The sequence below is a fragment of the Lolium perenne genome, chromosome 4 (assembly GCF_019359855.2).
Source record: "Lolium perenne isolate Kyuss_39 chromosome 4, Kyuss_2.0, whole genome shotgun sequence".
NCBI classification, from domain to species: domain Eukaryota; kingdom Viridiplantae; phylum Streptophyta; class Magnoliopsida; order Poales; family Poaceae; genus Lolium; species Lolium perenne.
In genome coordinates, this window is record NC_067247.2 from 192,321,951 (window position 1) to 192,466,129 (window position 144,179).

Here is a 144,179-nt window from a genome sequence, read left to right on the forward strand (position 1 = left end):
GTGTGGGTCTCTTAGGCTATATTTCACAGAATACTTATTCACTGTTATGAATGGCATAGCGAAGTGCTTATTTATATCTCTTTATGATTGCAATGTGTTTTGTATCACAATTTATCTGTGTGCTACTCTAGTGATGTTATTAAAGTAGTTTATTCCTCCTGCACGGTGTAATGGTGACAGTGTGTACCGTGTAGTACTTGGTGTAGGCTATGATCGTGATCTCTTGTAGATTATGAAGTTAACTATTGCTATGATAGTATTGATGTGATCTATGCCTCCTTTCGTAGCGTGAAGGTGACAGTGTGCATGCTATGTTAGTACTTGGTTTGGTTATGTTGATCTGTCATGCACTCTAAGGTTATTTAAATATGAACATCGAATATTGTGGAGCTTGTTAACTCCGGCATTGAGGGTTCGTATAATCCTACACAGTTAGTGGTGTTCATCATCCAACAAGAGGGTGTAGAGTCTAGCATCTATTTATTTATTCTGTTATGTGATCAAAGTTGAGAGTATCCACTAGTGAAAGTATGATCCCTAGGCCTTGTTCCTAAATACTGCTATCGCTGCTTGTTTACTGTTTTACTGCATCTCTACTGCCCGCAATATTACCACCATCAACCACACGCCAGCAAGCACTTTTCTGGCGCCGTTACTACTGCTCATATATATTCATACCACCTGTATTTCACTATCTCTTCGCCGAACTAGTGCACCTATTAGGTGTGTTGGGGACACAAGAGACTTCTTGCTTTGTGGTTGCAGGGTTGCATGAGAGGGATATCTTTGACCTCTTCCTCCCTGAGATCGATAAACCTTGGGTTATCCACTTAAGGGAAACTTGCTGCTGTTCTACAAACCTCTGCTCTTGGAGGCCCAACACTGTCTACAAGAATAGAAGCTCCCGTAGACATCAAGCACTTTTCTGGCGCCGTTGCCGGGGAGGAAAGGTAAAAGGCACTCATACTCCGGTTCAGTGTAACAAGATTTTTCTGGCGCCATTGTGTGTGTGCTCGAAGCTATTTCCTTTAGATCCTGCAATTGTATCTTTTTGTTTCTTGTTTACACTAGTAAGGCATAATGGACAACAATGAGCTTCTTATTCTATTTCCTGATTTAAGACATGGATGGTTTGATCCGAAAATTAAAAAAACCCATGGAACATATTAGTATGAACACTTTGAACACTATTGTTGCTAATGCTATGGAAAATTCTAAGCTTGGGGAAGCTGGCTTTGATGAGCATGATCTTTTTAGTCCCCCGGGAATGGAGGAGAAAATTTACTTTGATGATACTTTGCCTCCTGTTTATGATGATTATAATGATAGTAGTCTTTTGGTTCCGCCTGTTATGGAGAATAAATTTGATTATGATTACAATATGCCTCCTATATTTGATGATGAGAATAATAATGATAGCTACTTTGTTGAATTTGCTCCCACTATTACTAAAAAAATTGATTATGCTTATGTTGGGAGTAGTAATAATTTTATGCATGAGACTCATGATAAGAATGCTTTATGTGATAGTTATATTGTTGAGTTTGCTCATGTTGCTACTGAAAGTTATTATGAGAGAGGAAAATATGGTTGTAGAAATTTTCATGTTACTAAAATGCCTCTCTATGTGCTGAAATTTTTGAAGCTACACTTGTTCTATCTTCCTATGCTTGTTACTTTGCTCTTCATGAACTTGTTTATTTACAAGATTCCTATGCATAGGAAGCATGTTAGACTTAAGTGTGTTTTGAATTTACCTCTTGATGCTCTCTTTTGCTTCAACTACTATTTCTTGTGAGTGCATCATTAAAACTGCTGAGCCCATCTTAATGGCTATAAAGAAAGAACTTCTTGGGAGATAACCCATGTGTTTATTTTGCTACAGTACCTTTATTTTATATTTAAGTCTTGGAAGTTGTTACTACTGTAGCAACCTCTCCTTATCTTAGTTTTGTTGCATTGTTGTGCCAAGTAAAGTCTTTGATAGTAAGGTTCATACTAGATTTGGATTACTGCGCAGAAACAGATTTCTTGCTGTCACGAATCTGGGCAAAATTCTCTGTAGGTAACTCAGAAAATTATGCCAATTTACGTGAGTGATCCTCAGATATGTACGCAACTTTCATTAAATTTGAGCATTTTCATTTGAGCAAGTCTGGTGCCTCAATAAAATTCATCTTTACGGACTGTTCTGTTTTGACAGATTCTGCCTTTTATTTCGCATTGCCTCATTTGCTATGTGGGATGGATTTCTTTGTTCCATTGACTTCCAGTAGCTTTGGGCAATGTCCAGAAGTGTTAAGAATGAATGTGTCACCTCTGAACATGTGAATTTTTGATTATGCACTAACACTCTAATGAGTTTGTTTCGAGTTTGGTGTGGAGGAAGTTTTCAAGGGTCAATAGAGGAGGATGATACAATATGATTAAGGAGAGTGAAAGCTCTAAGCTTGGGGATGCCCCGGTGGTTCACCCCTGCATATATCAAGAAGACTCAAGCGTCGAAGCTTGGGGATGCCCAAGGCATCCCCTTCTTCATCGACAACATTATCAGGTTCCTCTAGTGAAACTATATTTTTATTCCATCACATCTTATGTACTTTACTTGGAGCGTCTGTTTGTTTTTGTTTTTGTTTTTGTTTGAATAAATGCTTGTGTGGGAGAGAGACACGCTCTGCTGGTTCATATGAACACATGTGTTCTTAGCTTTTAATTTTCATGGCGAAGGTTGAAACTGCTTCGTTAATTGTTATATGGTTGGAAACTGGAAATGCTACATGTAGTAATTGGTAAAATGTCATGGATAATGTGATACTTGGCAATTGTTATGCTCATGTTTAAGCTCTTGCATCATATACTTTGCACCTATTAATGAAGAAGTACATAGATCTTGCTAAAATTTGGTTTGCATAATTGGTCGCTCTAAGGTCTAGATAATTTCTAGTAAAGAGTTTGAACAACAAGGAAGACGGTGTAGAGTCTTATAATGTTTACAATATGTCTTTTATGTGAGTTTTTGCTGCACCGGTTCATCCTTGTGTTTGTTTCAAATAGCCTTGCTAGCCTAAGCCTTGTATCGAGAGGGAATACTTCTCATGCATCCAAAATCCTTGAGCCAACCACTATGCCATTTGTGTCCACCATACCTACCTACTACATGGTATTTCTCCGCCATTCCAAAGTAAATTGCTTGAGTGCTACCTTTAAACAATTCAAAATTTATTACCTCTGATTTGTGTCAATGTTTTATAGCTCATGAGGAAGTATGTGGTGTTTATCTTTCAATCTTGTTGGGCAACTTTCACCAATGGACTAGTGGCTTCATCCGCTTATCCAATAATTTTGCAAAAAGAGCTGGCAATGGGATTCCAAGTCCCAAATTAATTAACAAAAATAGACACTCCTCCATGGTATGTGATTGTTGGACGGCACCCGAAGGATTCGGTTAGCTATGGCTTGAGAAAGCAAAGGTGGGGAGGAGTGTCATCATAATAAAACTAAAATAAAAAGGCACTCCTTCATGGTATGAGATTGTTGGCAGGCACCCGAGGATTCGGTTAGCCATGGTTTGTGAAAGAAAGGTTGGAAGGAGTGCCACACAAAAATAAAATAAAATGGGAGCCGCTCTTTGAAGGTTTGTCTGGCAAGGGGGTTAGAGTGCCCACTACCATTCGTTGACAACAACAAACACCTCTCAAAACTTTACTTTTATGCTCTCTTTATGTTTTCAAAATAAAAGCTCTAGCACAAATATAGCAATCAATGCTTCCCTCTTTGAAGGGCCTTTCTTCTACTTTTATGTTGAGTCAGTTTACCTATTTCTCTCCATCTCAAGAAGCAAACACTTGTGTGAACTGTGCATTGATTCCTACATACTTGCATATTGCACTTGTTATATTACTTTACATTGACAACTATCCATGAGATATACATGTTATAAGTTGAAAGCAACCGCTGAAACTTAATCTTTCTTTGTGTTGCTTCAATACCTTTACTTTGAATTATTGCTTTATGAGTTAACTCTTATGCAAGACTTATTGATGCTTGTCTTGAAAGTACTATTCATGAAAAGTCTTTGCTATATGATTCATTTGTTCACTCATGTCATTTACATTGTTTGGATCGCTGCATTCATTACATATGCTTACAATAGTATGATCAAGGTTATGATGGCATGTCACTCCAGAAATTATCTTTGTTATCGTTTTCCTGCTCGGGACGAGCAGAAACTAAGCTTGGGGATGCTGATACGTCTCCGACGTATCGATAATTTCTTATGTTCCATGCCACATTATTGATGATATCTACATGTTTTATGCATACTTTATGTCATATTTATGCATTTTCCGGCACTAACCTATTAACGAGATGCCGAAGAGCCAGTTGTTGTTTTCTGCTGTTTTTGGTTTCAGAAATCCTAATAAGGAAATATTCTCGGAATCGGACAAAATCAACGCCCAGCATCTTAGAATCACGCGAAGCTTCCAGAACACCCGAGAGAGGCCAGAGGGGGGGGGGGGCACTGGGCCACCAGACGCCAGGGTGGCGCGGCCCAGGCCTTGGCCGCGCCCCCCTAGTGTGTGCACCGTGTGGGTCTCTTAGGCTATATTTCACAGAATACTTATTCACTGTTATGAATGACATAGTGAAGTGCTTATTTATATCTCTTTATGATTGCAATGTGTTTTGTATCACAATTTATCTGTGTGCTACTCTAGTGATGTTATTAAAGTAGTTTATTCCTACTGCACGGTGTAATGGTGACAGTGTGTGCATCGTGTAGTACTTGGTGTAGGCTATGATCGTGATCTCTTGTAGATTATGAAGTTAACTATTGCTATGATAGTATTGATGTGATCTATGCCTCCTTTCGTAGCGTGAAGGTGACAGTGTGCATGCTATGTTAGTACTTGGTTTGGTTATGTTGATCTGTCATGCACTCTAAGGTTATTTAAATATGAACATCGAATATTGTGGAGCTTGTTAACTCCGGCATTGAGGGTTCGTGTAATCCTACACAGTTAGTGGTGTTCATCATCCAACAAGAGGGTGTAGAGTCTAGCATCTATTTATTTATTCTGTTATGTGATCAAAGTTGAGAGTGTCCACTAGTGAAAGTATGATCCCTAGGTCTTGTTCCTAAATACTGCTATCGCTGCTTGTTTACTGTTTTACTGCATCTCTACTGCCCGCAATATTACCACCATCAACCACACGCCAGCAAGCACTTTTCTGGCGCCGTTACTACTGCTCATATATATTCATACCACCTGTATTTCACTATCTCTTCGCCAAACTAGTGCACCTATTAGGTGTGTTGGGGACACAAGAGACTTCTTGCTTTGTGGTTGCAGGGTTGCATGAGAGGGATATCTTTGACCTCTTCCTCCCTGAGATCGATAAACCTTGGGTGATCCACTTAAGGGAAACTTGCTGCTGTTCTACAAACCTCTGCTCTTGGAGGCCCAACACTGTCTACAAGAATAGAAGCTCCCGTAGACATCAGTGACGTTGACATACTGCCGCCTACTACTAGGGAGAAAAAAATTCGTAAGAAGAAATCGTATGATAAGATAAATGTTAGGAGAAGCAACCGTATTAGAATCAAACCATCCAAACTACAATGACGAATCTTAAAGGAATGACTTGGAATAGTGAGGGGTTTAGTGATCCAGGGAAACATTTATTTGTGAAAGAATCGATTAGGGAGTATGACCTCAATTTTATTGCTTTATTGGAGATAGGGCGGTCTAATTTTGCGGTTCATTTCTTAAGAGATTTAGCAGCGGGTAAGGAGTTTGCATGGTTTTGCTTACCACCTCATGGTAGGTCGGGAGGAATTCTAGTAGGAATTAATATGACCACTTTGGTGGTTAATAGGGTTGACAGTGGAGATTACTGTGTGAAGTTGTCTATTACTTCTAAAATTGATGGTTTTCAGTGGCTGCTTGTGCCGGTATATGGAGCGGCACAAGATAAGAATAAATATGAATTCCTTGCAGAATTAGTGAGGACTTGTGAATCTGAGACTATTCCTTTGTTATTAGCCGGGGATTTTAACATTCTGAGAAAACCAGAGGAAAAAAGTAATGATAATTTTAATCATCGCTGGCCTTTTATTTTTAATGCGATCATTGAGAATCTTAATCTACGAGAAATTGCTCTGTCTGGGCGGCAATATACCTGGGCAAGTAGAAGAGAAACTCCCACATATGAAAAATTGGATAGTGTACTTGCGAGTGTAGAGTGGGAACAAAAGTTCCCTTTGGTCACTGTTCGGGCTTTGACTCGCTCTGGATCGGACCATACGCCGCTTTTGATTGATGCGGGGATCCAGTCACATGTAGGTAATAAACCTCGGTTCGCGTTTGAGTTGGCTTGGTTAGAACACGATGGCTTTTATGAGCTCATTGCGACTGAATGGGCAGTCGGACCCACTGGAAAAACACCAATTCAAACTTGGCAAAATAAAATTAGGCATTTGCGCCGCTTTTTACGTGGTTGGGCAAAAAATTTAAGCGGAAAATACAAGAAGGAGAAGCAAAGATTGTTGAATATTATTGATATGTTGGACATTAAGGGGGAAACTATGCCGTTATCACTAGTGGAGCGTAATGAATTAAAACAAGCCAATGAAAAGTTGAATAAACTTCGTCGTGATGAATAAATTAAGTGGGCACAAAGGGCTAAAGTAAAGTATATTCAGGAAGGGGGAGAAAATACCAAATATTTTCATCTTATAGCTAATGGTAAACATAGAAAAAAGAAAATCTATCAACTGGAACAAGATGAGGGTACCATTGTGGGAGATGATAATCTGAGGGTCTACATTTCGGAATATTATAAAAAGTTGTTTGGGGATCCAGAGCCTAGTTCAGTGTCGTTAGACGAAGATAGAAAGATATTCCGCAACTGTCAGCGGAGGAGAATGGAGTGTTATATGCGAACTTCTCGATGGAGGAGGTTCATGACGCTATTTTCCAGATGGAACGTAATAAATCACCTGGGCCGGATGGATTTCCTGCGGAGTTCTATCAACACTTTTGGGGGGTTATCAAAAATGATCTGATGGCTTTATTTTTGAGCTTTCAGAGAGGGGAGTTGCCTTTGTATAAGCTGAATTTTGGGGTGATTACTTTACTACCTAAGAAAGAGAATGCAACTCAGATCCAACAATATAGGCCGATTTGCTTACTTAACGTGAGTTTCAAAAATTTTACTAAAGTGGCCACAACTTGTACCGCTGAGGTTGCTAAAAAGATAATTAGGCCTACACAGACGGCTTTTATTCCTGGAAGACACATTTTAGAGGGAGTGGTCGTACTTCATGAGACGATACATGAAATGCATAGACGAAAGCTTGATGGTGTGATTCTTAAAATTAATTTCGAAAAGGTGTATGATAAAGTTAAATGGACCTTTTTGCAACAGGTTCTTCGTATGAAGGGTTTTGATCCCGTTTGGTGTGATAGAATAAAACAATATGTGCAAGGTGGGAGTGTTGGTATAAGGGTTAATGATGTTATCGGTCATAATTTTCAAACCCGGAAGGGATTACGCCAGGGTGACCCTTTATCCCCAATTCTCTTCAATATTTTCGCTGATATGTTAGCGATTCTTATTGCTAGGGCTAAGGATGAAGGTAAAGTAGGGAGTTTGCTGCCTCATCTCATTGATGGTGGAATTTCTATTTTACAATATGCGGATGATACAATCTTATTTCTGGAACATGACATTGCTAAGGCCGTCAATATGAAATTAGTCCTATGCATTTTTGAACAATTATCGGGCTTAAAAATAAACTTTCATAAGAGTGAAATATTTGCTTTTGGCAAGGCAAAGGATTTAGAGGACCAATACTGACACATTTTTGGGTGTGAGTCTGGAACTTTACCTTTAAAATACTTAGGGATTCCAGTACATTATAGGTCTTTGAGGAATGCAGAGTGGAGTCCTATTGAAACTAGGTTTGCGTCCAAATTAGGGTGTTGGCGTAGTAAATTGCTGTCTTATGGTGACAGGTTGGTTCTGATTAATTCAGTTCTTACAAGTCTTCCAATGTTTATGCTTTCCTTCTTGGAAATCCCAATTGGGGTGAGGAAGAGGTTAGATTATTATAGATCCAATTTTTTCTGGCAATCTGATGAACAAAAGAAAAAATATAGATTATCTAAATGGAATATTTTGTGTAGACCGAAGGATCAAGGTGGGTTGGGAATTGAAGTACTGGAATTAAAAAAACAAATGTTTACTAAGCAAATGGCTGTTTAAACTTCTTTCAGAGGAGGGTATGTGGCAGCAGCTTTTATGTAACAAATATCTTAGAAACAAAACTCTTGCACAAGTGGAGGTCAAACCGACAGATTCTCCTTTTTGGAAGGGTCTCATGCATGTTAAAGATGATTTCTTCCAGAGAGGCTTTTTCAGAATAGGAAACGGAACATCTGTCAGGCTCTGGGCGGATGTGTGGTTGGGAGATACGCCACTATCCCATCAATATCCGGCACTTTATAATATTGTTCAACATAAAAATGTGCTAGTATCGACTGTGCTTGCTACTAATCCTATTAATATTTCTTTCAGAAGAGGTTTGAATGACAATAAGTGGGTACAATGGTTACATCTATGCCAACGATTAATTACAATTGATTTAACAACTGAACCTGATAAGTTTATTTGGAAGCTTACGGATTCGGGCATCTTTTCGGTCAAGTCTATGTACCTTGATTGGATGAATGGCCATACTATTTATCTTCACAAGTACCTATGGAAGTTAAAGATTCCTTTGAAAATTAAAATTTTTATGTGGTTCCTTAGTAATAAAGTGCTATTAACTAAGGATAATTTAGCGAAACGGAAGTGGAAAGGATGCCAAAAATGTTGTTTCTGTGATTCCATGGAAAATGTTAATCATTTGTTTCTCGATTGCCCTTTTGCGAAGATAATATGGCGTATGATGTACCTTACTTATAATATTCCCCCACCAGCTAATACTACTAATATGTTCGGTAGATGGCTGAGTGGGGTGAGGAAAGAGGATAAACAAAAAATTAGAATGGGTATCTCAGCTCTTTGTTGGGCTATTTGGAAAACTAGAAATGATATTATCTTTAACAAACAAAATGGAACTAATTTTTTGCAGGTTATCCGGCGAGCTGCCCATTCAATTCAACAATGGGTTGTACTCCTCCCAGTGGAGCAGCGGGAGGATATGGTTATTGGATGCAACCGGATGCTAGTGGTTGCTCAGGACTTCTTTTTCCAGGCTACTGGGTGGCGGCATCTTAATAGAATAGCAAATGCATAGCTTTTCTGTTTGCCATATTTTCAGTTGGTTGATTCTTGTATCGACCTTAGCTATTCCGTGGTTGTAATAAGTGATGATGAATTGGTTGTGACTTGAGATATTTTCTTTAATAAAGCAAGCCGTGTGCATCTATTGATGCAGAGGCTGGGACTATGCTCCTTATTCGAAAAAAAAAACGATTACTAGTTAGTGTGAGGCGCATGGTACCAGAGGAGAGTGCTCGTAGCCCTGAGCCTCGTCTCCAGTAGCTTTTTCGTCCAGAAGTAAGCAAATGTACCGACATGATTTACATGTGTGTGCAAAATGAGAATGAGACCACTTATATTAAAATGGTAACCCCTTCTTTCTTAGAGATCAATCCTACCCACTCTTGATAGGCTAACTGTAGTTGCACTATGCTGATATCAAATCCACGTTACTGTGGTCCGTTGTCATCTTGATACATTGGCTAAGTTGTATATCACAGTATGTAACGACAATGGGGAATATTGGTGTTGAGATATGTATCTAATATGTGTATGAATATCACTATAATTGGACTTATAGTTAGTGGTAGGTTACATGTTGAAGTCAAACTTTGTAACCTGGCAGAATATTTTTTTTTTCGATAAAGGATGCTTTATTACTTCAAGAAGCAATTACATTCAGCCTCTGCATAACCAGGATGCACACAGCCGTTTGTTGTCTCAAGAGTCCAGAGTTACAAAAATAAAAAGGCAAAATACATATCGGAGCGATGAATCATATGACGCCTAAGATGTGGGAGGAGCTACTATCCGTAGACTATGCTGCCACCCATGTAGGGAAAAAGTATCCCTCGCTGTATCCTCCAACCGTGTACAGACCTCCGTAAATAGGTCTCGGTTCTCCACACGCTGAAGAGGTAACCACGAACGGAGAATACCTGTGCATCTGTAGATGACTTGCAACAAAGAGCAATTTTTGTCATTAAAGATCTTGTCATTTCTACATAGCTAGAGCGCCCAGATAACTGCTAGCGCCCCCATCCTAAGAAGCATTTTAAACCTTGAGTTAATACCATGAAGCCAATTGCCAAAGACATTAGCGACACTAGTCGGCGGATACAAGGTAGACGCACTAGTAGGAAAAGCCTCATCAGTGGCGCACCAAAAACACATTCTGTGGCGCATGGGTGGTGCGCCACAGAATTCTCGCCACAAAAATAAGGATTCTGTGGCGCACCAGCCAATGCGCCACGTAGCTTATTTACGTGGCGCACCGGCGATGGTGCGCCACGTAAACAGGAAGTCTTATTTCTGTGGCGCACCAGCCAATGCGCCACAGAATTTTTTTTAAAATTTCAAAAAAAGTGGCGGCCAGATCTAGATCTGGGGCCGCCGAATTTTTTTTTAAAATTTTTCTGGAAGGTCGCCGGAGGTGGGTGATTGGTTGCGTGGGTGGGGTGGGTGGGTGGAGGATGAGGCCGGCCGGAGGAGGTGGTGGTGGTGGAATAGGAGGAGGTGGTGGTGGTGGTGGTGGTGGTGGTAGAGGAGGAGGTGGTGGTGGTGGTGGTGGTGGTGGTAGAGGAGGTGGTGGTGGTGGTTGTTGTTGTTGTCGCCGGAGGAGGAGGAGAAGGTGGTTGTTGTGGAGGAGGTGGTCGCCGGAGGAGGTGTTGGTCGTGGTCGCCGTAGTAGGTCGCCGGAGTAGGTCGTCGGCGTTGTTGGTCGCCGGAGTAGGTCGCCGGAGTTGGTCGCCGGTGTAGGAGAGGAGAGAGGAGAAGTGGAGAAGTGGAGGAGAGGAAGAGAAGAGGAGAGGAGGAGAAGGGGAGAAGTGGAGGAGAGGAAGAGAAGAGGGGAGGAGAAGGGGAGAAGTGGAGAATGGGAGAAGGGGAGAAGTGGAGAAATGGAGGAGAGAAGGAGAAGTGGGCGCCAAAAATTTCAAATTTCGAACGTTATTTCTGTGGCGCATGGGCACTTGGTGCGCCACAGAATTTTTTTTTCTTTTTTTTGTATTTTGCAGCAAAAAATCTTTAACTGCCCGTAACTTTTTACTCTTTTCGAATTTGTAGATTCTAAAAATTGTCCAACCGAGCAAGCCCAGGTGAATTCGAATGTAGATTTTTCGTGGGAACATTTTGATATATTATGCGTTTTTTTTCGAGTTCGTATGCAACCAGAAATTATTGTTTGTTAATTCTCAGTGGTAAAAGATGACATAATACATAGGCATCTTGAAGGGATTTATTTTTTGAAAATTTTATCTATTTTTTTTATTTTTTACAAAGGTTAAAAAGGCGATCCACGGGGGGGGGGGGGGGGGGTGGAGTTGCATGGAAAACATGTGCGCCACAGAAATAAGGCTTTCTGTGGCGCACCATCCCACGTGCGCCACAGAAAGTCTTAATTCAGTGGCGCACCAGGACCAGTGCGCCTCAGAAAGTCTTAATTCAGTGGCGCACCAGGCCAGCGCGCCACAGAATGTCTTATTTCTGTGGCGCACGTGATCATGTGCGCCACAGAAATAGTGAAACCAATGATTGGGGCTGACCCCACCAAATTTCTGTGGCGCATGGATCCCTAGTGCGCCACAAAATTAAGCTATTTCTGTGGCGCACCGTGTCTGGTGCGCCACAAAATAACTTTCTGTGGCGCATTTTTGGTGGTGCGCCACAGAAATAAGCTCCGCCTATAAGGGTTTTCCTACTAGTGACGCTACTTGGATGACTGACCATATAGATCTCGCAAACTGGCACTGGAAGAATAAATGTTTGATGGTTTCATCATGATGACAAAAGACACATCGTGTACTTTCGTGCCAATTCCGCTTAACAAGATTGTCTTTGGTGAGGATAACCCCGCGACGAAGATACCATCCAAAAAATTTAATTTTTAATGGTATCTTCATCTTCCAATTTTTTTTATTATTATCAACTGGTAAATCAGAAAGCAGGATTGCATTGTATAAAGATTTTACAGAAAAAGTACCATCTACATGGAGGTTCCATCGAAATTCATCTGGCTCTGGCGATAACTGAATATCTCCAAGCCGCTGAATTAGATTGTTCCATGCCACAAGCCTTTGTCCTAGTAAAACCCGTCTGAACGTCACATTCGGGGGTGAAGTAGCCATTACAGTTGCAATGGTATCACCTTGGCGACGCGCAATTCTATACAAAGCGGGATACTGTTCACTTAGGGGAGCATTGTCGAGCCAAACATCTTCCCAGAACCGTATCTGTGCTCCATTCTTAATGGAGAAAGTCCCATGTCGAAAAAAGACATTTTTTGTCGCCATAAGACCAGCCCAGAAGTGTGAATCCCCAGGTTTCCAAACCACCTGAGATAATGTCTTCGAGCCGATGTACTTTCTCCGAAGTATAGTTTGCCAAATCCCATCCTCCGTAAGTAGCTTAAAAAGCCATTTACCCAGAAGAGCTGAATTCTTGACCTCCAGGTCATGAACTCCAAGCCCTCCTTGATCTTTGGGACTTCAAACTATACTCCATTTAACCAGTCGATATTTCTTTTTCTCGTTGTCCCCTTGCCAAAAGAATCTGGATCGATAATAATCGAGTTTATGCAGAATTCCTTTTGGTAGGATGAAGAATGATAGCATATACAGTACCATATTAGTTAGTACTGAATTAATGAGTACCAATCTTCCACCCAGGGACAACAATTTACCTTTCCAACTACTGAGGCGTTTTTGTAATCTTTCTTCCACTAATTTCCATTCCGCAATTGTCAGTCTCCGATAGTGAATCGGAATACCCAAATAGCGAATCGGAAATTGGCCTTGCCCACAACCAAATAACTCTGTATACAGAGCTACATCGTCTTGGGCATCACCGAAGCAGAACAATTCACTTTTATGGAAGTTAATTTTCAATCCTGATAATTGCTCAAAAGCTGCTAAAATTAATTTCAGATTTCGAGCTTTTTCAAGATCATGATCCATAAAAAGAATTGTGTCATCAGCGTATTGAAGGATAGATAAGCCACCATCAACCAGATGTGGAATCACACCTTCAATTTGACCATCAGACTTGGCTCTCTCTATGAGTACCGCCAACATATCCGCTACGATGTTAAATAACATCGGAGATAGTGGATCTCCTTGGCGTAACCCTTTTCGTGTTTGGAAGTAGTGTCCGGTGTCATCATTAACCCGGATTGCAACACTACCTCCATACACGAAATCATGAATTAGAGCTCGCCACTCAGGCGAAAAGCCTTTCATCCTGAGTGTCTGTTGAAGGAAAGACCATTTAACTTTATCATACGCCTTCTCAAAATCAAGCTTTAAAATAACCCCATTTAATTTCTTAGAATGCATCTCATGTACCGTCTCATGCAAAACCGCTACTCCATCAAGGATATTCTGTCCTTGCATAAAGGCTGTCTGCGATGGTAAAACAACATGATCCGCAACCGTATTAAGTCTAATGGTGGCCACTTTCGTGAAAATCTTGAAACTTACATTTAATAGGCAAATGGGTCTATATTGTTGGATCCTTTCTGCCTCATTAATTTTCGGTAACAAGATAATTTCACCAAAATTTAGACGAAATAATTCTAGTTGTCCAATATGTAAATCACTGAACAAATCTAGAAGGTCCGATTTAATAGTATCCCAGAAGATTTGATAAAACTCTGCTGGAAACCCATCTGGACCCGGCGCTTTGTTGCATTCCATTTGAAAAACTGCCTTCTTAACCTCTTCCCCAGTATAAGGTGCGGTTAGCAAGCCGTTTTCTTCCAAAGAAACTTGGGGTATATCATCCGTTAAGTCCTCGTTAAGAGAGAAAGTACTTTCCTCCGGAGGACCAAACAGACCCTTATAATAATTAGTAATGTAAGACTATATAAAGGCACCGTGGGCAGCTAAAATAGACTAGACGCTAGTTGTAGGCTAGACATGTGTCAGAGACATTGGACCAGTGTGATGTTTGTAGATCTGATGTGTATGTACACCTCGACAAGCTTATCATCAACGATACCATGATAAGTACCTGGGGATGTAGGCGTTGATCATTGAATTGCGTTAACAAATCTCGGATTTCTTGTTCTTGTATGATCCATTTGGCACATCCGACGATAACACTTGGTCTTTACTAATTTAAAGTCTGGCATAATAACATCTTTTATATAAAGAAAATAGTTTTTTGGTCAGTGCATAGAACAATAAAAATAACGTGATTAACCAAGCATTTCCTGTTTTGTAATTAGTTATTATACTCCTTCCGTTTAAAAATAGTTTTCTCATTTTTATCTAGATACGGATGTATGAGACACCTATTTTTAAACGAAGGGAATACTATTATTAATGGATTTTCTATGTCCTCAGTCTCCCAGTCATCCACAAAAAAATATTTCTGTTGCACTTTTCTGCGCAAAAAGTGCAATTGTATTTTTCTGCTGCAAAAGCGTTACTAGATCGAGTTGTATTATTTTTGAACTTTGAACAGCTGCATTTTTCTAAGATAGAAAATCTCAGTTAACTAAGATATAGACAAACCATATTCTTAATTAGGTTCACCATAATGTCTTGCATATACTATGAATATATGGGCGTAACGTTTCAGACAATTATGAAAAAAAACATTTGATATATTTCACCTCTTATTTCGTACATGGACTAAATATATTACCATCCTGAGTCAATCACGTGTTGCTCCCAAACCCTTCTCTCACAGTCTCACGTCTCACCAATCAGATCAGCATGTTGCTCCCAGTCGCCTCCTCCGTTGCTCTATAGGTCGTCGTCGCCAATCCAGAACGGTAGCATGGTAATTATATGCCTCCATAATTTGGAATACCTGGAATCTAAAATTATTTCTGAAAACTAAACAATAATATCCAAATTCTGTTGCAGTGAAGTGAAGGTGAAGAAGTCATCCATGAAGATTGTCAACCAGCTGGTCTAGGATGTCGGGGCAGACGCTCTTGAGATGCTTGAATTCATCTGTCACCACGGTTGCTTGTAAATTGGCCACAGATTCGAGAAACTTGAAGCATGCCTTTCTAAGCCCATAACAAGCATGCTGCTCACATAGTGTCAACATAGAGGCCGCCGTCTTGGTATTGATATAGTTGCACAAGTTGTTCTCACAAATCAACTTTAACCTCTCGAGATCATACCTGTCCGCAGCTACAAGCAAATGTTGAGTCATTTCCATGGCTTCCCCGTCGTCTATCTCAGGCAGTTCGTCGGTGTAGATGAAGTCCAGCATAGCTCTAAAAACCCTGGGCATCCATGTCGTCAATACGCACACGTGCTGCGGTGTGCTCTTTCATGGGACCAAAGAGCTCCGCCATGAACACGGACGACCGGGCACCGAGGACGCATTTGTGTGCGGAGAAGGTCTCACCGCCGACCTCAAACATTACATCCGCACCCTTGCCTGATGATAGGAGTTCGCCATACTGGTGACGCATGTCAGAAGGTGGCACCGCAACAAACTTGCTGAGGGCGATATCGCACATGACCTTGAAGCTGTCATCTTTCAGATAGCCGGACTTGACCAGTTCCGTTTCTGTCGTGAAATTCGTCGCCCACAAGGAACAGTTCTTCGTCAAGGTCGTGTATATTATATCACGGTCAGAGCCAGAGCCAGACGGCTTGGAGTCGTCGTGGAGCAACCTGAACGTGGCCCTCACCTCGACCTTGGCAGCATAGGTGTCGACAAGCAGCAGAGCCATGGATATCCATCCATTGGCCCCCGAGACCGAGCCGTCTGGGTAGTACTTGACTTGCCAGCGGTGGCCTCCGACGACGAACACGTCGGACGTGATGCTGTTGCCCACGCCGATCCGCGCCCTGGTTTTGGAGTAGCCCTCGATCTTGAACGCGCACGAACCCGACGCCGATGGCTTGGAGATGATTGACAACGTCGTATGCTGCGCCGGCGCGTCGCGGCTGCCGCCGCCGCCATGGACAGATCTAGAAGAGCTGGACATAGATCCAAAACTGTGTGGCCTTGAGAGCAAGGAAAGAATTCTGTTCCTTACGCAAACAAACGCGTCCGTGTTTTCTGCTTCAATCAATCGGAGTACTCCGTATATAAAGTGCGTGGCATGTAAGCAGCTAGAAATTAATACGAGTATGGTATAGGTGTTACCGTATTGAAAGCAGAATCGCAGATGCCTCCCGTCCAAGTGCGTTGTGCCCGGGATCGATCGTGACCCGTTGTGATAGTTCAGAGATACGTACATATACCATGTTGGTGTCCCAAAACCCCATAGTTGTTTATGAGCTGGTAAGTAGTCGTATAGCTCCGGCCCTCCGGAAAAGAGTCCTACCCGTGCACCGTGCACGTAGACATAACATCCCGCTACGTCGAGGTATCTATCGACCAGCTCGATCGCACAATCTTCGCCGGCGAGTAGTGAATCGATTTCCCGAGTTTCCGATCGGCGATCGAGATGAAGCTCGTGGCGGCGTACCTGCTGGCCTGCCTGGCTGGGAACCCGAGCCCGAACAAGGACGACGTCCGCAAGATCCTCGACTCGGTGGGCACCGAGGTGGAGGAAGACAAGATGGAGATGCTCTTCAAGGAGGTCGAGGGCAAGGACGTGCTCGAGCTCCTCGCAGCCGGCAGGGAGAAGTTCGCCTACGCGCCCACTGGCGGCAGTGCTGGTATGGACTCGGCTCCCGCCGCCTCCTCCGGGGGCGCCACTGCTGCCGAGAATAAGAAGGAAGAGAAGGCGGAGGAGAAGATGGAGGAAGAGGAGGACGACAACATGTTAAGCCTCTTCGACGACTAAGCAATTAGGATAGACGCATATACTCTATTAAGGCGTCCGGACTCATTATAAATCGGCAACAATAGTACTAGTATACTGATTTAGGTGTCATTATATATGATCATCTCTTTTGGTAATCATCTTATTAATTGTTACACGTTGTATCTCGTTAATCTTTTAATTATTTCCTCTTTTTTGTGCATGTTCTATATGATCTCCTCAATGCTTCTATTATACTCCCTCCGGTCCTAAATATAAGCCGTATAATTTTTGGCACGGAAATTAAGGATCACATATTTAGAAAAAATTACATCATGTTTGGCTAGGATTAACTCTAAGTGATTGCCGTGAGCTAATAGAGGACTTTGCATAAGATAAGTAAACCTAATCAAATCTCTAAAAATATTGCCATACAAGTAGAGCAACGCAATAAACCTTATATTCTAGGTTTTTTTCTCAAAAACCTATATGTCTTATATATAGGAACGGAGAGAGTATTATGTATCAATGCCTCTATCTCCACAAAACATCAATACAATACAACACAACACCATGATGGCACGAGTTGCGGCGCTTGCCCGTTGGAAGATTTGTGAAAAATATGTCGATCCATAAAAGGTGGAAGCTTTTTATTTTGAGATATGAAACATGGAAGTTGAATTTATATAAACTTGCCATGTCTATTGATCAGAAGGATTGTTTCAATTGATGATACGTTAAAATTTTCTTGGAATAATTAACTGAAATATTCCAGATGCAAAAAGCAATAGAAGAGCTAGATCGTGTTCATCTTTGAAGTTGTTGGAAGACACAACTTATGATATTATGCAATATAATTTACATAGCTTGTACAATCCAAAAGAATAGACCAAGGAATAATACTACTACTTCTTTTGATCAGTACTATATACTCCCTCCGTTCCTAAGTACTCCCTCCATTCTGATTTAGTCTACATTCTAGAAAAATTGTGACAAACTAGTATTGCATTTATTAGTATCTATAATATCTATGAAGTTCATCCCCACTAAAATGCATTTAATGTTTACAAGCTAAAATTTGGTGCAGCCACGTCACCCCAATTAGTCATGTCTGTCGGATTTCAAATCTACGGCCACCAGTTGTTGATCAGATCGTGGTGTTTTTCTTTCCAAGCTTGACCTGCTTGGCTTATTTTTCTCAGCACACTTTTTTCTCTTTGTCTCCTGGACTCCCGCACTAGAAACGGAGCAACGTGAGCCTCAAAGGTGAGCGGACAGCGCCTCTTTATTCTCCTTTCCTTTCAGTATAAATTCGATCGCTTCCCCGCCCAGCCAGTTATCTTTAAGTTACAGCTCCAAGCTCAAAACGGGGGAATGCTGCCATCCACGAAATACTACCAATTCGTATTCGTCTCTTCTTCTCGACGCGCCGCCCTCATGCGCGCCTCCAAGATTGACGTTTGTCCGATTCAGTCCCATCTTCAACTCTACTGAACCAGCCGAGGAAGAAGGAAGCACATGCATGTGCAAGTCCGTAAAACAGAGACGGCGATTTCACGTTAATCTTCTAGCGCAGGGTGTTCGGTTGGGGAGGCCAAGCCCACGCACGACAACAACTTTCTACTTTGAGTTTTCTATATACTGGGCCGACTAATTCGCCACCAATGGTTAACATCAGCCTCCCTAATGCTCTTAATTATGTTAGCTAGCTGCAATCAGAGACCCTGGAGGCCTGGGCGAAGCCTAGAGGTGGTGATCAGGTGATGGCCTTGAGTATGCTCTGCCTACTCTTCACTGTAATGTCTGCATGCGCTTCTGTTTTGTCGATAATGTTTGATGATTCATTTAATATTTATATGGACCTTATGGTCCTGTTGAGTCTTGACTTTCATTGCAGGAAGATCTCTTCTTTAATCTTCCAGGACGGCGTTGTGTGCGGCAGTTGGTCTTCGAATTGCCTCCTAACTGTTAGCGTATCTCAGAACCCTTATTTGCAATGCGGAGATAGGTAAGCATATCTCAGTTTTTTGACCCATGGTATTGCCGGAAACACTTCTTTATCTCTATCTGGAAGGTACGGAAAAAAAAGATATCAGCAGGATTTAGACATTTACAGTCCAGCACCGATGGATTATTACTGAATTTTAATTGCTTACACAGATTGCTTAGGTTTGAAGGGCAAGCGATGGGTGGATACATCTTACACAACAAAAATCACACAATAGTTATGATAAACAATTAGAGGGCACAACGATTTAGGTAATTCATTATATGGTTGATCCTCACATTCACTGTTGGGCATGTAGGAATATGATTATGCAAATGAGCATTTTCACATAATCTCTTCATGCTTTTGCAAACATATAAAAATAGTCTATACTGTCCGCGGCAACGCGCGGGGTATCCACTAGTTACTTCAATACGTGAACAACCAATCCAAGCTACATTAAAAATAGCAACAACCAATAAAGAGAGTAAAACCACTTCATTTTCAGTGTTGTTGTTGAGTAAAAGCTAGAATATAGAGTATTTCAGAACAAATTTTGGAGCTAGAATGTAGACTATTTCAGAACGGAGGGAGTATACGTCATAATATAGTTTTTGGTACGGAAATTAAAGAATGTAAATTTCGGAAAAATTACACAATGTTTAAAGGGGATTAACCCTAGGCAATGAACATGAGGTAATAAAAAAATTCTCCATAAGATAAGAAAACGTAATCAAATTTCTAAAAATATTGTACATATAATTGACGCAATGCAATACACCTTATATTCTAGACTTTTTCTCAAAAAACTATACTCCCTTCGTTCTCTTTTAGTCTACACTAGTTAAATGCCCGTGCGTTGCACGGTGGCTCGCATTTTTTTTGCGGCATATGTAAATTAATTCATGTGAAAATTCAGATATTTAGAACATATATCTACACAACATTGTAAGATAGCTATGGACCACAACAGTGGTATGTACACAAACATTGTGTCCAATTCACAAACAAGATTGTCAACCGCGGACAATGTCACCTTCCTCTGGCTCCATTTTATGACGAGTTCTATTCCAAATGCACTTTCGAACGTGGGAGCATATGCTCTTGCTATCCACAAAACATTTTAATATATTTAAAAATATGAACAAAATTTTGGTGCATATACATCGACATTATAAGTGCACACGCTAAGTTTCACGGAAAATTGACATTTTTTGTGCGTTGTGTAAAAAAAAGATAAAGAAATGTATCTTGAAAAGCTCTTTTTAAGCATCATTTTTTTTTCTTTTTTGCACACGACACAAAAATTGTCGATTTTAGGCTAAACAACTTCATGAGCACAAAGGATGTCGACATGTATGTACAATTTTTTGTTCGATTTTTTTTTTTTACATTTCAAACTGCGTTTAGAGGTCATTTCAAAAACCAGGAGCATATGCAAAAACACCTTGTCCGAGTTCTATCTCCCACAAAAGACTCAATTCATCATGCTTGTACTTAAATTTCATTACTCCACCCTAACCCCAATTGTCTTCCACCTTTCACTCTGCCTTAACTTCTATTTGAATTTCCATGAGTTGGTATAGACTATGAGATAAGAAAAAATATACATGTAGCTAAATAAATGCATATGATTTAGATGAAACATTGGACGATACATTGCAACACTTCCCCAATCTTGCACTACAATCTTCTCAAATCATAGTGAATCTCCACAGCCTTCGACTTAGCCTTTGAATTTACCTTCTCTCTTTTGGTATTATTGTATCTCTTTGAGTATTGGTTCGACCTTCCCGCTGACTTTGCCCCAATCTGATCAAATGGGTTCATCCAACATTAACTCATTGTTAGAGTCACTGTAAGACCTGGTTGTTGAAAAACACAATAGGGAAGATTATAGTGGTTGAGCAACTCAATACTTGTTCAATTAACAACCAACTAATAATGCGAGATCACGTTCTTGCTTCTTTGAAAAAAATAAACAAGCGAACTTACATGAGCTTATTTGCTTACATATCCAAAAATTCACTCATGAATTGTCCTATATTACCCTATAGTAATTACTATCTACAACCAATTCAAGAACCCACTCATGAAGATGCCACAAATTTTATCAACCGAACAAACCGTGGATTAAGTCTTAAGTTTTCACAACACCAAAAATTCCATATTTCGTAGTTTGTCAGCAAACACTTCCAAGTGAAATGGAGCAAGGAAAAAAATTAAGGGTTGGGACATACTGCTGTGATAATTGGAAATACTCAAGTTGTAGAGTACTTCAGGTTGGCTTCTTTAGCAAAACGTATAGGTTATATGGGTACTCTCTGAGCACATGCAAGAATAAGAACCTGACATGAGGAGATCAAAGAAAAGACAATTATAATTAATTCTATTGACAACTTACAGAAGAACACGTATACAATATAACCAGGAAAGTAGCATATGTATGTGAGCACGACATATCTTGTTCCTGCATTTTACACAATTAATCCTGACAATATTAGACGGATTATATAGCTTATTCCTTCTGTAATTTGCACTACTACGACATTAGTTTTCTAAACACATGGCAAGGATTTAAATGGGTATTTGATGTCTTATCAGTAGAGATGCAAATTCTATTTGGCGGAAGACAAGCAACATACGAATTAGGACTAAAAATAAAGAGGTACATAAACTTGACTTGCCTGCAAGACTGCAAAATAACACGATAACTCATATCTTTTTCAGGATTGAGGGTAAATATATAACCAATGGTTCCATAAGATTATTTGACAACTAATGTGTTCTCTTGCACCCGGGGAGCCAAACATGTTTCATGTCTGATGGGACTCAATAGCCAAGAAAAATTGTTAACACATATACATTATTCATGGAGGACAAAGTACAATTTTCAATAAATATGGTGGCCTTGTTTATCGAGTTAGCACCTGAAACTACTCTGAAACTTATGTGTGAGCACACTACTCTACACTGTGTATGCACCCAACGGAACGCAACAAGGCATCAATAGTGGTTACAGTATTAAAAAAAAGAACTAACCTTGGGTACTTAAGAAATCATACACTAACTCAGATTTCAGCTGGAAAAAGAAAAGTAGCATACCATCATAAATATATTCCAGAGCACGAAGCATCTGGTAGAGAAAGAATTGATGGTCCTCTTTGGTAATGTCGCATAGGCCGTGACTTGGTGGGGTCTGTATCCATCGGCTGAAAGAAAACACAAATATCCTTGAAGTAACTCCTTTATGGAGGTAACATTATATATAGATGATCTCAATTATATCAGGATGTCTAAATAGCCGTAGTAATATAATCTCACAGAGAATCCGGGCAGCATCAAACAAGTGTCACAGATATTGTGTATTTTCTTGATTGCAACATTGTCGCTAGTATATTGGTCAATGTCTGAACAAACGACACTGTAACTTCCCTTTGTTGATGACTTCCTGAATATTGTATCTGTTAGCATCCTGAAGAAGTCCATCTCCGATGAACCCTGAGAAAAGTACAAGAAAAGGCTTATGTAATTTAAGGCTTCCAAAAGGTAAACAATTTCAGAAGTAACACTGGAATTGCAAAATATTTTTAGAATTTTCAGTACAGCAATAGCTCGCAGCACAAAATTTGTTTTGGAGAGATTAATTTAGTTGTAAGAACAATCACAGGATCTTGTCAGGTGTGTGGCGAGGAGAGCAGTAACTTCAATAACTTTGGGTGCACAAGATATCCGCTACAAAGAAACATATATGTTTTGAGCATGGATTCTGCTAATGTTAATTTTAAATTGCAGGAATTGCAGAAACGAACAAGAAGACTAAGAAGTCAGCAAATATCCAATACCTCACCAAATTAAACCATGATTACCAGAGATACAGCATGCACCAATATTATCATTACACCTCGACGATTAGCAGATGAATGATCATGCAGCAATTGATGCTACTACAAGCTATATGCATCAACAAATTTATATACTTACTGAGATAATAAGATACACTGTCTATAAAAATTTTGTTCACCATAAATATTCATTGTCAGCCCACAAACATCATAGTGGTACGTAGATAAACTAACATTTATCGTAGTGGCATATAAAGGGAAACATATAAAATGACTAATCAGTAAAACATATAGGTACTTTTCTTGAAATGCACGAACTGCACATCACGCCTTGTCGTGATGTCAGCTGTTGTCTCGAGGTTAGCTGGTTTGACAACATGGCTACTTTACAAATCAGCCTGCAGGTGAGTAGATGCAATCCAAATTTAAGTGTTCTCACATGCAGGAAAATATGAACACCAGCCTCAGCAACGAATCAGGTTCAGTGCAACAGTATTACTACAAAATTAAGTAAAACCATTTAGGAGGTAATTAAGCTTGGGTTTTCTGCATTTCAGATTTAATTGTGAACATCCTTCAGAAAGTTTAGTCTACTGTAGTGTAATCTATTTTTTCTAGAATTCTAGAATACAAAGCTATTTGTTTAATTATACAGATTGATGAACCACAGACATATACATTACACTACAGTATTTCTTTCGAATAAAGGAACTGCTGAAGGAGAGCCCTAACGGCGGTGTACCACCACCACATCCCTCCTTCCAACTTCCCCTAAAAATCCGGGGATCTCAAGAACGCCACTCCCGCTACTGTCGCCATGCACTGCAGAGCTCGAACCCCGCCGTCGCCGCTGTTCTGTATCCCCGCGATTTCGAGCAGGAGAAGCAACCCACAGACATATACATTACACTACAGTATTTCTTTCGAATAAAGGAACTGCTGAAGGGGACAAGACATAATTGCTTTACCTGAATCTGCATGAGAAGGTCGTTAACATTAGCACCAGCAGCAACACGCAATAAGAACTTTCCTTCTGCACTCGTGACTTTCCTTCCTCCCGAACATACTCATGCATGGATCTGAGAACATCATTCACCTAAAAGCACAAGCACATACTCTTGAGCACCTCTCGAGCAATGTGAACCATGGTTACACAATCCAGAATGTGGGACAAAGTATATCCCACCTGAATCCTGCACACTTCCAGCCAAAATTTCAATTTCTACGGCTGAGCTAATGATTTCAAGGCTGTCTCTCAACCACTTAACTACTGGACCAGCAATTGCAATTAAGCTTTCGAGAGCATAATTGGTGGTTACATATGGGAAGGCTGTGTAACCTCTTCCCATGTGTTGAGAAGGATGAAGCCACCAGTTCCGTATGTACTTTTTTTTGCTTCACCAGCAGCCCAAGAGGAGGAGGCCGAACCTGGAACCATGCAGCAGCGGCAACAACCCCAGTGGTGGGCGGCTTGATCTTGATCCTCCTCATCAGCCCCTGACTCTAAATCTGTTGCCCCAGAGTGCGCCTCCAGATCCTCAAACTCCCGGTCCACCGTGAGCCTGTGGTTTGCTTCTCCTGCTCGAAATCGCGGGGATACAGAACAGCGGCGACGGCGGGGTTCGAGCTCTGCAGTGCATGGCGACAGTAGCGGGAGTGGCGTTCTTGAGATCCCCGGATTTTTAGGGGAAGTTGGAACGAGGGATGTGGTGGTGGTACACCGCCGTTAGGGCTCTCCGTCGAGCTCGGGATGATGGGGGCTATGGCGAGGTGCGGCGGGCATGATGGGGTGCCCTCGTCCTCGTCCAAGTGGGGCTGATTTGAGGGGAGTTGGCGGCTGCATGGATCGATCGGGCGGAGGGCGAGGTGCGGTGGGTACGAAGGGGCCGGTGTCCTCGTCATTGAAGTTCGGCATCCGGGATTCCGGGTGGCCCAGTCCATGGCGTGATCTGCGGGCGGGGACGCCAGGGAGTGCGTTTGCGAACGAAGAGACGGGGCTGGACGAAAGAGGACGGACCATGTATGGGTTGACGACGGAACACCAATATTCTTTGGACACGTCTAGGGAGCGGCTGCATGCCCGTTAGTCATTCTGAGCGGTAATACCAAAATGGAAAGTGCTCACACAAAAGGAAAGATGTGTCCAGCTGTCAAAGAAATGGTAGGCTAGCTCATATCACTTTGTCGTTTAAAAAAAACTGTAACTTTTAAACCGTGCGGCGAAATTACAATCCGTTTTCACTTTTAGAATCCGAACGACGAGAGCTTCGAAACTAGACCACATTTTCATATGTTTCGACGTAATATTTTAACAAGCAACTTTGATACGCGACAAAGCAACTTTATTTTGCAGGAAAACAATTTTGGTATGCGGCAAATCAACTTTGGTGTGCAACGAAAACACTTGATTCACAACGATGGTAGCCTTGACAACAGCTGCAGCAACAACTCATAATGTTACTCTGCAGGACACTAAAATTGCTCGGCCGAGTACCAAAGTTGCTTGCAGGACACTAAAAATTGCTCGGTCGGGCGCCAAAGTTGCTCTGCAGGGTTCAAAAACTCCGTCGCCGGGCACCAAAGTTGCTCTGCAGGGCACTTAAGTTGCTTCGTCACACATTGAAATTGCTCCCATGGACACCAAAATTGTTGTCCGACACCAAAGTTGTGCCTTCGTGTACCAAAAAGTGTACATGTTCGTTGCACACCAGAGTTGCTTTATCGCACACCAAAGTTGTTTTGCTGCATAATAAAGTTGCTCTGTCGCGCATCAAAGTTACTTGTTAAAAAAAATCGTCGAAACATATGAAAATGTGGTCTAGTTTCGAAGCTCTCGGCATGGGGATTTTAGTAGTGAAAACAAATTGTAATTTTGCCACACAGTTTAAAAGTTACAGTTTTTAAAAAATAACCATTTTATTGACAGCTAGACGTAAATAGCTGCCCCCCTAGTGCGTATGCCAGGGACATCCATCCAGCATGCGCCCGCTGGTAAGATTTCAGGATATTATTTTTAGGTAGTAGAGATTTTAGGAAAAATCAGATAAATTAGTAGTGCATTTATTAGTACTACTAGTTAAATTGGTAAACAATCAATTCAAGCTACACTGAAAATAATGACATCCAATGGGTAAAGGAGGACCACGTCGTTTTCTGTATTTTTGTTGACTAAAAGCTAGAATGTAGAGTATTTCAGAAGAGTATTTCAGAACGGAGGGAGTATAGCTTATATCTAAGAACGAAGGGAGTATAATTTACACGTAGTATCTTGTTAATCGTTAATTTATTCCCCCCTTTTGTGCATTTTCTATATGATCTCCTCAATGCTTCTATTATATGTATCAATGCATCTATTAACACAAAATATTTCGTGTGTCGGCGGTAATATATCACCGACTTATCTCTTTCTTGGCGCGTCGGTGGTAACTCAAAGCATATGAGCATTTTCCTGGCAGTGGAGGATAAACCGCCGCCGGAGGATTTTGCCGCTCCGCACACGCCCCTCGTGGCACCGGCATGCGGCGTGAATTCAGCAGCCAACCTGCAAACAAATGGATGTATGGCCACGACACGGGGCTCTCCATCTTGTAGAGATGGCAAGCATGGTCGATGGGGACGTACATCATGTCCCTCCGCCGGCCGCCTTCGAGCGAGACCCTCTCTCATGTTCGTTTTGTCTTCCTGAACGGCCAAGATTTGCCCATCGCGCTTCATTTTGCGGGTGTGGGGGAGAAGGGGTGGCATCTGACAATGGTGTGGGCCGCATGGCTTTAAAAAGTGTGGGTGCACGCCTCACCATCAATTCTTGGCGCGGAAGCTCAGTGCCACTCAAGCCAACGCTGTCGCGCATAAGGTGAAGCGAAGCCACCAATCGGGATGAAGATGGCCACAGCGATGCCGCCCCGCCAGCAGGGCTTTAAAAAGTGTGGGTGCGCGCCTCACAATCAATTCTTGCCGCGGAAGCTCAGTGGCACTCAAGTCAACGCTGGCGCGCAGAAGGTGAAGCGAAGCCACCAATCGGGATGAAGATGGCCACAGCGATGTCGCCCCGCCAGCAGGGCTTTAAAACGTGTGGGTGCGTGCCTCACCATCAATTCTTGGCGTGGAAGCTCAGTGCCACTCAAGCCAATGCCGGCGCGCAAAAGGTGAAGCGAAGCCACCAATCGGGATGAAGATGGCCACAGCGATGCCGCCCCGTGTGGGTGCGCGCCTCACCATCAATTCTTGGCGCGGAAGCTCAGTGCCACTCAAGCCAACGCTGGCGCGCAGAAGGTGAAGTGAAGCCACCAATCGGGATGAAGATGGCCACAGCGATGCCGCCCCGCCAGTAGGGCTTTAAAAAGTGTGGGTGCGCGCCTCACCATCAATTCTTGGCACGGAAGCTCAATGGCACTCAAGCCAACGCTGGCGCGCAGAAGGTGAAGCGAAGCCACCAATCGGGATGAAGATGGCCACAGCGATGTCGCCCCGCCAGCAGGGCTTTAAAAAGTGTGGGTGCGTGCTGGCGCGCAGAAGGTGAAGCGAAGCCACCAATCGGGATGAAGATGGCCACAGCGATGCCGCCCCGCCAGCAGGGCTTTAAAAAGTGTGGGTGCGCGCCTCACCATCAATTCTTGGCGCGGAAGCTCAGTGCCACTCAAGCCAACGCTGGCGCGCAGAAGGTGAAGTGAAGCCACCAATCGGGATGAAGATGGCCACAGCGATGCCGCCCCGCCAGCAGGGCTTTAAAAAGTGTGGATGCGCGCCTTACCATCAATTCTTGGCGCGGAAGCTCAGTAGCACTCAAGCCAACGCTGGCGCGCAGAAGGTGAAGCGAAGCCACCAATCGGGATGAAGATGGTCACAGCGATGCCGCCCCGCCAGCATTGACGCGCATAAGGTGAAGTTGGCGCAAACGTTGCCATGCGAGCCTGAACCAGCAGAGGGGGGACACGTCCGCGGTGACGCATTTGTTGTCTAAACTTAGGGTGCAAATAGATCGCTACGAATACATGAGTCCGTTTGCATCTCGCTGCTAAATTTTAGCCTAGGGAGAAGGTGTTGGGGCGAGTGGAGTGGAGATACTCTAAGTTGGATTTTTTCGTATCTGCGTGGATCAATATGGGTGCTGCGCACAGAGTTAACTTTTCCTTTCGTAAACTTCTCTGTAGAGTAACCACCTCGACCAGGTAGGCACCTCATGCACCAAACACGGATGCTTCGTCCGCATGGGAGCCAACGACGCCGGACTACAGCAAGGTTGGCGACGGCGCCGTCCCTCCGCATGGGAACTGCCTGCGCGCTGCAGGTCGGGTTGAGTTGCAGTTCCGTCCTCAACAAAAACCTGAGCCAGACTACAGCTCCTTGCAGACCATGGAGATGAGGAGATGGAGCCAGAGCTGTGGTGGTCATGAAACGTAGCCGGCCCTATATAAGTATATATATATATCCTTCATTCCTTCGGCCGTGCTCTCCTTAGAGCATCTCCACTCGTCTCCCCGACGAGGCCCCCGAGCGACGTTTTTCCCATCCGGACGGCGAAATTCGGCCCAGTCGCACCCCGGTTCCTCGTTTTCGTCCGGATTTGGCCCTTCATCCATCCGGCGAGCCCACGCTATCCCCGGCCCCCCGGGGACCTATCGGGGACTCCGGACGAGTGAAAAGCGGGGAAGGGCCCGATCTGTCGGTGACTCGACACACGAACCCCACCGCCACCTCGCTCAAAATCTCCCCCACCCCTCGTATCTCTCTCGCCGCCGGCACCACCCCGCCGGCTTGTTGCCCAGATTCCGCCGTCCCTCCTTCCCCACCTGCCTATATTCCGCCGTCTTTCGACGACGGCCTATCTGGCTGCTCCTCCGCCGGCCTGTTTTCCGACTTTGGCCTACTCCTCGTCGCTCGCGGCTCGGGTTGCCTCGACCACGCCCGTCAGGTGTTCGTCCATTTGCCTCGCCGGCCATGGACTCGGACGAAGAGGAGGAGCAGATGTTCGTCGAGCTTATGCAAGAAGAGATGGCAGCAGCCGCCCAAGACGAGGAGCACATGATGATCCTCGGTTGCTTGTCAAGCATGTACGCCGGACTGGCAACTAGTCGACGTGGTGGGTCGGCACCAGGTCGCCGGAAGTGCAAGCCGAAACAGCGAATGGAGGGCTACTGCATGTTGTACGCCGACTACTTCGCCGACAATCCATTGCACGGTGAGAGTGTTTTCCGGCGTCGTTTCAGGATGAGCAGAAAGCTATTTCTGCAAATTGTGTATGCCATCCGAGACTTTAACCCCTACTTCAGATGCAAAGCGGATTGCACTGGTTCGGTTGGATTTTCGTCACTGCAGAAGTGCACAGTGGCTATGAGGATGCTGGCGTATGGAGCTCCCGGTGATAGTGCAGATGACTATCTTCGGATGGCGGAGTCCACCGCCCTTGATTGTTTCTACCGGTTCTGCAGGGCCGTCATAGCAGTGTTCGGGGACTATTACTTGAGATCACCCACTGCCGAAGACACTCAGAGGATCCTTGCAACAAATGAAGCTAGGGGTTTTCCAGGGATGCTTGGAAGCATTGACTGCATGCATTGGCAATGGAAGAACTGTCCGTTTGCGTGGCAGGGAATGTACAAGGGTCACAAAAAAAGGCTGCACTGTGATACTTGAAGCAGTGGCTACCCATGATCTCTGGATTTGGCACTCTTTCTTTGGTATGCCTGGATCCAACAATGACATCAACATCCTAAACTGCTCCCCGGTCTTTTCCAAGCTTGTTGAGGGTCATGCTCCCCCGGTGGACTATGTGATCAATGGTCGGCACTACAACAAAGGATACTACCTTGCAGACGGTATCTATCCAAAGTGGGCAACATTTATGAAGACTACCTCGAACCCTAGCACCCCCAAACTTTGCGAGTTTGTCAAGAAACAAGAAGCTTGCCGAAAAGACGTCGAGCGTGCATTTGGTGTCCTCCAGCAGAGATTTGTTGTCGTCCGGTTCCCCGCTATAACTTGGTCCAAAGATCAGATGAGGGAAGTGATGAACTGCTGTATGTGCCTACACAATATGATTATTGAAAATGAGCGAAAGCATCCGGTTCCTCTGGCTGAGCAAGAAGCACCATATGAGAGAGAGGGTCCTCTTGCACAGCCTAATCACCAAGTGCCTCCATCACATACGAGAAACTAGATCGCGTGTTGATGGATACCGAATGGGAAAGTAAATACCCTATGGTCTCAGTCCGTGCACTAGAACGTATTGAAAAACTGTCTGACCACGCTCCCATCCTTCTAACCACTGGAAATCCTAGACCCGTTTGTAAACGGCCGTTCAAGTTTGAACTTGGCTGGATACATCGAGAGGGATTTCATGATATGGTTAAAAGGGTTTGGGAAAGACCGGTCGGTGGAAGCACACCTATCTTGAGATGGAATAATAAAATGCGGTCTATGCGCAAACATATCTCTGGTTGGGCTGCCCATACGGCTGGTATTCTTAAAAAAGAAAAGACTCGCTTATCAAATGTGATTGATGAGCTTGAGGCTGTTGCGGAGATTAGACCACTGTCTACACATGAGATTGAACTTAAAAATCAATCCAATGAACAGATGGCCGGTCTTCTCCGCGAAGAGGAACTCAAATGGTATCAACGATCCAAGGCTCAATTCATCTTGGAAGGAGACTCAAATACGAGGTATTTCCATGGCTTAGCCAATGGAAGACACCGGAAAAAACGTATTCACTCTCTTATTCAAGATGAAGGGTTGATTGAAGGCCATGAGCAACTCAAGTCTTACATTACTAACTATTATAAGGGTCTGTTTGGTCCTCCAGAGGAAAGTAATTTTACTCTTAACGAGGACCTAATGGATGATATACCCCAAGTTTCGTTGGAAGAAAACGGCTTGCTAACCGCACCTTATACTGAGGAAGAGGTTAAGAAGGCTGTTTTCCAAATGGAATGCAACAAAGCACCGGGTCCAGATGGTTTTCCAGCAGAGTTTTATCAAACCTTCTGGTATACTATTAAATCGGACCTTCTAGATTTGTTCAGTGATTTACACATTGGACAACTAGAATTATTTCGTCTAAATTTTGGCGAAGTCATCTTGTTACCGAAAATTAATGAGGCAGAAAGGATCCAACAATATAGACCCATTTGCCTATTAAATGTAAGTTTCAAGATTTTCACTAAAGTGGCCACCATTAGACTTAATACGGTTGCGGATCATGTGGTTTTACCATCGCAAACAGCCTTTATGCAAGGACGGAATATCCTTGATGGAGTGGCGGTTTTGCATGAGACGGTACATGAGATGCATTCTAAGAAATTAAATGGGGTTATTTTAAAGCTTGATTTTGAGAAGGCGTATGATAAAGTTAAATGGTCTTTCCTTCAACAGACACTCAGGATGAAAGAGTTTTCACCTGAGTGGCGAGCTCTAATTAATGATTTTGTGTATGGTGGTAGTGTGGCTATACGGGTCAATGATGACACCGGACACTACTTCCAAACGCGAAAAGGGTTACTGACATAGGCATCCCAAATGGGCCTGCCGAAGATGGTACCCGGGGTTTACTGGAGGCCCAATACCCGAAGAATAAGAAGATTCGGGAGCCCAAGATCTATTAAGGAAAGATAAGAGTTGTAATAAGAGGTGTTATTTGTAATCTGGCGGGATGAGTTAGAAACCGTCCCGAACTCTGTAAACTTGTATAGCACGAATCCCTCGGCTCCACCTCCTATATAAAGGGGGAGTCGAGGGATGAAGAATCAATCGAATCATTGTCTGCAAACCCTAGTTTTCATAATCGTCGAGTACTTTTCAGCTGAAACCTTCGAGATCTACTTACCCTCTACTTCCAACTAAACCCTAGCCTACAATCCATAGGCATTGACAAGTCGATACTTTGTCAATTGGCGCCGTCTGTGGGAACTAGAGGCGTAAGGATCTGATCTCGATGGCACGTTCAAGATCTTCGACATCGTCAACCGCAAGCAACACAATGGATCGAGGTAAACAGATCGCTGCTGGTCCTGTCGATTTTGTTCCTCACCCACCCTCCCGTTTGGATGCATATGCGTATCTGGCGGAGCCCATGGAGATGACGTTCGGAAGATTTCACTTTCGCGTCGAGAAGGAAGGATCGTATCGTGTCGAGATTCCGATTTCGTCGGGATCGTCGGTGGTCGATTCCGATTTTTCAAGCTATGCATCGTCAACCGAGTCAGGAGAAGAAGAAACCTCGGTGACACGCTACGTCAGCACCAGAACAAGAGAGAAACTCGCCAAGATCTTCAACGACATGTCGTTTGAGTCATCTGCGGACTCATATATAAGCGATGGCTCAAGCGATGTCGACAGTTACGACTTCATCGACAAATCTATCACAGTGGGCAAGGTCTTCATCAATCTCAACGATGATGTCACCAAACCCAACGTAGATCTGAGTACAAAGTATCATCAGATTTACGCCATTGAAGATCAAGAGGAGACATCTGAGGCTTTCGACAGTCTGGGAAATCCATACGTCGATCCCTCCAATCTGCGCCAAGGCCTGGGCAACAAATACATCGGGCCAGAGCCGCGAGATAGGGTTCAACTTTCACAAGCAGCGTGGGACAGAGCCGCGAGAGCTATGAACGGCACAGAACCAATGGCTACCACGGCCACACCAGAGGAGTTGCAAGCATACCAATATAGGCTCGCACGAGCCGCCAGGGAATTGGAAAAACAGACAGCTGAGTTGAACAGGAGAAAGGAGGCAGCTTCTGCATCCAGCAGGAGAAGGGCAGATCTAAGTCGACAATCTAGAACTACGGGTGATAGCCACAGGGAGGCGCGGAACAGAGCAAGATCAAGGCTGCAACATATACCCGAAGCAGAAAGAGAGCACTTGGTCCAAAACCTCGACATGTCCTTTATGTCGATAGATACAAGAGGAAACATCATCCCTAAGACACCAGAGGCTGGGTATATGGCGACACATGCTTTTATCCTTGCATCTAAACCACCTCCAGGTGATCCAAGGGAAACACTGTACAATATGGCGGTAGCAGGAGTTGGAGCTATGGGGACAGCGTTTGTATCAACGCCTCCCGAAGGAGCGGCAAGGCAAAATAGTCCACGACCCGCAGCAGCAATAGCGGCAGCACCTGAAGGGCCAAGTGGAGCAAGAGACACAGCAGCACAAGCAAGAGTCGACAGAGCGCGGCAGAGCAGAAGGGATCATCGGCAATCTCCGGAGCTGACCGACGAAGATATGTGTGGCTTGCCATGCTTTACGAGGAGAGTCCGGAAAACTCGAGTCCCCTCAGGATTCAAGTTACCCGATAATTTCAAGAAGTTCGACGGCCTTCAAGATCCAGAGGATTGGCTAGTCGACTATCTGGAGACGGTGAAGCTCACAGGAGGAACCAGGGCAACAGCCATGCAAAGCATCCAGGTGCATTTGAGTGGAGCCGCACGATCGTGGATAAAGAAACTCGCTCCAGGATCCATCGACAGCTGGGAAAGTTTCGAGGACGTGTTCGTCAAGAACTTCAGATCCACGTGCAAAAAACCCGCGTCGTTAGAGGAGTTGAGAGCGTGTCGACAAAAGCCAGATGAGCCAATGAAAAAGTACATCCAGAGGTGGAATATCATCAAAAACTCGGCAGAAAATATATCTGACGAGAGAGCAATAGATGTGTTTGTCGCAGGAGTCAGGCGTGGAGATTTTGTCGAGGACTTGGGAAGGACCAATCCAAAGACAGTATCCGCGTTAATGGAGATAGCAAATAAATGGGCAGATGGAGAAGACGCTGTCCACAACAAACGACACAGGTCGCCAGAGGAGGACCGCGGTCGAAACTATCAACCGAGGCGAAGATTTCCTCGGCAGTACCAGAACTACGACGCTCCAGGACAAATTTCGGCTGGTTTTCGGACAAACACAGGAGGAAGCAACAGAGATGATTACCAGAGAAGCAGTGAACAGCGAGGTGATAACAGGGATGATTCACGCAACAGGCAAAGTAGCGGGCCTAGATTCCCAAGACCTTTCGTGTCCCCTGAAGAGATGATGAATGGACCGTGCCAGTTGCATTTTTTCCTCGACAGCAACGGTAAAAGACAGTCAGGGCACTTGCAGAAAGACTGTCGAAATTTTCAAGCAATGTTGCGGTATGCAGAGAACGCTAATGCGCGGGCAGCACAGAGAAATCCTCGAGAACCCAGAAGCGAGATTCACTTGCCGCCTCCTCCAGCGATTACAGACGACAATCGGCATCAGCTCAGAATAGCGGCGGCACCTGCACCACCACCTTATGTTGATCCTAACTCCAATGGAGCAGTGTCGATGATTCAGAAGGGAAGGCCGTCCAATAGAGCTCAGAAAGTAATCTCACGACAGGTGTTTATGGCAGAGAAAATGCCTCCACCAACAGTTGAGTACCTTAATTGGTCAGGACAAGATATCGGCTTCACAATAGCAGATCATCCGCAGCAAGTTCCTCGACCAGGGCAGTCAGCACTTATTTTGCCAGCAGTTATCGCGGGATTTGATGTCTCTCGAGTGTTCATAGACGGCGGCAGCAGCTTAAACCTTATGTATGCAGATACATTGAGGAAGATGAACATATCCTTAGCAAACTTGAAACCAACAGACACAAGGTTCCACGGCATCACAAAGGAGAAACCAAGTTATCCATTGGGAAAGATCAATCTCGACGTTCAGTTTGGGACCCGAGAAAATTATAGAATCGAGAGGCTCGAGTTTGAAGTCGTGGATTTTCCGTCGCAATACCACGCTCTGTTGGGACGACCAGCATATGCTAGATTTATGGCGGTACCACACTATACATACCTGTTGTGGAGGATGCCTGGACCAAAGGGACCAATCACAGTCAAAGGAAGCTTTGCCTTAGCCGATAAGTGCGACAAGGATTTCCACCGGTTGTCAGAAACTTTCGGGATGCAAGCTGAGTACTTGGCGTCAAAAAGCATGACTGATTACGACGTGCGCGTACGTTGGAAGGCCAAACAAAGAATCAACTTTCAGTACCGAGAAAAATTCAAAAGAGGTGCAGATTCACCCGACAGACCCGAAAAAGACGACATCTATCGCAAACGACATGGATATCGCATAGGAAAGCGCGCTCGTCGAGTTCCTCCGTGAGCACTGGAAAATCTTCGCATGGTGTCCAGCTGACATGCCAGGAGTACCCAGGGAACTTGCCGAGCACCACCTAAACTTGGATCCACTAGCGAGACCAATCAAACAACCTTTGCGGCGTTTTTCGGAACCAAACCGCAAAGCCATGCTGTCAGAAATCAATCGACTACAAGAAGCTGGATTTATCAAAGAGATATTCACAGAAGCCACATGGGTAGCAAATCCTGTGCTGGTGCCGAAGAAAAACACTAAGGTCCTTCGCATGTGCGTCGACTTTACGTGTCTCAATAAACATTGTCCAAAGGATCACTTTCCCCTCCCGAGGATCGATCAAATTATCGACTCCACGGCTGGATGTGAACGTCTTTCCTTCCTGGATGCATACTCTGGTTATAACCAGATCAGATTGAAAGAAGAAGATGAAGTAAAGACTGCGTTTATTACACCTTACGGCGTGTTTTGCTACAGAACAATGCCCTTTGGTCTAAAAAATGCGGGAGCAACATATCAGAGGATGATGCAGAAGTGTTTGGCGACACAGATTGGGAAGAACGTGCAAGTATACATTGATGATGTCGTCATAACATCAAAAAAGGGGGCAACGCTGATCGAGCATCTCAAGGAAACCTTCGACAACCTCGATAAGTTCTGCCTCAAACTGAACCCGACGAAGTGTTCTTTCGGCGTCCCAGCAGGAGAACTTCTGGGGTTCCTAGTCTCAGCAAGAGGGATTGAAGCAAATCCCGATAAAATACAAGCTATCGTAACAATGAGGAAGCCAACAAAGTTGAAAGAAATACAACAGCTAACTGGGCGAGTCGCAGCTTTGAGCAGATTCGTCGCGAGGTTGGGAGAAAAAGCGCTGCCGTTCTACGCTTTGATAAAACAAGGAGATAAATTCCAGTGGAACGAAGAAGCCGACAGAGCTTTCGAGGATTTGAAGCGCACAATTTCGACACCACCAATTTTGGTGGCGCCAAAAGAAAGGGAACCTCTCCTACTGTATATCGCAGCCACGCCCCAAGTGGTGAGCACGGTGCTAGTTGTCGAAAGGGAAGAAGAAGGGAAACTCCACGGCGTGCAGAGACCAGTATACTTCGTTAGCGAAGTTTTATCGCCCTCAAAACAAAGGTATCCTCAGTACCAAAAGATAGCATATGGAGTGTTCACGACAGCACGAAAATTGCGCCACTATTTTTCGGCACACCCGATCATAGTGGTCAATGAAGCTCCTTTGTCAAATATACTGAACAACCCAGAAGCTACGGGTCGTGTCTCCCTTTGGGGAATAGAACTTTCCCCTCGGGACATCACGTATGAAAAAAGAAAAGCAATCAAGTCGCAAGTTCTGCCGGACTTCATCGCAGAGTGGATGGAGTTGCAAAACACAGGACCCCCAGACTTATCGAGAACCTGGACCATGAACTTTGATGGGTCCAAGAGACTAGAAGGGGCTGGCGCAGGAGTAGTACTCATATCACCTGAAGGCGACAAGTTGAAGTACATCCTTCGGATGACGTTCCCTAACGCATCTAACAATGAAGCAGAATATGAGGCTCTCATACACGGGATGAAGATGGCGAAAGCCTGCGGTGCAACTCGACTAAAAATCTTTGGCGACTCACAGTTGGTGGCACAGCAAGTTATGAACCAGTGTGACGCAGTCAATGATAGCATGATGGCATACAAGGAGGTGTACAACGAGCTCGAGAAGTTGTTCGATGGATGCGAAGTAAATCATATTAGTAGATTGAGCAACGACGAAGCCGACGTTCTTGCAAACATTGGGTCGCAATGCCTTGCAGTCCCGCCAGGTGTATTCTGGGAAGAGATAACAGAGAGATCCACTAAGTCGACAAAATCAAAAAAGAAGGAGAAGAAACCCTCGGGGGCTACCAAGGAAAAGCAAGAAGACGAAGAAGAAGATCAGGACCTGGTCATGGTGATACAGATACCATGGATGCAGCCGTACATATCATACATCCTCAGGAAAGAAATACCCGACGATCCAGTTGAGGCAAGACGAGTAATTCGACGCTCCAAAGCTTTCACGGTGGTCAAGGGAGAATTGTATAAGCGAAGTATTTCAGGCGTCTTGCAAAGGTGCGTCACACCTGAAGAAGGAAGAATAATTCTGAAGGATGTACACGAAGGAATATGTGGCCACCACGCAAGTAGTCGAGCTATCGCAGCCAAGGTTTTTCGGGCAGGATTCTACTGGTTGACAGCAATCGAGGACGCCAAGGACATAGTAAGAACTTACGATGCGTGTCAAAGGTTTGCCGCAAAACCTCACTCTCCAGCAGCAGAGCTAGCACCAATACCATTGTTATGGCCCTTTGCTCAATGGGGACTTGATATGGTGGGCAAGTTACACAAATCCTGGCCAGGAGGAAAGGAGTACATGCTAGTAGCTGTCGATAAGTTTACAAAGTGGATAGAAGCGAAGCCGATAAATTCACCAGACGGAGCATCCGCAGTAAAATTCGTAAAAGGCCTCGTCTTCAGATTTGGAGTGCCCCACAGCATCGTCACAGACAACGGCAGTAACTTCACATCCCATGAATTCAAAGATTATTGCGAAGAGGTGGGTATCAAGCTGAACTTTGCGTCAGTTGCACATCCTCAAACCAATGGGCAAGTCGAGAAAGCCAATGGCATCATTTGCAATGGCATCAAGAAGCGCTTGTTAGGACCACTGGAAAAAGCTCGACATACCTGGCCAGAAGAACTACCAAGCGTGTTGTGGAGCATCCGAACAACACCAAACACAGCAACGCAGGAAACTCCGTTTTTCCTGGTTCATGGAGCAGAGGCAGTACTACCAATCGAGATAGAGCACAACTCTCCACGTGTCGCCGAATATGATGAAGAAACGTCGAGAAGAGCGCTGACGTCGACGCACTTGATGAGGCTCGAGATGAAGTATTATCTCGGGTAACCAAATATCAACAGGACTTGAAGAATTACCACAGTCGACGTTTGCGGCCAAGATCTTTTCAGGTGGGAGACCTAGTTCTTCGGCTCACACAAAAAAGTCATGAAAAACTCGAGTCACCATGGCTTGGCCCTTACATTGTCACGGAAGTAATCGGAGGAGGAGCATACAGGATAAAGGACAAGAAGACAGGGGTGGAGGAGCCAAACCCCTGGAACGTGGCGCAACTTAGGCGGTTCTACGCCTAGAGTCGAAATATAGTCCTTGTAAAACTTCAATGTACTGAAACGCCCGCGAGTTTTCAGACGCACTCTTTTCCTTTTTCGGGGCACCGAGTGGGGCCGGAGAAGGTTTTTAATGAGGCGGGCTTGCGGTGCTGCAATATAATAAAGATAGTGTCAATATAACTTTTCTTCTTTATCGACATGATCAAAGTCTTTGCTCTGACGAATTTCAATATAGTTCATCGACAAAAGAAAAGCCTTGCCTTGGTATTCAAATACCTCGTGAGTCAATAAAAATACAAAATAGTACTCAATAAAAAGCTCGGGGGCTCATATTCGCCATAAATATATAAATGCCTTGGTTCAAAACCTCGCAAATATATAAATACAGTAAAGAGTCACCGAGACACTCGGGGGCTAGACAAACATAGAAATATAATGGTTGCTTCACAACATAATCATAGTCGTGGGTTACAAAGGAGAAATATCTACAAGAGGAAAATAACTAGTCTTGATTCAATATGTCATCAAGAGTAACTCTGTTTTCTTCATGAGCAGCACCAAGAAAATCGGCATAATGGCCATCAGCAAAAAAGTCGGCGTCCATCCGAAGAAGGTCCTCAATCATTTCTTCGGCTATAGGCGTAACCTTCGTGTTAATCCTGTCAACACCAACTCTTCGACGTTTTACCTTTTGATGAACTTTCGCGACAACTTGGGTAAGGTCAAGATTTGAGTGGCAGATCTGGAGCATGATAAGAGCAAATCTGGCGCCAGCTACCAGTTGAGCTTTGACAAAATCATGGATACTGCGAGCATCCTTGAACCTTTCCATCAATTCGAGAAGAGTTTTTGGTTGGACATTCCGAGGAAACATGGAGTTGTAAACCATGGACAAGGTCTTGGTACAGAAGTCAAGGAAGTCGCGAGTTTGAGAGGTGCGATCTTGAAATCTGACAATTTGGCGGGTCCTCTCTGGGGTAGCCCAAAACAAAGAACCATGGTCCAAGGAAAGGTTAACAAGGAGGTTCGTCCTAGCATTTACCCTCTCTTCCTCGGCAGCAGCATCAGTAAAGGCACCTATCAAAACAACGAAGTGGAAACCTTTAAGAGACAATAGCATGAAGATGAAAGATATTGGAGGATGAAACAAGCATACCCAACATATCTGCACTGGCTTCATTCATTAATTCGAGCATGAAATTTTCTCGAGTAGTCGCCTTTTCAGCCTTGGAAGCAGCAATTTCCTTCGCAGCCACGGCCTCGCGAGCTTGCTGGAGAGCAACTTTTTCGGCTTCAGATGACTTACGAGATTGCTCCATCATCACAAGTGTTTGCTTCTTCGCATACTGAAGTTGTTGTCGAAGTTTATCCAGTTCTTGCGACAAGGTATCGTCGACAGGTGCAGTATCAGCAAAACTTCTCCTCGCGCGAGAAGAAGAAGGCGAAACATTGGAAGGAGTGGAAGATGGAGTATAGTTATCAAATATCAACTGAAATTTAAACAAGACAACATCAAACAACAAGCAAAGATAGAGTTTTTCATTAATCTCTTGGAATAATTACAAGGGCATTACAGTGGAGCTAAGGAAATACGTGTCGCCAAATGACTACTTTGGCGACAAGAGCAAAAGAAACAGAAAGAAAAACAGAGGCATGCAACTAGACCTCCGGCCTTGACGAGCTAGGAGTCGACGTTGGCTTAATCCCGAGATAGGCCAAGATCTTCTTCGTGTTGGGCTTGGCCGCCTTAATCAGCGACTTCCACCTTGATTGCTCTATCTGCTCGGTGTCGCCAACTTTCATCCAGTCAATAGTCTGTCGACTGTCAGCAACCAACGTGACAGTGTTCTCAACGGCAACCTTCATATTTTCTTGGCGCATCTTCAGTCCAAGGTCTTCCGGTGTATTGAACATCTTGGCAAGGTTGAGGAAAGTCGCAGGCTCCTCTTTCTTCGGGAAGAAGTAAGGGAACAGTGCCGACAATACTGCGTTAGCATTCGACACACCTTCACGAATCTCGGACCCATGAAGCTCCAGATAGGAAAGTGCGTCAAGGAGCGGGTCATCGACAGGATTCGTCAGATCAAACTCCTGGTTTGTTTGGGCTGTCAAGGAAACAAAGCATTAGTGAAAAGACAAGAAACAACGATTCTCATAAAAATAGAAGGGATCAGCAAAATTACTGAAAGTGCGGCGACTTTGAGTTTTCAGGCGCTTGAGGATTCCTTCTTCACGAGAAGCTTGCGCAGTTTTGTGCTCGTCTAAGGCAGATGTAGCATCTTCAAGCTTTTTCTGCAGTTCCTCGACGCCAGCAGCTTTCGCCTTGGCTTCGTCAGCTTCGGCCTTGGCTTTGCTAGCAGCGAGTTCGGCTTTCTTGCGAGCCGCCTCACTTTGCTCAAGTTTTCGAGCAAGTGCGTCGGCGCGTTCGTTGGCCTCTGCAAGTTTCTCTGTCGAGATATGGAAAAGAGAGAGAAGAAAGATCAAAAATCGCGACAAGCAACAGGAGTCAAAAGTCAAGGAAAAACAGCAAGTATAAAAGTCGTTACCTTCGGCTCTATTAGCATATTCACGGTACACAATAAATTGGGAACCGATGCGGAGAAGATCTTTGATCATAGGCTGTAACACAGCAAGAGAAACATCGGCATGAAAAAGAGAAAAGGCGTAACAAAAAACAGAATAAGGAAAATATAGATGTCGACAAGCTTACATCATCTAAGAGCAGAGTCGACGAACTGCCCAACTGAGGGGCAGGTTCAACAATCTTTTCAACCCTTGTCCTTTTTGGTGAAGGAGCAAGGGGGCTTGATGGTGGAGTAGTGGTGACGACGTTTTGTTGAGGAGGCGAGGTTTCTTCCCCTTCAACTAGCGTGTCTGAGGCAAGTACAGTACGTGACGTGCTTGTCCGAGGAGCCACGTCAGTAATTGGTACTTCTTCCTCGTCATCACTGTTGATCAAAAAATCGGCAGCATAAAAAGCAAGACAAGATAAATATTTCGAGTACAAAAATAGGGAGAAATAAAAACGACTTACGAGCTGACGAGGGATTCAACATAAGGATCATAAGCTGCCTTCGGATGAGAAGGAACAACTTCTTCAGCCTTAGAGGTGCCAGAATCTTCGGCATCGTTCCTTTTCCTTTTGTTCCTTGGAGAAACAGCAGGAGGAAGGGATTGCGTCGACTCACTGGCTTCAGACTCGATTTCTTTTTCACGAGAAGCCGCAGATTTGTGAGAACCCGCGACTTCACTTTCAGGAATAGAAGAACCTTGAGTATCTTCGGCAACGATGGCTTGTTCTTCGACTTCTCCACCCTCAGGAAGAGGAGGAAGGGAAGTCATAGTAGGATGGTTCTGTAAAAAATAGTGACCAAAGGAAAATTAAAGAGATGACAATGCAATGAGATGCAGAGAAAGTGCGGAACAAAATAAAAATTCAGGAAGACAAAATACCTCGGGGAGTGGATTGGCGGAGCTGTATGGTTCCACGCGACAAGAGGAAGGAATTGGGTCCTTGCCCAGGCGAGAAAGTCTTCGAACCAACTTCTCCAAGTCCTTGGTGGAAAGATCATTGGAGATTCTGTTGGCGTCGTTTTTACCAGAATACGTCCAAAGGGGATTTTTGCGAGCCTGAAGAGGCTGCACTCTAATCCTAAGGAAGTAGGCAGTGATTTGAACACCAGACAGCTCTTTGCCTCGAGTGTTTTGAAGCTGACGAATACGAGACATGAGTGCCTCTGTCTCCTTTTTCTCTTCCTCGGAAGCTTCGGCATCCCAGGAGCGGCGGCGCTGAATTCTGGCACTTCCGTCGAAAGGAATTATGTTGTGCTCAACGGAGTTGGCGCTTTCTTCGTGAATGTAGAGCCACTTTTTGCGCCATCCTTGGACAGAATCAGGAAATTTGACGTCGAAATAATCGACATCAGTACGAACACAGATAACAACGCCACCTATGTTATAAGTGACGTTGTGGGAGCCATTGCGGCGGAGGCAGAAAATGCGTTTCCACAGAGCCCAATTGGGAGGGATTCCGAGGAAGCATTCGCAAAGTGTGATGAAAATAGAAATGTGAAGGATGGAATTGGGGGTCAACTGGTGCAGTTGAATCCCATAAACGAAAAGAAGGCCGCGGAGGAAATCATGAATTGGGGTCGAAAGGCCGCGGATTAGGTGATCAACAAAACTAACCCGGTACTCCATTGGAGGCTTGGGGTAGCTTTCTTCGCTGGGAAAGCGGATGGCGTCCTCCTTCTTCATGAGGCCAAGCCTCTTCAGCATGTTGGTGTCTTGGTTGGAGATTTTGGATCTCTCCCACTCAAGATCCTCGGCGGCCATCTTGGATTCCGGAGTGCTGTGGCGAGTCAGACGCGCGCGCGGTGGCATCAACGGCAATGGCAGAGCAATGTATGTGAGTGCGGAAGATCAGAGAGAGATGGGCGCAGGGGAAGTTTTGCGAAGAGGAACAGGTGAGCGGCGCAAGCGAGGGGATGAACGGAGGTTGAAGAAAGGTTTATATAAGAATCGGGTGAAGCAGTGTGCCGTTGGATGAAGAAATCGTGTGGTGAGAATAGATCTTCTAGATACAAGGGCAAAAAGGTATTTTTACTGAGATAGGCGTTACCGTACGTGCGCCAGAAAAAGCGGAGGACGTGTGTCCCCCACTTGCACGACGTGTCAACGTGGTGGAAGCAATGGACCCACAGGGCAGTAAAATTACGACTATTCAACAGGGATGAAGTAAGTTTGATTAAGGGAAGCATGTCGACAAGAAAAATAAAAGAAGATTGGCGACAGAAAGAATTATTCAATACTTCGGGAGCCTTTGATCAAATACAAGTTTTTGCCCAAATGCTCGGGGGCTACTTCGACAAAAAGTAAAATTTCGAGTATGGCAATATAGAAATTGCGGGAGCCTACAACCAAGCACAAGTCCTTGGCTGTAGCCTCGGGGGCTACTCCCATCGGGAGCGCTGTTCGCGCACCCGAGAGATAAAAAAAAAAGAAAGAAAGAGATCATATTGGGAAGTAATGGCAATATAGCGACAAGGTGGACTAAATTGTTGAGCCTACAACCAAGCACAAGTTCTTGGTTGTAGCCTCGGGGGCTACTCCCATCGGGAACGCTGTTCGCGTGCCCGATGAAATTAACAAAGGAAAAATAGAAAAGCAAGAGAGTATATTTCGAGTTATAATTAACTCTACATATACTCCCATCGGGAGAGCAATATAAGTCATATTTGACTCGATAAAATGTGCCATTCCAACAGCCGGAAAAGCACTCGACAATATATTCTCAGAACGCCGAAGTTGCGATCAATTTCTGAATGCCGCAAATTTGCGAAGGTAAGACCCCAGATCCGTTCTGCTGGGCGTGGCATCGCCAAAGACTGCGCTCTGCTACTTTTATCCGTATCAACAGATACGAAGAAAAATCCTAACGGACGCGTTAGGTACCCGATAAATTTGACTGGGACTCGACAGAATGGTAAGACCTTAAGCGGCACCTGTCGAAGTTTACACCAGTATCCCGAGATCATGTCCAGGGACGTGATTTTGAAGTAGGTTTTTGCGGATTGCCACTAGAGCAGTTAACTAGTACCTGATCCGTCAGATGAACTAGCCCCACTACCATTATCCCTGTACAATATAGAATTTTATGTGAGGAAATATAAAAAAGTTAAAGCTTTCGAATAAAAATAAACAGTGGAGATTTTCCCTGATTCTACGATTCAAGCAAAATCTCGGGGGCTACTGACATAGGCATCCCAAATGGGCCTGCCGAAGATGGTACCCGGGGTTTACTGGAGGCCCAATACCCGAAGAATAAGAAGATTCGGGAGCCCAAGATCTATTAAGGAAAGATAAGAGTTGTAATAAGAGGTGTTATTTGTAATCTGGCGGGATGAGTTAGAAACCGTCCCGAACTCTGTAAACTTGTATAGCACGAATCCCTCGGCTCCACCTCCTATATAAAGGGGGAGTCGAGGGACGAAGAATCAATCGAATCATTGTCTGCAAACCCTAGTTTTCATAATCGTCGAGTACTTTTCGGCTGAAACCTTCGAGATCTACTTACCCTCTACTTCCAACTAAACCCTAGCCTACAATCCATAGGCATTGACAAGTCGATACCTTGTCAGTTACGCCAAGGGGATCCGTTATCTCCGATGTTGTTTAACATTGTAGCGGATATGTTGGCGATACTCATAGAGCGGGCCAAGTCTGATGGTCAAATTGAAGGGGTGATTCCACATCTAGTTGATGGTGGCTTATCTATCCTTCAATACGCTGATGACACAATTCTTTTTATGGATCATGATCTTGAAAAAGCTCGAAATCTGAAATTAATTTTAGCAGCTTTTGACCAATTATCGGGATTGAAAATTAACTTCCATAAAAGTGAATTGTTCTGCTTCGGTGATGCCCAAGACGATGTAGCTCTGTATTCAGAGTTATTTGGTTGCGGGCAAGGCCAATTTCCGATTCGCTATTTGGGTATTCCGATTCATTATCGGAGACTTACAATTGCGGAATGGAAATTAGTGGAAGAAAGATTACAAAAATGCCTCAGTAGTTGGAAAGGTAAACTGTTGTCCCTGGGTGGAAGACTGGTACTCATTAATTCAGTACTAACTAATATGGTACTGTATATGTTATCATTCTTCATCTTACCCAAAGGAATTCTGCACAAACTCGATTATTATCGATCCAGATTCTTTTGGCAAGGGGACAACGAGAAAAAAGAAATATCGACTGGTTAAATGGAGTATAGTTTGTAGTCCCAAAGATCAAGGAGGGCTTGGAGTTCATGACCTGGAGGTCAAGAACTCAGCGCTAATGGGTAAATGGCTATTTAAGCTACTTACTGAGGATGAGATTTGGCAAACTATACTTCGGAGAAAGTACATAGGCTCGAAGACATTATCTCAAATGGTTTGGAAACCTGGGGATTCACACTTCTGGGCCGGTCTTATGGCGACAAAAAATGTCTTTTTTCGACATGGGCACAGATACGGTTCTGGGAAGATGCTTGGCTCGACAATGCACCCCTATGTGAACAGTATCCCGCTTTGTATAGAATTGCGCGTCGCCAAGGTGATACCATTGCAACTGTAATGGCTACCTCACCCCCGAATGTGACGTTCAGACGGGTTTTACTAGGACAAATGCTCGTGGCATGGAACAACCTAATTCTGCGGCTTGGAGATATTCAATTATCGCCAGAGCCTGATGAATTTCGATGGAACCTCCACGTAGATGGTTCCTTTTCTGTAAAATCTTTCTACAATGCGATGCTGCTCTCTGATTTACCAGTTGATAATAATAAGAAAATTTGGAAGATGAAGATACCATTAAAAATTAAAAATTTTGGATGGTATCTTCGTCGTGGGGTTATTCTCACCAAAGATAATCTTGTTAAGCAGAATTGGCACGGAAGTACACGATGTGTCTTTTGTCATCATGACGAAACCATCAATCATTTATTCTTCCGGTGCCAGTTTGCGAGATCTATATGGTCAGTCATCCAAGTAGCGTCTACCTTGTATCCCCCGACTAGTGTCGCTAATGTCTTTGGCAATTGGCTGCATGGTATCAATTCAAGGTTTAAAATGCTTCTTAGGATGGGGGCGCTAGCAGTTATCTGGGTGCTCTGGCTATGTAGAAATGACAAGATTTTTAATGACAAAAATTGTTCTTTGTTGCAGGTTATCTACAGATGCACAGGTATTCTCTGTTCGTGGTTACCTCTTCAGCGGGAGGAGAACCGAGACCTGTTTACGGAGGTCTGTACACGGTTGGAGGATACGGCGAGGGATACTTTTTCCCTACATGGGTGGCAGCATAGTCTACGGATAGAAGCTCCACCTAGCTCTTAGGCGTTATATAATTCATCGTTCCGATATGTATTTCGCCTCTTTTTGTTTTATGTTACTTTGGTGACTTGAGACAAACAAACGGCTATGTGCATCCTGGTTATGCCGAGGCTGGATGTAATTGCTTCTTGAAGTAATAAAGCATCCTTTATCGAAAAAATGGGCCGCCTTCATTGCTATGCGCCAGGAGATTCGAGACTCTACAATGCATCAGCTGCTGCAAGATGATCTGGTGGAGCACATATGGACGCTCCGAGGCAACGCTAACGCCGATGCCAACTAGTCTGTCATAATTTATTTGAAAAATTGTGAAATTGTGTGCTTCATTTGTTTCAGCACTTGTTAAACATTGTACTGATTATCGCCGAATTTGTTTCAGCAATTTTCGTACTCTAGGTCGCCGAACTTGTTAAATTTTATGTTAAATTTGTTTGAAATATGTCAAATGGTCGAGGTTGGGGGTTTCCTGCCGGGGGGACGGCCGGAACTTCGGCGCTCCCCAGGTCAAATCTTCCTCCAATCCGGACGAAAATTTCGCCGGATTTGGGCGTGAGGAGCGCCAACGAGTGGGGATGCTCTTACCTCCTGACGCCGCCGTCTCCTTTTTCTCCTCGCTGGAGGAGCTCGTGTCCCTGTGCCCGCGGCGACGGTAAGCTGGACGCACTGTGTTGAGCTGGAGACGGAATTTGTTTTTTTTTTTCCGGCAGTGTAGCTAACACACGATCGGGAAAATATAAAAGAGGCGCGACATGCGCGAAGGAACAAGGCTTGCCTACAACAATGAAAGCCTACCTCATGTCTCCATACAATGAAGGAAAAAAATGCAAAAAAATGGGGCATTCCGAGAATTGAACTCGGGACCTCTCGCACCCTAAGCGAGAATCATACCACTAGACCAAATGCCCTCTGTTGAAATAATACTTTTCAAGTCATATATCTCCTATAGGTGTACCAGGTTTTAGACAATCACACAGACTCTGAACCTCATCAAAACTGTGGTCCAAAACCTTATCCTCAGACCATCCAAAGCTCAATAAAGCATTGCCATGCATGGCAAAACGATTTTCAACATGGGGATTCCGAGAATTGAACTCGGGACCTTTCGCTCCCTAAGCGAATATCTTACCACTAGACTAAATCCCCAACTCTGCTAGGTCAATGCACTTACACTTGCAGGGTTTCAGACAAGAGCACACAACGTGCCAAATTTACTTTGATATCTGTCTTCAGGATGAAATAACTGCACTTCAGATTACTTACTTCATGGTGCCAATGTATGAGAAAAAACTGCCGACATCTCAGTACATGTAGTCAGAACTACAAGACTTCTTGTTTAGTAATATTGTTTTCTGTCCAATTCACTGGACAACATGAAGGTGTAGTGTTTTTTTGTATGAGCATGTGCAAGGTACCATTTTACAAGTTGGAACATTATACAGAGCAAGTAGGAAGACTGCTGAGTAGTCAAAATAACAAATATATGCTAGACCATATAGCATTACTTGGGTATTAATTGGTATCTTCGATATTAATATATGCTCTTTGTCGAAAAAAATTACTTGGGTATTATGGTTTTGCATCATTTTCATATGATGTGCCAATTGCGATGAAACAAAATCAAAGTGCAATTAGCGAGAAATGTTATCCTGTTTGAGTAGTGTTATATGCCTTCACGGTGTTGGGTGCCTGCAAATATTCCATAGATGTATAGTTAATATGTATGCTACTTCTGATACTCTAGTCAGTTGCTATAAGAGGATATCTGCAAAATATAGTTGGAACCTTGTGTTAAAAAAATGGAATACTTATTGCTGTGATAGTGTGATGTTCCACCTTAGATTATATTATCTTAAATGGTCATATGATAGAACCGGAGGGGCTCGATGACGCCGGAGGGGCCCTGCTACGAGACTACACCGCCGGCATCTCCTACAGCTCAGCACCCGGCTTCGCTCACGCCCCAGGCAAAGCTCTTCCGTGATGGACAAGGCCATCTGGTCTGGCGTCGTGTTGACGGACAGCCAGACCACTTGGTCACCTCACCGCCGCTGCCTCCTACACCTACGGGCTCCGCCTCGCCTGCTGCCAAGACCCCAGCAAGCCCGTCATGCCCTGCTACTCCACCTCCTGGTGCCAGCCTCTTTGGGGACGAGCTGGAGTGTCTACCCACGCCCCTGTTCCAGCAGCTACCCTCTCCGCTGCTTCAGGCGCCTACGTCGACCCCTCCAAGGCCTCCAACCACTAGGAGGAAGACGCTGGCCGGGGCCATGGCTTTCCCTTCCATTCGCAGCAGCCCCAGGCTACATGCCAAGGGAAGGGTGGCTCCGGTGGCCCAGATGGCGGAAGCACTTCTCTGCAGGCGCCTGGGGATTGTGGGCGAGGACGAAGCTGCCACACAAGATGCCATCGATAGATACGTCAAGCTGTACAACGGGCGTCTGCCTCAGATCGCGGTGGCGGCGCTGCGTGTGCTCTTCCACCTCGACTGCGACCTCGCCACAGCGGTGGAAGATGCACTCCTGGAGCATGGTGGCGAAGGTGCGATGAGCCTCAACGCTGATGAAGCTGCTGCGGCTGATGAACTGATTGCCTGATGCGATCATCTGCTCAAAGTTATCTAAAGAGCTTACTATTCCCTATGTTAGAACCTTCTGTTGCTACTAGTCCTGTGGGCTGCATGATGATCATGACCTTGCAACCCTGTTATGCTCGCTGCTACTGCTTCTACCTGTTTAATTCGAACCGTTTGCTTCTATCCCTAGCTGGAACTGTGTCCATGCTGCATGAGAGCTTCCCAGTTCATAATGATTGACCCAGATATGTTGTTCAGTATTATTACTTGGAACACTCGCGGTCTCAATGATCCAGATCGCCGTGACACGATCAATGAGATTATTTCGGCCTCTACATGTAACATTCTTTGCATCCAAGAGTCTAAGCTGGAGAACATCGATGATGCCACCGCGGCTTACCTCGGTGGAAATCGTCTAAAAGGCTATGCCCAACGGCCTGCTGATGGCACTAGAGGTGGTATCCTCCTTTTGTGGAATACTAATGTTGTCAATATCACAAATATCACAACGGGACAATTCTTCATCTCCGGCTTGGTTACTTTTGTGCATTCTTGCACCTCCTTCAAGATAACCAATGTCTATGGGCCAACGAGATATAATTTGAAAGCCGCCTTCTACCAAGAGCTCCTTGAGGAAAAGCCGATCGCGGGCGTAAAGTGGATCGTTACAGGCGACTTCAATCAAATTTATCGGGCACGTGATAAGAATAGAACAAATACGAACCGCACTAGGATGACCCAATTCTGTGACGCCCTCAACTTATGTGAGCTCAAGGAGATTCATCTCCAAAATAGAAAGTTCACTTGGAGCAACGAGCAAAGAGATCCTACCATGAGCAAGCTCGACACCTTCTTTTGCAATGAGGATTGGGACATCCACTTCCCATCCCACATCCTTCATGCGCTCTCCTCGTCGCTATCCGACCATTGCCCTCTACTCCTTGCAAGTGAAGCCGGTCCAAAGCGCCCCAAAACCTTCCGGTTCGAAAACTTTTGGATTAAAATGCCCGGATTCATGGATGTGGTGCTTGGGGCTTGGAATGAGAACTTCCCCCATTTTGAGCCTTGTCAACTTCTCTACCATAAGCTCAAGCGTGTCTCTCAAAGACTTCGACAATGGAGCAAAAGGCTCTTTCCGGCGTCCAAAGTCCAACTCCACATGGCGCTAAATGTTATCTTAAGACTTGATATTGCTCAAGAATCACGAGTGCTCCACCCCGAGGAGCTTGACCTTAGAAGAAGATTGAAACGGAAGGTAATTAGTATGGCCGTGGCCGTGAGAGCAAGGAAGAGACAGGCCTCTAGAATCTCTAATCTTAAAGAGGGAGATGCCAACACAAGATACTTCCACATACGGGTTAACTCCCGGCGTCGAAAAAATTATCCATAGACTCAAGCATAACAATGGTTGGATTGTCAATCATCACCACAAGAAAGCAATAATCCAAAACCACTTCGCCTCCATCATGGGAAGAGGAGCTCGCCACAATAGTAACATAAATTGGAGCAACATACCGGTGCCGGATTGCGATCTTGACGATATCGCCGGTGACTTCACGGATGAGGAGGTTAAAGGTGTTATTTTTGGTTCCGCTAGTGACAAAGCACCGGGGCCCGATGGCTTCACCGGTGCTTTCTACAAGGCTTGTTGGGGCATTGTCAAGCCGGAGATCATGCATGTCTTGCATAGCTTCCACACCCTTCGGGCCGCGCATCTCCATTGGATCAACTCCGCGAATATTGCTCTAATCCCAAAGAAAGATGGTTCCGAAGACATATCGGACTATCGACCTATAAGCCTTATCCATGCCATTGCCAAGTATATTGCAAAGATGATGGCCGCTAGGCTTGCGCCTCATATGGAGTCGCTTGTGTCCAATGCCCAAAGCGCATTCATAAAAAAACGGAGCATCCACGATAACTACATGTATGTGAGGAACCTTGCTCGCAAATTTCATCGCTCCAAAACACCTTGCCTCCTCTTCAAGCTTGACATCAAAAAGGCTTTCGACTCGGTGAGATGGGACTACCTCATGGATCTTCTCCAACATTGTGGCTTCCCGAGAAAATTCCGGGATTGGATTTGGGCACTCCTCTCCACCTCTAATTCGAGAATCCTCCTCAATGGCGTGCCTTGTGACCCCATTAAGCACGGCCGCGGCCTTCGGCAAGGCGATCCATTGTCCCCTCTCCTCTTTGTGTTGGCAATTGATCCGATCAACCATATCCTTGCAAAAGCTACCAACCAAGGAAGGTTGCACCCCCTTCTTGGAAGAGCTACGGTTGCGCGCACCTCCTTGTATGCCGACGATGTGGCGATTTTTGTGGCCCCGATAAAAGAGGATATCGCTTGCCTCGCTTCAATTCTTGCTACCTTTGGTGAAGTGACCGGTTTAGAGGCCAACCCCCAAAAAAGCCTCGTAGCCCCGATCCAATGCGACGGTCTCGACCTTGAGGACATCCTTCAACCTTTCCCGGCTATGAGAACGTCCTTCCCTATGAGATACTTGGGCTTACCTTTGTCGGTTTATAGGCTCAAACGTGGAGACCTTCAATACTTACAAGATAAAATCGCCGGAAAGTTTGCCGCCGGAAATTGGAAGAATGTGAACATGGCCGGTAGAAGAGTGTTGGTACGATCCGTCCTTACTTCCCAAATAATCCATCACATCACCTCCATCGACCTTCCAAAGGGGGTCACTAATAGCATCATGGCTCTTCTCCGGGCTTTTCTTTGGGCGAGCAAAGACAAAGTGACGGGGGGCAAGTGCAAAGTTAATTGGGACAAAGTTTGTCGTCCTACCAAGCTTGGTGGCCTTGGTATCTTGCACCTTGAGAAGTTTGCCGCCGCTCTAAGGCTAAGATGGTTATGGCTTGAGTGGACCGATGATTCGAAATCTTGGATCGGTCTTGGTAATCCATGCAATAAGGAGGACCGGACACTTTTTGCGGCCGCCACTTTTGTCAATATAGGAAACGGTGAAAAAGCGAAGTTTTGGACCTCTCCTTGGCTTGGAGGACTTTGCCCATGTGATTTGGCGCCCTTGATCTTTACAATGTCCAAGAAGAAGAATTGCAATGTCCGGAAGGCTCTCCATAACAACTTTTGGGTCAATCAAATCAAGATCTCTCACGAGTTTGGGGTGCCTCACATTGAGGAATTTGTCAACCTTTGGGGTCTCCTTCAGGATGTGCACCTACATCATGATGTTCCGGACACCATTACTGGAAGTTCACTAATGATGGGAAATATTCCGCCTCCTCGGCCTATAAGATGCAATTCGAAGTTCTTGTCTCAACCTCCCTAAATTCTACGGTTTGGAAAGTTTGGGCGCCTCCAAAGTGCAAGTTCTTCGCTTGGTTGGTCATGCAAAATAGAGTTTGGACGGCGGATAGGCTTCAACGTAGAGGGTGGGAAAATTGTGGAAATTGTCCTCTATGCAACCAAGTCCAAGAGACGGCGGACCACCTCATGTATAAATGTCGCTTCACCTTGCGAGTGTGGAAGGAGACTCTAGCTTGGTGCGGTATTCATGATAGATCCCCTGAGTCTTGGATCAATGAGCCAAATGTCGATGCGTGGTGGACAAATATTGCCTTAGGAAGAGGTCAACATAGGAAAGCCTTAGCATCCTTGCTCATGCTAATCTCTTGGGAAGTTTGGAAGGAACGCAACGCTAGAGTCTTCCGACACCACTTTTCCGCCACAAATGTCATCATTGCCAAGATCAAAGATGAGGCTCGGGCTTGGTGCTTGGCCGGCGCTAAGGATTTGTGCAATATAATACCGGGAGAGTAGGCTTTTGTTAAAGTCCTAGGGCTTGTCCTAGGCATTTTTTATGGAACTCTAAACTTCTTCTATACTCTACTACTTATAAAGGCACGGAGTGCCGTAGGAAAATTAAATCTGAACCGTAGGTAGGCTTTCATCTAACGACCGGAAATCATTTAGTCTCCCCCTCCCCTACCTCCCCAAATCACGCTGATGTGCCTCCCAAGCTCTGGATCCCCACCCGCATGGCCTGATTTCGCGGATCAAATCCCACTGAATCATTAAAGTGATGGTTAATCTCTACTATTTATAAAGGCACGAAGTGCCGTAGGAAAATTAAATCTGAACCGTAGGTAGGCTTTCATCTAACGACCAGAAATCATTTAGTCTCCCCCTCCCCTACCTCCCCAAATCACGCTGATGTGCCTCCCAAGCTCTGGATCCCCACCCGCATGGCCTGATTTCGCGGATCAAATCCCACTGAATCATTAAAGTGATGGTTAACGCCGATAAATCCGGATCAAATCCTCTCTCTTTCCAGATTTGTCTTCCTCACACCTTTGTGTGCGCTCGTTTTCCGATCCTCCCATAAGACGATGGATCCCCCACGTCGGCGGAGAGAGCATACGGCGGCGGGAGAGGCGGCATCGGTGCTGTAGAAGGAGGGGCGTCAGCTGCAGCTGCCAGCGCGTGCCCCGACGAGGTTGCCGCCGTGGGGAGCCATTCTTTCTCACGCCAGTCTCGAGCTGGTCGCGTTCTATGACCTGTAGCGCGCTCGCGCATGACTCCTACGCCGCTTCCCGACCTGTACCGCCGCCTTGCTATTGCAGACCACATTGGCTGCAGCGCTGCCACGCTAAATGTTGTTGCCTTTGTCGTCCGGCACTCCATCTACAAGGTGAAGCCCTGCTCCAATACCTGTGCTACGGCACTGGATTTCTGTACCCCTTTTGTTTTCAAAAAAAAAATTTGTAGGCTCACAAGGAGAAATCGTTGGATTCCTGTAGATGGCGTCCTGCTCACTTTGGTAGCACACTTAGGATGTGTTTGGTTGGGGGAGCTGGGTCGACTCGCGTCGGGTCGCATCAGTTCGCCCGTTGTTTGGTTCGCGAGCGGTAGGGGGCGGAGCGGCCAGGGAGGGAATATACCCAAAATATGTTGTATGGGGCGAAGCGGCAAAATCGGTGGAATCACGCGGCCCGCGAGTGGACTCGCTCAATCGCCCCCTTCGCTCACCCCTCGAGTCCTCGACCTCTCCTGGCTCCCTCCACGATCCGCACGGGAGGTGGCGGCTGGTGAGGCCGTAGGCACGGGAAGGAGCGGCGGCGGCGGCGGCTTGGGAAGGAACGGCGCGGCGGCGGCGCGAGAAGGAACGGCGCGGCGGCGGCTTGGGAAGGAGCGGCCCGGGAAGGAACGGCGCGGGAAGGAACGGCGCGGCGGCGGCTTGGGAAGGCGCGGCGCGGCGGTGGCTTGGGAAGGAGCGGCGCGGCAGCAGCTTGGGAAGGAGCGGCGCGGCGGCGGCGCGGGAAGGAACGGCGCGGCAAGGAGCGGCACAGCGGCGCGGGAAGGAACGGCGCAGCAAGGAGCGGCACGGCAGCGCAGGAAGGAGCGGCGACGGCGACCTGTGAAGCAGTAGCAGCGGCAAGGGACACCGGCAGCCTCCATTCACCACTCAGACTCAAACAACCAAACACGAGAGTGGTTTGTTCCATTCACTCCCACTTAGGAAACCAATCACGAAACTCGTTTCGCTCCACTCAGACAACCAAACACTCAGACGAATGGGGTGGCCCGACAAAATATGGTTGGCCATAACCCATGCAATCTGAATCCCCAACCAAACACATCCTTAATGGCGATGAAGCATTTGGTACTGATATAGGTGGGCAGATTATCAAGAGGGATCCATGAGCGAACACCATGGTGAAGGATTTCCTGTCCATGCCATCCCGATGAGTACATTCTAGGCACCTTAGTTAATGCAAGGAAATAATTTGAGGACCAAGAATGGCGGGCATTTGACAAACATATGTTCCTTTCTGATATCTTCCTAAATACTTATGTGTGCCGTACCAATAGCACAAATATGTCTGCAAACTAGGTTCAGAAAATTATGTCAGTGCAATTGATCTGTAAAAATACTTGTTGTTGTTGTGCATTTTACTGTCCATGGAAATACCAAAGTTTACGCTATGATTACAATTGTAACCTGAGTAATAATGATATATACTTCTTTCGTAATATGCCCACACTTAGGCATCTCGAACTCTGTTGTATCTAGAATTCTTTTGCTACTAGCTATGTCTTCTCTGTTTTCATATTTGTGGTAATGTAGATTGCTTTTGAAAGATATCACTTCCAGGTTCTCTAATAAGAAGATGATATTGTTACCTTTTTTCTGAATATTCGAAGCATAGCTTATGTTTTACACGAGGTGCTGCCGAAACTTCACAACCGTACATATGTGTTAGATAGATATAGCATGCCTCACTGTTATACTGCTCACTGCTCCAGAAGAGTTAATATACACTTTTGGGCGATGGCTCAAACGCTTCTTCTGCAATTCTGCAGATTATGGAAAGGTGCTTGTCTTTAAGTACATGTAGCAACTATCAAAAAAAAGAAGCTTTCAGTGTCATCGGCTTGATTTTTCTTAAATTATATTATGAATTTGATTTACTTTGATAGTTTGCAGGAGAATTTTAGTTGAAACCCTCCTGGATCCACCCTTGCTCCAGGGGAGCTGTCTCAGACTCTCAGTTAAGATGAAAGTGCACATTTTTTTCTCCATCTTAGTTTCTGCTAATGCTAAAGGTATAGTATTGCCTCAATATAATTTTTCCTTACATCTTCTTATTATGCTACAAACTGTTCACTTATTAAGTTCTATATACAGACATGATTATCAAACGAGTCTTTTTTTCCTTATTAGGAGATGCATGAGTGGATGTGTGTTGCGCTGTACTTAATTCAAATCATTTTAATTTCAGTGGTACAAGTTGCCAAATGCTTTTCTTAGCACCACTTATTAACCACATTTTGGGAGCATTATGCGTCATAGTTCCTTCTAGCATCCCAACAAGAGTTATTCATATTTGACAAAAGATATATATAAGCATAAGAAGAATGTTGCTATGCTAGGTCTTGCAGTTTTCCCTTCAAATTACAGTCACACCCTCCATCATAAGGGATTAAATTCTCAATCCTTTGTACAGCTTGAGCATTATAATTTTCTGCTCAATACAAACTGCTTATGCAGTAGTTAATTTTATATATTAAGATATTGCTATTTTACATGAAAATTATTCGTATAAATTTTTGGCTTTAGTAATACTTTAACTTGTTTGCCCTGCATTATGGTTCTAACAGTGTGGTTAGCTGGTCAGATGGATATGAAATATCTCCTATTGTCTTTAATGTTTTGCATTTCCCTTCTCTGGGGGAGTCAAGGTTCCAAAAAATTGTTGAGTGTCCCATTCTTGTTGTCATCCTCCTGGATACATATCAAGAGACAAGAGCCACACTTGCCACGAGCAAGTTTTAGCATGGCTATATTTTGTGAAATTACCATATATTGTTTAACATTCTTAGAATGGTTTTTCAGTTAAATTGAGTGAGCTGATAATGACATGTACTGCTTGGAAGTAAAATATTTGTAATATTCTGAATTTTAATTGTATATATCTTGTGGATGGCATTTCCTAGATATGCATGAGCCCTGCTCATGAATCAAGCCTCGCAACCATGCGTTAGTTGCATCATTTCCTCAAGCAAGATTTCATCATTGGAATACAGGATTGCATCTTTGAAACATGTACAAACTAATATACTTCCTCTGATTCATATTAATTTACTCCAATATGGATGTATCTAGAACTAAAATGTGTCTAGATACATCCATATTAGAGTCAATTAATATGAACCGGAGGGAGTATATCTTATGGAGTTTTTCATTTTTAAGTTTTTTTTTTATGATTCTAATTTATATTAGTTGACGTGCGCTGCACGTGCAAACTTACTAGTTAATGAAAATGGCAAATCTTTTGCCTCGTTTCAAAAAAAAAAAATATGATAGAACCATAACCGTGATACATTAATAAAATATAGTTGGTGCTCCTGCATTTTTTAAGTGAGTCTGATTTCGAACTTGAATCTGTTTGTTGTTTCGTTTGATCTCTTGAATAGCCATCATCTCTCCACAGGGGACCATTTAATCAACAAGATTTTACCAAGTTCTTTAAGGTTCAACTCAATTTTGTTCCAGAAATTGTTTTGCGCATATTACGCATATGGTTGGCCATATTTGAAGTAGATTAGCAACTATTGTCCTTCTAGGCTTGTGTACTTCCTTTGTTTTTCTTACTTGTACACTTATATTACCAATAGACCAACTAGATATGAATGAATGAAGCACCAGCATTATCCTTTTTTTCTTGCAATTTTCTTTATGCCCAGTGTACTTCCATCGGCTAGCTTTTGCTATTGGCATTTAGGGGTTATAGAAGCCATACGGTAATGTGAATATTTGTTGTACTCCCTCTGATCCATATTAATTGTCGCTAATATGGATGTGTCTAGATACATTTTGGTACTAGATACATACATATTACTGACACATTTTAGTTCTGGATGCATACACATTACTGACAATTAATATGAATCGGAGGGAATATCATATTTTCATGAGAATTCTTACTGTTTTCCTTTGAGTGCATCGATGTGTTACCACAACCACGTTATGCTGATGAAGTTATATCGTTTCTTACTTTCGCTACGGAAAGTTGCTTCACTTATTCATTTGTATGCATATTATTGATGTAAGTTGTTGTCTGGCATTTCTCATTTCACGAATAGTCCAATTGTATAATAACTTTAGTCCTTTCCAAACCAAAACAAAAAATCATCATGTCGTGTTAAGCATTGATAGAATTGTATAATAGTCTTGTTTTCTTCCATCGGCCCCTCACATGTTTTTTGTACCTCCGTCTCTGTGTGGCAGAGTGGTAGGGAGGCAGACATGTGTAACCAGAAGAAGGATTTGAGGACTCACCCGAACTTAATGACAAATACAGGGTAGCATCTCCCACTCTCTGCTCTTCTTGTTGTTTTTATAGTTTTGAAGAGTAAAGAGCATTTTTTAAACATGGGTACTCCTGAATTCGATTGAACTTACTCCGAGTATTAAGTTACATAGTTATCCAACCACCAAGTTACAGAAAATTCGGAAGGAGGGAGTTTTGTTTGGCTGTTCATTTGAAACTTGTGATTGTTTTCCTAAGCTACATAATTTTCAATTTTGATATGAAAATTGGCACACAGATGCCGAAATTTTGACATAAAGTACCACCTGCCCCAACGAATTGTCAAAAAGGACCACCTGTGAATAAAATTGCCAAAAAAGACCACCTCACAGTGACGGCACGGCCTGCCAGGCGACACGTGGCACGTGCCGCCGGTGCCCATGGCGGCAGGCCTTGCCGCCGTTACCTGTGGCGGCACGTTAGGCTGGCCGTGGTTGCCGTCATCCACCATCAGATGAAGTGAGTCCTGCCGTCACAGCCCTCGGCGGCACCACTCCCTGCACATGCTGCTCCTGGCCGAATCGGCTTTAGCTACTACTTCTTTTTAATACGTTTGCCGGTACTACTACTTCATCTCTCTTCCTGTGTATATGTAATGGGTGTTTGGCAGCGTGAGCAGTGAGCAGAAGAGATCGTTGGAGATTGATAGACATAGCCGCGAGGAAGAACATTGATTGACATTGTGCTTCTAGTTTGAGCACAGTATTAAGGGCATTTCGGCGCTGAGGGCATCTCCAGCGGCGCGACGCAAATGGACACGCTGAGCGACCGTTTTCGTCCGCCATGATCGGAAATACGTCTGGAACCTGTTCCAACGGGCGACGCAAAGTGACCGGGTCGTCCGCGGAGACGCAAACCTGGCCCAAATATGCGCCAGGTTTGCGTCTCCAAGGACGCTCGGCGGTCGCGGAAAATGTCCGCGTTGGGTACATTAGGGCCCGGTCGGCAGTGACTAGGTAAGCAAAAGATTTTTTCATTACTATTGATTGGCCAAAAGGACCATCTTTACAGAGATGGTTAGTCGAGTTAACCTAAAACTACAACAGCCGTACCTACTCGCCGTCGCGCGGCCTACACCGGCCTCGGTTACTCGCAGTCGCGCGCCCTACTACTGGCTGCCGGATGGGCCGGCGCCGTCGTCGAAGCGGGAGCGCTTCTTGCACTCCGCGCGCCACGCACGCCGGCGAACGGACATCTCGCCCTGCCGCCTGCGGCGTTCGAGGGCCTCGGCCAGGGAGCTGTCCCACAGGGCTGCGGCTGTGGAGGAGGAGCTGAGCCGCCAGCCGCCAGGCAGTTGCACGCCGGACCAGGCATCGTCGCACGGCAACCATTTGCCGTGCATGAGCCTCCCCACCGCGACGGGGAGCGGCACTCTCTTGCTGCCGCTGCCGGACGCCTCGAAGTCGTTCTTCTTCTTCCCCATGGTGTTGCGGCGGTGGTGGTGCGAGTGGAGGTGTGGCGCATATTTGGGCTAGGTTTGCGTCTCCGCCGACGGCCCGGTCACTTTGTATCGCCCCACTGGAGGTGGTGCGAGACGCATTTTCGGTCAAGGCGGACGCAAACGGTCGCTCAGCGTTCGTTTGCGTCGCGCCGCTGGAGATGCCCGGAGGGGACTGTCCCTGTCGAGGACACTTCCCCACTAGCAGTCCAACTCCCCACTAGCCCTACTCCGCCGCCATGGCCCCGAAGAGAGCTTTCGCTCCCAGCGCCAACGACGACGAGGCCAGCGGCAGCCGGCGGATTGCGCCGGCGCTGAGGGCTGCCCGCCACCGCATCGGGCTCTACATCGAGGATGCGGGCCGCGTCGGCGCGTCATTGGCGCAACCCGTCCATCGCGGAGGAGGAGGCCAAGTGGCTGCATCTCGCGGTGGTGATCCGCACCTCCGCGATGGAGGAGAGGCTAGGCAGGCGGTCGAGGACGTCGTGGCCTGGGCGTAGCAGGAGCGTGACCTCCGCCTTAGGGAAGAGGCGAAGCTGCGGGCGGCCAGACCTCCGGACCCCCACACAGCCTGGGAAGAGGCCCAGTGGTCGCTGTGGCCGGAGTCCCCGACGCGCTCGAGCCACAATAGCACGTCGCTGCCCGGGGACGTCATCGACGGCCACGGCGACAAGGTCCACCGGGACTAAGCGGCGCGTCGGCGGCCACCTCGTCCACCTCCGGTACCGACCACGGCCAGTTGGCAAGTGGCGGAGGTTGAGCAGCCCACACCGATGGTGGAGGTGGAGGGCCCCATGGGTTGTATGGTGGAGGTGGAGGCAGCAGTTGCACCGGTTGCGCGGCCGAGCCCTCGAGCGCCCATCGTAGGGCCTCTTCCTCCGTGAGGCCCGGCAGCATGATGCCGGTGGCGTACCGGGGAAGCTGCGGCTGCCGTGTTCGACGACAAGGCGGCGGTGGATGGTCAAACGGGAAATCCCTATCGCCGAGGAAGCCTGCCCTCCTCCTCAGATCCTTCTCGATCGCCGAGGAAGGCTGCAACACAGACGCGGAGGCGATGCCCTCGATATAGCCCTATTGTTCGCTGCCAGGAGGGCCCGGTGAAAAATCGAGCTGTCACTTCGGGCGTCCTCGCAGCGTCCGCTGCTACGCATCCCAGACGCAAATATGCGCCACTTTTGCGTCGCTGCGGACGACCCGATCACTATGCTTCGCCCCCTGAACATGGTTCCTGACGCATTTTCGTCCCGCGACGCAAACAGTTCGCTCACCATTTGCGTCGCCCTTAATACTGTGCTGAAACTAGTAGCACACTGTCAATCAATGTTCTTCCTCGCTAGCTATGCGGCTATGTATATCGATCCCCAACGATCTCTTCTCCTCACTGCTCACGCTGCCAAACACCCATTGCATATACACAGGAAGAGAGATGAAGTAGTAGCTTCCGGCAAACGTATTAAAAAGAAAGTAGTAGCTAGAGCCGATTCGGCCAGGAGCAGCATGTGCAGCAGTGGTTCAGCGGTGCTGCCGAGGGCTGTGGCGTGATGGTGGCTAACGGCAACACCGGCCGGCCTAACGTGCCGCCACAGGTAACGGCAGCAAGGCCTGCCGCCACGGGCACCGGCGGCACATGCCATGTGTCGCCTGGCAGGCCGTGCCGCCACTGTGAGGTGGTTTTTTTGACAATTTTATTCACAGGTGGTCCTTTTTGACAATTTGTTGGGGCAGGTGGTCCTTTATGTCAAAATTTCCATAGATGCCTCCTCTACCCGTAAAAAAAGAGAGAATTTTTAGAGGGATGGAAATACGAATTTTATGGCCAGCAAGTTATACAGTTCATGAGTATCCATGTCCCACTACATATTTTCGTTGAGAAGAGCCAAGATAGTACTATGGAGAAAGTTCAAATATTTTTCCCTCTGGATAATCTCAGTCACTCCTACATTCAACTGTTGAATGATTTGCTTATACTGCTGGCCATAGGCCTGAGTTGCGGACGACTGATAGACAATGCGCTCGGATCCTACTTCAAAGTTGTTGAGCATTTGGCTGAGCCTGACCAACGTTGAATTGTCGAACCGTATCCTCCTTATTATAAAGTCAGCATATTTTTAACTCACCTGCTGTCACGTATCCTTCGGTGGGTGTATCTCTTTAGTTTTTGGAGTACATGCTGGTCAGTTAATGTGAAGGTTTAGGTGGCTAAACATGTCCTTTTCCATTTCAGTGTACCTCCTTTATTATAATGAAAGCAAAGTGGAAACGAAACCCTAGCCTCCAGGTCGCTCTCGGGCGACTCCGGGGCGACCCCCGCACCGCCGCCCACCAACCCCTCCCCCACCTCGCCAACAGCTCCCGCCGCCGCCGGAGGAGGCCGTCCCGCGGCGGACGGAGGCGGCGGGGAGCACCCCCGGCTCGTCCTCCCCTAAAATCCAAATCCCCCGAGCTCCCCCCACCCCCCTCCTCTTCATCTGCCCCTGTGGGGCGCCGGCCCTGCCGTGCTCGTCCTCGGCGCTGCTCCTCCGCGGCGCGGCGTGCTGCCCTGCTCCGCCGCGCGGGCTTGCTGCCCGTCCCGCCGCGCGCGGCCCCGTCGCGGCGGCGGCGCGGCCTCGTCCTGCGCGTCGCCCTGGAGGGAGCCCTCCGTCCCCGTCCGTTCTGGCCGTGGCGACCACGGGGCTGGGCCTGCCGGCTGCCCTCCGATGTGGTGCGGCCCTCCGGCGTCTGTTGTGCGCCGTCCCCTGGCGCCGTGCGGGCTTGCTGGGTCGCTGTGGTGCTTCTTCTTTCCCGCTGGTTCTTCCATGGTGGCTCGGGTCTCCTCGCGTGAGGCTCGCCCCCGGATCCTGCGTTCTCCGGCTACCTCCCAGTTCTCGCCCCGGGGTGTCCGGCCGTTGATCCCGGCCCCTGGCGCGCGGCTCGGCCTGGTCGGCCGGCGATGTGGGCCCCCCTGCAGCTTGACCGCTCCCCCTCCTCTGGTGGCCCGTGTCCACCCCTCGCCGCGGTCTCCTGTAGGGTGGGGGAGGTTGGCCTGCCCCGATGTTTTGGTGTAGCTGCACATCCGGGAAGAAGCCTTTGGACGACGACGCCTGCGGGCGCCGTGCTCCTCCATGGAGGTGTCCTCTTGGCTCTGTGCACCTCCCGACACGCTTGGGGCAGCGCTCGCCTCTTGTCGCCCTGCTGACCGTCCGCTCGTATACCTGCGGGACGAGGTTGTTGTCATGGTGGCCCGACAGAGTTGTCTGGACGTCCTGGGGTTGCCTCAGCTTGCGCCACCCTTCGACCACGGGGTCGGCACACCGGTGTCGTCGCCCCAGTCTCGGTTATCCGACGCCCTTCGACTGTGTTTGGTCTCGGTGGCACATCGCCTTTGGCAATGCCAGCGGCACACCGGTGTCGCCGCACGGACTCGGCTATCCGACGCCGTTCGACCGTGTCGGGATGCTTCTTCGCGTGCTTCTGTTGGTGTCCTCGTATTCCACCACTCTGCCTGCCTGCGGTGTGTATTCCACCGGAGATACCCGTTTAGCGGTCGGCTTGAGGTCCTCAAGGTGACGTCTGGTTGTGGCCTTGTCTGGTTCGTGCTTGGGGCGTGACTCTCCTCTGCATCGCCCTTCGACCACGGGGTCGGCACACCGGTGTCGTCGCCCCAGTCTCGGCTATCCGACGCCCTTCGACTGTGCTTGGTCTTGGTTCTGTAGGTCTTCGTCGCCGCCCCTCGCTCGCATGCCAAGTCATAGTGACTATCCTTTGAGGCGTTGGCCTCCTGAGGGGGTTCGGTTGGCTTCGGTTGCTAACCTTCCCCTTCCCTTGTGTTCTCTTGTTTCTTTTTTTCGTTTTTTTAGGTGTCTTCTTCTCCCCTGTACCCCTGTATCTCCTTCTATCTGTTTGTAAGAACATGGGCCTGCCAGGCTACTTTCGTGGAATATAACAAGCGGTGGGGTTTTTTCCCCGTCAACCTCGAAAAAAAAATAATGAAAGCAAAGTTTGGTATCTGATACTGGACTGCCTGACACGTTTTTTTTTAGGGAAAGCCATCGAGCCAATTTATTGATTGATAAGGTAGCTTACATCATCTGCTAACACAAGCGATGAAGTCATGTCGATCCTCGAGCCAGACAATCGAGTGAGGTCTATCCTTACTAGCTAAACTATGCGCTACAATATTACTCTCCCTCGGGCTATGACTAAATTCAGCATGAGAAGAACCTCTAGCTAACAAAGAACATTCCTCAGGATTGCTGCATCTGAGAACATTCTTCGTAGATTGCTTCAGCTGGTCCTACAGAGTTGCCCTCGCCGAGCATAAGGTTGATGACTTCCTCACAATCACTGCTAAGTTCCAACTTGGTACACCGAATGTTAACGGCAAAGATAAAACGGTTAGGTAGTGCTCTAGCTTCAGCTGACGCAGCGTCTCCAATGTTTGGTATCCGGCAACAACTGGCCGCTGGAAATACACCCTGATTCCCTGATTACAGTACACCCCCAAAGCCCCCGAGGTCTGGAAATACACCCTGATTACAGCACACTCAAAGCACCCGAGGAGAATGCACCATCGACATTCAGCTTGTTATACCCTTCCATTGGCTTCTACAATCCATGCCAACATATTCCTGTGTTCTTCAGCGCTCTGAAATAGCTTGTTATACCCTTACATTGGTTTCTACAATCCATGCCAACATATTCCTGTGTTCTTCAGCGCTCTGAAATAGTTCAAGACCAATGATCAAGGATGAAATTGACTGAAGTACTCGCCATTTTTTGAACTTCTCTTCTCGGTCGATCTGCCTCCTCTCCCAACAGCAGGCCATTGCAAAAAGGTCTAGAAGACGAAGATCGCATAATTTTTTTTTTAAAAAAAACACACTACAAACGCAGACGTTGACATACACACGCATACATTCAACTCTATGAACGCGCACACACACACACCCTAGTGACCCTACCCCTATAAGCACCTACGAAAGATTGAACCGGCGGATCGGATCTTAAAATTGACGAAGTACCACAGGCGCATCGCTATAGACGGAAACATCGCCTCCCACTGAATAAATAAATATTCCGTCTTTATGAGACACATAGATATCAAACCTAAGATTTGAACTCTGGTGGTTTGAAGGTACAACCACCCTCCTAACCACCCAACCTCAGGTTGGTTCTCAACCCAGGTTGCCCCTTGTTGTTCTTGCCTCAATAAGTTTTCCAAGACAGCCAACCTGGCCATATCTTGAGAACCTGCCTCTGAATTAGACCTGCAACATTTAGATTCTCCAAATTTCAGATATCCTAGAGCACTCAAGAACACGCTTCATCAAGGTGGCACTTTGCCTACATTTCACTGTCAAAGGGCATGGTACATACAAAACCTCACAAGCTTACTAGGTCACGTTAGATTGAAAACCACATGTTAGATTGAAAACCGCTACATCAAAGATGTGTGACACGCATCCAGCACAGAAAACAGATGAGGATAACACTGAATATTGTCAGATATCTTAGGTGACATAAACAGATAAGATGCAGCCAGGCAATAGAATATATTTTGAGTCAAAATGAACCCGACGTGTAAGAAAGGTTGAGAATCACAACTTAGTCGAGACTAGCATCCGGAAGAACAGGGCACAAGGAAATAACAGTCTAATCAAAGCAAGATTACCAAGACTCATAGGTAAGGCTGAAACAACAAACTCAGGGGCGATCAAAATAAGATAATCTATTAACTCCAGCATGATCCTCAAAACTGAAAGAAACAGGTTCATTTTTAGGAGTGACCAACTTTGACAAGGGGTGAATGACACAGAGCAAGTTCAGCTCAATCATAAAGATAGCACTACTACAGAGACTACACTCTTCACTCGTCATCCTCATCATCATCAACATCGGCGGCAGCAGAGGAATTGAGAGCGTTCAGCCTTTGTACAAGACTGGCCTTCCTCTCGTCATAGGTCAGCTTCTTGAGGTTGTACCTGGAACAAAGGAGTCCAATTAAAATGCAATCACATTAGGGCACTGAAATCAGTCAAGAACATAATAAACATCTATGAAATACTCGTACACATACCTCTTGTGAGTCTTGGGTTGTTCCTTAGATGATTTGGCCATGGAAGGATCAGCGCGAATGGCAGCATGAACCTTCTTGTAAATTGCTTCCATTTCATCAGCCAAAATACCCTTCTTGATGTACTCACTGAAGTGGCTCTGGAACTTCTCAGGTTCCTCCTCGGCAAGTGACTGAAATATGTGTTACCAAAATTCAAAAAAGAAACTGGTATTCAAAAATCTGAAGGAGTATATTGCTCAATCAAATATTACATGAACTCAGCATGTGCAGCATGCGACAAATAAATGACATAATAGTCTCATCAGCAAGGTTTCACTCACCCTCATGTAGTCTGCAACATGGCCTCCATAGATGTACTTGCGGTGAACCTCAGCATCAAGCTGCTTCTCGTCCTTCTTGAAACCAGCAAACCTCTTGTCACTGTGAGGAATATCCAGGCCACCATCCAAAGCTCCCTGCAAAAGCAAACCATGTGAAATGCTCTGCAGGGATAAGAGTGAACTTCAAAACACAGAACAAGAGATATGGTTTCATGCAAACCGTAGATGAGCACAAGTAAAAAGAGGTTTTCCAATAGCACATGGGTGCTTCTCTACAAGGATAAGCAGTTGCTTTAACAAAATGCAACAGCAAACCTTCAATATGCAAATAGCTCAAACTATTAGGACTACATAAGCTTCCATTTTTTAAAAATGTGAGCATCCAATTACAAATGTGACTAGGAACTATCATAATTGTGTATGCCTGATTACAAACAGCCATTCAAAACTACCTTACAAGTGTGCACTCATCATACAACAATTTGATTAGGTACCTTTAGAGCACCAAAGACACGGTTTCCAGTAGTGGTCCTGAGAAGGCCAACATCCAATAGAGCACGGAAAGGCCGCCTCTCACCAGCTGGCTCAACAGAGAAGTCCTCACCAGTGGCCTGAGCAAAGAAAGAGCAACCGTTAGATGTGTTCAACAAAAGCAGCATCAAATAATGGCAGGCTAAAATAAATAATTATATGATTGTGCAAACCTCAACATTGCCCTCGTATTCTGCATCCAAATCACGGTACTTGAGTATACGACGAGCCAAAAGAAGCCCAGTGCAGTATGCTACAGGATGAATTTAAACAGTTAATTAAATACAACAGGTATCAAGCCAAGAAGAGGCATATTAGGCGCTCTGCTTCAGTTGACATGTTCTACCTGCAGCATAGTTGGTGAGACCAACTGTCAGGCCATATCGGGGCAGCTCATGGGAATAGGCAGCAGCCATCACAATATCACCAGCGATGGTAGCGTACACGATTTGGGCAGTGACATCCTTGTTGGTCTGGATTAGTATTGTTAAGAGATACAATGTGGTTCACTGTTTTTACTAACCAATGTATTTGTTAGAGTAATAATAAGCATACAATGAGCGAATGTCTCTACTGATCCAATTACAGTAATAATAAACATAACAAAGCTAATTAAACAGTGCCACACAAGACATCGAAAGACTGAAGGATACAAATCGCACAACAAAGCGGTACTTGGGTGTGTTGTACTTGTTCTTGTCCTGGTTGGTAAGTCTCAGCCTGGCCCTGTAGTCGGTCTTACCCTCTGCAAACAAATGTACAAAAGAAAACAGTCCATCAAAAACAATGTCATATTATGATGACTATAGTACCAAATTCACCATGTCAAAGGATTGATCAAACTTACGTCGCCTTCTTTTGAACTTGACTTGGAAACGCTTGGAGTACGCCCTTGTCTTCTGGTTCTTGACGAACACCTGAAAAAATAAGATAAAACAAATGATCTATGAATGGGTTTGAAGTCTCAAACAGCAAACTAAAAGCAGGCACGTTCACAAGTAGTCAGACATTCTACAGTTCAGCATAAACGTGATTGGTTAAAACTCGATGTCAGAAAATAGCTAGTGTATTATTGTCACTGGGCGCAACTGAACTTGTTATCTCCAAAGAGAGAGGTGCAACAAAAACTGAAGCATGACAGATTTCCTCATCCAACTAGACCAACTCCAGCCGTCCAGTGTGATAGAACTTACCATGACAGGTTCGACTATTTGGCAATCAATGAACAAAACCACACGCTACTCTTACCACGTATAGCTAACAAGATCAAGAACTCCCAGGATTTGCAAATCATAAGACAAAACATCGAACCAAACGAATCTAGAGGAACGAAATAACGAATGGGTGAATCAATGGGAGAGGCAGAGAGGATCATACCATTCTCGCTCGCTGCTGCGGCTGCGGCTGCGGCTGCGGCGGGGTGGTAGCAGCGGCGGCGGCTGCTCTTGGCGTGCGAGAGGGAGGGGACGCTAGGGAAAGGATGGGACTTTATTCGGATGGCAGAAACCCTAGAGGGGTTCAGGTGGACGGATAGAATGGAGAGTCGGGCGTGGACGGTTCAGATTGCTGCAGGGTTTTTCTTAATGCCCAGAACAGGCCTGGGCTAGGAAATGCGAACGTGGGCTTCTATTATGTCATTCCGAACAAATAACGGTTTCAGCCCAGTTGTTACACTTACTCTAACATCTGGGGGGGAAACTGCTCGGTAGCGCGCGCGCTGCCGAGCACCGTATCGCAGAAGGACGCGCGATTCTGGGCCGGCCCATCAGTAAAGCGTTCGCGAGGTAAAAATCAAAAAAAACGCGTCGGACCTGGCGTTCGATCCGGGCACCTGGCGTTAGATTCAGAGAGTCACTGCCAATGTGGTACTGAAGTACTTTTGGATAATTGGTTTGCACCGGCGTTCTTTATCTATAGCCAAGCGCGAGTTTTTTTTTGGTTTAGCTTTTTTTGGTGACCAGAGCGTCCTAGACAGGGATTTTTTTTCCCTTTCTTTTTTCTTTCATGCATGCTTTTTCACGTATTTTTTTTATTTTTTTCCTTGTTTCTTACATTCTTTTTCTACACTATAGTTTTTTCTTTGATTTCTTCTTTCTTACATTCTTTAATTTTCTTTTTCATGTTTTCAATTTTTATTTAAGTTGTTGTTCCCCGCCGTCTATGCCGTTGTTCCCATCTGTGTAGGTCATTGTTCCCCGCTGTCTAGACTGTTGTTCCCCCTCCGTGTAGGTCGTTGTTTCTCTCGATCTATGTCGTAGTTCCCCTTCGTGTAAGGCGTTGTTCCCCACCATTCTAGGCCGTTGTTCCCCTACCATCTTCGTCGTTGTTCCCCGTCGTCTAGAATGTTGTTCCGCACCGTCTAAACTATTTGTTCCCTACCGTTTAGGTTGTTGTTCCCCGCCGTCTATGCCGTTGTTCCCCTCCGTGTAGGTCGTCGTTCCCCGCTGTCTAGGCTGTTGTTCCCCCTCCGTGTAGGTCGTTGTTCCTCTCGATCTATGTCATTGTTCCCTGCCATTCTAGGCCGTTGTTCCCCTCCATCCAGATTGTTGTTCCCCTACCATCTTGGCCGTTGTTCCCTGTCATCTAGGATGTTGTTCCCCACCGTCTAAACTGTTTGTTCCCTACCGTCTAGGTTGTTGTTCCTCGTCGTCTAGGCCTGAAAGTATAGAGATGGTAAACCTAGAGGGGGGGTGAATAGGTTTCTACAAATTTTAATTCTTTCTTTGCAATATTAGGCTTTGCGGAATATAAAGATGAGCCTAATGCAAACTAGGTGAAGCAACCTATATGAGGATACAACTAACTCGAGCACGAAGGCTCTCACAGGCAGTTAAATCACAAGTAAGGAGTTCGGTTAGAGATAACCGATAGCACGCGGAGACGAGGATGTATTCCCGTGTTCACTTGCTTTGCAACAAGGTACGTCACGTTTGGAGGAGTGGAGGTCCCACGAAGGATTCCCCGCGCCACGAAGGCTCACCCTATTCTCCGGAGCCTATCCCACGAAGGAATAGCTCACTCACTTGTGGTAGACTTTGAGGTAGCCTCCAAACCTTCACAATCTTGCCCGGAGCAAATCCACAGCCCGGATGCTTCCGGACTCCTCTTGCCTACCTAGGGTTTCCTAGGAACCCTAGGAAGCAAGCTTCTCAATGAATACAAGGGGGAATGAGATTTGGCTTGGTAGAACGGTAGATCGGGTCCTCCTCTAATGATTCCCCGGAGGGATTTGAGTTTGGGTGGAGGAGGAGGGAGATCTGAGGCTTTTGGTGTTTCTAGCAATGGAGTATGAGAGAGAGAGCTCAAGAACAGCTTGTAGTGTAGTGCCTAACTGTTCAGAGGTAGGAGAAGACCTATTTATAGTGTTCTTCTAAATACGGCCGTTGGTCACTTGCCACATCAGCAGATTCTTCGAGAAACCCGGTCAACCGGATTTTGCGCCGGACAAAGGTCCACGGCCGGTCGGCCACAGCATCGGGCCGGCCGGTTTCCAACCGGAGCTGGGACCGGGACTTGACCGGGCAGGCTTCGGGCTTACTGGATGTGGCCCGGATGTCCTGACAGAACCTTGGCTTCTTCGGCCGACCGGCCGCTCGGTCAGCGCCCGGTCGATCGGGCCGTGGACCGGGAGCACGGCCCGAAACCGGGCTGGTGACCGGACGCGCGCCGGATGGCTTCGTTTCTTTCTTGGATGTCGCCGGATGGCACCGGTCCAGGGTCCGGTTGGCGACAGGCTGCCGGTGCCGGGGGCCGGTCCGACCGGATCTGTGACCGGCCTGGCTCGAAAAACTAGCCGATTTTTCGTCGAATTGGGGGGTCTCCCGTTGCCTTTTGTTCCATTGCTACACCATCATACCTCTTTGGCTAATACCTGAAAGTCATCTTGTAGGCATGTATTAGTCCAAATACTCTAGCACGGTGTCATAGATACCAAAATAATGGATAAGGGTGAAATACCCTTACAATCTCCCCCTTTTTGGTATACGATGACAAACCGAGCTAGAGTAACACATAGATATTATGATAAGCTCTAAACCTTGATTCCATAGAAGATATTACGACAGCTCCCCCATAATGTGTGCACTTGGAGAGTTTGCGTTTGAATGCAAAGTGCATCATTTGTGGAATATGAGAAGCTCCCCCAATATCTTTAGGAAACAAGCATGGTATGGACAAGTATATCAACATATATAAGCATAAAGCATGATTATCCTAACATAGAGTAGCACACATAATAGTCGTCCATACATATTACATGAATCATTCAAAGTAGCAAATGGTTCTTGAGAAATCAAAGCAAATATGCACAAGCCATATAAAATCCAAATAAAGCAACTCCCATGGCTTGTGACAACGAAAGAACCCCGTAATTCTAGACTCTACTCTCTTCTCCCCCTTTGGCATCGGAACACCAAAAAGGCGAAGAAAAGAGGAGAGATGCTAGCGTCCCATCAATAGAAGTGGGGCACCGCGGATGGAGAGTTGCCATCACCATCCCCATCGTCATCCTCGTCATCATCATCCTCATCATCATCCTCTTCATCATCATCCTCATTACCGTCATCATCCTCTTCATCATCATCATCAGCAGGAGGTGCATGAGCAAATCTACCACCAAAGTACAGAGAAGGATCAAAGTTCTGGAACATCTCATCAGTGAGAGGAGGCATCTCCCAGTCTTGTGCATGGACAGGCTCCAACTCAGGGCCAGGAGGAGGGATAGGCACATTCCTAGCAGCCATGAACTCATTTTGGCGCCTCCTTGTCTCTTGGTTCAAAGCGAGACTTTGATGTGCAACATCATGTGTAGTTTTGCACATCTGCCATAAGCGAGAGAAGAACCGTGCGACACCACGCTGTGGGCGACGAGAGGAGCTGGAGCTAGCATGGTCATGGCGTGCCTTGGACCGGCGCTCAGAAGGCATCATTTCCGGAACATCCGGGTTATCACCTTGGGCAGGGATTTTGAAGGCTTCCATCCTGACCCGCTCACCTAAAACATTGAGAGGTGCGGGCACAACCTTGTTGATGAGCACTGAACGTCTTTGGGCAAGGTTAGGAGTCAACCTCTCGCGAACACAGCGCAGTAACTCGCATGAGATGAGATCACAGCCATCAATAGGTTGCCGGTGCTCGGGGAGACGATAGTACATCAAGTTCGAGATGGTATGCACGGCATTCACTTGTATCGCCGGACTTGCCGATGAGAGTCTCACGGAAGAGCTTGGCAAGCAAGAGGTAGGAGTAGTACATCCCGGATATGGTGGGAGGTCCAGTGTGGGCTCCGGCGGATAGCAACCAGCAATGTCCCCACGGTTGAACTTCTGAGAATATATCTTGAAGCCGATACGCCCTCCACCAAACCCCAAGGCTTCACAAATCAAGATAGTTGCAAGTGTATTGCTGTTTGCCCGTCATCCAAGTCATAGTCCGAGCTGCATCATCATGGAAAAAGACTGTGCGGTGGGAACCTGTCTCACCAAGGTTTTACAATAGCACCCATCAGTAGGTGTCAAGCACATAAGATCATACAACCCCATCCGCCTCAAGGTCGCAACCACAAAGCGGAACTTGGTGGCTTCATACATTCCAATGACATCCTTGATGGCCTTGGGCATAACAATGGTGCCTTTCTTCATGTACTCGCGGGAGTCATAGAATTCTTCCCACATGACTTGCTGTGTGTTGGTCCAGAAGAATTGATCTCCACCTGTAAGTGGGTTCCGCAAAGCGATAGGGGTTGGACTCTCGAGTCTTCTCCATGCCCCAATATGCACACTGCCAACATGGAAATCGCGTGCAAGACCTCATCACCATCCTGTCGCCTCTTTATCTTTCCTCTTATTGGCGATTTCTTGATTCGGCCTCCGGTTGAGCTGCCACCCCTAGTCGGAGGAGCACGACTAGTAGAGCGCCGGGGTGGAACCCCGGAGCTCCTCCCTCTCTTGGCAACATGGCCGGGGTTCGCTTCATCCATTCATCACCTGTGAATCAGCATAATAGGGAGAGGATAGCAAAGAGGTAAGTGTACATGTCATCGGCATATGTGAGGAAGCCAAAAGCATAGCCTAGGTTCAAGTGTCTCGACGAGATCATGCGAAAAGCTGAGCGAGCCGGCGCGAGAGCCGGTCCGACGGACGACAGACCGGACGAGCCGGTTGGCCATCCGGTTTGACCGGGCTATGCGCCGGACCAGCCGGTCGAGAGGCCGGCCGACCGGCTGTGGACCGGGTCATGCTGAGTTGTAACGTTTGCCCAGAAATTCGACATAAAATCATGCAAAAACTCACAAACTTGAACATAGATTATACCAGGAGAGTGAACAATGTGCATAGGAGGGGTGTGACACTCTAGGTGGCATGAGGACTTACTAACCCTAACCCTAACCCTAATTTCTCAACTTTCCTCAAAAATGAGCAATGTGGGAGGGGAAGCAAGAGGGAGAGGGATAGGGAGAAAGATTTACCCGAAGACATTGTCCTCTTGGCCCAAGTGAGCAAGAGGAACTCGTGAAGAAGGCTTGAGGACCAAATCCTCACGATCTCCCAAACTAGCTTGAGAGGGACCAAATGCTTTGGTGAAGATGCTTGCGAGATCCCGATCTATGTTTGTGTGAAGTTTGGGGAGAATCTAGTGGTGGGAAGTGCCTAGGATGTGGTGGAGATGGTGGAGGCGGCGGCCATGGAGGTTGGAGAGGTGGGGGATAATGAGGAAGAAGATCCCCAAGGGGTATCCTCTTCAAAACATAACAGCCCGCACGGCCGGTCGGGCACCCGGTCAACCGGGCCGATGTGGACGACCAGCGCACAAAGCCGGTCCGACCGGGCCGATGACCGGCCGAGAGACAATTTTCCCAAAAATGTGTCATTTTGCCTCGTTTTGCCCCTATTCTTTGTGTAAATGTGTGTGAGTGCTCATATGATGACATGTACATATAGATAGATAGATAATGATGAGATGAGCATAGACATGGGATTGGAAAACACAAAGTTCTCTAGGCATACCCATTGGAGTGAAAATGCAAACAAGATACAAATAGCTACAATGGGCATGATTCGAAGTATATCAAGAATCATAAGAGCATTTTGAAATAGTTTTTGCAATAAGATCATTTGGCCTTATATAGTCAAATCAAGTTGTAATGAAGGCTCAATGAGGGGCGGGGGATTACTCCCCCTATGTGAAAAGCGCAAATGTCATGAGACCTCGAAGAGACATGCTTGGGTCCATATAATGACATTGGGTCTATTTATGTTGCACACATAGGTATGCATCATACCAAGACATGGTAAGATGACTATCCCCATATGTGCTATGCCTCTAAGCTAGATAGCAAGATAAATGCAAGAATATAGTGCAAGAAGTTAATCAATCCAAGTTTTTAGGATCAAGAATACCAAGTTCTCCTCTCAAGTTAACAAAGCGGGCTTCATCCAAAGGCTTAGTGAAAATATCCGCCAATTGGTAGGTTGTTCCCACATGAGTGAGATCAATATCCTTATTGGCAACATGATCACGTAGGAAGTGATGGCGAATGTCAATATGTTTGGTGCGACAATGTTGAACCGGGTTGTTGGCGATCTTTATTGCACTTTCATTGTCACAAAGAAGAGGCACCGTACCAAGAGACACACCATAGTCTTTCAAGGTTTGCTTCATCCATAACAATTGAGTGCAACAAGATGCCGCGGATATGTATTCGGCTTCGGCGGTGGATAGGGCGGTGGAGTTTTGTTTCTTGGATGACCAACTCACCAATGACCGGCCAATAAATTGGCAAGCCCCGGAGGTAGACTTCCGATCAACCTTATCACCGGCCCAATCGGAATCCGAATAGCCAATGAGTTCAAAGGTTGACCCCTTTGGATACCATAGCCCGAGAGTAGGAGTGAGAACAAGGTATCTTAGTATCCGTTTGACCGCCACTAAATGGCTCTCCTTGGGAGCGGATTGAAAACGAGCACACATCCCTACACTTAGCATGATATCCGGCCTAGAGGCACAAAGGTAGAGCAAGGATCCTATCATGGAGCGGTATACATTTATGTCCACATCCTTCTCACCGTCACATGAACCAAGTTGCCCCTTTACGGGCATGGGTGTCTTCATTGGACTTGCATTGGTCATGTTGAATTTCTTGAGCATGTCCTTCACATACTTTTCTTGAGAGATGAAGGTGCCTTTTGCAAGTTGCCTCACTTGGAAGCCTAGAAAGAACTTCAACTCTCCCATCATGGACATCTCAAATTTCCTAGTCATCAATAGCTCAAAAGCTTTGTTATGATTGGGGTTAGTTCCACCAAAAATAATATCATCAACATATATTTGACATATAAAGAGGCCACCCCCTTTAACCCGCTTGGTGAAAAGGGTGGAATCGACCGTACCCATGCAAAACCCATCATGTAGTAAGAAATCCCTAAGGAACTCATACCAAGCACGTGGAGCTTGCTTGAGACCGTAGAGTGCCTTATGGAGTAAATACACGTGGTTGGGTCGGCATGGGTCTTCGAAACCCTGGGTTGAGCCACATATGCGGTTTCTTTTAGGGGACCATTCAAAAATGCACTTTTCACATCCATTTGATATAATTTGAAATTGTGGAAAGATGCAAATGCAAGCAAAAGACGAATAGCTTCAAGGCAGACTGCGGCGCAAAGGTATCCTCAAAATCCATACCTTCTATTTGGGCAAACCCTTGCGCCACTAACCTTGCTTTGTTTCGTATAACAATGCCATTCTCATCTTGCTTGTTCTTGAATACCCATTTGGTCCCAATGACATTGATGCGATGATCCTTGGGTCTCTCAACTAGAGACCATACTTCATTACGAGTGAAACACTCCAATTCTTCTTGCATGGCAATTACCCAATCCGGATCAACCAAGGCTTCATGTACCTTAAGTGGTTCAAAACTAGACACAAAAGCATGATGTTGACAATAAGTGATAAGTAATGCATGGTGTCTACGAGTTACCACTCCTCTTGAGATGCTACCAAGGACTTGATCCACTTTCATGTCACTTGCCCTTGTAGCGGCCTTGATCTTCCGAATGGTTCCTTCATGATCAATGAATTCATCTCTTGCAAGTATTTGATCATGAGGGACCACTTGAGCTTGATCATGAGTAGAGGATGTTTCTTGATTGTCATCATGATCTTGCTCCATGGAATGAGGATCTTCTTCTTGTTCTTCGGATTGAGACTCATCTTGAGTGGAGGATGGTTCTTGAGTTGCACTTGATGGTTCGGCTTGAGTTGAGCTAGGCTCTACTTGTGGCGTGCTTGAGACATCTACTCCATCATCTTGATCATCGTTATGAACCTCCATGGGCCGGATGTGTCCAATGCCCATATGCTTGATGGCACTAGATGGATCAACATCATTACCTGCAACACATGGAACAACTTGCTCCACTTGGGAGCCATTATCCTCCAAGAACACCACGTCACAAGATACTTCAATAGTCCCGGAGGACCGGTTGTAGTATCTATAGGCGTGAGAGTTCTCCGCATATCCAACAAATATACCCTCTATGGTTCTAGTTTCAAATTTACCGAGCTTTCCTTTGTTGTTCTTAACAAGGCATTTGCATCCAAAGACACGAATATACATGACATTAGGCTTGTTACCGGTAAGGAGCTCGTATGGGGTTTTGTTGTGGAGGGGACGGAGGAAGAGCCGGTTGGAGTAGTGGACGGCCGTAGAGATGGCTTCTCCCCAAAAGTTGTGGGGTGAGTTGAATTCACTCAACATGGTTCTTGCCATCTCAATGATAGTCCGGTTCTTCCTTTCAACAACACCATTTTGTTGAGGGGTGTATGGCGCCGAAAACTCATGCTTGATGCCCTCATCATCCACAAACTCTTGCATAGTGTAGTTCTTGAACTCGGTGCCATTGTCGGTCCTAATTGCCTTGATCTCGGATTCATACATACGTTGAGCTTTCTTGGCGAAGGTGATGAACTCTCTATGGGTCTCGTCCTTAGACTTAAGGAGAAAGACCCAAGAGTATCTTGAGTAATCATCAACAATGACAAGTCCATACTTGCTTCCACCAAGAGTATCATAGTGTGATGGCCCAAAGAGGTCCAAATGAAGGAGCTCCAAAGGCCTAGATGTGGTAACAATACTCTTGATGGGATGCTTCTTCTTGAGTTGCTTTCCGGCTACACATGCACTACAAACACGATCTTTCTCAAAAGAAACACCGGTTAGTCCCACAATATGTTCACCCTTTAGGAGTTGTTTAAGATTCCTCATGTTAACATGACCAAGGCGGCGATGCCACAACCATCCTTCGTCATGCTTGGCCGCCATTAGACATGTGGAGAAGGAGGGGCTCTCTTTCGAGAGGTCAACCACATAAAGGTTGTTCTCCACAAATCCAACAAGGACCAATTTGAGATTGTCACTCCTAAAGACTTGCACATAATATTTAGTGAAATATGAATTGTAACCGGCATCGGCAAGATGATATATAGAAAGTAAGTTATAGCCAAGGTGTTCAACAAGCATAACCGTCTCAAGGCACAAGTCCTTAGAGATTGCTACCTTGCCATACCCAAGTACCTTTCCCTTTGAGTTGTCACCAAAGGTAATGCTTGACTTCTTGTGGATATCTTCAATGAATTGATCAAGCACACCTTTTCCTCCGGTCATATGATTGGTGCATCCACTATCAAACACCCATTTTGGACCACCGGAGGAATACCCCTACAAGATCAAGTAGAGGATTTAGGAACCCATCGATTAATGGGTTCCTTTGCAATGGCAACAATATCTTTTGGTACCCAAATTGAGTACTCTCTATAAGCATAGCCATTGGGGGGGCCAACATAGTTAGCATAGACATCACCATAATAATCAACAAATAATGCATAGTGATCGTTTGGCCCCGTGTAGGCACCACTAGTGGCTTTGCCCTTTGAGGCTTTGCCATTGTTAGTGACCTTCTTGTTCTTATCTTGAGCGGGTTTCTCCTTCTTGTAGTTGTTCTTCTTGTGAGACTTGGGAGTATATCCAAGTCCATACTTTTGATTGTTTGACCTTTGCTTACTCAAGAGGTCATCCAATCCCATCTTGTTCTTGGCGGTGGTGAACTTTGCAAGTTCCTTTGTTAGCCTAACATTTTCCTCAAGAATAGATGCTTGCTCACAAGAAGATTCATTAGGATGATAGTCAAGACCATATTTGGTCACCAAGGACTCAAGATATGCATTGGTCTCAACATGCAAAGAAAGTTCCTCTTGTAAACGAACATGTTCCTCAACAAGTTTAGCATGCTCACTAGTAAAGGAAATGGAGGAACAAGCAAGCTTTTCAACATCAATGGGATCCTTCATTGATCCAAGAGCCTTTTTGTAGGATTCTTGAAGTAGGTCATGATTCTCTCCAAGTTTCTTGAGCTCATCCTTGACAAGCTTGTTAGCTCTTTCAAGGTGGTCAAGATCCCTAGTGAGAGAAGCATGAGCAACCTCAAGTTCCTCCTTTGAAGCATTGAGCTCTTGGGTCAATAATTGAGCCCTATCAATAGTTTCTAGGTCCTTAACTTTATCAAGTTCATAAGTTTCAATTTGTTGCTTAAGGCCTTGAGATATGCACCTTTCGGTTTTTAGCTCTTGTCTTAGGAGATTGAATCTCCGTTCCTTCTCATTCAATTGATATTCTAATTCCTCAATGGACTCATCCTTTTCTTTGAGTGAGTCCATCAAGAAATCAAACTTGACAAGAGCTTCACCACGAAGGGTGCATCTAACATCATAGAGTTCCTTAAGCATAGTTAATTCTTCTTGATCTTCGTTTTCATCATCAAGAACACTAGATAGGGAAGGTGGAGGTTCCATTACCTTGGTTTCCCTTGCCATAAGACAAGAGCCAATGATTGGAGAGGAGGGAGAGTCATCGGAGTCATCATCTTGAGTTGTTCTTGCCATGAAGGAAGAGCCAACATCATTCTCCGTGGAGTAATCTTTGGAGTAGTCATATGTGAAGAGTGACCCGGGCTTAGAGTATGCTAAACCGCCACTCCGGCCTCCTTCTCCTCATCTTCCTCTTCTTCATCGGACAAGTACTCGGCCCCAACAAAAGCTCTTCCCTTGTTCTTCTTGTACCGATCGTTGATTGGGTTCGGCTTCAATCTTGGTTTGACCCCTTTGATGAACTTTGGCTTGTCTACCCTTTTCTCATAAGGGCACTCATTTGCAAAGTGGTTATCTTCATCACAATTGTAGCAAGTTCTCTTCTTCTTCTTGTCATTGAGGAGCATTGGGAACTTTGCCTTGTACTTCTTGGCAAAGAAAGCAAAGTCGGTAGCAATGTCACTAGTTGAAGTCATCTCTTCATCTTCTTCAATCTCATAGTCTTCTTTGCTTTCATGGTCGGCTCTAGCTTTGAGAGCAAGGTTGTGTGACGCTTCATGGTTGTGTGAGGCTTCATCAACACGGTTCATTGCCTTGAGCCTCTTCCCGGCTTTGGCCATGCTTTCATTGGCGGCCACATAGGAGACTAGATCATCGGAGTTGAGATCGGCACTCTTGGTCATGATTTGCAAGTTGAGTCCAAGGTTGGTGTCTTCTTGTTTGACGGCAATCATAGCAATGACCTTGGATTTTATGAAGGCTTCGTTCATCTCAAATCCGTCATTGTACTTCTCAACACCAAGTCCCTTGACCCTTACTTTCAGAGCACCAAGCCTAGCATAGGCATCAAATATGGATTCTCCATCCCGAATCATGAATTGGTAGGCCTCTTGCTTTGCGGTCTCATAGAGAGCTGATTGGATCAAATCGGTTCCCTCTTGTAGTACTACGATCCGATCCCACAACTCTTTAGCGGAGACAATGTCATCGACTTGATCAAGAAGCTTGCGGTTGATGCCACTTCTAATCTTGTCACGTGCGGATGCATTGAGTTGACGGTTGTAGAACTCGGTGGATGTCAACCGAGTGGGATCTTGTGGCTCCTGATATCCATGAACAATGAGCTCCCATAGCTCCACACTGCAGCTGCGAATATGAGATTCCATAGCAGATTTCCAATGTGGAAAGTGAGTTCCATCGTAATGGGGAACGGTCCCACTATGGTTTATATGAGGCATGGGTGAAGTGTTTCTAGGATAGTTATAGTTAACATCATGATACGACTCCTTAGAGACCGAAGCCCCACTAGAAGTTCCACCCGCAGTTAGGTTCTTAAGCATGGCAGTCATTTCTGCCATTTGGTTTTGTAGCTCATCCTCCTTTTTCTTCTTCTCGGCCTCATATGCCAAGAATCTAGATTTCATCTCTTTAACCGAAAGGTTAGAGTCTTCATCTAGACCCTCGAAGAGTTTATCCATCTCACTCTTAAGGCGGTGAAGCCCTTAATAAGAGTCCAGGCTCTGATACCAATTGAAAGTATAGAGATGGTAAACCTAGAGGGGGGGGTGAATAGGTTTCTACAAATTTTAATTCTTTCTTTGCAATATTAGGCTTTGCGGAATATAAAGATGAGCCTAATGCAAACTAGGTGAAGCAACCTATATGAGGATACAACTAACTCGAGCACGAAGGCTCTCACAGCGATTAAATCACAAGTAAGGAGTTCGGTTAGAGATAACCGATAGCACGCGGAGACGAGGATGTATTCCCGTGTTCCCTTGCTTTGCAACAAGGTACGTCACGTTTGGAGGAGTGGAGGTCCCACGAAGGATTCCCCGCGCCACGAAGGCTCACCCTATTCTCCGGAGCCTATCCCACGAAGGAATAGCTCACTCACTTGTGGTAGACTTTGAGGTAGCCTCCAAACCTTCACAATCTTGCCGGAGCAAATCCACAGCCCTGATGCTTCCGGACTCCTCTTGCCTACCTAGGGTTTCCTAGGAACCCTAGGAAGCAAGCTTCTCAATGAATACAAGGGGGAATGAGATTTGGCTTGGTAGAACGGTAGATCGGGTCCTCCTCTAATGATTCCTGAGGGATTTGAGTTTGGGTGGAGGAGGAGGGAGATCTGAGGCTTTTGGTGTTTCTAGCAATGGAGTATGAGAGAGAGAGAGCTCAAGAACAGCTTGTAGTGTAGTGCCTAACTGTTCAGAGGTAGGAGAAGACCTATTTATAGTGTTCTTCTAAATACGGCCGTTGGTCACTTGCCACATCAGCAGATTCTTCGAGAAACCCGGTCAACCGGATTTTGCGCCGGACAGGCCGGTCCACGGCCGGTCGATCGGGCCTGACGTATCGGGCCGGCCGGTTTCCAACCGAGCTGGGACCGGGACTTGACCGGGCGGGCTTGGGCTTCTTGGATGTGGCCCGGATGTCACAGCGCAGAAACCGTTGCCGACCGGGCCGCTGGTCGAGCGCCCGGTGACGGGCCGTGGGACCGAGCACGGTCCGAAACCGGGCTGGTGACCGGACGCGCGCCGGATGGCTTCGTTTCTTTACTGGATGTCGCCCGGATGGCACCGGTCCAGGGTCCGGTTGGCGACCGGGCTGCCCGGTGCCAGGGCCGGTCCGACCGGATCTGTGACCGGCCTGGCTCAGAAAAACTAGCTGATTTTTCGTCGAATTGGGGGGGTCTCCCGTTGCCTTTTGTTCCATTGCTACACCATCATACCTCTTTGGCTAATACCTGAAAGTCATCTTGTAGGCATGTATTAGTCCAAATACTCTAGCACGGTGTCATAGATACCAAAATAATGGATAAGGGTGAAATACCCTTACAAGGCCGTTGTTCCCCTCCATCCAGATTGTTGTTCCCCTACCATCTTGGCCGTTGTTTCCCGTTGTCTAGGATGTTATTCCCCTCCATTCAGATCGTTGTTCCCCGCTGTCTAGGTTGTTGTTCCCCCTCCGTGTTAGTTTTTGTTCCTCTCGATCTATGCCATTGTTCCCCTTCGTGTAAGTCGTTGTTCCCCGTTATTCTAGGCCGTTGTTCATCTACCATCTTCGTCGTTGTTCCCCGTCGTCTAGGATGTTGTTCTGCACCATCTAAACCGTCTGTTCCCTACCGTCTAGGTTGTTGTTCCCCGCCATCTATGCCGTTGTTCCCCTCCATGTAGGTCATCGTTCCCCGTTGTCTAGGCTATTGTTCCCCCTTTGTGTAGGTCGGTGTTCCTCTCGGTCTATGTCATTGTTCCCCGCTATTCTAGGTCGTTGTTCCCCTCCATCCAGATTGTTGTTCCCCTACCATCTTGGTCGTTTGTTCCCCGCCGTCTAGATGTTGTTCCCCACCGTCTAAACTGTTTGTTCCCTACTGTCTAGGTTGTTGTTCCTCGTCGTCTAGACCGTTGTTCCCCTCCAACTAGATTGTTGTTCCCCTACCATCTTGGCCGTTGTTCCCCGTCGTCTAGGATGTTGTTCCCCTTCATTCAGGTTGTTGTTCCCCTCTGTTCAAGCTGTTGTTCCCCGCCGTCTAAGCTGTTATTCCCAACCATCTAGGTTGTTGTTCCTCTCTATCATGTTGTTCCCCTTCGTGTAGGTTGTTGTTCCCCTCCGTTTAGGTTCTTGTTCCGCAAAGTTTACGCTATTGTTCCCCTACGTTTTCATCTAGGTACATGTCAAGTCACGATAGAAATCAGCTAACTTCATCTGTTTTTTATTTGTTAATAAATATAGTGACCCAAAGCTAGCCACGTGAATGAAAGGAAAAAAAAAAAGCAAAGCAACCTAACTAGCTAGCTACGTGAGGCAAGGCTACTGTGAGTTGTACGTATACATGCAGCAGACAGCTAGCCACCTACGGTATGTCGGTATACACGCAGCGGACAGCTCGCTACGTACGTACGGTATACACGCAGGCACGCAACGGATAGCTAGCTTAATTCGCATAGGTTTAATTTCCGGCTCACGTCGCAGACTCACAATGGACAGCTAGCGAGTCAGGTGACAGCGGCCAACGCGTGAAATATTGCATGCATGCAGCACCCAGTGAATGCTAACTTAATTTTAGTCCCACCTCGATTTTTTAGGGAAACTGATACCAGCTTAATAGCCGCGATCCAAGCCGAATCGATCGTGGAAGCTGCGCGCTACGTGCGGCCCATTCAGAAAACGAACGAAAACAACTTAAATCTTTAAATGGGCTAGCACAAAGCGCGGCCCATTGAGAAAATCCTTCAGCGAACGTTTTTTCGTTCGGCCTCCCGGAAGAATAGTACCACATCGGAAGTTGGCAGAAAAATACACCGATTTATAATCCCACCAGCCAACAATGGTAGCACCAGCAGTCCGAACGAGCTGAAAACGGCCCGCTAAGGACAACTCACGCGAGCGGGGGAACGACGCGGGATCAGAACAGTCGAAGTTGGGCCGGCCCATTTAAGAAATAACCTAAGAAGGACGGAGCTAACTCCTCTTCACTAGAATCGGCGGAGTCCCTTGAGGGCTATGTCCGGTCGCAATGAGGATATTAGGCCTGAACTGCCAGAATATTAGGCAGTTCGTGAGCTTTCGGATCTCCGAAGGCGTATTGACTCCGATGTGCTTTTCTTATCGGAGATTTCCAGGCTGAATGTCTGAGAAGGAGGCTCAAGATGGATTCGAAGATTGTGAACCCCAGTGAAGGTAGAAGTGGAGGGGTCCTGATGCTATGGAAAAAAGAAATCAAGATCCAACAAAAAATTTCAGCACCAAAATATATTGATGTCCAGATTACTGAAACCCCTGATAAAATTTGGAGATTGACTGGTCTATATGGTGAGCCCCGGTGCGAGGATAAATACAAAACCTGGGATAAAATCAGAGAATTGAAAAACAATTCTAATCTACCGTGGCTAATTCTTGGTGACTTCAATGAGATCCTATTCTCCCACGAAAAGGAAGGAGGCAACCCACGTCCGTTGAGGTGCATGCAAGCGTTCCAGGCTGCTCTAACGGATTGTGAGCTTGAAGACTTGGGTTTTTTGGGTGAGAATTTTACGTGGAAGCGTGGTAGAATTCGAGAAAGACTAGATCGGGCAGTGTCTACTGGTACGTGGGCGATGATGCATCCAGGGGCTGTTGTTCAACACTTGGGCTATATTCGGTCCGATCACAGACCCATCCTCCTGGATACAGATTACCATGATCTACAGCCTCAACCACAGCGAGGACCTCGCAGATTCAAAACAAAATGGCTTCGTGAAAAAGGATTCCGCGAGGTAGTTCTGAAGGCTTGGGAGGAAGCTGCGGTTGTATCCGGTGGCGTGCTTAAAAGCTCCCAAGAAAAGATTGAGAAAAGCCCAACGTGACTTGCAAGATGCGATGAATGGGGACTTGTCTGATGAGAATGATGCAAAAGCAAAAGAAATGGCAAATCTGATTGAAATATTAATGGAACATGAGGAAATCTATTGGGCCCAGCGGTCTATGGCTAATTGGATTCAGCACGGTGACAGAAACACTTCTTTTTTTCATAATTTTGCTTCTGCTCGTCGAAAGAAGAATCTCATTAAGAAGCTCAAGGATGATAATAATAATTGGGTGGAAGGTACAAATGCTCTGAAGCCTCTAATTCTTCATTACTTTGCTAACCTTTTTACCTCTGAAGTTCAGGAAACAAATCCGGCCTTATTGGAGAAAGTAATTCCTCGTGTTGATCATGCCATGAATGAAAAACTGCTCGCCCCTTTCACCATAGATGATGTCAAGAAGGCGTGTTCAGTATTGGTGATTTCAAAGCTCCAGGGCCTGATGGAATCCATGCAATCTTTTATAAAAAGTTCTGGGATATTTGTGGACATGAAATTTCTCAGGAAGTCCTACAGGCCTTGAGTACAAGGGTAATCCCGGAAGGCTGGAATGACACAATTGGTGTGCTTATCCCAAAGATTGATGATCCAGAGTTGGTTACTCAGTTTAGACCAATAAGTTTATGCAATGTGATATACAAAATAATATCGAAGATGCTTGCACTTTGTCTGAAAGGAATCTTACCTGAGGTTATATCACCTATGCAGAGTGCCTTTGTCCCTGGGCGCCTTATTACTGATAATGTCCTGGTGGCCTATGAGAGTATCCACTCTATAAAAAATAAAAGAGCGGGAAACAATGGAACTTGTGTTGTCAAGTTGGACATGCATAGGGCTTATGACCGTGTGGAATGGATTTTTTTGGAGAATATGATGAGGAAGTTAGGGTTTGATGAAAGATGGATCTCCCTGATGATGGCATGTGTTAAGTCAGTAAGATATCAAGTTAGATTCAACTCTGAAGAAACTGACAGTTTTATTCCTACTAGGGGGCTCCGGCAGGGGGACCCTATATATCCCTATTTGTTTCTGTTATGTGCAAAGGGTTTATCCAGTCTCTTGTTGCATGAAGAAGAAGTTGGTGGTATCGATGGGATAAGGGTGTGCAGAAATGCACCATCAGTCTCACATCTCCTTTTTGCTGATGATTCCCTAATTCTCATGAAAGCTGATATGAATAATGAAACTTCCATACAACGAGTGTTGGATGAGTACTGCGCTAACTCAGGACAGATGGTGAGTCTTGCAAAGTCAAGTATATTTTTTCCCCAATACAAATGTGTTGGTGAGAGCAGAGATGTGTGAGATGCTGCATATTGATACTGGGGCCTTATCAGATAAGTACCTAGGCCTTCCTGCTATTGTAGGGGCTGATCGAAGTGATAATTTTGTCCACTTTGTTGAAAGAATTATTCAGAGGATTAATGGTTGGAAGGAGAAACTGTTATCTATGGGGGATAAAGAGATTCTATTAAAAGCGGTCGCCCAAGCCATCTCTGTTTATGCAATGTCTGTTTTCTTGATCCCAAAGAGTGTATGTAAGAGTATGATGGATGCTATCTCAAAATTTTTGTGGGGTGACTATGAGAATAGTAATAAGATGCATTGGTATGCTTGGTGGAAACTATGTTATCCCAAAAATGAAGGAGGCATGGGATTAGGGACTTCCACTCTTTTAACTTGGCTATGCTTGCTACACAAGTCTGGAGATTATTGAAAGACCCTGAATCCTTATGTGCACGCATTCCGAGGGCCAAATATTATCCTAATGGTGATATCCTTAAGGCTGGTCTGAAGGGAGGTTCCTCATTCACTTGGCAAAGCATAGTGGCCGGTATAGCCACTTTTAAGAGGGGCTACATCTGGCGTGTTGGTAATGGGGAGAAGATTAATATTTGGAGTGATCCCTGGATTCCAAATAGTCCCTCCAAGAAAATCCTCATAGCTCGAGGAGGATCGGTCTATACAAGAGTGAATGAACTTATATGTCCGATTACTGGTAGGTGGGGTGAGAGGCTACTTGATGATTTATTTCAACCTGTTGATAAGCAGTGTATTATGCAAATTCCACTCAATAACCAGGGCTTTGAAGACTTCATTGCATGGGGACATACAAAGCATGGTATATATAATGTTCGGTCTGGAAATTATCTTCAATGGAAACATCAATTTGGTCCATCAGCTGCTCTACTTGCTCTTCCTGGTGGGTCGGCAAGGAATCCAGTCTGGAAGACGCTCTTGAAGATGAAAATCCCAAGCAAATCAAAAATCTTTCTTTGGCGCGCCCTTCATGGAATTCTTCCTCTCAAATACATCTTGGCGAATCGCCACGTGGGCAGAGGGGGCTGCCCGATTTGCAACTCTGGGCCGGAGGATGTTCTCCACCTCTTGTTCAAATGCCCGGTTGCAATGGAGCTTTGGACAGTGCTAGGACTATTGGAGGTAATTCAAGAAGGTATTCAAACTGATTTGTCTGGTTCTGCAGTTCTTGAATTTCTCCTCACTAGCCAAGAGACCCCCTATCATAATTTTGATGTTGGCCTAAAGGAGGTAATCGGTATTTCATGTTGGTATCTGTGGTGGATGAGGAGGAGACGAACTCATGGTGAAGTTGTCCCCTTGGTTAATAATTGCAAACTGTCTATTCTCTCTATGGCGGCAAATTTTGAGAAGGTCTCGAAACCACAAAGCGGGGACCAAGGAAAATGGCTACCACCTGAGCCTCGCTTCATAAAACTGAATGTTGATGCTACGTTCTTTGCTGACAATTGTACTAGCGCTACTGGTGCGATCCTTCGTGATTATAAGGGCAGGTTTATTGCTGCGGCCACTACTTTCATTTCACATGTGATGACTTCATCTATGGCTGAGGCAGTAGCAAGGAAAGAGGGTCTTGCACTTGCGGATAGACTTGGTTTTCACCACATTCGAGTGGAATCTGATTCTACTGAGACAGTTGATGCATGCAATAACAGTGATAGATGGTGGAGTGAAGAAACAACTATCTTTGCTGACTGTATCGACTTGGCGGTGTCAATTGGAGATGTCTCTTTTAAACACTGCCCGAGGAATACAAATGTGTTAGCTCATGAGATTGCTAGGTTTGGGTTTGATAGCAAAATTTCATGCATCTGGGACAATGAGCCCCCTAGCTTTCTTCTGAGTAGTATTATAAACGATGTAACTGTGTAAATCTGGATCAGCAAGTTTCTTACGCATTTTTTTCCTTACCAGGGTACCTAAGGGGATTGGAAGGTTTTTAATGAGCCGGCTTGCTGGAGGTTTATATATATAATTATTGTTTCAAAAAAAAGTTATAAACAAGTAACTTGTGACTCGATTCGACTCAAACTCGACATATAATAAATTGAGCCAAATTTTAACTTTTGTCATTAAATGAGTTCAAGTTAAACGAGCCGAATTCACCTACTCGTGAGTAGCTCGTACCTCGGTAAAAATCAACATTAGTCCGTGCAATCTGGTCAAAGAAGCTAATCCAACCCAAGTGGCTAAGTATCTAACTCCCACCGACTGAAGTCCTCTTTTGCTATTTGATAATTCAAGTACACGTGTGTTTGTTGACTTTTCGTGCAATGTTTCTTGTAACTATGGTTTATGCCTTGTCTACTAACACGTAAATATTATTCGTGTGATATAATTATTGATTGTTGTGTTTTATCGGTTGTATTTTGTGGTACCATATTGCTAATGATTATTCGGTATCACGTATTACCAAATAATTAAGAAAATGCATCATACATTATACATGTTCATTTTGATTGTTTTAAACGAGCTACTCGCGAGCTTAGCGAGTCGAGCCGCGATTTACAACTAAAATCGATTGTTTAACGAGTCAAGTCGAGTTAACTCGATAGTTGACCAAGCTTTAGCGTTCCAAGCCAATCTGTCTCGGCTCAGCTCGAATTTCGGGCCTAGGTCAAACCCTTTCCAAAACGTCAAGGGGGGATGGGCTTCCGAACATGTAAGCTTTCAATGCGGCTTTGGTGAGGAAACAAATTTGGAGGATTATGATGAACCCAAACTCACTTTGCTCTCACGTTCTAAGCTCTAGATATTTACATATATAATCAAGATATTATGTCGGCTTGAGCACCAAGAGCAGCTTCAAGGACATGGAGAGCAGTTTTGGCGGGTAGAGATGTCTTGAAATTTTGGTTGATAAAGAGAGTGGGCTCCGGAGAGTCCATCAACATATCGGACGATTGCTGGCTCCCAAACTCTGGAACAATGCATCCCATGGGCCATGGGTCGTCTAAAGGATACAAGCCTGGTTAAAGTTAGTGAATTGTTGACAGTGAATCATGAGTGGAATGTGCCACTGATTCACATCATTTTCTTTGATCTTGATATTGATGCGATCTTATGCATACCTCTTCGACATACAACATGCGATGATTGGCTTGATGGACAAAGAATTAGTCAGGAAATTATTTTGTTCGGTCAACTTATAGAGCTCTAGTATTAAAGAAACACGAGGCAGAACGTCCTAGTTCTGCCGATGTTCCTTCATCTTTTGATAATGATGGCCAGATGTGGAAGCGTCTTTGGAAACTTCTAGTTGTTCCTAAGGTACGTGTGTTTTGGTGGCGAGTTCTTCGGGGTATATTACTAGATTACGGGACTCTGTGAGGGCGACATATAAAGGAAAACAGTACATATGGAATATGCAAAGCGGGATCTAAAACCATTTGCCTACTCTTATTGATTGTAGTCGTGCAAATTTGTTTTGGGAGGCGACTAAGAAAATACTGAAAGGACGAGATGTCGCCTAGAGGGGGGGTGAATAGGCGTTTAAAAACTCTTAATGATTTGGCTTGTAAGAATGCGGAATTAAACTAACGTTTAGTTTACAAGCACAACCCATAAATATGCTAGGCTCAACTGTAACATCCCAACTTTTCAAACAAAGAAGAAAATGATTTTCTTTTTTTCAAAAATTGGAGCCACCAAAAACTTTAACTCAATTGAATTTGGTTTATAGTGCTCCTACACAATTGTTGTGAATTTTGCTAAGATGCTTGTGTGAAGTATTTTGAAAAGTTTTCTAAACCCTAACCCTACCCTTCTCAAAACCAAAGAGGAACTTTTAAAAAAGAAAACAAAATAAAATGTGAGGCATATGTGGGCTAATGGCAAATTCCCCAAAAATTGGCATATGCCCTATTTACCTTACCCAAATGCAGGGGCGGATCCAGGATTTCAGCATAGGGGGGGCCAGGCGACGAAAACATTGACCATAAAATAAATATAACACGAGAAATAGCAATTTTTATAAGTGTATATAGTATGGATATTAAAATGTAAACAATATGCTGAAATAAATTATTGCTTACCTGACGGATTTAATTGTAACTTTGATTCTTAGTCTTGCATCTGCAATTGTTTTTGCGGATGATTTCTCAATAACCTTATCGATATGAGTCACGCTATCTTTAAAATTCTCAATAATCTTTTTCACTATTTACCTTCTTCCACTGCTTTTATCCTGTGTTTGCGCATCAACTGTTGTAATCTCCGTCTCCTCGGGTGGATTAGCATCTTGAGCCGTAGAGTTGGAAGGCGAACCAGCAGGTTTAAACAAACTGCTAATTGGCGGTGTCTTCCTCTTCTTGATAGGCAGCTCCACTAGTAAAAATAATTACTGGCAGTAGCACATAGCAATGATTGGATTTAGTAATCGAACTAGAACGTGATTTACAAGGTCTGGTGATTTAGTAATACTGCAATACGTCGGTACCTTTGTGTTGCGGCGCGGCGCGCGGGACGGCAGAAGCCCTAGTTCTCGTCAGTTATCAGAGATTGCTGGAATCACCGAATCAGGGTCTGGCTGGAATCATTTGCGGCAGCTATGCTTAGTCGTCGGCGGCTAAGCAGCGGGCGAAAATAATCGCCGCTCGAGTAGATTGGATCCCGTAGAGCTGGGAACTGAATCGATCATGCGCATCAAGCGATCGCTTCTGTTTTCCTAGGCCCTAGGCTAGTACGTACGTTCCATTGTGGGCTTTGGCCATTGACTAATTGCTTTGGGCTGAGCTGGAGTAGGAAGTCAGTACTAGGCCTTGGGCTAATGGCTGGAGTATTAAGACTAATGCATGTATATACATACTGCCATACTGGCCCCTGCTACATGACGTTGAGGGGGGCCGAAGCATAGGGGGGGCCTGGCCACCGCTCGCCCCCCTGGATCCGCCTCTGCCCAAATGGTTGGGAACCATGAGTAAACCTAACCAACCTCATTTGAACCCAAAACCATGATCCTTTGGATCAAGGATAAATAAAGAAAAAGAGTTGAGAAATTGCAAAAACCCTCACATATGGCTTATGGCCATTTTTGAAAATCTTTAACCTAGGCCATATAAATTTGTGCCAATGGTTTGGAAACTCTTTTAAAATCAAAAGGATCCCTTTTGCATCAAAGAAACTCAAACCAAATCAAAGAAAAATCAAAAACCTAGTTGTATGTGATAATGGTCACATGTGACATTTTTAACATCTTACCCTCTTTGAGCCCCTTTATTGAGAGATTCTTAAACTAAACCACCTCAACTCTTTGCACCTCATCCAAGACCTCATCAAGGTGAACAACTTTGGTGTTGACCACTTTGACCAGATCATTGACCATTGCTTAAATTAGTCAAGCCAAGTTGCAACTTTGAAATAGATTCTAGATTCCCCCAAAACTTTGGAATTTTCACAAACCCACTCCAAATTTCAAACCAAAACCACCATTGGATGCCAAACTTTATTTAGAACCCAACCATGAAGAAACCAAGCAAAATTTACCCACACATGAGGTTTTTTACATGAGAATCCACTTGTTACATAGAAGTACACCTACTCTCAACCACTATTCACACCTCACTCCCTCTCTCTCTTTGAGCTCATCCATAGTACCATTTGTACCACACCACCTACCATGACATCACTTAGCTTTGACATCATCAAGCATAGACAAGACCACCATGACACCAAGACACACCATGCCATGACTATGTCACATACTCTTTTGCTAAAATCCAATGTGCACTCCCTTGTCCCCTCTCCTCTCTCTCACCATGTCTAGTACCATGCCCTCACCTCACTCAACCAAGCCAAGCACCAGAGACAAGAAGAAAGGGCACCACACACACCCAATGCCATCACCATGCCCTCACATAGTCACCACCATGCACTACCTACCCCTGGCCCTTTTCCCTCTCTCTCACCTTGTCACGCACCTTGCCCATGACCCTCTACACCTGCCAGACACGATCCTTGGTGGAGGAGAGCAAGTGGTTGACCAAAACAACTCGTGCATGTCCATGATCACCCTCCCGTGGACATCATCACCTCCCTGCGTGCACACTGCAAGTTAGCATGCCACACTGCGCCACCCACCTCCTCTCACCCTAGAACACCTGCTAGACACAGCCGTTGACTCTGTCTGGCGCCAGGACGACGCCATGACGCGAGGACGCCGACGTCGGCCACGTCCTCGTGCACACTGCACACAACGCCAGCAAATCCACCACTGTGCACGCATCCTCTCCTACTCCCTACCTCACTGTCTGACGCCCTAGCTACGCCAGAGACGACTGCACACGATGCAACCGACGACGTCGCCCGCCATGACCTCCACATCGTGTTCCCTCCCCTGGACCCTATATAAACCCTGCCACTCGCCCTGGACATCACCACACAACCTTGCAGCATCCCTCTCTTCCTCCTAGCACCACTCTCTTCCCCTCCTCGCAGCTCACCGACGCCAGAAGCTCGCCGGCGGCCACACCAAAAGCCGCGCCTTTTTCCGCCACCTCAGCCTCCCACACCTATACCATTTTGAATCCCTTAGAAAGCCCCGTCGATCAAGCCCAACCCCGCCGTTGACCGTGCCCGGAGGTGAGCGTTCTCGCCGTCGCAAGGTTCCGGCGTCGGGAGGAAGACGACGACCCAGCGCCGTCCGATCCAGATCCAGCGTCCTGTGTGCTCCCATGCGTGCCGTGCATGCCCCATGCATGCGTGGCCCAGGCCGCAGCTGGGCCGGCCCAACTTCGTTCCCGCGCGCCAGTTGAATTCAAATTTCATTTTAATTTTATCTCAGCTATATTGCTTACTGGTACTTTGCTAGAATTTAAGTTTCTCCAAATCTACTTGGCCAAATTTAGTGAATTTGGTATTGTTGGAAAGCTTATGAAAAGCTCTATCCAACCACACTGGATTCAAAACAAAATCTTTTGTAGATTTTGAATAGCAAAAATAACAAGTCAGAAGGTTTTCCAACTTCAAATAAATTTAGAAAATCAACCATGATGAATTTGGAGGTGATTCAAATTCTCATAAATCAATTTTCAAAAACTCTAATTGTTTATGCAAAAATATCACAGGGTTACCTTGTATGATCATGGGCTAGAATCAAAAATTGGCTATGTAGTCAATACTAGCCCATTTTATCCTTTTCAAATGTAGGATTTCAAATCAATGAGGTGTAGCACCTCATTTAAATCATCTTCCCAAGTGTTGTGAAGTAATGTGATGACCCTTGTTGCACGGTCTCATACTTGCTCAATTGAGGATCTTAAATCAAAGTAGGATTTAAATTGCATGAGGTGTAATACCTCATTTAAATCATGTTTCTCAAATGATAAGTGTGAAGTGTTGACCTTGGTCAACATGTGATCATACCTTGTCATTTGAGGAGATTAAATCTTAACAAGATTCAATGAGAGGAAATCATTTCTCCAAAGAACTAAATATAAACCCTAATCCCTATTTCAATAAGAGGAGTTGTTTTCCAAAACCTAAGAAGAAACCCTAGCCTAATGTTGAGTAATGATTGGGATGATGCTAGATCACCTTGGGTGAGCCATTAAGGCTAATTAGTCTACTTAAGTATTGTTTGGTGATTGTATCCTCGTATTCGTTTATAGACGCTAGTACCGGAGACTATCAGGAGGAGGAGGTCTTCTACCAAGAGGAAGAAGAAGAGAACTTTGATCACTACCCCAATCAAGGCAAGCTAATATTCTTGCAAGATACCCAAAGGCAAATCTCTACAAGAGCAAGGCACTATTACATATTACTTTATGCTTAATGATCCTATCCCAAGTTTTTACCTTACATATTTTTGGCTTTGGTTTATCAAAGTTTGTTTTTGATTCATGATTCACTTGGTCTAGATATGGAGTAGTACAAGAGCATCAAACTTAGCCTAGAAAACTATAAGCTAGTTAGCACCCCTCATCACTAGTTGCTAGTGCTAAACTCAAATGGACTACTCTAGATGGGAGCTAGTGAAAACCAATGACTTGGAAAACCTTGGAATGATGAATCATTTTATTGAAAGATTTTGAAGGTGAATATGACTTGTGAATGACTTGGTGAAATTTACCAAAAACTGATGGTTGGGTTCGGATGCAATACCATTTCCAATTCTTAAGTACCCCCACAATACCTGAATCTGGGTAAGGCTTAACTGGAAGCTTATGTATTTTAGTATGGGTTCCCTCTGAACAAGCGTCATAGGGGTTATGCCGAGGCTGCCTCCGTTGAAAGTGAAATGACGTGAAATGAGGTGAATGTCCTACCCAAGCCCTGTGCAGTTCCCGGGATAACAGTTGGCTATCACCGGGAGGCCAAGCTCGTGGGGAGAGGTGCATATACTAGGGTATGTAAATGAAAGGTTATGATTGGTAGTTCGCGCACTGAGTGCGATAAATCAGTGCCAGTTACCCCTGACGGACTATTGCAATTACTGTGGCACAAGTGTACGACCTCTGCAGAGTGTAAACCTATTCGAATAGCCGCGTCCGCGGTCATGGACAGTTGGAAAGGCCATACTGTTCCGTCATCAGAACTTTTCCAAAAATATGAATGGTGACTTGTGACTTGAATTGAAAGGTGACTTTGACTTTGAATCACAATAGAGTTGTGGGAATGACACTAATGTTCCCACTTGAGTTAAGTTAGTCAAATGAGGAGTCTTGTTTACTAAATATTTGTGAAATAAAATTGGCTTTATGCAAATAAACTTAGAGCTTAGAACCCCATTGACATAGTTGATAGTATTTACATTAGTATTAGTTTGCGAGTACTTTAAAGTACTCATGGCTGTGTCCCTGGCTATTCAAATGACCAGACTATGAAGATGAGCCCCAGTACCAGGATGAAGGACAGCAGGATGTCTACGACAACTAGGACCACTCCTGACATCAACAGTTGCATGTGGAATAGATGGACCACAACCGCTACTTCGCTTCCGCTATGTGTTTTGTAATAGGATCTCTAGATCCTCTATGTTGTATTAAGACTGGATCATGCGATCCTTTGTTGTAAGACGATTATGTTATGTAATGAATGATGTTCTGTGATATGCATCTATTATGTCTCGCAAAAACAATATTCCTGGGATTGCGATGTACGACATAATAGGCATCTGGACTTAAAAATCCGGGTGTTGACAAGTTGGTATCAGAGCCATTGTTTGACCTTAGGAGACCCTAGTTAGAATGGACGTCTCAAAAACTTAGTTTTAAAACCAATGAAGTGAAAATTTATGAAAACTTATTCTCCCTCTTACCTTTGAGATCTTTTCCCAAAAAGAGAAAACCATGCTCTATTTTTCTTATACTACTACATAAAATTTTAACACACTACTCACTTCTCTAACTTACTCATCCTAATTCTTCACAGATGGAGTACACCTGCAAGTCCTATCAGCTTGGCCACGAAGGAAACCTAATGTTCGAGAGGGATTTGAAGCAACTAGTTGAATATTTAGGACGCCCGTATCCCGAGTTCTTCGGAATACCCCTCAACCATCCGTCGGGAGGACCACCTCGGTGGGAAGTTACTGCAGATCTGAGAGGAAAGCTAGGAGCCCCAATTTGGGAAACCATCTGGTTTTCTGTAACGGGGAATACTTGGAAGGATGGAATAGCCAAAGCCATGCAAGAAGCAATTGCCCGTCTGTGTGGACAGAATGCGAACAAGCTCAAGAACACTCGCTTCATCTACTACCCAAGACATGACCCCATGCGAAGACCAATAACCATGCCACCTCACCCGGAGATGAACCACTATGTGGCATATCTGGATTTCATGCTGTACAAGACCCGCAAGGAGTTGGACAACGCCCTCACCTTTCGCCAAGCACCTTACCCGTAAAGACGGAGAAGCCACCCTGAAGAGTAGTATCATTAAAGCACTATCATAGGTGTGAGTTTGTATCGGTCCCCTTGTATCGTAGAACAAATGAAAATGGTTCTTCAAACCAACGGTGTGTTAGCTTTGTAGTGTGTGATGCTTGGTATGAATGAAAAAGTGTTGTTGATTTTTACCCCCTCAACACTACTCAAGTTTTGAAACTTTTTGAACTTTAAACCAAACAAACCATAGAAATTTCCCTCTTATCTTATCATCTACCTCAATGTTCAGATGGCCCCTCCAACCCGCAACACCAATCAGGATGCAATGATGCAGATGCTACAGATGATGATGGCAGACCGAGAAGCCGAGAGAGCTGAACGACAAGCCAACATAGCTGCACTGCAACAGATAGCCCAGAACAATCAAGACCATGGAAACCATGATCACCATGGGTCAAAGCTGAAGAACTTTCAGAACACCAACCCACCTATGTTTAGCAAGATAGAAGAGCCCCTAGATGCTGATGACTGGCTCCAAACCATGGAGAACAACCTAGAAGTTGCGGGAGTTGAAGCCGCAGAGAAAGTACTGTTCGCAACCCACTACCTGTCAGGACCTGCCAGAGCCTGGTGGACAAGTGCCCGCGCAATGAATGCGGGACAGATGATGACTTGGGAATACTTCAAACTCAAGTTTAGCAAATACCATGTACCCCAAGGATTAATCTAGAAGATGAGAGACGAGTTCCGCGAACTCAAGAAAGGAAGAATATCCGTGGTGGACTACCGCGACAAATTTCTTACTATGTCAAGGTACGCCCCGGATGAGACCGACACCAACGAGAAGAGGAAGGAGAGATTTCTGAACGGACTGCACGACGAGATGCAGACTGTGTTAGTGAACATCCCGTTTGCTGACCTCGAAGCCCTGGTGGACTCCGCCATCCAGATGGAAGGGAAGCTTCACCAAGCCAATGAGAACCGCAAGAGAAGAATGATGAACCAGAATGGACCCCACCATACACAGAAGTACTGCAACAATGCATCAGGAGGATTTACCCGAAGACACAACAAGCCCCCTGCTCAGACGCATCGCCCAAATTACACCAACAATGGAGGACCCCCGAAGCCCGGAAGCAACAACAACAACAACCACAATAACAACAAAACCACAACAGCAACAACAACAATGGTGCCAACAACAATAACCCCAATGCTGCCCCAAGGACTGGGAGCAATGCCATCCCCGTCACTCCAAAGGATAAGTCAACGGTAACCTGCTATGAATGTGGCACTGTGGGCCATTACTCCAATGAGTGCCCAAAGAAGCTAGCCAAGATTGCCCCCAATACCACTGCACCTGCCCAGCAGCAGCGCCGCTTTGCAGCCAGAAAGAACCAGAACAACCACAACGGCCGCCTCTACCACATGAATGCAATAGAAGCACAAGAAGCACCTCAGGCCATTCCAAGTATGTTTTCCTGTTAATTCAATTTCTCAATCTCTCTTAGGAACCTAACTTTTCTTAAAATCTCGGGACGAGATTTGTTTAAGGGGGAAGGGTTTGTAACATCCCAACTTTTCAAACAAAGAAGAAAATGATTTTCTTTTTTTTCAAAAATTGGAGCCAACAAAAACTTTAACTCAATTGAGTTTGGTGTATAGTGCTCCTACACAATTGTTGTGAATTTTGCTAAGATGCTTGTGTGAAGTATTTTGAAAAGTTTTCTAAACCCTAACCCTACCCTTCTCAAAACCAAAGAGGAACTTTTAAAATAAAACAAAATAAAATGTGAGGCATATGTGGCTAATGGCAAATTCCCCCAAAATTGGCCTATGCCCTATTTACCTTAACCAAAAGGTTGGAAACCATGAGTAAACCTAACCAACCTCATTTGAACCCAAAACCATGATCCTTTGGATCAAGGATAAATAAAGAAAAAGAGTTGAGAAATAGCTAAAACCCTCACATATGCCTTATGGACATTGTTGAAAATCTTTAACCTAGGCCATATAAATTTGTGCCAATGGTTTGGAAACTCTTTTAAACTCAAAAGGATCCCTTTTGCATCAAAGAAACTCAAATCAAATCAAAGAAAAATCAAAAACCTAGTTGTATGTGATAATGGTCACATGTGACATTTTTAACATCTTACCCTCTTTGAGCCCCTTTATTGAGAGATTCTTAAACTAAACCACCTCAACTCTTAGCACCTCACCCAAGACCTCATCAAGGTGAACAAATTTGGTGTTGACCACTTTGACCAGATTGTTGACCATTGCTTAAATTAGTCAAGCCAAGTTGCAACTTTGAAACAGATTCTAGATTCCCCCAAAACTTTGGAATTTTCACAAACCCACTCCAAATTTCAAACCAAGACCACCAATGGATGCAAAACTTTATTTAGAACCCAACCATGAAGAAACCTAGCAAAATTTACCCACACATGAGGTTTTTACATGACAATCCACTTGTTACATAAAAGTACACCTACTCTCAACCACTATTCACACCTCACTCCCTCTCTCTCTCTTTGAGGACATCCATATTACCATTTGTACCACACCACCTACCATGACATCACTTAGCTTTGACATCATCAAGCATAGACAAGACCACCATGACACCAAGACACACCATGCCATGACTATATCACATACTCTTTTGCTAAAATCCAATGTGCACTCCCTTGTCCCCTCTCCTCTCTCTCATCATGTCTAGTACCATGCCCTCACCTCACTCAACCAAGCCAAGCACCAGAGACAAGAAGAAAGGGCACCACACACACCCAATGCCATCACCATGCCCTCACATAGTCACCACCATGCACTACCTACCCCTGGCCCTTTTCCCTCTCTCTCACCTTGTCACACACCTTGCCATTGACCCTCTACACCTGCCAGACACGATCCTTGGTGGAGGAGAGCAAGTGGTTGACCAAAATAACTCATTCCATGTCCATGATCACCCTCCCGTGGACATCATCACCTCCCTGCGTGCACACTGCAAGTTAGCATGTCACATTGCGCCCCCCACCTCCTCTCACCCTAGAACACCTGCTAGACACAGTCGTTGACTCTGTCTGGCGCCAGGACGATGCCACGACGCGAGGACGCCGATGTTGGCCACGTCCTCATGCGCACTGCACACAACGCCAGCGAATCAACCACTGTGCATGCATCCTCTCCTACTCCCAACCTCACTGTCTGACGCCCTAGCTACGCCAGAGATGACTGCACACGACGCAACCGACGACGTCGCCCGCCATGACGTCCACGTCGCGTTCCCTCCCCTGGACCCTATATAAACCCCGCCACTCACCCTGGACATCACCACACAACCTTGCAGCATCCCTCTCTTCCTCCTAGCACCACTCTCTTCCCCTCCTCGCAGCTCACCGGCGCCAGAAGCTCGCCGGCGGCCACACCAAAAGCCGCGCCTTTTTACGCCACCTCAGCCTCCCACCCCTATACCGTTTTGAAGCCCTTGGAAAGCCCCGTCAATCAAGCCCAACCCCGCCGTCGACCGTGCCCGGAGGTGAGCGTTCTCGTCGTCGCAAGGTTCCGGCGTCGGGAGGAAGACGACGGCCTAGCGCCGTCCGATCCAGATCCAGCGTCCCGCGTGCTCCCGCGCGTGCCTGACGTGCATGCCCCATGCATGCGTGGCCCAGGCCGCAGCTGGGCCGGCCCAACTTCGTTCCCGCGCGCCATTTGAATTCAAATTTCATTTTAATTTTATCTCAGCTATATTGCTTACTGGTACTTTGCTAGAATTTAAGTTTCTTCAAATCTACTTGGCCAAATTTAGTGAATTTGGTATTGTTGGAAAGCTTATGAACACACTGGATTCAAACCAAAATCTTTTGTAGATTTTGAATAGAAAAAATAACAAGTCAGAAGGTTTTCCAACTTCAAATAAATTTAGAAAATCAACCATGATGAATTTGGAGGTGATTCAAATTCTCATAAAACACTTTTTAAAAACTCTAATTGTTTATGCAAAAATATCACAGGGTTACCTTGTAAGATCATGGGCTAGAATCAAAAATTGGCTATGTAGTCAATACTAGCCCATTTAAATCCTTTTCAAATGTAGGATTTCAAATCAATGAGGTGTAGCACCTCATTTAAATCATCTTCCCAAGTGTTATGAAGTAATGTGATGACCCTTGTTGCATGGTCTCATACTTGCTCAATTGAGGATCTTAAATCAAAGTAGGATTTAAATTGCATGAGGTGTAATACCTCATTTAAATCATGTTTCTCAAATGATAAGTGTGAAGTGTTGACCTTAGTCAACATGTGATCATACCTTGTCATTTGAGGAGATTAAATCTTAACAAGATTCAATGAGAGGAAATTATTTCTCCAAAGAACTAAATAGAAACCCTAATCCCTATTTCAATAAGAGGAGTTGTTTTCCAAAACCTAAGAAGAAACCCTAGCCTAATATTGAGTAATGATTGGGATGATGCTAGATCATCTTGAGTGAGCCATTAAGGCTAATTAGTCTACTTAAGTATTGTTTGGTGATTGTATCCTCGTATTCGATTATAGACGCTAGTACCAGAGACTATCAGGAGGAGGAGGTCTTCTACCAAGAGGAAGAAGAAGAGAACTTTGATCACTACCCCAATCAAGGCAAGCTAATATTCTTGCAAGATACCCAAAGGCAAAGCTCTACAAGAGCAAGGCACTATTACATATTACATTATTCTTAATGATCCTATCCCAAGTTTTTACCTTACAAGTTTTTGGCTTTGGTTTATCAAAGTTTATTTTTGATTCATGATTCACTTGGTCTAGATATGGAGTAGTACAAGAGCATCAAACTTAGCCTAGAAAGCTATAAGCTAGTTAGCACCCCTCATCACTAGTTGCTAGTGCTAAACTAAAAGGGACTACTCTAGATGGGAGCTGGTGAAAACCAATGACTTGGAAAACCTTGGAATGATGAATCATTCTATTGAAAGATTTTGAAGGTGAATATGACTTGTGAATGACTTGGTGAAATTTACCAAGAAACTGGTGGTTGGGTTCAGATGCGATACCATTTCCAATTCTTAAGTACCCCCACAATACCTGAATCTAGGTAAGGCTTAACTGGAAGCTTATGTATTTTAGTATGGGTTCCCTCTGAACAAGCGTCATAGGGGTTATGCCGAGGCTGCCTCCGTTGAAAGTGAAATGACGTGAAATGAGGTGAATGTCCTACCCAAGCCCTGTGCAGTTCCCGGGATAACAGTTGGCTATCACCGGGAGGCCAAGCTCATGGGGAGAGGTGCCTATACTAGGGTATGTAAATGAAAGGTTATGATTGGTAGTTCGCGCACTGAGTGCGATAAATCAGGGCCAGTTACCCCTGACGGACTATTGCAATTACTGTGGCACAAGTGTACGACCTCTGCAGAGTGTAAACCTATCCGAATAGCCGCGTCCGCGGTCATGGACAGTTGGAAAGGCCATACTGTTCCGTCATCAGAACTTTTCCAAAAATATGAATGGTGACTTGTGACTTGAATTGAAAGGTGACTTTGACTTTGAATCACAACAGAGTTGTGGGAATGACACTAATGTTCCCACTTGAATTAAGTTAGGCAAATGAGGAGTCTTGTTTACTAAATATTTGTGAAATAAAATTGACTTTATGCAAATAAACTTAGAGCTTAGAACCCCATTGACATAGTTGATAGTATTTACATTAGTATTAGTTTGCGAGTACTTTAAAGTACTCATGGTTGTGTCCCTGGCTATTCAAATGGCCAGACTATGAAGATGAGCCCCAGTACCAGGATGAAGGACAGCAGGACATCTACGACAACTAGGACCACTCCTGACGTCAACAGTTGCATGTGGAACAGATGGACCACAACCGCTACTTCGCTCCCGCTATGTGTTTTGTATAGGATCTCTAGATCCTCTATGTTGTATTAAGACTGGATCATGTGATCCTTTGTTGTAAGACGATTATGTTATGTGATGAATGATGTTATGTGATATCAATCTATTATGTCTCGCAAAAACAATATTCCTGGGATTGCGATGTACGACATAATAGGCATCTGGACTTAAAAAACCGGGTGTTGACATCAACTAAGTGCAACAACAACAACTAGAGCTAAGCAAGATAGGCACAAGATATATGTAGCACAAGTGATAGCAAGATATATGTACTTCAAGCACGATGGCTATCACAAGGAAAGAAAGCTCAGGTATAGAAATAACTGAAGCACGCGGAGATGAGTATGTATTCCCGTGTTCCCTTCCTTTGCAAGAAGGTACGTCACGTTTGGAGGAGTGGAGGTCCCACGAAGAATTCCCCAACGCCACGAAGGCTCACCCTATTCTCCGAGCCAAACCCACGAAGGATAATGGCCCTTTCCTTATGGTTATATTTTCCTCCACTCCGGAGATGGCAAGCTCCACAACCACTTCACAAGCTCCACAAAGGAAAAGCCCGGGCCTCTTCACAATCTTTCTTGAAGAGATCATCGGAGCACCAACTGTCAAGCCAACTCGGAGGTCTCCCTCCAAGAGTAACAAGCTCACGGTCTCTCACTCGATTTAATCATGGTGGAGAGTGATGACCCACAAGTATAGGGGATCACAACAGTCTTCGAGGGAAGTAAAACCCAATTTATTGATTCGACACAAGGGGAGCCAAAGAATATTTGTAAGCCTTAAGAGCGGAGTTGTCAATTCAGCTGCACCTGGAAACAGACTTGCTCGCAAGAGTTTATCAGTAGCAACAGTTTTATAGCAGTAGTAGTAGTGAAATATAAGTAGCAGTGTAATAAAGACAGCAGTAGTGATTATAGTAAACAGCAGGATTAAAATAATGTAGGCATAGGGATGGATGAACGGGCGCTGCATGGATAAGATAACTCATGTAATAATCAAGACAAGGCATTTGCAGATAATAATAAAATAGTATCCAAGAACTAAATAACCATAGGCATGTGTTCCGTATATAGTCGTACGTGCTCGCAATGAGAAACTTGCACAACATCTTTTGTCCTACCAGCCGGTGGCAGCCGGGCCTCTAGGGAAACTACTGGTAATTAAGGTACTCCTTTTAATAGAGTACCGGAGCAAAGCATTAACATTCCGTGAACACATGTGATCCTCAAATCACGGCCTTCCCCTCCGGTTGTCCCAATTTCTGTCACTTTGGGGCCTCGGGTTCCGGACAACAATATGTGTATACAACTTGCAAGTAAGATCATAAAACAATGAATATCATCATGAATCAATAACATGTTCAGATCTGAAATCATGGCACTCGGGCCCTAGTGACAAGCATTAAGCATAACAAGTTGCAACAATATCATAAAAGTACCGACAACGGATACTAGGCACCATGTCCTAACAATCTTATGGCTATTACATGAACAATCTCATCCAATCCCTACCATCCCCTTCAGCCTACAGCGGGGATTTACTCACACATGGATGGGGGAAGCATGGATGGTTGATGGAGAGGCGTCGGTGGCGATGATGGCGATGATCTCCTCCAATTCCCCGTCCTGGCAGGGTGCCAGAACGGAGTTTCTGATCCCGAAAGTAGAGTTTTCGATGGCGGCGGAGTTCTGGATGTCTTATGGCAAATTGGTCGAACCCCCGTGTGTTTTTAGGTTAAGGGCTTTAAGTAGTCCAGAGGGGAGCGTCGGGGGCTGGCCGAGGCAGCGTCACCATATGGCGGCGCGGCCCAGGGGCCCACCGCGCCGCCATGTGGTGTGCGCACCTCGTGGCCCTTTCTGTCTCGTCTTCTGGCTCCGTAGGTTTTCTGTGAAAATAGGCCCATTGCAATTATTTCCGGAGATTTTCCTGAAAGTTGATTTTCTGCACAAAAATAAGACACCAGGGCAATTCTGCTGAAAACAGCATTAGTCCATGTTAGTTGTATCCAAAATACACAAATTAGAGGCAAAACAATAGCAAAAGTGTTCGGGAAAGTATATACGTTTTGGACGTACCAACTCCCCCAAGCTTAGCTTATTGCTTGTCCTCAAGCAATTCAGTTAACAACTGAGTGCGATAAAAGAACTTTCACGAACACATTTGCTCATATGATGTAAATATTCTCATTATATGGACGAGTACTTAGGCAATTCATGATAAGATAAATGCAAATAAAAGTCATCTAATAGTTATGTCAATCATGAAAAAGATACCAACAAATTAATAATAAGCATCATGAAACATATCTATCAGCAGGATTGCAATGCTCATAAAAAGATATGATAAAGTGGTATCTTTCTTGCCCGTATTTGTACAGCAAAACATAAATGCCCAGGCACCTCTGAATTTCATGGAAAGACTAGAAGTAAAGATTATCAAAGATAAAAGCATCAAAGTTATACCATAGTTAACCATATTCTGGGACAAACATATTACACTAAGAATGACAATTATGCTCTCAAGAAGGTGCTCAAAGAAAGGATGATGACTCATCATAAAAGTAAAAGATTGACCCTTCGCAGAGGGAAGCAGGGATTAACATGTGCTAGAGCTTTTCATTTTTTTAAACAGAAGTAAAATTGTTTTGAGAGGTGTTTGTTGTTTGTCAACGAATGGTAGTGGGCACTCTAACTACCTTGTCAACATGACTTTCAAGAGTGGCTCCCATGAAGGACGTTATCTCTACCAGCAAGGTAGATCATCCCTCTTCTCTTTAGTTTACACATGTATTTTAGTTTCATTATGGATGACACTCCCCCCAACCTTTGCTTTCACAAGCCATGGCTAACTGAATCCTCCGGTGCCTTCCAACATTCACATACCATGGAGGAGTGTCTATTTGCAAATTAAGTTGCTTACTGATAAATCAGGGCAAAACATGTGAAGAGAATTATTAATGAAAGTTAATTAATTGGGGCTGGGCACCCCGTTGCCAGCTCTTTTTGCAAAATTATTGGATAAGCGGATGTGCCACTAGTCCATTGGTGAAAGTCTCACAGAGTAAATGACAAGGTTGAAAGATAAAACACCACATACTTCCTCATGAGCTATAAAACATTGACACAAATTGAGAAGTACTTTGAAGGTTTTAAAGGTAGCACATGAAAATTTACTTGGAATGGTTTGAAATGCCATGCATAGGTATTTATGGTGGACACTTTGGAATAAATTGGTTTTCAGGGAATTGGAAGCACGAGCAGCATTCCCGCTCAGTACAAGTGAAGGCTAGCAATAGACTGGGAAGTGACAATCAAGAGAGCAATAACTGTCATAATCATGCTTGCGACAAAATAAAATTAACGGAGGCATAAAAGTGATACGAGAATTCTGAAGCAAAGTAAATCATAGGGGCTTAATTGACTTTTGTTTTTCAGTCATATGCATGCGTGAGCATGTGCCAAGTCAATTCAAATGAATTATTCAGAGGAGGATACCACAATGTCATACCTATCTATGAATAAAACAATGCAAGCAAATATTTATGACATGCTACTCATTATTAATAAATTGGAGCTAAACATGAGAGATCATGAACTACTAGACTTTTATTAAATGACATATACCTCACATGAACGAACTAAGCATGCTCACATGGATGAGTATATGTACAAAAATGAAAACAAATAGAGTTCATACCAGCCTCTCACCACAGTCGAGTTGTCGTAGATCGTCATTATTGCCTTTCACTTGTGTGGCTCGAATAATATGAAATGAAAACCAAGCTCCAACCATCGGGGACCGCCGAACTCCATAATAAACTTTACAAAACCGAAGAAGAAGAACAATATTTTTGGTGTTTTCGAATTGGAAACAAGAACGAAAGTAAAATCTTTTTGGATTTTCTCATAGCAAACCAACGATAGTAAATAAAGCAAAATAGGAACAAGAAACCAAATAAACGAATGATAAAGAGAAACAACAGAAATATTTTTGGTCTTTTTGTGTTTTAGAAAAGAAACAAAGCAAAAACAAGAGAATGAAAACTAAAAGAGTCACACAAAAGCAAAGTGGCAGAAATCTGCCAAAACTTGACAACAGTACAGTAATTTTTTTTTTTAGAAAATCTTCTGCTGTTCAACTCGAAAAGTGATCAACTAATGAAAGTTAGATAATAACCTGGGGAACATGCACAAATATTGTCTGCTCAAAATAATGTTCTAGCTATTTTTAGGAATTTTTTTAGTATCCGTCCAGAATCTGTTTTTTAGACAGCACTTCTCCAAATATCATCTTCCTCATATTAGAGGCAACCATCGGCACACAAATGAAATAAAAAGGTAAAAGTAAAGGTTACTACAGTAGTAACAACCTTTAAAAACTAAAATAAGAACCTACTGAAATAAAAATAACCGAAAGAGAAACAACCAAAGGAAGCGAAACAAGTATATACAAATGACCGGTAATTGTAATATGCAATGAATGAGTGATGCTGGCATACCTCCCCCAAGCTTAGGCTTTTGGCCTAAGTGGAGATCAACCCCAGCGAGGGTCAGGGTTCCACGCCGGTGGATCATACATGGCGTGGTTGTAATAAGATCCCTATGCAGAGGAAAAGGATGAAGGCCCCTCATGCCCAAAATGCTGATGTGAAGAGCTTGCCACATCGAATGATAAGTCGAGGGGTTCGTCAGCCTCCTCCATGCTGTCCCCTGCGTGATGGCTGCACCCCTCTATGTAGGTATCAAGTCCATCTTCTATGACCGACCAACTTTTCCTGGAATCAAGGTTAAACAAAGCAGGTGTAGGCAATCCAACTAGCCTTTCAGATTTAATTACTCTCCACTTTTTCTTGAAAAAGGTTATCTCATAGGACAGGTTATTCAAATTAGACCAATTAGAAACAAAGTCATGTTTTATCATGGAAACAATATCAAGTTTCTCTATAGAGAGCTGAACATCAAGAGAATGAGGTTCTACACCATGCATAGCTAGCAAACGAGAGGCAATGAGACCTCCACAAATTCCTCCTTTATCACGGTTAGTAGCAAGCCTAAAAGCTATTGAAGCACCCAAATTATAAGTTCTATCACGTTGCAATGCAGCAGCTAAGAAAACCAAGTCATGGATGGATAACTTATTTGCATTCTTTCTAGCAAGAACACACTTGGTGATAAAGTAAGCAAAATAGCGAATAGATCGGAGTTGAATACTACGAATTTTACCACTCTCATCCGAGAAGCTTCTCCCTTGACAGATCATCTCGTATAGATTCAAGAGTTGCCCTGGCAGCCCCCTAATCTTCTCATGTGATCCCCACTATGGCACTTTAATAGCTGCACAAAAATCATCAAAGGGCAAGTTGATAGTTTTATTGTAGATTTTATATTGAACCATGGGATTAGATTGGGACCAATGGAATTCAAAATCCTTCACCACTGACATGGTTAGTTTTGCATATTGGTAAGGTTCACCCACAAAAAATTCCTCTAACCCTGCATTAGAAATCAGATTTTGAACATCCTGAAAAATTCCTGCACTCTTCATGAAATCGGTGCATGGATATTCGGAGGGAAATACCCCCTCTTCACGGTGGACTCTCATAACATCATGCACCTCCAATTCATGTTGGTTGAGTTGGTGTCTATTCCACTCCATTTTCTGAAATTTTTCAACAATCATTATGAAAGTTGATTTTGAGACATATAAATGAGGGAAACTACTATAGGAACTTGATAGAGTACTAAACATGCATCAAAACTAATTTCTACAACTTAGAACAAGCATGCAAACTCACTTAACATGTCACCTACAGCAGCAAAATACTCAAGATATACTCAACCAAACAAAATTCTATTTGGATAATCGGAGGAGTCACATACCGGAGAACAAATGCCCCAAATCTCAACAGCAAAGATGGGCTGAGCAAAGATATCAAAAATATCGAGCAAGAACAGCAAGAAACTCGGGTTTGAACAATGGTGGTGTGTTTTCCCGTGGAAGAGAGTGGAGTGGTAGGTGGATGAGTGAGTGGAGGACCAGGCGGGGCCCTCCCCACAGGGTGGCGCGCCCCCCATACTGGCCGCGCCGGCACATGGGGTGCAGCCCTGGGGTGCCCCACTGGTCAGCCCCAGGCACTCCCAGGTTGCAAATTTAAAAATATGACCAGTGGTATAATTTTTTGTAAATTTTTGAAAACTTCGAAAAATGCACATTTCTGGGTGTAAAAATAACTGTTTCAGGGTAGAAAAAGATTTTCAAAATTTTAAACAACTAAAGTATCTTGCAAAACAAGTAGTATTATAGAAAGTAAAACAAGTGTGGAGAAAGAAAGAAATGTTGTTCATCTCTTCCATGCATTTAAAATGTACTTGTTAACAAGGTTGATCAAGTCTTGCCACCAAATAAATTTTACATGACATAAGGAGAAATAAACCTCAAATCAATCATGTTACCTTATATTGTATTGATATGGACTCAATCATAATATTTTGATATCCTTCTTTAGGCTCATATATAGGACAATCAATAACTCCCACTTTGATAGTTTTCAAATTAGAAATTGTATTAACTCCATATACTTTATCAATCTTCTTTGGAAAATAAACAGTATGCTCCTTGTCAGCAACATTGAAAGTAACTTTTCCTTTACTGCAATCAACAACAGCCCCTGCAGTGTTAAGAAAAGGTTTTCCAAGAATAATAGACATATTATCATCTTCAGGCATTTCCAACACAACAAAATCAGTTAATATTAAGCAATTATTAGCAACTTGAACAGGAACATCCTCACATATACCAACAGGAACAACAGTAGATTTATCAGCCATTTGCAAAGATATATCAGTTGGTATCAACTTATCTAAATAAAGTCTCTTGTAAAGAGAAAAAGGCATAACACTAACTCCTGCTCCCAAATCACATAGAGCAGTTCTAACATAATTATTCTTGATGGAACAAGGGATAGTCGGTATACCTGGGTCTCCCAGCTTCTTTGGAACCTTGCCATTAAAAGAGTAATTAGCAAGCATAGTGGAAATCTCCTCATTAGGAATTTTCCTTTTGTTAGAGACAATATCTTTCATATACTTTGAATTAGGAGGCAATTTAATAGCATCAGTCAAAGGAATTTGCAAGAACAAATGTTTCATCCAATCACCAAATTTATTATAGTGTTCTTCCTCCTTTGATTTTAGTTTCTTAACAGGAAAAGGCATTTGCTTTTGAACCCAAGGTTCTCTTTCATTACCATATTTCTTAGCAATGAAATCTTCTTTAGTATACTTTTTATTTTTATCAAGCTTTTCAGGTTCATCTTCAACCTCTTCTTTATCAGAAACATCATTCTTATCATTATTTTTATCATGTTCATTACCACTTTCAGTTTCAGCATCAGAAATAGAAATACTATTAGGATCATTAACAGGCTCAGAAGATTCTACAACCGTTTTATGTTTCTTCTTCTTTTTTTAGAAGGAGCACTAGTTTCTTTAGTTCGTTGAGAATCTTGTTCAACTCTTTTGGGATGCCCCTCAGGATATAGAGGATCCTGAGTAGAAACACCACCTCTAGTTGTTACTTCATAAGCATGTTTTTCTTTAGAAGTATTTTTTAACAAGTCATTTTGCACTTTAGTGAGTTGATCAATTTGAGTTTGAACCATATGAAAATGTTTAACAAGCATCTTAACATCATTGGAGGTTCTCTCCACAATATCATGCAATTTACTAATAGCTTGAGAATTTTCCATTAAATGATTCTCTACTCTCATATTAAAGTTGTCTTGCTTAACAACATAATTATCAAATTCATCTAAACATTGATCAGGAGGTTTTGAGTAAGGAATGTCTCCTTTATCAAAGCGTTGAAGAGAATGTACCTCAATTGTGGATGAAGGGAGAGTTATCTTACATAAATCTTCTATGGGAGGTAAATTCTTCACATCTTCAGATTTAATACCTTTCTCTTTAAGAGATTTCTTGGCTTCCCTCATATCTTCATCATTTAATTCAATCATACCCCTCTTCTTCAATATTGGTGTTGGGGTTGGTTCAGGTGTAGTCCAATCATCATGATTTTGGCTTATTCTATCCATTAATTCTTCATCTTCGTCTGGAGTTCTTTTCCTGAAAACACAACCAACACAACTATCCAGGTATGACCTAGACTCAATGGTTAGTCCACTATAAAATATATCAAGTAAGTCATGCTTTTCCAAATCATGTCCAGGCCGAGCTCTAAGAAGAGAGCAAAACCTTGCCCAAGCTTCAGGCAATTTCTCTCCATCTTCCTGGTCAAAACTATAATTTTCTACAAAGCAATATGTTGAGCACTAGCAGGAAAATATTTTCGAAAAAAAAAATCAAGCAAACCATTTGGACTATCAATAGAATCAGGAGGCAAACTATTATACCAAGTTTTAGCATCATCCTTTAATGAGAAAGGAAATAATTTAGCAACAAAATAAGTACGCTTCTTGATATCATCAGAAAACAAGCTACTCAAAGTAGAAAGCTCATTCACGTGCTCTACATCACTTTCCTTTTCAGTACCACAAAAAGGTGTTTTCTCAACAATAGATATATGAGATACATCAAGAGAAAAATCATAATCCTTATCCTTAATGTTTATAGGAGATGTGGCAATTTTAGGATCAGGGGACAATTTATATGTAACAACATGTTGTGCAAGAAGCTTTTTAATGTTACTTGCACCAGTTGTAGCATTACATTTATCAATAAAATCATCATCAAGTTCCACATAATCTTCATCAAGATCATCACTAGAGTATTCTACAGACTCAGGTGAATTAATAGGTGTAACAGTATTTTCATTAGGAATTTCAGTATTTTCAATTTGTCTAGACCTAGCAATTGTAGCATCTAGAAAAGGACCTAATGAACCATTATCATCAAGCACAATAGAAGCATCATCAAAATTATAAGAGGAATTTTCAGATTCATCAGAAGTACCAACATGTGAAGCTTGTGGTGGTGAAACAAGTTGACTTATCACAGATGGTGAATCAAGAGCAGCAGAGGTACTCAGAGTTGTACCTTTTCTTGTAGTGGATGGTAATATGGCGACTTTAGCATCGCGAGGTTTACCCATGATGGAGGATTTGCAGCAAACAATATCAATTAAGGTGAACTTGCAAATAAAGCTATGGTCCTCGGCAACGGCGCTAGAAAAATAGTCTTGATGACCCACAAGTATAGGGGATCGCAACAGTCTTCGAGGGAAGTAAAACCCAATTTATTGATTCGACACAAGGGGAGCCAAAGAATATTTGTAAGCCTTAACAACGAAGTTGTCAATTCAGCTGCACCTGGAAACAGACTTGCTCGCAAAAGTTTATCAGTAGCAACAGTTTTATAGCAGTAGCAGTAGTGAAATATAAGTAGCAGTGTAATAAAGACAACAGTAGTGATTATAGTAAACAACAGGATTAAAATACTATAGGCATAGGGATGGATGAACGGGCTCTGCATGGATAAGATAACTCATGTAATAATCAAGACAAGGCATTTGCACATAATAATAAAACAGTATCCAAGTACTAAATAACCATAGGCATGTGTTCCGTATATAGTCGTACGTGCTCGCAATGAGAAACTTGCACAACATCTTTTGTCCTACCAGCCGATGGCAGCCGGGCCTCTAGGGAAACTACTGGTAATTAAGGTACTCCTTTTAATAGAGTACCGGAGCAAAGCATTAACATTCCATGAACACATGTGATCCTCAAATCACAGCCTTCCCCTCCGGTTGTCCCAATTTCTATCACTTTGGGGCCTCGGGTTCCGGACAGCAATATGTGTATACAACTTGTAGGTAAGATCATAAAACAATGAATATCATCATGAATCAATAACATGTTCAGATCTGAAATCATGGCACTCGGGCCCTAGTGACAAGCATTAAGCATAACAAGTTGCAACAATATCATAAAAGTACCGACAACGGATACTAGGCACCATGCCCTAACAATCTTATGGCTATTACATGAACAATCTCATCCAATCCCTACCATCCCCTTCACCCTACAACGGGGATTTACTCACACATGGATGGGGGAAACATGGATGGTTGATGGAGAGGCGTCAGTGGCGATGATGGTGATGATCTCCTCCAATTCCCTGTCCCGGCAGGGTGCCAGAACGGAGTTTCTGATCCCGAATGTAGAGTTTTCGATGGCGGCGGAGTTCTGGATGTCTTCTGGCAAATTGGTCGAACCCCCGTGCGTTTTTAGGTCAAGGGCTTTAAGTAGTCCAGAGGGGAGCGTCACCAGATGGCGGCACGGCCCAGGGGCCCACCGCGCCGCCATGTGTTGTGCGCACCTCATGGCCCCCCTCCGTCTCGTCTTCTGGCTCCGTAGGTTTTCTGTGAAAATAGGCCCATTGCAATTATTTCCGGAGATTTTCCTGAAAGTTGATTTTCTGCACAAAAATAAGACACCAGGGCAATTCTGCTGAAAACTGCGTTAGTCCGTGTTAGTTGTATCCAAAATACACAAATTAGAGGCAAAACAATAGCAAAAGTGTTCGGGAAAGTAGATACGTTTTGGACGTATCAGAGAGCTCAATACTATGCAATGATGCAAAGCAAGAACACTAGAGGTGTTCAAGTCCTTCACACTCAAATCCCACCAAAGCAACAAATGCTAGGATGAGATTAGAGAGGAAGAACAAAAAGGAAATCAACAAATGACTCCAATATCTAGATCCAAAGGGTTCCCCTCACTTAGAGGAGAGACGGATTGGTGGGGATTGTAGATCTAGATGTCCTCTCTTAGATCCCTCAAGAATGAGCAAAAATCATGGGGGGAATCAAGAGATAGGGCAAGTTCTTCAAAAGTCAACAATGGAGGAGAGAGAGTGGAAGAACATCACCAGCCCAAGGTGGAAGAGGGCCTATTTATAGTCTAGGGAGAAATATAACCGTTGGATGTGTTTTAGCTCAGCACAGTTGGGGAGGCCGATCAACCGGGCCTAGGGCCGGGCCGTCCGGTCCAGGAGCCGGTCAGACCGGGCCAGGGACCAGGCCTTCCGGTCCAAACCGGAGCTGGGACCGGGCCTTGACCGGGGCAAGATATGTCGTGCAGTAATACCCTCGTCTGTCACCAGCTCAGAAGTCGTTTGGCGCCGAGGCGCCTGACCCACTGATACGTCTCAAACGTATCTATTATTTCTTATGTTCCATGCTACTTTATTGATGATACTCACATGTTTTATACATACTTTATGTCATATTTATGCATTTTCCGGCACTAACCTATTAACAAGATGCCGAAGAGCCAGTTGCTGTTTTCTGCTGTTTTTGGTTTCAGAAATCATAGTAAGGAAATATTCTCGGAATTGGACGAAATCAACGCCCAGGGTCTTATTTTTCCACGAAGCTTCCAGAAGTCCGAAAGGGAAACGAAGTGAGGCGACGAGGCGGCGACACACCAGGGCGGCGCGGCCCAGGCCCTGGCCGCGCGGCCCTAGCGTGTGGGCCCCTCGTGGCGCCCCCTGACCTACCCTTCCGCCTACATAAGCCTTCGTCGATAATAACTCCAGTACCGAGAGCCACGATACGGAAAACCTTCCAGAGACGCTGCCGCCGCCAATCCCATCTCAGGGGATTCAGGAGATCGCCTCCGGCACCCTGCAGGAGAGGGGAATCATCTCCCGGAGGACTCTTCACCGCCATGGTCGCCTCCGGAGTGATGAGTGAGTAGTTCACCCCTGGACTATGGGTCCATAGCAGTAGCTAGATGGTCATCTTCTCCTAATTGTGCTATCATTGTCGGATCTTGTGAGCTGCCTAACATGATCAAGATCATCTATTTGTAATGCTACATGTTGCGTTTGTTGGGATCCGATGAATATTGAATGCTATGTTATGTTGATTATCAATCTATCATCTATGTGTTGTTTATGATCTTGCATGCTCTCCGTTATTAGTAGAGGCTCTGGCCAAGTCGTTACTTGTAACTCCAAGAGGGAGTATTTATGCTCGATAGTGGGTTCATGCCTCCATTAAATCTGGGACAGTGACATAAAGTTCTAAGGTTGTGGATGTGTTGTTGCCACTAGGGATAAAACATCAATGCTATGTCTAAGGATGTATTTCTTGATTACATTACGCACCATACTTAATGCAATTGTCTGTTGTTTGCAACTTAATACTGGAAGGGGTTCGGATGATAACCTGAAGGTGGACTTTTTAGGCATAGATGCATGCTGGATAGCGGTCGATGTACTTTGTCGTAATGCCCAATTAAATCTCACACTACTCATCATAACATGTATGTGCATTGTCATGCCCTCTCTATTTGTCAATTGCCCAACTGTAATTTGTTCACCCAACATGCTATTTCTTATGGGAGAGACACCTCTAGTGAACTGTGGACCCCGGTCCATTCTTTACATCGAATACAATCTACTGCAATACTCGTTCTACTATTTTCTGCAAACATCATCATCCACACTATATATCTAATCCTTTGTTACAGCAAGCCGGTGAGATTGACAACCTCACTGTTAAGTTGGGGCAAAGTATTTTGGTTGTGTTGTGCAGGTTCCACGTTGGCGCCGGAATCCCTGGTGTTGCGCCGCACTACACTCCGCCGCCATCAACCTTCAACGTGCTTCTTGGCTCCTACTGGTTCGATAACCTTGGTTTCTTACTGAGGGAAAACTTGCCGCTGTACGCATCATACCTTCCTCTTGGGGTTCCCAACGGACGTGTGCTTTACCGTCACAAGCAGCAAGCTTTTTCCGGCGCCGTTGCCGGGGAGATCAAGACACGCTGCAAGGGGAGTCTCCACTTCCAATCTCTTTACTTTGTTTTTGTCTTGCTTTATTTTATTTACTACTCTGTTTGCTGCACTATATCAAAATACAAAAAAATTAGTTACTAGCTTTACTTTATTTACTATCTTGTTTGCGTTCTCCATATTAAAAACACAAAAAAATAGTTACTTGTTTTTACTTTATCTAGTTTGCTTTATTTACTATTGCTAAAATGGGTACTCCTGAAAATACTAAGTTGTGTGACTTCACAAACACAAATAATAATGATTTCTTATGTACACCTATTGCTCCACCTGCTACTACAGTAGAATTCTTTGAAATTAAACCTACTTTACTAAATCTTGTTATGAGAGAGCAATTTTCTGGTGTTAGTTCTGATGATGCTGCTACCCATCTTAATAATTTTGTTGAACTATGTGAAATTCAAAAGTATAAGGATGTAGATGGTGACATTATAAAATTAAAATTGTTTCCTTTCTCATTAAGAGGAAGAGCTAAAGATTGGTTGCTATCTTTGCCTAAGAATAGTATTGATTCATGGACTAAATGTAAGGATGCTTTCATTGGTAGATATTATCCTCCTGCTAAAATTATATCTTTGAGAAGTAGTATAATGAATTTTAAGCAATTGGATAATGAGCATGTTGCCCAAGCATGGGAAAGAATGAAATCTTTGGTTAAAAATTGCCCAACCCATGGACTGACTACTTGGATGATCATCCAAACCTTTTATGCAGGACTGAATTTTTCTTCGCGGAACCTATTGGATTCAGCTGCTGGAGGTACTTTTATGTCCATCACTCTAGGCGCTGCAACAAAGCTTCTTGATGATATGATGATTAATTACTCTGAATGGCACACGGAAAGAGCTCCACAAGGTAAGAAGGTAAATTCTGTTGAAGAAACCTCCTCCTTGAGTGATAAGATTGATGCTATTATGTCTATGCTTGTGAATGGTAGATCTAATGTTGATCCTAATAATGTTCCGTTAGCTTCATTGGTTGCTCAAGAAGAACATGTTGATGTGAACTTCTTTAAAAATAATAATTTCAACAACAATGCTTATCGGAATAATTCTAGTAACAACTATAGGCCATATCCTTATAATAATGGTAACAGTTATGGTAATTCTTATGGGAATTCTTACAACAATAATACGAATGTACCCTCTGGTCTTGAAGCCATGCTTAAAGAATTTATTAGTACACAAACTGTTTTTAACAAATCTGTTGAAGAAAAGCTTGGGAAAATTGATATACTTGCTTCTAAAGTTGATAGTCTTACTACTGATGTTGATCTTTTGAAATCGAAAGTTATGCCTAATGAAAATAAAGATATTAAGTCATTTTCTACAGAAAACGCCATCCAAGTTAGAATTAATGAGAATATAAGATTGATGGCCGAATTGCGTGCTAGGTGGGAAAAAGAAGAAAATGCTAAAGAGAATAATATAGCTAAAGTTTGGACTATTACCACCACTAGTAATGCTAATGCTTCACATGTTGCTACACCTCCTACTATCAATGGTAAAATAATTGGTGTTGGCAATGTTTCTACTCCTAATGCAAAGCTTGCAAAACTGCCGGAACCTGCTAAAACTGCTGAAACTGCTTGTGATAAAACTGCTGATTTTTTTTTCCAATATTGGGGACAATGATCCCATTGCTTTAGATCATAATGGTTTAGATTTTGATGATTGTCACATCTCTGAAGTTATAAAGTTCTTACAAAAACTTGCTAAAAGTCCTAATGCTAGTGCTATAAATTTGGCATTTACGAAACATATTACAAATGCTCTCATTAAAGCTAGATAAGAGAAACTAAAACTTGAAACTTCTATTCCTAGGAAGTTAGAAGATGGTTGGGAGCCCATCATTAAGATGAAGGTCAATGATTTTGATTGTAATGCTTTATGTGATCTTGGTTCAAGTATTTCCATTATGCCTAAGAAAATCTATAATATGCTTGACTTGTCACCATTGAAAAATTGTTATTTGGACGTTAATCTTGCTGATAATTCTACAAAGAAACCTTTGGGGAGGGTTGATAATGTTCGCATTACGGTTAACAATAACCTTGTCCCCGTTGATTTTGTTGTCTTGGATATTGAATGCAATGCATCTTGTCCCATTATATTGGGAAGACCTTTTCTTCGAACTGTTGGTGCTATTATTGATATGAAGGAAGGTAATATTAAATATCAATTTCCTCTCAAGAAAGGTATGGAACACTTCCCTAGAAAGAGAATGAAGTTACCTTTTGATTCTATTATTAGAACAAATTATGATGTTGATGCTTCATCTCTTGATAATACTTGATACACACTTTCTGCGCCTAGCTGAAAGGCGTTAAAGAAAAGCGCTTATGGGAGACAACCCATGATTTTACTACATCACTTTTTTTTTATATTTGTGTCTTGGAAGTTGTTACTACTGCAGCAACCTCTCCTTATCTTTATTTTGCTGCATTGTTGTGCCAAGTAAAGTCTTTGATAATAAGGTTCATACTAGATTTGGATTACTGCGTAGAAACACATTTCTTGCTGTCACGAATTTGAGCAGTAGTCTATGTAGGTAACTCAGAAACATCTGCCAATTTACGTGAGTAATCCTCAGATGTGTACGCAACTTTCATTCAATTTGAGCATTTTCATTTGAGCAAGTCTGGTGCACCTAAAAAATTCGTCTTTACGGACTATTCTATTTTGACAGATTCTGCCTTTTATTTCGCATTGCATGTTTTGCTATGCTTGATGGATTTCCTTATTCCATTAACTTTCAGTAGCTTTGTGCAATGTCCAGAAGTGATAAGAATGATTATGTCACCTCTGAACATGTGAATTTTGATTATGCACTAACCCTCTAATGAGTTGTTTTGAGTTTGGTGTGGAGGAAGTTTTCAAGGATCAAGAGAGGAGGATGATACAATATGATCAAGGAGAGTGAAAGCTCTAAGCTTGGGGATGCCCCGGTGGTTCATCCCTGCATATTTCAAGAAGACTCAAGCATCTAAGCTTGGGGATGCCCAAGGCATCCCCTTCTTCATCGACAAATTATCAGGTTCCTCTAGTGAAACTATATTTTTATTCCATCACATCTTATGTGCTTTACTTGGAGCGTCTGTTTGCTTTTGTTTTTGTTTTGTTTGAATAAAGTTGGATCCTAGCATTCATTGTGAGGGAGAGAGACACGCTCCGCTGTTGCATATGGACAAATATGTCCTTAGCTTTACTCATAATGTTCACGGCGAAGGTTGAAACTGCTTCGTTAATTGTTATATTGTTGGAAACGGGAAATGCTACATGTGGTAATTGGTAGAATGTCTTGAATAATTTGATACTTGGCAATTTTTGTGCTCATAAGGATCATGTTTAAGCTCTTGCATCATATACTTTGCACCTATTAGTGAAGAAATACATAGAGCTTGCTAAAATTTGGTTTGCATGATTGGTCTCTCTAAGGTCTAGATATTTTCTAGTAAGGGTTTGAACAACAAGGAAGACAGTGTAGAGTCTTATAATGCTTGCAATATGTTCTTATGTGAGTTTTGCTGTACCGGTTCATACTTGTGTTTGTTTCAAATAACCTTGCTAGCCTAAGCCTTGTATTGAGAGGGATCACTTCTCGTGCATCCAAATCCTTGAGCCAAAAAAACTATGCCATTTGTGTCCACCATACCTACCTACTACATGGTATTTCTCCGCCATTCCAAAGTAAATTGCTTGAGTGCTATCTTTAAACACTTCAAAAGTTATTACCTCTTATTTGTGTCAATGTTTTATAGCTCATGAGGAAGTTTATGTGGTGTTTATCTTTCAATCTTGTTGGGCAACTTTCACCAATGGACTAGTGGCTTCATCCGCTTATCCAATAATTTTGCAAAAAGAGCTGGCAATGGGGTTCCCAGTCCCAATTAATTAACTTTCATAATTTTACAAAAAATAGACACTCCTCCATGGTATGTGATTGTTGGACGGCACCCGAGGATTCGGTTAGCCATGGCTTGAGAAAGCAAAGGTGGGGAGGAGTGTCATCTAAATAAAACTAAAATAAAAAGGCACTCCTTCATGGTATGAGATTGTTGGCAGGCACCCGAGGATTCGGTTAGCCATGGTTTGTGGAAGCAAAGGTTGGAAGGAGTGCCACCCAAAAATAAAAATCTTTCATGGGAGCCGCTCTTTGAAGGTCTGTCTGGCAAGGGGGTTAGAGTGCCCACTACCATTCGTTGACAACAACAAACACCTCTCAAAACTTTACTTTTATGCTCTCTTTATGTTTTCAAAATAAAAGCTCTAGCACAAATATAGCAATCAATGCTTCCCTCTGCGAAGGGCCATTCTTCTACTTTCATGTTGAGTCAGTTTACCTACCTCCTTCTGTCTTAGAAGCAAACACTTGTGTTAACTGTGCATTGATTCCTACATACTTGCATATTGCACTTATTATATTACTTTAGGTTGACAATATCCATGAGATATACATGTTACAAGTTGAAAGCAACCGCTGAAACTTAATCTTCCTTTGTGTTGCTTCAATGCCTTTACTTTTAATTTATTGCTTTACGAGTTAACTCTTATGCAAGACTTATTGATGCTTGTCTTGAAAGTACTATTCATGAAAAGTCTTTGCTATATGATTCAGTTGTTTAACCATTGTCTTTTCCATTGCTTCGGATCGCTGTATTCATTACATGTGCTTACAATAGTATTGATCAAGATTATGATAGCATGTCACTTCAGAAATTATCTTTGTTATCGTTTACCTACTCGGGACGAGTAGGAACTAAGCTTGGGGATGCTTGATACGTCTCAAACGTATCTATAATTTCTTATGTTCCATGCTACTTTATTGATGATACTCACATGTTTTATACATACTTTATGTCATATTTATGCATTTTCCGGCACTAACCTATTAACAAGATGCCAAAGAGCCAGTTGCTGTTTTCTACTGTTTTTGGTTTCAGAAATCCTAGTAAGGAAATATTCTCGGAATTGGACGAAATCAACGCCTAGGGTCTTATTTTTCCACGAAGCTTCCAGAAGTCCGAAAGGGAAACGAAGTGAGGCACCGAGGAGGCGACACGCCAGGGCGGCGCGGCCCAGGCCCTGGCCGTGCGGCCCTAGCGTGTGGGCCCCTCGTGGCGCCCCTGACCTACCCTTCCGCCTACATAAGCCTTCGTCGATAATAACTCCAGTACCGAGAGCCACGATACGGAAAACCTTCCAGAGACGCCGCTGCCGCCAATCCCATCTCGGGGGATTCAGGAGATCGCCTCCAGCACCCTGCCGGAGAGGGGAATCATCTCCCGGAGGACTCTTCACCGCCATGGTCGCCTCCGAAGTGATGAGTGAGTAGTTCACCCCTGGACTATGGGTCCATAGCAGTAGTTAGATGGTCGTCTTCTCCTAATTGTGCTATCATTGTCGGATCTTGTGAGCTGCCTAACATGATCAAGATCATCTATTTGTAATGCTACATGTTGCGTTTGTTGGGATCCGATGAATATTGAATGCTATGTTATGTTGATTATCAATCTATCATCTATGTGTTGTTTATGATCTTGCATGCTCTCTGTTATTAGTAGAGGCTCTGGCCAAGTCGTTACTTGTAACTCCAAGAGGGAGTATTTATGCTCGATAGTGGGTTCATGCCTCCATTAAATCTAGGACAGTGACAGAAATTTCTAAGGTTGTGGATGTGTTGTTGCCACTAGGAATAAAACATCAATGCTATGTCTAAGGATGTATTTGTTGATTACATTACGCACCATACTTAATGCAATTGTCTTTTATTTGCAACTTAATACTGGAAGGGGTTCGGATGATAACCTGAAGGTGGACTTTTTAGGCATAGATGCATGCTGGATAGCGGTCTATGTACTTTGTCGTAATGCCCAATTAAATCTCACACTACTCATCAAAACATGTATGTGCATTGTCATGCCCTCTCTATTTGTCAATTGCCCAACTGTAATTTGTTCACCCAACATGCTATTTCTTATGGGAGAGACACCTCTAGTGAACTGTGGACCCCGGTCCATTCTTTACATCGAATACAATCTACTGCAATACTCGTTCTACCTGTTTTCTGCAAACATCATCATCCACACTATATATCTAATCCTTTGTTACAGCAAGCCGGTGAGATTGACAACATCACTGTTAAGTTGGGGCAAAGTATTTTGGTTGTGTTGTGTAGGTTCCACGTTGGCGCCGGAATCCCTGGTGTTGCGCCGTACTACACTCCGCCGCCATCAAACTTCAACGTGCTTCTTGGCTCCTACTGGTTCGATAACCTTGGTTTCTTACTGAGGGAAAACTTGCCGCTGTACGCATCATACCTTCCTCTTGGGGTTCCCAACGGACGTGTGCTTTACCGTCACAAGCAGCACCCACAACCCGGTCCGACCGGGCTCCTGATCGGAACAGGCCGGTCCAAACCGGGCCACCGACCGGGCCATGACCGGGCGGTCTCTGTGACATACAAAACATACCCCCGCTGGCACCAGCTCAGGAGCCGGTTGAAACCGGGCCATCCGGTGGGACGGCCGGTCACGCCGGCGAGAAACCGGGCCAGCAAGAAAACATGTTATACAAAAACTATGATAACTTTTTTGTCCGGACCCCGATTGACATGAAACCAATTTTGTTGGAAAGATAACAACGAATAGAACCCCAACAAATATGGAGACTCCTCATAGGATATTTTTAGATATTTTTAGAGAGGGAGTCTCCCACCTTCAAGAAATGGTGAAGACGTCCAAACTCGAAAACGCAATAGAAGATGCATGCGGATTCTGTTTTCAATGAACTTGGGCTTGTTGTAAAGCTAGCAACAAGCTCAAGAACCTCTCACAGAGAAACACTAAGAAGCAATAGGGATATGCAAAGTATGCAAATGATTGAGCTCCTTAAGATGATGTGATCAAGTTACCCAACCTAAAGCCCCTCTTGATAGTGCGGCTATCTATCCTATAATCCGGTCTCCCATCAACCACCTTGAGACCGGTAAAAGGAAAACCTATCAAGGCCATACATTTGCCTTGCGCATCCCGCTTGATATTGATGATAACTCTTCAAGCTCCACTCAAGCCGGAATGCCTCACTTGATCATTGTTGCTTCGTGAAGACTCACAAATGCTCCCCCATACACCATGATGGGAAAGCTCTATTGAAGCACATCTTCACATGTCTATTATCACCAAATGGACGGCAAGCTTCAAGCGTATGATCCTCTTGAGATGATCAACTTGAACTTGCCCAACTCAACCTTGATAACGATCACCACTTGACGTCATCCTCTAATGGGCTATATGAGATCTCACTTTTGATGCATGCCTATGGAAAGATACCTAACCCACATAGACAACACAAGGGAAAATATATGATGGGTTAGTTGATAAAGCATGATTGACACGGCTTACCATACCACATGACTTCTCGTGGCACATTCTTCATGCTTCATGTGTTGACCAATCTTGAATCTATTCTTCACTCTTTGTATTGGTCAACCTTGTATCTTCTCTTGCTCTATCATACTATCTTGAGGTGTATAAAGAATTCTTCACTTGGAATCAAGCACTCAAGATCTTGATAATTCGTTGCTTATCACATAAGCTAGAGCATGGCTAATATTGAGTTCCACATAAGAACTCTATCTTCATTTCTTCTTCTTGATCATATCACATATATATCTTCAAATCGATGATCTTGATGCCAATACACAAGGTATATCTTTATCTTCATGGCATCCATACTTAAATCCAACATATGGAATACAAGTAGTACATATGGAATATTCAATCTCATATCACATATATATCTTCAAATAGATGATCTTGATGCCAATACACAAGGTATATCTTTATCTTCATGGCATCCATACTTGAATCCAACATATGGAATACAAGTAGTACCTATGGAATATTCCTTCATATAAACTCAATGAAAACATTAGTCCATATGGGTTGTCATTAATTACAAAACCACACATAGGGGCAACATACCCTTACAAATACTACTAGTTAAACTACCAAGATTACATCCTTTGACATGGGCGCATGATATTCTATGTGCTCCATTGATTAATTTGAAAGACGGAGCAGTTATCGTTACCGTTATGTACTCTATTTAGAATTGAAGGAACAATTTAACACATGGTGATGTGGGATACAATCTAGCCAAGTCCATGAAGATTATTAAAGATATCTTGTAGACTCTTGAATTGCCTAGGAAGAAGGATTTGCCTAAGCTAGGTCGTCGTACTTGCAAATGGGGAAAAAAGCCAGCTGAGGGGGTAGTGAAGATCAATTTAGATGATGCGTTGGATATGGATCGGAACATTGCAGTGTCTGGAATTGTTGCTCGAGATATTACTGGCTTCACCATGGGAAAGCCCTACAATGGAATTGTGGAGCCCTTTACTGCTGAAGCATTGGCACTACGAGATGTATTTGTGTGCAAATGGGTTTTACGAGTGTGGTTTTTGAGATAGATTGTGCAGAGTTAGTTTATTTTGGTAGGGAAGACTAGGAGATTGTTCTGTGATCAAACCAGTTTTAGATGAGATTAGTGAGCTAGGTTTATCTTTTGTTTCTTTTATCATTTTTCATGTCCGTCGCCAGGCTAATCAAGCGGCTCATTCTTGCAGAAACTTTGTGAGTTTACATGAGGAGTCGATTTCTTGGTATGATGAGCCATTGAAAGCTCCAAATTTTAACACTTTGTACTGAGATTTTTAAGTATACAATTACTCATATTTGATAGTTTGGGAGAATAATGACTTGTATTGATTTAGACAATATTACAATGTTTATATAGAAGAGAGGAGGGGGGTCGACCGGCCTAGGGTTAGACCCAAACCGACTTAGGCTAGAGTCCTAACATTACACAAGACCAACTCTAATACCCCCCTGCAGTGTCAACATCGGGCGCCACAATGTTGAGACTGGAGCGTATGTTGATGAAGGACGTAGGATGGAGTCCTTTGGTAAAAATATCTGCAAATTGTGCACTTGTTGGAACATGCAGAACACGAACTTCTCCAAGAGCAAACTTTTCCCGAACAAAGTGAATGTCGATCTCGATATGCTTGGTACGGTGATGATGCACAGGATTAGAGGCCATATACACAGCTGATATGTTGTCGCAGTAGAAAATAGTGGCGTGCTCAGCGGGGCGCTGGAGTTTGATACGCGTACAGCACGCGACCATTGGGAACCTGATGTCTACGCCCCCTCCTTTTCCTGTAGACAGTGTTGGGCCTCCAAGAGCAGAGGTTTGTAGAACAACAACAAGTTTTCCCTTAAGTGGATCACCCAAGGTTTATCGAACTCAGGGAGGAAGAGGTCAAAGATATCCCTCTCATGCAACCCTGCAACCACAAAGCAAGAAGTCTCTTGTGTCCCCAACACACCTAATAGGTGCACTAGTTCGGCGAAGAGATAGTGAAATACAGGTGGTATGAATAAATAGTAGCAGTAGCAACGGCACCAGAAAAGTGCTTTGCCCAGGACAGTAAACAAGCAGCGGTAACGCAGCAGTAGTAACGCAGTAAAACAGTAAACAAGCAGCGATAGCAGTATTTAGGAACAAGGCCTAGGGATTATACTTTCACTAGTGGACACTCTCAACATTGATCACATAAATAAATAGATAGATGCTAGACTCTACACTCTTGTTGGATGATGAACACCATTGCGTAGGATTACACGAACCCTCAATGCCAGAGTTAACAAGCTCCACAATATTCAATGTTCATATCTAAATAACCTTAGAGTGCAAGATAGATCAACACGACTAAACCAAGTACTAACATAGCATGCACACTACTACCATCACACTATGAAAGGAGGAATAGATCGCATCAATACCATCATAGTAATAGTTAACTTCATAATCTACAAGAGATCACAATCATAAACTACGCCAAGTACTACATGATGCACACACTGTCCACATTACACCATGCAGGAGGAATAGAATACTTTAATAACATCACTAGAGTAGCACATAGATGAATTGTGATACTGTTATCACCAGAATTTGACCGAGTCAGAGGTGGGCCGCGATCAAGATGGGCTTGAAGAATATACATGGAAGAATATACGTGAATCGGCCTTATATGCAAAGTTTGGGCTAGTTTGCCCGTGTATCTGTAATATAGTAGGATACGTATCGGTTAGTTAGAGTTTGGCTCGTGCACGGTTGGGATTATTCCCACGTTAGAAAGTCTACGGACTATAAATATGTATCTAGGGTTTATGAAATAAACAACAATCACGTTCACCACAAACCAATCTAGGCGCATCGCCAATTCCCTTGTCTCGAGGGTTTCTTCCGGGTAAGCATCATGCTGCCTAGATCGCATCTTGCGATCTAGGCAGCACACGTTTATTCGCTGTTCATGCATTGCTCGTACTGAAGCCTTTTTGATGGCGAGCAACGTAGTTATCTTAGACGTGTTAGGGTTAGCATTGTTCCTCGTATCATATGCTGTTGTCGTGCAACCCTGAGACGTCTAGCCGCCCTTATGCCTATCTTAGGTGTAAGGGCGGTACCCCGCTTGATCACTATTTAGTAGATCCGATCCGTTATGATTGCTCCTTGTTCTCCAAGGATTAGTTTAATATCTGCATAGTTAGGCCTTACAAATGGGTTGAAGGATCCAGTGGCGCGTAGGGTGTAGTTTGCTAGCCCTAGACAGGATGTTCCGGGAATCAACCTCGTGTTGGTTTTTAGGCCTTGTCTAGGGTCGGTTTACGATCATCGTGCGTGGCCGCCAGGCTCAATCACGAGTAGGATGTTCCGATTATGCGGTGAAAACCCTAAATCGTAGTAGGTCGTTTTAGCTTTATTCTGATCAAGCAGGACCACCATATGTTCGTACACCTCGTACGGACCATGGGTGGATCGGCTCTTTGAGCCGATTCACAGGACAACCTGAGAGCCGATCGAGGCTCGTATTTAATGTTTACGTGTATGCCATGCAGGAAACTAAGCGAGGCACATCCATCACCTTCCTGACCAGGTATAGGTCAGGTGGCACGCCCTTGCACCAGCATCGGACGTGCGTGCCGAGTCTTTGCGGGCCGTCGCTCGGAGGGACCAGGGCCAGCCGCAGTCCTGGGAGCCTCCCGGCTCTACCGTGTTGCCCGTCGCTGCTCGCCAGTGGGTTTCTGACCGCAACACATTCTGGCACGCCCAGTGGGACCATCTTCGACATCAACCGCATCGCCATCTACATCTGAGATGGCGGAAGGCACTCCAGTCACGTACGAGGATCTGACTAAGGAGATCAAGAAGAAGTATGACGAGGTCAAAGCAATCCTCGAAGCCGACCTCATCGGCTCTTTTCACAGAACCCGCTCACATGGCGTCAGGTGGAAAGGGTTCTCACCTGAAGGCGCGCTCGATGGAGTGGACCTGTCCACCCCGTCAGAAGAACGCACTAGGTCCCTGCGTCAGGAGATTAACTTCATGGTAGCTCACTCGCTGCACCGCCATTCTGAGAGCCTGGTGAACACTTTGGAGCGTGTCGCTCTTCGGGTGATCCAGGAAATCATGAGGCATCAGTACTCTCCGTCAGGACCAGCTCTCGGGACTTACCAGGGAGAGATGCCACTCCAGTCCCGTCCACCGCTGCCATTCGCGTTGGCAGCACCAGAAGTGCCGAATTCACCGGCATACGTCGTCTACAAGATCGGTGGTGACCCTAGTGACTACCAGTTCTTGCATGAGGTGCCTAAGGAGATCCCTCACGGATACACGTGCACATACGTGCCGATCGCAAGAATCAGGCACTCACAAACCAGACTGCAACAGCAGGGACTTCAGGAACAGCAGGAGGAACTTCAGCAACAGATTGAGAAGCAGACGTGGCTAGCTAAGTATGCCACTCCGACAAACCTCCAGAGCTCAGCTCCTGCAGTTGGCTCAGAGCTGGAAAAGCAAGCATGGCTGGCTAAGTATGCCACTCCGGCGAATCTTCAGAGTTCGACTCCTGCAGCCAGCACCGCGGATCAAATCAGTACAATCCTGAGAGACCAGTTCGGCATGGTGCCGAAAAGGAGGACAATCGGCTATTCCAAGCCGTACCCCAACGAGTACGAGTTGATCCCGCTACCACCCAAATATCGGCTCCCTGATTTCTCCAAGTTTAATGGATCAGATGGTTCCAGCTCCATCGAGCATGTGAGCCGATATTTGGCACAGCTGGGCACGATCTCGGCAGCAGATGAGCTGCGTGTGAGGTTCTTCGCACAGTCCCTCACAGGATTGGCTTTCGGGTGGTACACATCGCTGCCACCAGACTCAATCCGGACTTGGAAGTAGTTGGAGGAGCAGTTCCACATGCAGTATCACTCAGAGGCTTCCGAGGCTGGCATTGCCGATTTAGCACAAGTACGACAGAAGCGCGGAGAAACAGTGTCAGAATACGTCCAGCGCTTCAGGACCGTTAGGAACCGATGCTATTCGGCTCGTGTGGCTGAAAAAGAAGCAGTCGAGTTGGCAGTGGTGGGTCTCGCATCACCGATCAAGGACGTGGCCTCCCAAGCAGACTACCCTTCACTAGCGCATGATACGTCTCCAACGTATATATAATTTCTGATGTTCCATGCTTGTTTTATGACAATACCTACATGGTTTGCTTGCACTTTATATCATATTATGGCATTTATTGGACTAACCTATTAACAAGATGCCACAGTGCCAGTTTCTGTTTATTATGTCTGTTTATTGCAGAAAAGGCCCAAAAACCAAAGTGCTCGGAAAAATCCTGAAAAATTACAGAAATTCTATTTCGCTGGAAGACTCACGGAGCCAGAAGGGCAAGCCAGGGGGAGGCCCAGGGCCTCCTCACCATAGGCCGGCGCGGCCTGGAGGGTGGTCACCCCACCCTATGGTGTCGTCGCCTCGGGACTCTTCCGACTCCGACTCTTCGCCTATTTAAGCCGTCGTGACCTAAAACTTCGACACCGCTTGACGAAACTCCAGAAAGACTCCAGGGGCACCGCCACATCGCGAAACTCCAATTCGGGGGACAGAAGTCTCTGTTCCGGCACCCTGCCGGGACGGGGAATTGCCCCCGGAGCCATCTCCACCGCCGTCTCCACCGCCATCTTCACCGCCATCGCTGCCTCCATGATGAGGAGGGAGTAATTCACCCCCGGGGCTGAGGGCTCCGCTGTAGCTATGTGGTTCATCTCTCTCTCTTTGTGATCAAGTTGAATATCATCTATGTGCTACTCTAGTGATGTTATTAAAGTAGTCTATTCCTCCTCCATGATGTAATGTTGGCAGTGTGTGCATCATGAAGTACTTAGTTTATGCTATGATTGTGATCTCTTGTAGATTATGAAGTTAACTATTACTATGATGGTATTGATGCGATCTATTCCTCCTTTCATAGTGTGATGGTAGTAGTGTGCATGCTATGTTAGTACTTGGTTTGGTTGTGTTGATCTATCTTGCACTCTAAGGTTATTTAAATATGAACATTGAATATTGTGGAGCTTGTTAACTCCGGCATTGAGGGTTCGTGTAATCCTACACAATGGTGTTCATCATCCAACAAGAGGGTGTAGAGTAGTCCTATTATGTGATCATTGTTGAGAGTGTCCACTAGTGAAAGCAGGATCCCTGGGCCTTGCTTCCAAGCATCGAATCTCCGTTTGTTCACTGTTTTGTTACATGTTTGCTCGCTGCCATATTTTATTCAGATTTCTATTACCACTCATACTCATCCATATTACTTGTATCTCACTATCTCTTCGCCGAACTAGTGCACCTATTGTATTAGGTGTGTTGGGGACACAAGAGACTTCTTGCTTTGTGGTTGCAGGGTTGCTTGAGAGGGATATCTTTGACCTCTTCCTCCCTGAGATCGATAAACCTTGGGTGATCCACTTAAGGGAAACTTGCTGCTGTTCTACAAACCTCTGCTCTTGGAGGCCCAACACTGTCTACAAGAATAAAGGCTCCCGTAGACATCAAGCACTTTTCTGGCGCCGTTGCCGGGGAGGAAAGGTAAAAGGCCTTCATACTTCGGTTCCAGGTAACAGTACTTTTCTGGCGCCATTGTGTTTGTGCTCGAAGCTATTTCCTTTAGATCCTGCAATTGCATCTTTTTGTTTCTTGTTTTACACTAGTTTGGCATAATGGAATACAATTATGAGCTTTTTAATTTATTTCCTAAGTTAAGACATGAATTGTGTGATGTGAAAATTAAAGAACCTATGGAGCCTCAATTGCATGCTAGTAGCAATGTTATTAGTATGAACGCAATCACTGCTAATGCTATGGATAAGTCTAAGCTTGGGGAAGCTAGTTTATGTGATCTTTTTAGCTTCCCATCTTTAGGGGAGAAAATTTGTTCTAATAATGCTTTATCTCCCATATGCGATAACTTTAATAATTCTTGTGATACTTTAAATCCACCAACTGCAAGTACTTCTTTCAAGATACCCATGAAAATTATTGAACGTGTTATGGATAACCGCTATGAAGGGGATGGAACTGTCCATCCTAAAGATCATTTACTGTTTTTGCATGAATTATGCGGGTTATTCAAGTGTGCATGTATCTCTATGGATGAAGTGAAGAGGAAGCTATTCTCCGTTTCGCTGTCTGGTAAAGCGGTGCATTGGTATAAATTGTTGGAGAATAGTCATTCTCTTGGTTGGGAGGAAATTGCATCTCTCTTTTATTCTAAATTTTATCCTCCTCATGAAGTGCATATTGATAGGAATTATATTTATAACTTTTATCCTCGTGATGGAGAGAGTATTTCTCAAGCGTGGGGGAGATTGAAATCACTAATGCTCAAATGTCCCATTCATGAGCTCCCCCGTAATGTTATTGTTAACAATTTCTATGCGAGACTTTCAGGACAACACAAGGATTATCTGGATGCCTGTTCGGAGGGATCTTTCACAAGCAAGGAGGTTGAAGCTAGGTGGGATCTTCTCGATCAGATTGAGGAGAATGCTGAAGGATGGGAGAACGACAAAGGTAAAGAGTCAGGTATAAATTATGATTATGAATGCATTGAAGCTTTTATGGATACCGATAAATTTCGAAATATGAGTGCTACTTATGGTCTTGACTCTCAAGTTGCTGCAAATCTTTATAAAGCCTTTGCTTCTCATTTTGAATTGCCTAAAAAGAATTTTGATAAGTATCATGAACCTTTTAAAGAGGCTTGCATGAAGAATGAAATTGTTGTTAATTATTGCAATAAGCATGCTCAAACTCCTAAGAATGCTATTTCCTATAAGCGTGTTAATTTTTGTGGAATACATAGACCTTGTGGAATTAATCAAATCAAAGATGAATATTGTATCCATCATGCTAATGAAAAAACTAGAAAGTGGCTTAGGGCTCTAGATGATCTTGGTAAAAAAGTTTGTGCCCTCTATCCTTTTATTTGTGAAGTTTGCCATGAAGTGGGTCATTTTAATTTTCAATGCTCCTCCAATGATAATTTGAACCCAATGAGTGCTGCAAATTTGTATTGTGATGATGAAATTACTCCTAATCAGCATGATGAACTTACTTTATTTTTGGGGTGTGAAGAATTGTCGAGAAAAATCTCTTTGTTACATATGAGTGATCTTGATATTGATGATGTCCTGCATGGGTGTTTTTCTTATTGCATTGATAATAGCCATACAAATACTTACATACAAAATATTTTAGAAGATGACACCTTACCAAAATATGATAGGACCGTTGTGTGTTTTCAACTAATTAATGAAAAGGAGGGATCCTCCCAAGTTTCTTCTATTGTTTCTGAAAGTAAATCAGGTTATGCGGACAAGCCACCCTTCAAGCCTCTTCCTCCTAAAGAAAGGAACGAGGAGAAGGAAGAGAAGAAGAAGAAGAAGAAGGGAACGAAGAAGAAGAAGAAGAAGAAGGAGAATAAAAAGAAAGAGGTAACGGCGTATCCCCGCGTGAATGAGATAACGCTAGGTAACCGTAAGTATGTTGCTCCTAATGATTATTGTGATAATGAATCTGAATACGATGATCTTCCTATGCCCTTTACATACATTAGCGATCATGATTTGAATGAGCACACTACTTTTGATATTACAAATATCTGGGAAACTAATTCTGAAGATGATAATAATTGCCATAGTGTCAGTGCTATCCATGCTTCCTCCCATAATGATATAGAAAGCTCTAAGCTTGGGGAAGAGGTGTTTGAAAATCCTTTTGCTACTGGTCATTATGTTCTTGATACATCTCCTTCTAATAACAATGATGGTGTGGACACGGATAAACCATTGTGAAAGATAACTATTCTATTTCTTATGATGACACTGTGCCTCCGATCTTTGATGATTATTATAAAGAATGCTATGATATAGGTTATAACTATCCTTATGAAACTTGTCATAGTCATGATTGGATTACCAAAAACAATTCCCTTAATATGCAACTTGTTTACCATGTTCAAATTCTTGATAATAATCTTGCTCCAGTTACTATTAGTGAGAAGAACTCTTCTTATGCCAAAATTAATGATACTTCTATGCATATGAACCATGATAAGAATGTTTTAAGTGATGGGTATATTGTGGATTTCATCAATGATGCTACTGAAAGTTATTATGAGAGAGGGAAACATGGTTATATGCATCTTAATAATATTAAGTTTCCCCTCTTTATGTTGAGAATCTTGAATTTACTCGTGTTCTATCCTCTTATGCTTGTCACTTTGTTCTTCATGAATTCATTTGTGTACAAGATTCCTTTGCATAGGAAGTGGGTTAGACTTAAATGTGTTTTGAATTGCCTCTTGATACTCTCTTTCTGCTTCAAATACTATTTCCTGCGAGTGGATCATTAAAACTGCTGAGCCCATCTTAATGGCTATAAAGAAAGAACTTCTTGGGAGATAACCCATGTGCTATTTTGCTACAGTACTTTGTTTTATATTTGTGTCTTGGAAGTTATTTACTACTGTAGCAACCTCTACTTATCTTATTTTGTTGCATTGTTGTGCCAAGTAAAGTCGTTGATAGTAAGGTTCATACTAGATTTGGATTACTGCGCAGAAACAGATTTCTTTGCTGTCACGAATCTGGGCAAAATTCTCTGTAGGTAACTCAGAAAATTATACCGATTTACGTGAGTGATCCTTAGATATGTACGCAACTTTCATTCAATTTGAGAATTTTCATTTGAGCAAGTCTGATGCCTCAATAAAATTCGTCTTTACGGACTGTTCTGTTTTGACAGATTCTGCCTTTTATTTCGCATTGCTTCTTTTGCTATGTGGGATGGATTTCTTTGTTCCATTGAATTTCAGTAGCTTTGGGAAATGTCCAGAAGTGTTAAGAATGATTGTGTCACCTCTGAACATGTGAATTTTTGATTATGCACTAACCCTCTAATGAGTTGTTTTGAGTTTGGTGTGAAGGAAGTTTTCAAGGGTCAAGAGAGGAGGATGATACAATGTGATCAAGAAGAGTGAAAAGTCTAAGCTTGGGGATGCCCCGGTGGTTCATCCCTGCATATATCAAGAAGACTCAAGCATCTAAGCTTGGGGATGCCCAAGGCATCCCCTTCTTCATCGACAAATTATCAGGTTCCTTCTCTTGAAACTATATTTTTATTCGGTCACATCTTATGTACTTTACTTGGAGTGTCTGTATGTTTCTTGTTTTTGTTCTTGTTTGAATAAATGCTTGTGTGGGAGAGAGACACGCTCCGCTGGTTCATATGAACACATGTGTTCTTAGCCTTTAATGTTCATGGCGAAGGTTGAAACTGCTTCGTTAATTGTTATATGGTTGGAAACAGAAAATGCTACATGTAGTAATTGGTATGATGTCTTGAATAACTTGATACTTGGCAATTGTTGTGCTCTTGTTTAAGCTCTTGCATCATATACTTTGCACCTATTAGTGAAGAAATACATAGAGCTTGTTAAAATTTGGTTTGCATGAGTGGTTTCTCTAGAGTCTAGATATTTTCTAGTGAGGTGTTTGAACAACAAGGAAGACGATGTATAGTCTTATAATGCTTGTAATATGTCCTTTATGTAAGTTTTGATGTACTAGTTTATGCTTGTGTTTGCTTCAAACAACCTTGCTAGCCTAAGCCTTGTATCGAGAGGGAATACTTCTCATGCATCCAAAATACTTGAGCCAACCACTATGCCATTTGTGCCCACCATACCTACCTACTACATGGTATTTCTCCGCCATTCCAAAGTAAATTGCTTGAAGTGCTACCTTTAAATTTCTATCCTCTACCTTTGCAATATATAGCTCATGGGACAAATAGCTTAAAAACTATTGTGGTATTGAATATGTACTTATGCACTTTATCTCTTATTAAGTTGCTTGTTGTGCGATAACCATGTTCCTGGGGACGCCATCAACTACTCTTTGTTGAATATCATGTGAGTTGCTATGCATGTTCGTCTTGTCTGAAGTAAGGGCGATCTACCACCTTATGGTTAGAGCGTGCATATTGTTAGAGAAGAACATTGGGCCGCTAAATAAAGCCATGATCCATGGTGGAAGTTTCAGTTTTGGACATATATCCTCAATCTCATATGAGAAAATTAATTGTTGCTACATGCTTATGCATAAAAGAGGAGTCCATTATCTGTTGTCTATGTTGTCCCGGTATGGATGTCTAAGTTGAGAATAATCAATAGCGAGAAATCCAATGCGAGCTTTCTCCTTAGACCTTTGTACAGGCGGCATAGAGGTACCCCTTTGTGACACTTGGTTAAAACATGTGCATTGCGATAATTCCGGTAGTCCAAGCTAATTAGGACAAGGTGCGGGCACTATTAGTATACTATGCATGAGGCTTGCTACTTGTAAGATATAATTTACATGATACATATGCTTTATTACTACCGTTGACAAAATTGTTTCTTGTTTTCAAAATAAAAGCTCTAGCACAAATATAGCAATCAATGCTTCCCTCTGCGAAGGGCCTTTCTTCTACTTTTATGTTGAGTCAGTTTACCCATTTCTCTCTATCTTAGAAGCAAACACTTGTATTAACTGTGCATTGATTCTTACATACTTGCTTATTGCACTTGTTATATCGCTTTGCATTGACAACTATCCATAAGATATACATGTTACAAGTTGAAAGCAACCACTGAAACTTAATCTTCCATTGTGTTGCTTCAATGTCTTTACTAAGAATTTATTGCTTTATGAGTAACTCTTATGCAAGACTCATTGATGCTTGTCTTGAAAGTACTATTCATGAAAAGTCTTTGCTATATGATTAACTGTTTACTCATTGCATTAACATTGCTTCGAATCTCTGCATTCATCTCATATGATTTACAATAGTATGATCAAGATTATGTTGGTAGCATGTCACTTCAGAAATTATCTTTTTATTGTTTACCTACTCGAGGACGAGTAGGAACTAAGCTTGGGGATGCTGATACGCCTCCAACGTATCTATAATTTCTGATGTTCCATGCTTGTTTTATGACAATACCTACATGTTTTGCTTGAACTTTATATCATATTATGGCATTTATTGGACTAACCTATTAACAAGATGCCACAGTGCCAGTTTCTGTTTATTATGTCTGTTTATTGCAGAAAAGGCCCAAAAACCAAAGTGCTCGGAAAAATCCTGAAAAATTACAGAAATTCTATTTCGCTGGAAGACTCACGGAGCCAGAAGGGCAAGCCAGGGGGAGGCCCAGGGCCTCCTCACCATAGGCCGGCGCGGCCTGGAGGGTGGTCACCCCACCCTATGGTGTTGTCGCCTCGGGACTCTTCCGACTCCGACTCTTCGCCTATTTAAGCCGTCGTGACCTAAAACTTTGACACCGCTTGACGAAACTCCAGAAAGACTCCAGGGGCGCCGCCACATCACGAAACTCCAATTCGGGGACGAAGTCTCATTCCGGCACCTGCCGGGACGGGGAATTGCCCCCGGAGCCATCTCCACCGCCGTCTCCACCGCCATCTTCACCGCCATCGCTGCCTCCATGATGAGGAGGGAGTAATTCACCCCCGGGGCTGAGGGCTCCGCTGTAGCTATGTGGTTCATCTCTCTCTCTTTGTGATCAAGTTGAATATCATCTATGTGCTACTCTAGTGATGTTATTAAAGTAGTCTATTCCTCCTCCATGATGTAATGTTGGCAGCGTGTGCATCATGAAGTACTTAGTTTATGCTATGATTGTGATCTCTTGTAGATTATGAAGTTAACTATTACTATGATGGTATTGATGCGATCTATTCCTCCTTTCATAGTGTGATGGTAGTAGTGTGCATGCTATGTTAGTACTTGGTTTGGTTGTGTTGATCTATCTTGCACTCTAAGGTTATTTAAATATGAACATTGAATATTGTGGAGCTTGTTAACTCTGGCATTGAGGGTTCGTGTAATCCTACACAATGGTGTTCATCATCCAACAAGAGGGTGTAGAGTAGTCCTATTATGTGATCATTGTTGAGAGTGTCCACTAGTGAAAGCAGGATCCCTGGGCCTTGCTTCCAAGCATCGAATCTCCGTTTGTTCACTGTTTTGTTACATGTTTGCTCGCTGCCATATTTTATTCAGATTTCTATTACCACTCATACTCATCCATATTACTTGTATCTCACTATCTCTTCGCCGAACTAGTGCACCTATTGTATTAGGTGTGTTGGGGACACAAGAGACTTCTTGCTTTGTGGTTGCAGGGTTGCTTGAGAGGGATATCTTTGACCTCTTCCTCCCTGAGATCGATAAACCTTGGGTGATCCACTTAAGGGAAACTTGCTGCTGTTCTACAAACCTCTGCTCTTGGAGGCCCAACACTGTCTACAAGAATAAAGGCTCCCGTAGACATCAGCGCATATGGTACAGAAGTTGTCAGTATATGAACAGCGCCACCCAGATGTATACCAGGATAAATTCAAACGTGCGGTGGTCCTGGTTGAGGCAGATGAAGACGAAGGCTCTGCGGGAGATCAAGAGGTAGCAGTGGCTGAATGGACTCGGGGGGCAAGCCCCATGTCCTGCAAGTGGGTTAAGCCACAAGGTCCTCCAAGAGGGTTTGACTTCGACGTTACCAAGGCTGAGCAGATTTTCGACCTCTTACTCAAGGAGAAGCAGCTAAAGGTACCCGAAGGCCACAAGATCCCCACGGCGCAGGAGCTGAACGGAAAGCCATACTGCAAGTGGCATAACACGTTCACCCATGCCACCAATGACTGCAGGGTGTGGCGGCAGCAAGTCCAAATGGCGATAGAACAAGGGCGTCTAATTTTCAGCCAGTACGCCATGAAAGTCGACACACACCCTTTCCCCGCCGTTAACATGGTGGAGTGCACTTACCCTGGAGGGTGCCAGCCAGGATTCTCGTTCAATATCAACATGGTAGGACCTGGACACCACTCTGGTAAGGACGGAGACGAGGGCAGCTTCTCTCGTAGCAAGGACACAGAGGAAGCCGTTCCATGTGATCGGCTCCGTCACGATGGAAAGCGCTACATTACAGAGGGAGAAGTGAGGAATGTGAGATATCAGCGACCTCTCTCTGATCACCTCCTCAACAAGTATGTGAGTCAATATGACCAACGCCGACGACCCAACGACGATGATGAAAGAGATCGTCTGGCTAGGGACGCCAGGAGACATCGTCGGCATGATCGCGACGAGGAGAGATATGAGCGCCATGCCAAGGAAAAGTCAAGAGAGCAAGACGATGAGGATAGGCACTGGGACTGTCCCTTCTTCAGACACTGCTGGGATTCAGGAATGAGCCGATTGCCTACAATCGGCAACTTCCCAGAATGTAGACAGAAGAGGAAGGATGCAGCTAACGTGTCCGTGTTCAAACGTCTAGGGCCTCTCCCGCCTCGGAACAAGCACGCTGAGTCCCCTCGGGTGGAAGATCTCGAGGATTTGGAAGACGATGATGAAGAAGAAGAAGATAAGTACCACCGGCCAAGGTGGTGCCCTGATGGACTCAGCTGTTCCCAAAAGCGTAGGGTTCAGCGACTACGTGGTTTGGAGGAAGCCGAAAGGTTATACCTGCACACGTTGAGGAAGGCGCGGCCTGATCTGGCCGCTAAAATTCAGCGAACCCTGGACGAAGAAGGTCGGCCACAAAGGAAAGAGTGGCGCCCCAGACAAAAGAAAGCCGATGATGAAACATCGGCTGGCACAAACATGGTGTTCATCCTGCCGACGGAGTTTAGTGCTCCAGGATTAGACGAAGCACCTGTGGCACAACTTGACTGCGGCCCACGGCCAGTTATCTTTGAGAAGCCATGAGAAAGAAGCTACAGACATCTGAAGGCCCTGTACTTGCGAGGTTATATCGACGGGCAGCCTGTCAACAAGATGCTGGTAGACACCGGAGCGGCAGTCAACATTATGCCATACTCCATGCTACGTCGGTTGGGACGCTCTAGCTCGGATCTGATCAAGACCAACGTGACATTGAGCGATTTCAATGGCCAAGCGTCTGACGCACAAGGTGTTCTGAACGTGGATCTGACCGTAGGAAGGAAAACCATCCCTACGACGTTCTTTATTGTCGATAGCAAGAGCACCTATGCTATCCTGCTAGGAAGAGATTGGATCCACGCCAACTGTTGCATCCCATCCACGATGCACCAATGCGTAATACAGTGGGATGGAGATGAGGTAGAGGTCGTCCATGCAGATGACTCAGCCGAGATTTCAACGGCTGGCATGAACGCTTGGGAGACAACAGGCCAAGAGCCACTCTCAGGCATCAATTTGGACGACTGCGAGCGCATCGACGTGACAAAGGATGGGGTTAGGCTGGTCTTATCCACCGGCCTGACCGTATAGCAAGAACAAACCTATGGACAAACGTGGTGAGGCCGATCCTTGGGATCGGCCCCAAAGATCTATGGAGGAACATTGCAAAACCTTCATTGAGCGATTCGATCAACATGGAGGCCGATTCCAGCAATCGGCCAAAATTATCCTCACCACACATTCTGTCTGTGTTCAATGTCGATCTAAGGGGCAGCGGTTTTACATCGGCTGATGAGAGTCAACACTAGTCCTAACAGAGCCGACATTCAAATACAGTGCCTTGGCTAACTACAGAGCCGATATCCGCAGTTACCTGGCAGATTCGGCTCGGGGGGCACTTAATCAGATGAACATGTGCGATACATGTGCAGTGAAATATTGGGGGCCGATAGAAAAATCGGCCAGTAAAAAAAAATTCTCATGGTATACAGCCGATGCACGGACATCGACTTTAGAGCTAAGAAACAAAGTCGGTGCACAGCCATCGACTCTAGTACAAATTACACAAGATCTACCAGCTGCGTGTTCAAGACGCGGATTTTCACCAAGTCGGTCTTCAGTTCAGCTTCAAGGCCTTCTGCTTCCTTGAGGGAGTGAACAATGAGAGCTTCCTCAGCCGCAATGAGCCGATTTTGGTGCCCGAACTTTCTCTTCGAGGACTTCCAACCCTTTGCGCCAGTTCAAGATCTTGGAAAGCGTCGGTTTGGCATGCAAGGCAGCCTTTTGCTCATTAGGCCGTTGGTGTTTCGTCTACAATATCGGCTTTCAACGGAAGAAGAGGCAATCGATGGGGGCAAGTTTGGCTGGCTCGGCATGGTGGCTGTCTCAGAATTACCCGAGTTCAAAGTCCTTTGTCTGATCTGTGCATCCTCACCGCTATTCTCGCCTTGACTGAGGCTCGGGGGCAGCTGGCCTGGTAGATGCTCTGTTTTAGAAGCCGATTGGGGTGTCATCGGCTGATCCTTCGTCGCAACCTTCTTCAAAATTGGTGAGTTCTTGCAGAAGAAGATCACTGGAGCTGGTGGGAGGAATTTAAGGGCTCTCTTGAAGACTCTACATTATCCACCAGATCTCAAAGTCATCAGTCGAAGAGTTGAAGGATAGATTGTGAAGAACCGATGCGTTGCTATCGGCTCATTGAGCATTGGCTAAGTGAACAATCGGCAAAGCCAGTATGAGAGGGAATCGGCAAAATCAAAATGGGGGAAATTCTTCATTGATAAATAGGATTTCTTACATAAAGAGCTGATTGCTCTCAAAAGGAAATACTAGGGGGTACATTGCCCCATCTACTACTGCTGATCCTATGCTAAGGGTCCTATCTACGGGCCGTCGCTGCCCTCGTCGTCGCCGTCATCGCCACTGTCGGCGCTACTCCCGGCGGGCTCGTCGTCGCTGCTGCAGCGGCCGCCGGCAGGGCCCTCGTTGTCCTCGTCCTCCTCGTCAGCGTCGTCGTCGTCGCTGTCGAAGTCGCTGAGGTTCCCCGGCCAGGGGCAGAAGCGCTTGGCCGGCGGTTCGTCGGAGGAGGTGTCGTCCTCCTCCTCCTTCTCCTCCTCCTCCTCGGGGGAGGTGAAGTCATCACAGGAGAAGCGATCGTCATCGCTCTCCTCCTCCGTTTCCCCGTCAGCGAGGAAGCGGAGGTCACTTTCCCCGTTGGTCGAGGACTTGTCGTCCTCAGACCAGACGGAGAAATCGTGACTGGACTCCTCCCCGGCTTCGATGGCGCGGCGGATGTTGGCCGCATGGGCCTCCTCCAGGTTCCACTCCGGCGTCGGCTCGCGGGAGGAGGAGGATTGGATGGGAAGACCCGATGAGGCAGAGGAGGAAGAAGACATGGTGGCGCAGGAGGGCTTTTTGGAGTGCTAATGCGAAGGGGATGAAGAAGCAAACTGTTTGGAGCGGTTGAATAAAAGGGGATATAGTGGAAATTTAATGTCACAGCAGTTTCCGAGGAAGTGGTGCCCAACAAAAAAAAATTGCCAGGTCACGCGGAGAAGTTGAGAAGGCAAGGCATCATGATGAAGGATACTGCGACGGTTCTGCCACGACATGACCCGACGAAGAAAAGCAGAGTGATTTTGGAATTATCACCAGGGGGGCATGTGTTATCACCAGAATTTGACCGAGTCAGAGGTGGGCCGCGATCAAGATGGGCTTGAAGAATATACATGGAAGAATATACGTGAATCGGCCTTATATGCAAAGTTTGGGCTAGTTTGCCCGTGTATCTGTAATATAGTAGGATACGTATCGGTTAGTTAGAGTTTGGCTCGTGCACGGTTGGGATTATTCCCACGTTAGAAAGTCTACGGACTATAAATATGTATCTAGGGTTTATGAAATAAACAACAATCACGTTCACCACAAACCAATCTAGGCGCATCGCCAATTCCCTTGTCTCGAGGGTTTCTTCCGGGTAAGCATCATGCTGCCTAGATCGCATCTTGCGATCTAGGCAGCACACGTTTATTCGTTGTTCATGCGTTGCTCGTACTGAAGCCTTTTTGATGGCGAGCAACGTAGTTATCTTAGACGTGTTAGGGTTAGAATTGTTCCTCGTATCATATGCTGTCGTCGTGCAACCCTGAGACGTCTAGCCGCCCTTACGCCTATCTTAGGTGTAAGGGCGGCACCCCACTTGATCACTATTTAGTAGATCCGATCCGTTATGATTGCTCCTTGTTCTCCAAGGATTAGTTTAATATCTGCATAGTTAGGCCTTACAAACGGGTTGAAGGATCCAGTGGCGCGTAGGGTGTAGTTTGCTAGCCCTAGACAGGATGTTCCGGGGATCAACCTCGTGTTGGTTTTTAGGCCTTGTCTAGGATCGGTTTACGATCACCGTGCGTGGCCGCCAGGCTCAATCACGAGTAGGATGTTCCGATTATGCGGTGAAAACCCTAAATCGTAGTAGGTCATTTTAGCTTTATTCTGATCAAGCAGGACCACCATATGTTCGTACACCTCGTACGGACCATGGGTGGATCGGCTCTTTGAGCCGATTCACAGGACAACCTGAGAGCCGATCGAGGCTCGTATTTAATGTTTACGTGTATGCCATGCAGGAAACTAAGCGAGGCACATCCATCACCTTCCTGACCAGGTATAGGTCAGGTGGCACGCCCTTGCACCAGCATCGGACGTGCGTGCCGAGTCTTTGCGGGCCGTCGCTCGGAGGGACCAGGGCCAGCCGCAGTCCTGGGAGCCTCCCGGCTCTACCGTGTTGCCCATCGCTGCTTGCCGGTGGGTTTCTGACCGCAACAGATACAAAACTCATATGAATCTCAATCATGTAAGGCAGCTCATGAGATCATTGTATTGAAGTACATAGGGAGAGATTAACCACATAGCTACCGGTACAGCCCCGAGCCTCGATGGAGAACTACTCCCTCCTCATGGGAGACAGCAGCGTTGATGGAGATGGCGGTGGTGTCGATGGAGAAGCCTTCCGGGGGCACTTCCCTGTCCCGGCGGCGTGCCGGAACAGAGACTCCTGTCCCCCAGATCTTGGCTTCGCGATGGCGGCGGCTCTGGATGGTTTCTCGTACCGTGGCTTTTCCGTCTCGAGGTTTTAGGTCGAGGAGGCTTAAATAAGCGAAGAGGCGGTGTCGGAAGGTCAACGAGGTGACGACACTATAGGGGGGCGCGGGCCACCCCCAGGCCGCGCCGGCCTATGGTCTGGTGGGCCTGTGGCCTGATACGTCCAAAACGTATCTACTTTCCCGAACACTTTTGCTATTGTTTACCTCTAATTTGTGTATTTTGGATGCAACTAACACGGACTAACGCTGTTTTCAGCAGAACTGTTCTGGTGTCTCGTTTTTGTGCAGAAATCCAACTTTCGGGAAAATCCTCGGAATTTATGCAGAAGGCCCTATTTTCCCAGAATACTGACGGAGCCAGAAGGACAAGTAAGGTGGAGGCCCGAGGGCCCCACACCATAAGGCGGCGCGGCCTAGGGGGGCCCACGCGGCCCTATGGTGAGGCCCCCTCGGCCGGCCTCCGACGCCCTCCTTCGGACTACTTATTGTCCTCGACCTAAAAACGCACGGGGAGAAGTGGAAATCGCCAGAAAGCCTCCAGAACGCCGCCACATCGCGAAACTCCGTCGCGGGAGCCAGAAGTCTCCGTTCTGGCACTCCGCCGGGATGGGGAATTGGAGGAGATCATCGCCATCATCACCGCCAACGCCTCTACATCAACCAGCCATGTTTCCCCCATCCATGTGTGAGTAATTCCCCCGCTGTAGGCCGAAGGGGATGGTAGGGATTGGATGAGATTGGTCATGTAATAGCATAAGATTGTTAGGGCATAGTGCCTAGTGTCCGTAATTGGTACTTTGATGATATTGTTGCAACTTGTTATGCTTAATGCTTGTCACTAGGGCCCGAGTGCCATGATCTCAGATCTGAACATGTTATTGTTTCATCATGATATTCATTGTTTATTGATCTTACCTGCAAGTTGTATACACATGTCGCTGTCCGGAACCAATGGCCCCGAAGTGACAGAAATCGGGACAACCGGAGGGGATGGTAGTGATGTGAGGATCACATGTGTTCACGGAGTGTTAATGCTTTGCTCCGGTACTCTATTAAAAGGAGTACCTTAATATCCAGTAGTTTCCCTTGAGGCCCGGCTGCCACCGGCTGGTAGGACAAAAGATGTTGTGCAAGTTTCTCATTGCGAGCACGTACGACTATAATTGGAACACATGCCTATTGATTGCTTTGTACTTGGACACCGTTTTATATTATCTGCAAATGCCCTGCTATGATTGTTACATGAGTTTCTCTCATCCATGCAACGCCGTCATCCGTCCCCGTGCCTACGATATTTTAATCCTGCTTGTTTACTAAAATCACTACTGCTGTCTTTGTTACTACGATCTTTGTTATTTCACTACTCTTGCTATAAAACTATTACTACCGAGAAACTCTTGCGAGCTAGTCTGTTTCCAGTGCAGCTGAATTGACAACTCCATTGTTAAGGCTTCCAAGTATTCTTTGTCTCCCCTTGTGTCGAATCAATAAATTGGGTTTTACTTCCCTCGAAGACTGTTGCGATCCCCTATACTTGTGGGTCATCAAGACTATTTTCTGGCGCCGTTGCCGGGGAGCATAGCTTTATTTGGAAGTTCACTTGGATTGATATTGTTCGCTGCAAATTCTCCATCATGGGTAAACCTCGCGATACTAAGGTCGCCATATTACCATCCACTACAAGAAAAGGTACAACTCTGAGTACCTCTGCTGCTCTTGATTCACCATCTGTGATTGATAAACTTGTTTCACCGCCACATGCTTCACATGCGGGTACTTCTGCTGAATCTGAAAACTCTCATAATATTGATAATATTTCTGTTGTGCTTGATGATAGTGGTTCATTGGGATCTTTTCTAGATGCTACGATTGCTAGGTCTAGACAAATTGAAAATACTGAAACTCCTAATGCTACTACACCTGTTAATTCACCAGACTTGATTATTCTAGTGATGATCCTGATGAAGATTATGTGGAGCTTAATGATGATTTTATTGAAAAATGCAATGCTACTACTGATGCAAGAAAAATTAAAAAGTTGCTTGCGAACATCTTTATTAGATATAAAGCTGTCTCCGATCCTAAGTTTGCCACATCTCCTATAAACATTAAGGATAAAGATTATGATTTTTCTCTTGATTTATCTCATATAGCTATTGTTGAGAAAACACCCTTTTGTGGTACCGAAAAAGAAAGTGCTGTTGAACACATGATTGAGCTATCTACTACGAGTAGCTTGTTTTACGATGATGTTAAGAAGCGTACTTACTTTGTTGCTAAAATCTTTCCATTCTCATTAAAGGATGACGCTAAAACTTGGTATAATAGTTTGCCACCTAATTCTATTAAAAGTCCAAAAGAATTGCTTGATGTTTTCTTCCGTAAATACTTTCCTGCTAGTGCTCAACATATTGCTTTGCAGAGAATCTATAATTTTGATCAGGGAGATGGAGAGAAATTGCCTGAGGCTTGGGCGAGATTTTGCTCTCTTATTAGAGCTCGGCACGATCATGATTTGGAAAAGCATGATTTACTTGATATATTTTATAGTGGACTAACCATTGAGTCTAGGGCATACCTGGATAGTTGTGCTGGTTGTGTTTTTAGGAAAAGAACTCCAGGCGACCTTTGAAGAATTATTGGCTAAAATAGGCCGGAATCATGATGATTGGATTACGCCTGAACCAACTCCAACGCCAATATTGAAGAAGAGGGGTATGATTAAATTAAATGATGAAGATATGAGGGAAGCCAAGAAGTCTCTCAAGGAGAAAGGTATTAAATCTGAAGATGTCAATAATCTTCCTCCCATAGAAGATATATGTGAGATAATTCCCCCTTCATCCATGATTGAGGTAAACTCCCTTCAACGCTTTACTAGGGAAGATATTCCGTATTCGAAACCTCCTGCACAATGCTTAGATGAGTTTGATAATTATATTGTTAAGCAAGAAAATTTTAATATGAGAGTAGAGAATTATTTAATGGAAAATTCTCGAGCTATTAGTGAATTGCATGATATTGTAGAGAGAACCTCCAATGATGTTAAGATGCTTGTTAAACATTTTCATATGGTTCAAACTCAAATTGATCAACTCACTAAAGTGCAAAATGACTTGTTGGGGAATAATTCTAAAGAGAAACATGCTTATGAAGTAACAACTAGAGGTGGTGTCTCTACCCAGGATCCTCTATATCCTGAAGGGCATCCCAAAAGAATTGAACAAGATTCTCAACGCATTGAACCTAGTGCTCCTTCTAAGAAGAAAAAGAAGAAGAAACAGAAAAATGTTGTAGAATCCTCTGAACCTGCTAATGATCCTAATAGTATTTCTATTTCCGATGCTGAAACTGAAAGTGGAAATGAACATGATAATGGTAATGATAATGATAAGAATGATGCTTCTGATAAAGAAGAGGTAGAAGATGAACCCGAAAAGCATGCTAAAAATAAAAAGTACACTAAAGAAGATTTTATTGCTGAGAAACATGGTAATGAAAGAGAACCTTGGGTCCAAAAGCAAATGCCTTTTCCTACTAAGAAACTAAAATCAAAGGAAGAAGAACACTATAATAAATTTTGCGATTGGATGAAACCTTTATTCTTGCAAATCCCTTTGACTGATGCTATTAAATTGCCTCCTTATTCAAATTATATGAAAGATATTGTTACTAACAAAAGGAAAATCCCCAATGAGGAAATTTCCACTATGCTTGCTAATTACTCTTTCAATGGCAAAGTGCCAAAGAAATTGGGCGACCCAGGTATACCTACTATTCCTTGTTCTATCAAGAATAATTATGTTAAAACTGCTCTATGTGATTTGGGAGCCGGTGTTAGTGTTATGCCTTTTTCTCTTTATAAGAGGCTTTATCTAGATAAGTTGATACCTACTGATATATCTTTGCAAATGGCTGATAAATCTACTGCTATTCCTGTTGGTATATGTGAGGATGTTCCTGTTCAAGTTACTACTAACTGCTTGATATTAACTGATTTTGTTGTGTTGGAAATGCCTGAAGATGATAATATGTCTATTATTCTTGGGAGACCTTTTCTTAACACCGCAGGGGCTGTTATTGATTGCAATAAAGGAAAGGTTACTTTCAATGTTGATGATAGGGAGCATACCGTTTATTTTCCCAAGAGGATTGAGAAAGCGTGTGGAGTTAATACTATTTCTAATGTGAGAACTATCAAAATTGGAACTATCGATTGTCCTATATATGAGCCTAAAGAAGAATATCAAACTCTCGTGATTGGATCCATATCGATACAATTCAAGGTAACATGATTAATTTGAGGTTTATTTCTTCTTATGCTATGTAAAATTTATTTGGTGGCAAGACTTGATCAACCTTGTTAACAAATACTTTTTATATGCATAGAGGAGGTAAACAACATCTCTTTCTTACTCCATTTGCTCTAGTTGCTGTAGCACTTTTAATTTGCAAAGTTCCTTAGTTAATTGGAGATTTCAAAAAATTTCCTGGCCAGTAATAATAAACTAAATACCCAGAAATGTGCATTTTTCAAAGTTTTCAAAAATTCACAAAAATTATACCGTTGGTCCTATTTTTCGAAGAGGCACCTGGGAGCACCAGAGGATGACCTGTGGGGCACCCCAGGGTGCCACACCACAGGCCGGCGCGGCCAATGAGGGGGGCGCGCCACCCTATGGTGTGGGCCCCTCCTTGCCCCACCATCTCATCTCTTTCTCCCAGCATCTTCTCTCTCCCGAAAAAACTCGAACCAGCTTTCTCTCACTCGCGTTTTTGCTCAAGAGCTCAGGATTTTTCGATCTCTTTGCTCAGCCCAGATTTCTGTCTGAAATTTGGCACATTTGCTCTACGGTATGTGACTCCTCCGCCTATCCAAGTAGAATTTTGTTTGGTTGAGTATATCTTGAATATTTTGCTGCAGTAGGTAACATGTTTAGTGAGCTTGCATGCTTGTTCTAAGTTGTATAAACTAGTTTTGATGCATGATTAGTACTCTAGCAAGTTCCTATAGCAGTTCCCCTTGATTATATGTCACCAAATCAA

The 144,179-nt window shown here is 44.4% G+C and overlaps 2 protein-coding genes, 2 non-coding genes and 1 pseudogene across 4 annotated transcripts; 1 reads left to right on the top strand and 4 right to left on the bottom strand.

The window, feature by feature from the left end:
• Nucleotides 1-15,161: 15,161 nt before the first annotated feature.
• On the bottom strand, nt 15,162-16,227 carry LOC127347593 (BTB/POZ and MATH domain-containing protein 2-like; annotated as a pseudogene).
• Nucleotides 16,228-16,692: 465 nt separating this feature from the next.
• On the top strand, nt 16,693-17,034 carry LOC127347592 (large ribosomal subunit protein P2A-like). The gene has a single exon (XM_051373760.2). The coding sequence runs from the start codon at nt 16,693-16,695 to the stop codon at nt 17,032-17,034; it is 342 nt and encodes a 113-aa protein (XP_051229720.1).
• Nucleotides 17,035-46,820: 29,786 nt separating this feature from the next.
• On the bottom strand, nt 46,821-46,892 carry TRNAP-AGG (transfer RNA proline (anticodon AGG)). The gene has a single exon. It is a non-coding gene; the product is annotated as a tRNA-Pro (tRNA).
• Nucleotides 46,893-47,058: 166 nt separating this feature from the next.
• Nucleotides 47,059-47,130, bottom strand: TRNAP-AGG (transfer RNA proline (anticodon AGG)). The gene has a single exon. It is a non-coding gene; the product is annotated as a tRNA-Pro (tRNA).
• Nucleotides 47,131-64,537: 17,407 nt separating this feature from the next.
• LOC127295325 (large ribosomal subunit protein uL18z) lies at nt 64,538-67,271 on the bottom strand. Its single transcript, XM_051325261.2, has 9 exons — nt 67,134-67,271; nt 66,604-66,673; nt 66,410-66,501; nt 66,103-66,229; nt 65,930-66,009; nt 65,720-65,836; nt 65,226-65,360; nt 64,906-65,075; nt 64,538-64,810 (listed from the first exon to the last, which is right to left on the bottom strand). Exons 1-9 carry the CDS (start codon nt 67,134-67,136, stop codon nt 64,696-64,698), a joined length of 909 nt encoding a protein of 302 aa, XP_051181221.1. The 5' UTR covers nt 67,137-67,271; the 3' UTR covers nt 64,538-64,695.
• Between the last annotated feature and the right edge of the window lie 76,908 nt (nt 67,272-144,179).

Coding starts and splice junctions, on each gene's coding strand:
- LOC127347592 (XM_051373760.2), top strand. CDS start 16,693: ATGAAGCTCGTGGCGGCGTACCTGCTGGCCTGCCTGGCTGGGAACCCG.
- LOC127295325 (XM_051325261.2), bottom strand. Junction 65,837..65,929: donor AATACGAGGGCAATGTTGAG/GTTTGCACAATC, acceptor TTCTTTGCTCAG/GCCACTGGTGAGGACTTCTC. Junction 65,076..65,225: donor ATGTTGCAGACTACATGAGG/GTGAGTGAAACC, acceptor CACATATTTCAG/TCACTTGCCGAGGAGGAACC.